Source organism: Peromyscus eremicus, chromosome 9 (assembly GCF_949786415.1).
Source record: "Peromyscus eremicus chromosome 9, PerEre_H2_v1, whole genome shotgun sequence".
In the NCBI taxonomy this organism is placed as follows: domain Eukaryota; kingdom Metazoa; phylum Chordata; class Mammalia; order Rodentia; family Cricetidae; genus Peromyscus; species Peromyscus eremicus.
In genome coordinates this window covers 49292955-49437133 of record NC_081425.1, presented here as the reverse complement: position 1 = coordinate 49437133, position 144179 = coordinate 49292955, and the positions used below count along the sequence as shown (strand labels likewise).

General features: G+C 41.5%; 1 pseudogene; it reads right to left on the bottom strand.

Annotated features, from left to right (window-relative positions):
- Nucleotides 1-4621: 4621 nt before the first annotated feature.
- Nucleotides 4622-5139, bottom strand: LOC131919111 (NADH dehydrogenase [ubiquinone] 1 alpha subcomplex assembly factor 4-like; annotated as a pseudogene).
- Nucleotides 5140-144179: the final 139040 nt, after the last annotated feature.

The window sequence follows — 144179 nt, the reverse complement described above, 5'->3', positions numbered from 1 at the left end:
CGCTCCTCATCTAGACTTGGGGCTTTGTGAGATTTCCCCTCCACATCAGCATGTTGACGGATAGCAGAGTATTTGATTACATCTTATCATTATTCTTATTGTCTTGCTTGGTTGTGAGTCTGGTCCAGGTCTTGTTCCATTGTGGCTTTCTCCATATCTTAGTTCCAGGACTCCTCACATCCTCAGGATCAGGGCCAGTTGCTGGGTCTTCTTTCTTTCTTAGGTGTCCCTTTCATTCCCTCAGCATAGGAATCCTGCTGAGAATTCCAGTAAAGAATTCAAACCTCAAATCCCATATTTTCATTGCTGTCAGATCTTTAATACTTATACCAAGGTGAAGGAGGCAATTTGCATGTCTATTCAAGAGTTAGTACAGGGGGCTAAGGGACCAAGATGGCAGGACAGAAACCAGGAGACAACTGTATGTCCAGGCAGTGGCTAGACTATAGAAACTTGATGTGCTGAGGGCAGGCACACTGGCCATAAGAGTACTACTGAATCCACAGCAAATGGCTTAACATTGATCCTGGCTTCTGGGAAAGAGACAGACTAGTAGGAGGATGAAACAAAAATTGGTCTTGGTTTTAGAAAATGGAAACATTTGTGAAGTCATTACACCTTATCCATGGTACTCTGTCATCAGTATATTGTAATTAATTGTTCATTTGAATATCTCTCCAAGCATTAGCCTGAAAACTCTTGAAAGTCAAGTATTTCATCCTTTTCTTACTTTATACAGCATTGGCCACTTTACATTCATTATATGAATAAATGAATGATTTGTAACAGTCTGTGTCTATTACCTACCAGATGCCTTATAACCATACTATACATCTGTAATTATATAGTAAGTATTAGATATGAGATGGTCTGGTATAGCCTTTAATTATTGTCAAAATGAATTTTTGTAAAGGATCATAATTCTGTTTCTACTGTGGTTTTCAGAAGACTCAGAGCCAATTTGTGAACATTGTAAGTTAGGTAAGTCCTCATTATTTCCACATGTGTATCAACCTTTCATTATCATATATATATATATATATATATATATATATATATATATATGCACACATACTATTTATAAAATTATACTACATACAGAATACTTATAAGAGTATTATACACATTATTTCAAAACTTTTTGTGGTCAGGGTTGCATATGAATATACTAATTTTCAAAATGTACTTTGTCAAGTTAATTTTGGTCTAAGTTTTATCTGGGTATCCAAGAGTCTCTATAGGAACTAAATACATATGAGCACACATACCAGTGGTTTTATTATTTTATTGTCATTCTTTGTTTATGAGTCCACAGTGGTTTTCTATCTGCACTCGGAAGATGAATGGGATATTTATAGGAAACCAAAGACAAAGCTGGGTCTGCCATTGATGAGGTGAATCCATGAACTTCTTAAGATTTGTCTATTCCATCCTGAATTCATCAATGGACCACTGGTATGGAAGTTTCTGCCCCAATTTATCTATGCCATCTCTTATGGTAAATGACACAGGCCATTTTGTGCTTCAGTTGGTTTAGATATAGGAATAAAAAGTAAGGATAATCTGAAAAACAGAAAAAAGCAAAAAGAGCATAAGAAAATTCCTGGCCAGACAAGATGGGGATTCTGGGGTGATGTAACAGTGATTAAACAAAGTAAGAAGTTCTAGTAGGTAGATAGTCTGAGTTTCAAGAGAATTAGTTCAACCAAGTTTTTGGTGTATTTCATTGATGCTCCATAGAGGTCTACACCAAGGAACCTTTTATTTAGTAACCAATAGAACATCATCAAAGAACTTCCAGCAGATTGATTTCTAAAAGGGGCAGTAGCTGTGGGCAAAGGCCACACGGTTATTTGATTTCAACTGAGCCCTATCTTCTGTTAGTTTGTTTGTTTTGTGGTCCTGGGGATTGAATCCAGGCTCTTGTGTATATGAGACAAGCACTCTTCCATTGATCTATGTATATTCCTAGCTCCAAAGGACTTTTAGAAAAATTAGTTCTTTGAGAGTTTCAAGTTTCTTATGTTTTCATCATATTCATCCAACTCAACTCTTCCTAAATCCACCTCCACTCCCTATTAATCTTTTAAAACAATAATAACAAAGCCCTCTTCAAGACCAATTTGTGCTGTCCAAATATTCTTGGATGTGTGGTCTTCTACTCGAGTGCAGTGAATTATCATGGGCTACACTCTTATAGAAAATGGTCTCTCCCTCTCCTGGCAGCTAACAGTTACCATTTCCTTCAAGGCTAGAAGTGGAATTATATGTCCAACTCCCCTCTGCATGCTGGAATTTGGTCTAGCATGAGCTTGGATAGATTTTGTGCATGCTGTCGCAATACTGAGGTCATATGTGCAGCTACTCAGCTATATTCAGAAGATGTTTTCCTGTCCTCCACAGCTTCTGGCTCAGATTCTTTCTGATCTCTCTTTCACACTTATTTTTGAACTTTGGGAGTGGGAGTGCAGTACAAATTTTAAGGCCATGTATTTTGCAGTACCTTAATTTCTGTGCTTCAGCCAACTCTGTCTCCCTCTCTCTTTCCCTCTCTCTCTTTTAAACACACACACACACACACACACACACACACACACACACACACACTCACCAAAACAGACATCAAATATAAACAAGGACCAACAAGACCAAAAATGCCCAAACAAAGCAAAAGGAGAAAAAAACCCACAAAATTACCATCGAGTTTGTTGGATGTTGTCCAACTACTCCTGGGCCTGGGGCCTGCCCTGAAGTGTGCTTTATACACCCAGTGAGACTCCACTGGAGAAAATTGATTTTTCTTTTGTCAGTGAGAGTCCCTTACAGGTAGCTTCTTGGGTAGGGGTGGGTGTCCATGTCCACTTCCCTCGCTCAGTGCTGGAGCCTGGCTGGCTTGAATCTGTGCAGGTTTTTGCACTCTGCCACAGTCTCTGTGAGTTCCCATGTGCATCAGTCCTGTTGTGTCTGAAGACACTGTTTCCTGGGAGTCACCCATCCATCATCCCCGGCTCTTAGGGCCTTTTTGTCTCTTCTTTCATGTAGATCCCTGAGCCTTGAGAGGAGGGCCTTGAAGAAGGCACCCCATTTAGGACGGAGTGCTCCAAAGTCTCTCAATCTCTGTACTTTGTCTAGTTGTGGGTCTCTGTGTTAGTTCCCATCTACTGCAAGAAGCAGCTTCTCTGACGAGGGCTGTGGGAGACACTGATCCTCTATCAGATGGATAAGTGGTAAAGATCTTTTCCTGTTCTGTAGGCTGCCCCTTTGCCCAAATGATGGTGTCCTTTATCATACAGAAGCTTTTCAGCTTCATGAGGTCCCATGTATCAATTGTTCTTAATGCATGGGCTATCAGCGTTCTGTTCAGAAAATCCTTTCCTGTACCCATAAGCTCAAGTCTGTTCCTTGCTTTCTCTTCTATCAGATTAAGAGCTTATGGTCTTACGTTGAGGTCCTTCATCCATTTGGAGCTGAGTTTCACGCAGGGTGATAAATATGGATCTATTTGCATTCTTTTATATGCAGCAATCTAGTTTAAACGCCACCATTTGTTGAGGATGCTGTCTTTTCTCCATTGTGTATTTTTGACTTCTTTTATCAAAAATCAGATGTCTATAGGTCTGTGGACTTATGTCTGGGTCTTCAGTTCAATTCTATATACCAACATATCTGTTTTGATGCCACCACCAAGCTGTCTATTTTTATTTCCATAGCTCTGTAGAACAACTTGAAATCAGAGGTGGTGATACCTCTAGCAGCTCTCTTATTATTCATGATTGTTTCAGCTATCCTGGTTTTTTTGTGTGTATTTCCATATGAAGCTAAAAATTGCTGTTAAATTTCTGTGAAGAATTATATTGAAATTTTGATGAGGATTGCACTGAATCTGTAGATCACTTTTGGTAGAATGGCCGTATCACAATATTAATTCCAAGAATCTTTGAGCAAGAGAGATCTTTCCTTCTTCTGATGTCTACTTCAATTTTTTTTGTTCACTGTCTTAAAGTTTTTATTATATGAGTCTTTCACTTGCTTAGTTAGAGTTTCCCCAAGATATTTTATTTTTATTTATTTTTTGAAGCCACAGTGAAAAGTATTTCCCTGAGTTCTTTCGCAATATGTTGGGCATTCATACATAAGAATGCCACTAATTTCTATTGATTTTGTATCTTGCTACTTTGCTGCTGATGGTGATTATCAGCTGTAGAAGTTTCTTGGTCGAATTTTTAGGGTCTTTTATGTAAAATATCATATAATATTCCCTTCCCATTTGTATCCTCTTGATTTATTTCAGTTTACTTATTGATCTAGCTGAGACTTCAGGTACTATATTGAATAGGTATGGAGAGAGTGGACATCCTTGTCTTGTTCCTGGTTTTAGTAGAAATTCTTTGAGTTTCTGTTTAGGTCAATATTGGCTGTGGATTTCTGTAATTTCCTTTATTATGTTGAGGTTATGTTTCTTGTGTCCCTAGTTTCTCCAGGACTTTAAAACGTGCACACACACACACACACACACACACACACACACACACACACACGCACACACACAATTTAGTATACCAGAAAAGAGAACACAGAGATTGGAGGTACAGGTAAATTGTTTTGTGGTTTTCTTCATTTATCATATTGCTTTCTTGTCTTCAGGAGGGAAGATTTTGACATCATAAGTGAGACAATATTTGAGAAGGGAACTTACGTCTTTCAATTCTAAATGGTACTCTTTTGTAATTTTCCCCAGAAGTCCACATTTCTGGAGAAAGTTTATGGTTATTGAGAAGTGTCAATGCTTCTACAATAAAAATTTGCCTTTGGGAACGTCCATGATATTCATATCAAAGTGATGTACTGTAGGCAAACTGAATTCTTTTAGTTCTTGTTGTGTTTCAATATATTTTACTTGCAAGGAAGACACTGGCTCTTTGGAATTGACATATGTACATCGTTTAGTAATGACAACAGTTTGTTATCTTTTCTAGCATTCTCTTCTTTGATTTCTGGACGGTGATTCAGCTGTTCACTCAGGAGGCTGCAGGGAGAAGAGTGCTTGGGCGCTGTGGACGGCTTTATCTTGCTGATTTCCCACTCTGCTCTGCTCTGTGGGTAGAAGTTCCTGAGGGCGTGGGTCACTGTATGCCCCATCTCTACAACATGATGCCTTCAGTTCCTCTCCAGGACTTTTATCATGAAGGCATACTGAATTCAGAACTTTTTAACGAATCTCATTTTGAGCCTGGTAGCTTTTGATGTCTAATAGATTTGACCCTCAGGCCTATCTTTAGAGAACAGACCTCTTCAGGGAAGAGGAGATGCCCTGAAGAGGGACCATTCAGACAAGGTAAACTGTAGGAAGCTTTTGTCTGAGTCAGTAACATCACAAGGATATTCTGGTATTGGTAGTGTTTACTTGAAATCTGCTTAGTGTACAAAAGCTTTTCAATGCTAGTCAATATTAATATTCTCTGATAAGGCTCTTCTAGTCATATCCCTTGAAAACACACCAGGCTAGGGTCTTACGTAACCTACAACTTCCTACTACATACAGCTTCTTCTGTGAAACATGGGTTCATTTCCAGAGCTCCTAAGTATAAATATAAGTAAGCATAAATAATTATGAACATCTGTATGTTTATAATTATACCACATCCTTATTTCCAGTTTGAACATTTGGATTTTAATCTATACAGATAGAATCCAGGGCAATGGTCTAAGAGTCAAAATTGTATAGAGACATCTTAAAGACTAATCTAATTTTCATTATTTATTACAGTTTAGATGTGCTCAAAATATTAAAGGAGTCTGCTCTGCAGCATGTTGCTCTAAGGCTCTAAGTAACATGTATTATTCATGCTGGTGGTGGGTGGCTGCCTGTTGCCTCATCCTTATGTATAAGCCACACTGTTAATGTTAATGGGATATGGGTCAAGCACACACATTCAATGTTGGATTTGGATCTTGGGGCCTTTACAGAAATTGAAATATGAAATTTAGCCTTTTATATTCTGCAAAGAAAAAACAATATTGTTTCTAATAAAAATACAACTTGAATAAAATTTGAAACCCCAGCTTCCCGCTATAAAGTTCCCTCCCTTCACTAAAACATGATTTCTTATCAAAAGAAACAAACTTGGAGAAGTTACATCTAGTTTCACAGATACCCTGTGGCTTCTTTTTATGTGGTATGTATGTTGAATAAGGGTTTTTTGTTGAAGAAGATAGGATCCAAAATAACTAAGGAAAAAATGGAAGTGAATTTATTATTTGTAGCATTGATTTTAGTTCATCGGGAAAGAGCTAGAGGAAGGAGCTCAAGCCTCTATGCACATAAAAAGCAAGCAGGTGGGTTAGTTCAGTATAATTGCCGTGTTGAAGTCACCCTAAGCTCCCACACCAGTTTCCACTTGAATGTGCATCATGGAGACAATGCTGTGATTCCAGAGACGCATCAGGAGAAATAACCCGGGGATTTGCTCATAGCTTAACCACACCAGACTCGAAACCCCAAATTCAAGAAGTTCCCTTCTGTCTCATTTCCTAGTGACTGAGTGAAGCCTTGATTATTATTTCTGGTTCCGTGTGCAGTGCCAGCACCCAGCTGTTCCTTCTCTCACTCCATCCTCTCCCTCGTGGAGTTCTAGGACTCTAGGTTTGGCACTCGGCCCTAAATAAATGTTTGAGAAATGACAAATGTATCACAGAAATTGACTTTCCAGTGACAAATGAGTTTGAATTTTCTTCTCCTCTCCTCCATGGATAATTGATTATTAATAGACTTAATTTGTTTTAAGAAATTTCACCTTTGTACTCCATGAACAATGACTTCTCAGTTTAGATTTGAGAATGTTTCTGTATCTTAAACTTTCCAGGAAAAATTAGAATCAATTCTCAAGAGTAACAATTACCCCAAGAGTAACAATTTGGTGCAGCCATGCTGGGCCTGGTCAGGATTTAAGTCCTTCTCTATGTCCCTCATGTTTAAAGAGTCTCCTTTGCTGTACTACAATAAATAAAACTTGCAGCTACTATAACTTCTTATTCCACCCAGTCATACACACAAAAAAATACAAACCATAAATTATACTATAAAGCAGAAATGAAAAGAATGTAACTTAAAATATGTATTCTAAAACATCTCATCAGGAGTGGAACTATTTAGGTAAGAATCCTTTAGCCCTTTGCCGGCCCTGTTGTTGGATAATGAAATAAATGTATGTAGAAGCCCTTTAGCTCGGCTAGGCACCCCTGTGATCCCAACACTTGAGAAACTGATACAGGAAAATAATGAATTTGAGGTCAGCCTAAGGGAAATAGTGAGACCCTGTATCAAACAAACAAACTCCTCTAAGCAACAACAAAAGACAGCTTTCTGAGTCTTAGAATAAACTGCTCTGAGCTTCAGTTTCTTCACATTGTTTCATGGGGATGCTATCTGTGTAACACAAAATATCAACTCGATAGCACCCAAAACAATATCCAGTCCCTACTAACATGTCCCAGTTACTTTTCCTGTTGCAGGGATAAATAGTCTGACAAAAGCAGTGTAAGGACGTGTTTATCTTGATACACAGTTACATCATGGGGAGGAATTTAATGCAGTAGGAACCTGCAGTGGTTGGCAACATCATGTCTACAGTCAGAGAGATAAGCACTTATGTTCAGCTCACTTCTTCCTTTTAATACAGTCTAGAATCTGAACCCAGGGAATGGTGCCATCCACAGTGGACAGATCTTCTGATCTCCATTAACCCAGCACACCACAGGTATGGCCAGAGATCTCTCTTCTAGGTGATTCTAGATTCTATCAAGGCTACAATTAGTATTAACCATCATACTAGTTTTCAGAGTGTTAATTTTCAACACATTCTTTGAGAAGTCAAAATTACTGAGTCTAAGACTTGTTTTCCCAGGTTGAAGATCTTCCAAGTTGGGTCTCAAGCCTTTCCATTGTGAGAACTAGGTTGTTGAACTACTGATCCTTTGCTTCCTTGCTAAGCTTGCCCCCTCCACCCTTTCCCAAATACCTCAAATAAACAGCCACATTTCCATCTCTTCCATGCTTAGCCTTTTCATATTGTCAGCTCTACATGCGTTTTGTCTGCCTGTTACTTGGTAAACTGTTGTTATATGTGTTGATTGTGTTTGAAAACATGAGAATTTGTACCCAGCAATCCATAAGTTCATTCTTTCTCTAGGACAATGGTTTGTGATGGTGAGGGGAGGGGATGGCTGAGAAAGTGAAGGCATTGCAGAGGCAGGTGGCCCTGGTTTTCCCTCCAGCCCACAATAACTGTGAAGAGAAATTAGGGCATGGAGTGGGTAGCTGTTCCAGCTTTGACCTGCAAGTACTACCCCTAGTGAGGCTTCTGGTAACTGTCACGCCTACCTATGACCTGCCCCTGGGGCGGCCCCGAGTTGGGAGCCCTTAAGACCCGAGATCTGGACATGCTGGGCCTCTTGGTTCCTCGTGATCCTGGATGCTGGATGGAAGACCAAGTCAGAGTTCTCCAGAGAACCCGGCTGGACTGCATCTCACCTCTCCCAGATCCTGTAACTAACCCCTTTACTGGCTGTAAGTTACCCCCCAAAATAAACCTCCTTTGTAACTACATGGAGTTGCCTTGTTAAATCCCCACATTAAGGGCATATTCTTCAAAAATCTCTGAAAAGAATTTAAGGGGCTAGAGAGATGCCTCACTGGCTAAGAACACTTGTTGCTCTCCTACAGGATCTGGGTTCGATTCCCAGCACCCACTTGGCAGCTCACAACCATCTGTAACTCCAGTTCCAGGGGATCCAATTCCTTCTACTAGCTTCCACAGACATCAGAACGTACACAATGCACAGACACATGTGCAGGCAAAACACCCATACACTAAAAAATAAAATAAAAATGAAAATAATATTTTAAAATTTTTCAAGAATTTAAAACTGTAACCTCCATAGAAAATACTCTAAAGTATCTGAAGTAGCAAAATACAGTTTTATTTAAAAAAAAAAAAAACAGCCAAACTTATATGCATTTCTAAAGATGTTTTCTTTTAGTGCATGAAGAGAAAACTTTAAAGGTACTCATATGCTATTGTTCATTTAGAGATCCCCGTGAACAATGACATTTTAGCCATTGTGATTTCTTCTTTCAAAAAAACACAGCAGGACAAAGTCGCATCCTACATAGCAAAGAAAGTCCCTTAAAAACATTGGATAAGGCAGCATCGAGCCGTCCCCTATTTTTAAGCCCTCATAAACAGCCCCAGTTGGATGAAAGCTCTATGGAGATTCGGGCCTCTCTGGTTACTCTATTTCCTAGGTTTCACTTCCCTGCTTGATTCTCCTGTTTGATAAGAAATCAGGTAACCATGACAACAGTGTGCAGTGGAAGGCCTTTTGGTGTGTGTGTGTGTGTGTGTGTGTGTGTGTGTGTGTGTGTGTGTGTTTTACATAATCCTGAAAATAAATCTGCTATCTGTTTGACACTTGCTTCCTTTTCTTACAAACTTTTTTTTTCTTCTTTTTGACTCTGCATAGTGAGTGTATCCTGAAGGAGACTCTCCACTTCAGAGGCTTTGCTGACAGGGCTGTGGCTTCCTATTAGAGGCAGGATGGCTGCATTCTCTGAGGCTCAGATTCCCGGCATGGATTCTCCCCATACACACTTCAGACTAAATTATAGCTCTATTATCCTGTTATTGAAGGCTAGTAAAACTGTGAGAGTTTTCACTAGGGTGTTTTCTAGTTTAAGATTTATGCAGTCAGAGTGTGGACCATCCAAAATGGAAGCCACGATTACGTGGGCTCTGAAGGTTCAGCTCAGAGGCATCGGTTTCACTGGGATCATGCCAGCAGAAACTTAATCTCATCCACAGCAGATAGAAAGGACGTTTCATTCAGTCAAATTTTGATAAGACAGCTTGACCTAATACTTCTTGAAAAATAAAGACTCTAATATAATTTAATATAGGAATATTGGCATGCTAAATGGCTAGCTTCTATTATGTGCTCAGAGGAGATTTTTATCCCCTAGTATAAATCCTAGAAACTTGCTTAGTGATAAGGGTTTCCCTCACAACAAAGCAAATTCTTCAGTTTTCTACATTAGTGGCCGTATGGAGATTTAGGCAAGTGACAAGCAGCATAACTCTTGGTTAAATGAGAAGAAAATTATCGTCAGGGTCAGAATGAGGCCATTGCTTTCAAAGCAGACCCAGCACAGACCCAGCACTTGCCTTTACCCCCCAGCTTGAGTTGTATCCAGGCAAACTGTATTGATTTGATGTATTTCCCTAATGGTCATATCCTGCTCTCTCTCAGGAACACGCTTATATAAGACACACAGAGCTTTCTCCTATGTGCCTACCAATTAAGGGTTATTGAGTTTAATGAGTCTATTCCAAAGCACCCAGCTCTCTAGTCTTTATTCAAAAAAAATCTCGTGGGACTTGGGGCTCACGGCAAAGATTTCTTGAACAAGCGTACAAGTGTGGTAGATGAGTTCGTGTTTGCAGAATACAGATAGCTGGTATGCAATCATGCGGTGTCATGATGTGGCTGCCATGCAAAATGGCTATACTTGCAAAAGACCACCATTCCAGCCACTTTGGTAAGCCCAGAGCCTCTTTGTACACAGCAGAGGTTGTGGCCTGCCTGAGGGTGTCCAGTGTAGAAGGGGGTGGGATAAGGAATCAGCACAAAGCAGGCAGGCAAGCATCCCGACTGGCTTAGCAACATGGGACTCAGCTGGGATGGGGTTGCACATACCTTTCTTTAAAGGATGCACTTGACTGCCTAGCTGCTTTACCTGCATGTACTCGGCACACCCACCACTCTCCAAACAAATGCATCTAGAAATCCCAGTCCCCCCACCCTCCACCTCCACTGAGGTGCCCGTGCCTCCCTTTCTGGATAACGGAGGTTTCTCCTTCCCTAACAACAATCAAATGTAGACAGTTTCTATTCAAGAATATTATCAGTGTATCTGAGTATAAGATAGGTCAGAAAGGTCAATCTGGCAGGAACTGGTTTTGTGTGCATGTGCAGTAAGGAAAACTGTGTCCTCAAAGTGAACTTGCAGAGATATTTCTCTATTTACTATCATATGCCTGTGCTTACTCAGGTGTTCACAGGATTAAAATGAGATGCACTGTGGGAAGGGGCATGTGCAGCAGGAAATAAAAAAAAAAGTAGTTATGTGAGCTAATCTATCAATCAAAATAGAGAACCACCCAAGCTGCTCCGCATATTAGCCAGCCCCTCCTTCCCATAATGTAGTGTGGGGCCTTGAGAACCTATGACCCGTGGCTGTTGTCAATGCTGACAGTGCCTCCTTTCCTAGCCCATGCTACCGCGTCACTCTGAGTAGCATTGTCTTGTGTTTTTGTATAACTGTGGGAGCCCTTCTTTTCAGTATTTTAGAGAAGCAGCCAAGAACCTGGAGATACCTGGCCCAGACCTGAGAGCCCAAAACAAAGGGAGGGTGCCTTTATCTGTTTCCTAGAAAGCCCAATGGCTGATGGCAGCCTCGATGAAAGGAACTTTGGCCTATTGCGTTCTGTGTTTGACTGCTTGCATGAACAATGACATGGGCAGAGCAATGCTGAGGACAGTTAGTAGGAGGAAAAGAAAAAGATTCAGGATGGTGGTATGGGAAACGGTAAAAGCACAGGTCCTTGAGCACACTACAGTTAGGTAACTGGAGTCAGATAAGCTTTGAATTGTGATATGACTCGGGGAGGGGCAGGGTAGAGCGGCTTTCCTCTTTGAGATTTTGTATCTTTATCTTCAAGTGGAATAATCCTACCTCAGAGAACTGTTGTGAAGTTTTATCGGGTTCATAACAGCGGCTCCCAGCAAACCGTAAAGGCTCAGTCAGTGTTAGCTGAGGTTCTTATGCTTGTCATTCTCCTCGCTCAGCACCCACCCCTAACCCTCCGTGTTGACGTTACCTGCAGTTCTGTAGGAGCAGATGATGACTTCTGTGGCCTTGTAGGAGGAGAAGGGCTTACAGGACAAAGGGTAACGGGGGGGGGGGGGGCCACAAACAAAACTCTTTGGGATACAACTTGAGGACAGGTTTGAAGCACGGAGAGCTAAGGACCATTCAGTCAGCAGCAGGCGTTTAACCATGAAGGTTCCTATTCGCTAGGTTTTCGGTTTTGTTTTGCATACTGATTCTTGTGATTGTACAGACAGATTTCTCGGAAGGTGGTTAAAGTGGCTTATAATAATTGCCACTTGGGACCTTAAAAACTAGAGGTCAGCCTGTGTTTACTTCTCTGTCAACAATCACCAAGACTGTCAGCACACGTCAAAGGAGGCTCCGCCTTTGCCTCCTGTTGTCTATCTAGCCTGGGCATCCCGCCCTGTGTTATCTATGAGCTTAGCATTTTAAATCCTCAGAAAAGGAACCAGACCTAGGCCTCCCTCTGTTCATGCTGAAAGAAAGCACATTATTTTTCTTTCATTTAAATATTTTAAACTGGAAACCAGCTGGGGTTACAAATAGACATTTAGCTGTAATGGTTTGCCACGAAGGTTCTCTGGGACCTTTTCACCGTCTATTTGGACTCTTCAGTGACAGGAGGAAATTTTAAGCTCAGAAAATATGCTTAATTGCTTCAAACAAAATGCCAAAATGCCATCTTTCAAAGCTCCCAAGAGCCTTTTGCAGCAAACATGTCTAATTTGGACATTCTTTGAACTTGCTGTTTTAAAACAGGAATGCCTACTTTTATGCCAACTTGAAAAACAACAATAAAAAAAAAAACAAGCTGCAGGAATGGTAGAAATCCCTAGAAGGCAATGCTGACCTGCAGAGCCAAGTCTGCTCTTAATTGTCGTCTTGGGTGGATGGAGAAATGTCCCTCCACCCTATTTTGTCACATAGATGTTGAGGAGTTGGAATGGCTTATTTGAAAGAGTTCCCTTCAGAACTTGTCAGGCCTGGTGCAAAGTGAAAATGGGACACCCGTTGTTTAAACACAAGAAAGTTACTGCTACTGTTACTTGAGAGGCCACTGTTTTCCTGCTCTGCAGCTTCTCGGCTTGATTTGGTAATTTGTAAAGTTTGCCATGTGATACCATGCTAAAGACAAATGAAAACTTGAAGTGGACAAAAGAGTTAGTAATCATCTTTATTGGTGCAATGTCAGCTTTAACCACAAAAGTAAAAGTGTTTAACTGGAGTCCCTGACACAGTTCACATATCTCAGCTTTCCCGTGTTGTGTGCATTTATCTTCAGAATAGCAGAAAACTGCCCAAGACCAGCTCACTTATTTTCGCCCACTTCTTAATGTGGACACACATTGTGTAGCAATTTCCTCAAAGATATAACATTCCATCCTGCAGGAAAACCCCTTAAGATTTGGGGTGTTCTAGATGGAGGCCCCTTACAACTTGGGAGGTAAAAGACTCAGAGACTCCATTGAGGACTCTGAAACTGACTGATGCATGAGGACCCTCCCTTTCCAAGCCTATGCCAGCAGTCAGGACCAATGGAGTGCTTCTTAGACCAGCCATGCTGGTTGGAAGAGACACTGACTGGCTGGACTGCCTGAAAGTCATTCAGCGTGTTCCAGGGTTCCAGCTTTTGTGAGCTGTCACCCATGCTGCGGTGGGTCCTGGCTGATACAGCTGTCTTTGAGTCATTTTTCCTCCTATAAGTGACCCCTCACCCACGTTCCTATAAGAAACCCCAATAAAACTCACTGGTTTGCCAAGCTGGACTTCTGTGGAATCCTTGCTTTGTTCTGTTATGGATTCCTTATCCGAGGTGAGTAAATCCCGATTCACGTCTCCCCAGAAACAGATGTCACACAACTACACATTCTACCAACACTCTCCACCATGCTTTCTGTGTCCTGGTGAGTGGGGAAGAGACACTGTGGGCTGTTTTCCTCCTTTCCTTTACTGTCAGCATTTCAGGGGTAGTGGTTGGGTTATACAGAGCAGTAAGTGATGTGAGAAAGGATTTGCTAGAGTTGCGCTGGCCGGTGCGAGCTCCCTCTTACTGGCAGTTGTGGAATTGTCAGATTTTTTCATATAGGATTAATAGGTGATCTGTGTTTCTTCAAAGACCATGGCTTTCTATCTGCATTTGAAGAACGTTCTGGTTCAAACAGAAAGTGTGGCCTCTTGGGACAGTCATTTTCCTTCCTTGCTCCTTAGTCACAGAAAAAGCGCACTTACCTTCACTGATTTAGAATCTTGCTGAACTCTCATGCATGGTGGGTCCCTAGAAGTCTATGTTTATGGAATTCTTCCATATGGTACATGTTGACAGAGCAGTGTGGAACTGTGGATGCATGTTGCAATTGTCCCTTTTATGAACACATGCCCTGTTTTGCCATCTTCGCCATGACCAGCATGGGTTAGGGATTGACCTGATAGGGGGCAATAGGGAATGAAGAAATGATAGACACTCATACAGAAAAGCTAGGATCAGATAGGCTACATGCTCTTATAGAGAAGCATTAACAGCCACCCAGTGAGTTTATTATTTGCAGCAAGAATGAGGAGGAGGGTAGCTAATCTCAGCAGGAAGTCTGTATAGGGAAGCTTCCTCAAGTTGCAGTCATCATGGAGGAAGAAGCTGTGATTGATATTTTCTGCACATAATACCAACATCAGGTAGAGGAAGCCTGGCATCTTGACATGGCCAAAAATATGTCAATAATTTACATTCATTCAGGACTTCATCTGCTCCCCATACACCTTCACTTAATAGAACAGAAGTTCAAAGATGATATTATGAATTTCAATATGAATGGCAATCACTCACCATTCACACTGGAGTGGGTAACCTTCTGAGCTCAAGGCTCTGTGTGAATGCACAGGTCTCTTAAGCCCACAAAACAAGTTCTGATGCTTAAATCTTCAGAGCACATGTCCTGGCTTCCTTGTATTATGACTCAATTTATTCCCAAACATGTTTTATCTATAGAAGCACATTGTAGGTGGACTCCCACTAAAGGAAGTATTGATCTGGTCATAGCATTTTTAAAGTAGGCTTTATTTAAAGTACATGCATACAGAGCTAAAGAGATGGCTCAGTGATTGAAAGCAACACCCGCCACACCCACATAATGGTTCACAACTCTCTGTAACTCCAGTTCCATGAGATCTAACACCCTGTCCTGCCTCTGTGGGTACCACATGAGGTGTATACATACATATAGAGTGAAACACTCATACACATAAAAGAAATAATAACATGTATACAGTTTACTTAAGGCAAATGTGAAGTTAGATAATTTTTAGTAAATGTATACTGTTGTTCACCCCTTACCACACAGGTCTAGATTTAAAACCTCTCATAGTCTCAAAATATCACATACCTAGTACCATCTAGTCTACTCTCCAAAGCCTAAAAGACAGCAACTCCCACAGACAAAACCACTCTTGGTTCTATTAGGCAACTATCCATTCCAACACAGGGCAAATTCCAAGAACACTGGCTCATTGGAGTAAGAATTCTCCAGGTAGAGGAACTGGTTAGTGAAAGACTTGAACCACCACTTGTTTATAAAAATGTCTTTGTGTGACTTAGGAAGGTGTCCTCCCCAGAAACAGTCTCATGGCTTAGGAGACAAAGTCTGGACTGTATTTCAGCCTACGCTTCCTTTTACCTTTGCCCATCACAAGCTGAGAACTGCACCTAGTGGCTTTGAGAAAGCTGTTAGTGATAGAAGTGAAGGAGGGGGTGGACTAGATCCATCCTCCTTGTGATCTCGGGCACTTATCGATCTTTTGGAGCCACTGTTTCCACATCCACACAATGAGGAGACTGAAATTTACCTTGTCATAGCCGCCAACGCCAGACTCACCGGTTCACAGGACTCAAAATGCTTAGTAATTTCTATTGGCTGAAACATGTTCTGGGTGTGATTGTTTTAGATACTGCAGCCCAATGGTAGCAGTTTGTGGGCAGTTATCAAATGTTTTCAACCAAACTCATCGGTAGACCACACTCCTAACTCTATTTCTGATTTTAGAACAAACAACAAGTACATAGAATTTCCATTTTAAAATTCACTGTATGGACAACTTGGATAGAATACAGACATTTTGTGAGTCCATCATCTTCTCCTCCAACCCCCATTCTTTTTTAGTTTAGAAACTGCAAAGTTCTGTCAATTGGTTGTTTGAAGTTGTGTGTTTACTCCATCCACAAAGTCTAAAAGTTTTAAACTATGGTGATAGTATCTCTGGGAATGCAGGAAATACATTAATCAAAAATAAAACCAATGTTTACTTAGACTTCTCATCACATCTTTCCTGTTTCTTATTTTAAGTGTTTTTGTTGTAGAATATTTAACTATGCAAACAAATGTTACATTTGTTTCTGCTGCATTTGTTTAATGATGAAAAGATGTGTTTCACCTTGCCTGCCTAAGGTACCTGATTGGTCTAATAAAAAGCTAAACTGCCAATAGCTGGGCAAAATATGGACAGGCAAGATTGGTGGGCAGAGAGAATAAATAGGAGGAGAAATATAGGCTCAAGAAGAATGAGAGGAAGAAGAAGAGAGGAAAAAACAAGGGAGAAAGAGAGGGAGATGCCCAGGGCCAGCCAGGCAGCCGCCAGCCAGCAGACACAGAGTAGGACATACAGAAAGAAGTAAAAAGCCCCAAGGCAAAATGTAGATGAAGAGAAGCAAGTTAATTTAAGTTAAAGGGAAAAAAAAGCTAGCCAGAAATGAACATAGCTAAGGCCGAACATTCATAACTAATAATAAGTCTCCATGTCATGATTTGGGAGCAGGTTGGTGGCTCACGAGAAAGCCTGCTACAGTCTGTAATAAGTTAGTAAGTGTTTGTATCTCTGACCAAATCCCAACTGTGATGTTGTAGAAGGAAGAGCATCAAATGTGGGTCCTGTCCTCTCAGGCTATCTGGCCCTGGGTGTTAATTATGAAGTAGGTTGGGTTTTCAGTAAGGAAGGAGAAGTGAGGTCAGGAACAACAGTGCCTACACTGGATTCTGTCGTGCATTCTGTCATGGATGAAAAGCTGTCGTGAACCTTCATGTTTAACATCTGAGTTACAAACAGCATGAGATTGAATTTAGAGACTTTCCTAGTTAAAAGAATTATTAAAAAGTTGCCCTCCTAAAGGTTCTATACCAAACAGCACCACTACCTGGTGACTAAGTGTTCAAACAATGGGCCTGTGGGGACCATTTCTCACTCAAACTCTCACTTTTGGATTTCAGAGCATTTTGTCTGGGGATCTGCAAACTGGAGATGCTCAACCAGCAATATTAAGAGGTAGGGCCTCTAGATGGTGATGAGCAAAGTCTTGCTGGAGGAAGAACTCCACTGGGAGTGGATTTTGAAGGTTTGTAACCTACCTCTACTTCCTCTTCGATCTCTCTGATTCTTGCAGATGGAGGAAAATGTTGACCAGCCAGCAGTATCCAGCTCTGGCTACAATAGATAGAATCAATCCCTTTGGATAAGCCAAATAAATTCCTCCTCCCTAAAGCTGCTGTTGATCATGGTATTTTGTCACAGCAACAGAAATGTGACTAACAGTCTAACCCAGTGGTTCTCAACCTGTGGGTCATGACCCCTTTCATGGTTAAATGATGTTTTCAAAGGGGTTGCATGTCAGATATTTACATTACAATTCATAACAGCATCAAAATTACAGTTATAAAGTAGCAATGAAAATAGTTTTAGGGAAAAGAGAAAAAAACAATTTTATGGTGGGGGAGGGGTCACCACAACATGAGAAATTATATTAAAGGGTCACAACATTAGGAAGGTTGAGAAACACTATTCTAATCCCATTTAAAGTTTAGGATTTTAAGTTTTGTTGTTGCTAGGACAAAGTCTTACCGTGTATCCAAAGCTGGACTCAAACTAATTGTGCATTCTAGGAGGTACATCCTCTTGTCTGAACCTGAATCCCAAATGCGGGGGGTATGAGTAGGTGATCCCTGGCTTGGATTTGTATTTTTGAATTAGTCAATCATGGCTATTCAGATTTTTTTAATTAAAAATCTGAAATATTCTTGGTCCCAAGCACTTTGGACAAAGGAAACTCGACACACAAGTTTTGGAAGGACACAAGCATTCAAACCACAGTAATCACAGATGTCATGGAATTCCACCCAGAAGATTTCACCACATACCTTTAAAATAGAACAGCCTTCCAACGAAAACAATTAGAGCATAATTGCCATGTCTATAAAGAAAGGAGCAGTAATTTCTCAAAATCAAAAAATGAATCAGTACTAAAATTTCCCCAATTATTTATTCTTTTCAATTGATGCAGGATTCCAATAAAGCCCATATTCTACAACTTGTGACATTGTCTCAAAGGCCTCTCTAACCCACTGGTCCTTAAATGTGATCCCCAGACCTGAAGCAACTGTGTCACCTGGGAACTTATTGGTGATGCAACTGACTCAGAAAGCCAGGATGGGGACTTCACAAGTAGCCCTTGGGTGGGTGGGTGGGGGGATTCTGATGACAGTAAAGTTTGAGAAGTCTAATTTTTAGGTTGTCCCTAGCTCCATCTTTCTGTCTTGCTTTCTGTCTGCTTGTTAAAGAAATTGTTTGCTTGCCCTCATGATGGTTAATTCTGTCAGTTTGACTATATTGAAAGCTGCCTACAGAATTGGGAAAGTATTTCCAGGGAAGATTGGCATGTAACCCAGCAAACCCAGTAGAAAAGATCCATCCTGAATGTGGGTAGTGCTATCTCATAGGCTGAAGGCCAGGACGGAACAAAAACCTGAGGAGAGAAGGCAAGTAGACCTTGAGGAACCCTTTTTGAATTGGTGAACTTTTCTGCCCTGTCTCCTGTGGATGTCCGGCCCCTGCTTCTTCAGCCTTTGGATACCCACTTGAGCCAGGAGCTCTGAGGGAGGGGGCTTTCCCATCTTCAGCCTTGGATAGGGCTGTATCAGTATCCCATTCTCATTCTGAATCTTACAGTTTCTTGATCTGAGTAGCTACTGCTCTCCTGTCTGAAGACAGCCGTGGTGGGGCTATTTGGCCTCTACATGTATGGGCCAATCAAATAATACCCTCTACACATATTCTATTAGTTCTGTTCCATTCCTTTGGAGAGGACTGCTGGTAATGCAGCCCTGTATGGTTTTATACAATCTGAATCCCACAAGATAGATTTGTAGATTGCTTTACATCCCCTGATGAGATAGGCTGGCTTTAAACTTCCCATGATCCTGCTTTGGGCTGCTATGTGCTGAGATTACAGGTATGCAATACCACAGCTTATTGATTGTCTTACTGTAACAATTTGCCAGTTATTTCTTAAAGAAATGAGCCAGTGTATATGTTCGCTGTGTGTAGGTCAATTAAGAGATTAAGTGAGCATGCTGGACAGTTGACAGTGTTGGCTACTTTTGTTTTGTCTCATAAGAGCATCCCATAATAGAAACTTATATTTTAGGACCACTCAACCTTGTGTTTGGTATTGGAATTGAAATAGAGTCAGCCCTCCTTCCTTAAGGCTCTATCTGTGAATTCAACCAACCATGAATCAGAGCTATTTAGAAAAATTGCATCTGTACTCAACACATATAGACTGTTTTCCTTGTCATTATTTTCTGTACAATCCAGCAGAGCAAAGGTTTTCACAGCACTTACTGTGCAGTAGACATAAGCAATCTAGAAAATATTCACAGTATGAGAGGCTGTACATAATATACTGCATATAAAACAGCTTTTTATGCTAGAAACTTGAATATCGAAGGGGTTTCGTGTCCTTGAGAAGCCTGGAGACCATCACCATGTACTCTGAGGTTTGATTGTATTCCATTTTCAGACTTAATATTATGCCTACTAAACCAAATTATAGGCTTTTAAAGGCATTAACAAAAAGCTGGCACACCCAATGGTGTAATGGTAAGTCAGCGCTTTGAGGGACTGGGCATCCTTGATTTATGTCTCTACAGTATAAACAGTCTCTGTTGGGCTACCAGTGTGAGGCCACTGAGTGCAGACTTGAGAACAGATGGGCACAGTCAGCAGTTAACAGCCAACTCCAGGACGTGTTGCCACAGCCAACTTATGGTCTGCCTCACTGTCTGTAGTAACTTGGGTGGTTTGAACAAACCCTATTACTTTCCTTGACTCTGTAAATCTGGTAGCACTTGATGTAATTTCATGTGTCACCTTGGCTGGGCACAGGAGCCAGATATTTAGTCAAACATCACTCTGAGTATTTCTGTGCCAGTATTTTTAGCAGGATTTTTGATGATTTTTAACTTACGGTAAAATGCTACAAATTATGCTTTCTGACTAATATCTCAAATGCAGCTCTCTTCTGTTGCAAGTTTGATACAAAACTGTGCGTTTTAAAAATCATCCCTTCCTAATCAAACTAAAACTGATTTAGGTGAAATTACTGTAAACAGTCTAACTTAGCTAGAACTGACAGAGTGTTATGAGTTGACCACATTCCAGTGGAATGCCACGTACCTGAGAACACGTGGGCAACACAAATTGACCTTGATGGGTTGTGGGGGGGAGGAGGACACAGTGTTGGGTGGACAGATCTAGGAAGAGTTGGGGCAGAGATTTGAAAACAAAAAGAACATAAAATACTTGTTAAAAATAACTGGACAGGGGCAATTTTTAAAGAGAAGCCACCCTACTGTGTCTCTGGGTTGAATTGAGGGAGATAAGGGCCAAAAGGAATCCTCAGGAACTTATTTGGGTATTTTTTTTCTTTAAGGTATGTGTGTGTGTGTGTGTGTGTGTGTGTGTGTGTGTGTGTGTGTGTGTAAGTCAGAGGAAAACTTACAGGAGTCTAGTCTCTTTAAAAATATAATTTCTGGGATTCAACTCAGATCATTGAGACTGTGTATCAAGCACCTTTATCCATGAACCATCTCACTGGCCCCAGAAACCTATATTGGATGCTCATTAATACAAGACAAAGAGATGAGGGAGATTCCCAAGTTTTTAAGCTATTCAACATTTCCACAAGTATCCTACTTGGGAATCATTTTAAGTAGATAAGTAATTGTTCATCTACTTCCAAACACCACAGTAACAATGCCTACAGAATGAATGCATACTTCATGTGATTAAGCCTGCTTGCATTTTTTGAAATATCACATCTTACAAATGGATGGTGTCTATTGGACAGAGTTAGTAGTTGTGTATAAAAATACTGTCTATTAAACACTAGTCTGAACATTTTACATAAGAAATGTAGTTGACCTTCACAGCAACCTTATGAAGTTGGAGCTATTATTAAAATCCACTTTACAGGGGGAAAGGGGTGACCAAGCATTATTAAATAAATGTCACCCAAATGTTGAGATGGAACCAAGATTTACAGACTGAGAGTGACCTCAGAGACCATGTTTGTAGAAGATGTTCTACTGATCCCTCACCTAGACAGGGGCCTGGCTCAAGTTGGGAGATGACTCAGAAATAGGGACCTTGGTCTTGGAATAGTTAACTCATGGCTTTTTCTAGAAGTGGTCAAGTCACAAGGACCATTTTTTAAGAAGGCTGTTTTAAAAAAAAAAATGTCAGATAAACTAATTCTTGCCATTCTGTTTGTTGGAGTCTTTGACTATTATCAGAAATAGCTTCAATATGCTTCAGTAGGAGGATAGACAAGGGGGGGGGATGGGTTATGATTGAAGTCAGGACCATTGCCTCTATCTATACACCATGCTTTACTAGGTTGGTGAGAAGTCACTTCTGTGTCCCTGGCTCATGGGCAGCAGTGATTTCTGTATGAACCCAAACATCTACAGTGTTTCTATTGAATTCTGGATTCCTGGTTTCTATTCTACTGAGTCAAAAAAGGAAAGATCAGAGCAAACTGCAGACTGTCTTCTATTTATTAAACCTACCAGATTCCTCCCAAGAGCAGAGGAATGGTCAACAGTGGGATTAACTGTGCCTTCTCTGGCTTGCTGGCCTGGAGCAGGACAACAGTGAACTTCACTGATCTCCACTTCCCCGAAGAGCTGGGCCCTCTTATGCTTTCAATCTCACACATCTGCAGGCTCTCGCACTGTACCCCTACACCGGTGGTGCCACTTTTCATAATGAAACCATCACCATGGCAGCACTCTAAGTCCTTTGGATCTTGGGACTGCGGTATTCTAAGCTCTCTCCAGTAATGAATGAAAGCAAATTCAAAGTATTTACAGGATAGGAAATAACAGGTGTGTAGTGCTGATAAGAAGACAATTCTTACCAATTTTTCTGCATCTAAATATCAGACTTCTATACCAGTCTTGTGGATAGAGTTTATTCTCTTGGCTTTGGGATGTCCAGGAAATCTGTTTTCTTCTACTTTTGGATGCACCTTTCTCTACTCAGAGTCTTCTCCGACTCCCCCTGCCCAGCACACACACACTCTGTATTCCTGGAATCTTTGCTATTTTTGTACTGCAATCTTTTAAAGTCTCTTAATTCATTTTTGTGGGGGGAAAACAGTCTTGTTTATACAGTATTATCTGTCTTACCACCATCATCATATCTACATGTAATAGACAGTACACAAAAGGGTGGTACTAAGAGAGGAAGCATGTCACTGCAGTGGACAGACAGAGCCACTAGGGTTCAGAGATCAGGTTTGCCAACAACATGTTTTCCTATTTCAAAAACTATAGACTTTTAACCTGGCAGAAGAACACTAAACATTTACATGAGGACTCATTAATGAGATGGCTCCTAGGAAGTAACCATGCTAAAGCCAGCAGCAAAATTACTTGGGTCCTTCCTGTCTGTAAGGAGTTTTCAGTCTGATAGGAAAGCTGTGACATGCATGACATGATTTAAACCATTATGTTACAGGTAAGAAAACAATACAGCTGAGCATTGCAGGAACAAATCCAAGTGGACTTCAGATTGTCTTTCTATAGAGAAATCAATGGTGAATAAAAATAAAATAAGAATACAAATTTTAGAGTGGGAGTGAACCCAAAGGTCAGAGTCTGGTTCACTTTATAGATGAAAAAAAATATTATTTAATTGTGACAGAAATGACTCTAGAGCATAGGTCTCTAGATTTCTACCATAGAACTATTTCCTCCAACAAGTAACTTTCTTCAATGACCCAAGAACATGGGAACATAATGCTGTGGATATCACTCTGTATAAATAAAATGCTGATTAGCCAGTAGCCAGGCAGGAAGTATAGGCGGGACAAGCAGAGAAGAGAATTCTGGGAACAGGAAGGCTAAGTCAGGAGATGCTGCCAGCCGCCACCATGACAAGCAACATGTAAAGATACCAGTAAGCCACAAGCCATGTGGCAACTTATAGATTAATAGAAATGGGTTGATTTAAGATATAAGAACTAGATAACAAGAAGCCTGCCACGGCCACACAGTTTATAAGTAATACAAGTCTCTGTGTGTTTATTTGGTTGGGTTTGAGCAGCTGCGGGACTAGCGGGTGAGAGAGATTTGTCCTGACGCTGGGCCAGGCAGGACCAGGAAAACTCTAGCTACAACATAAGTTGAATACAAATTAGCAGTAGCCAGCAAAGTGTATCCTCCCCCTGCTCCCTTTGGTCTCTCTCTCTCTCTCTCTCTCTCTCTCTCTCTCTCTCTCTCTCTCTCTCTGTGTGTGTGTGTGTGTGCACTTATGTATGGACATTGGAGTTCTATACTCAGTGTCATCTTCTGCTGCTTTCTACCATGCTTCTTGAGAGGGGATCTCTCACTGAACATGGAGCTCACTAATTGGATAGACTTGTGTCTTTTTTTTTTCTTTTTTGTTTTTTTTTTTTTGAGACAATATTTCTCTGTGTAGTTTTGGTGCCTGTTCTGGATCTCACTCTGTAGACCAGGCTGGCCTTGAACTCACAGAGATCAGCCTGACTCTGCCTCTTGAGTGCTGGCATTAAAGGTGTCCGTCATCGCTGCCTGGCTTAGACTTGTGTCTTAATTACTTTTCTATTGCTGTGAAGTATTTTAAATGTGAAGCGAAATGAAATTGGCACAACCAAGGCAATTCATAAAACAAAGCCTACAATTGGGGGCTTGCTTAAAGTTCCTAAAGACTAGAGTCCATTGCCATCATGGTGGGAAGCATGACAGAAGGCAGATAGGTGTGATGAGAAGTAGCTGAGAGCTTATGTCTTATCTCAAAGTTGGAGGCAGAGAACAAGAGAGATTGGGCCTGGCATTTGAAATCTTAAAGCCCATCCCCAGTGACACAACTCCTCCAACAAGGGCCATACCTTCTAATCCTTCCCAAGTAGTTCCACCAACCAAGGACCAAGCATTCAATATGAACCTATGGGGGGAGGGACATTCTCATTCAAACCACCAATACTGGTTAGCTAGCAAGCCTCCAGGATCCTTCTGTTTCTGTCTCCTAGCTCTGGAATTACAGACACGCACCACCAGGCTCAGCTGTTTGACTGGGTGCTGGGGACTGAATTGAGGTCCCTATGCTTATATAGAAATAACTTTACCCACTGAGACATCTACCCTGTTCTTAAAGCTGTTTTTTAAAAAAAAAACTAAGATGAAGTAGGACTACATGGGTCAGTGGGTACTAGCATGTACTGTCTTGCAGAGTATCCAACCTTAGTTCCCAACACCCACATTGGGCAGCTCACAGTTGCCTGTAACTCCAGCTCCAGGGGATCCAACTCTATCTTCTGACCTCCATAGGAACCTGTACTCAATGTACATAACCTCTGCCAGATAGACACAGAATGAAAAATAAAATCTTTTGAAAAAATAAAACAGTGCTATTAATTGGAAAATACGATAGAAAAGGCAGGCAAGACTGTTTGATTAATCAGCTTCAGTCATATTTAGTATTGTTGTGTGACATTTCCTAGGGAGATGTGAGAAAAAGCAAGCATCTAGTCACAGCAGGCAGAGCACCCATGGCAGACCAAAGGAGGAATTCTACCCAAGTCTGCACTGGTAAACCAACAAGTTTGAGTGATGTCTTCCAAAAGCTGCATCCTGCAGCTCCCTGCCCAACTTGGAGGCAGCTCTCTCTAAATGTCTCCTCCCCTTAGCAACTGTCTCCTACTTTCATAACCTTGGGGCGGAGCTTGTGGATCCTCCCACTTTCTGAGCCCCCTGAGCCTGGTACATGTCCTTAGCTTCCAGAGTCGGTTGAGCTGTTCTTGTCCCTCCAGGACTGAAAGGTTCATTTTGAAGGAAATGGTTCTACAATAGGCAGAGGTGTGTTTTGTTGTCGTTTGTTGAAATGGCTCTATTATTCTGTTGCCCCGGTATGCTGGTTAGGTGTTTGAGCTTGTTTGTTTTGGTCAACACAAGCCAGAGTTATCTGGGATGAGGGAGCATCAGCTGAGGAACTGCCTCCATCGGATTGGCCTGTAGTCAAATCTGTAGGGCATTTTCTTGATTAGTGATTGACACGGGAGGGCCCAGCCCACTAAAGATGGTACCACCTCTGGACAGGTGGTTTTGAGTTGTACAGGAAAGCCCACTGAGCAAGTCATGAGGAGCAAGCCAGTAAGCAGCACTCCTCCATGGTCTGCCTCCATCCCTGCCTCCAGGTTCCTGCCCTGACTTCCCTTCATTCTAGACTGTAAGCTGTACAATAAAATGAAACCTTTCCTTTTTAAATTGCATTTGGTCATGATGTTTATCATAGAAAATAAACTAGGACACCTTGTTCACATGGCATTTACTATGTGGTCCAGACTGGCCTCCAACTCACGACTCACAGTAATCCTCCTGTCTTAGCATCTGGAGTTCTGGGGTTACAGGTGTACATATCTGGCTTTGATTCATTTCCTGGAAGAACTGCATCTAACGGAGAGCTACGAAAATAAAGTACTGAAAAGTGAAACCATATGAAAAGGATTCAGAAATGAGTTATTAAGCCTGTAAAAAAGACGCTAATAGAGGAATTGTTTAGCTTCAGAGATCAGGGTGTTCCCAGCAGCTGCTTCCATCTCTCCAGAAGGCAGAGAAAAGAGTCTTGAACAACAAGTCCAAAGGTTGGAGTTGATGTAAGCAGAGGGTCTTTTGTCTAGAGATCAGATCACACAGAGAATGTGGAGCTGCAGAGTAGCATAAGTTGTCTTTTTATTATTTTTTTTTCACTTATTTTACATACAAACCACTTTGCCACTTCTCCTCCATTCAGAGAGGGGCAGGCCTCCCATGGAAGTCAACAAAGCATAGCACATCAAGTTGAGGCAGGACCACGCTCCTCCCCCAAACCATACGTTGTCTTTTCCTTTGGCTTTACACAGGGAGAACCAACCACCTCCCTGGGTCCTGCAGATCTACCCAGAAGTGTGTATGGAACTCAAGGGCTCGCTCTCTAGGCTTCCTCTCAGAAATTCAGAAGATCATTCCAATCCCAATATCCATGGTTTATAGATCTTATAAAATAGGGATTAAGGATAAACTAGAGTGTCACGTGATATTAGAACAGAACAAGAACAGGCACTTCCATAAGTCAGGAGTCCATAGTATATTGTTCTAATCATGGCTAGTTTTTCTTATCATTGTAGTTCAGTTCATGGTGCTGGGATCAAACCCAGGGCCTTGCCCACACATGGCAAGTGCTCCACTAATGAGCTTCACTCCTGACCCCAACAAGTAGCCAGTTTTTTTTTTTTTTTAGATAAACCTAAACAAGATTCTGTCACTAGAATTCCCCATGCAGTCTCCAGAGCCTACTTCATCCCATTCCCTCCTCTTCCCAATCACAGTCCTCAACCCAACTCTGTCACAGACAAGTCTCCAAATTATTAGCTGAAAATGTCATAAGTCCCTGACTCCCCAAACCAGATAGAATCATCTAGAAAGTTGGAAATAGAAATCCAGTGTCCATTTCTCAAGATTACTATTTAGTTGGTAGAGAGTGGTACCCAAGCACTCATAATTTTGAAAAAGCACTTCAGGTGATCCCAGTGTCTGGGGTTGAAGAGAATTTGCTTGTGCTGTTCTCTCTTGGAGGTATTTTCATTTTAACAGAGACTTTTTGAAAAGTCTAGAATTCCTAGTTTTGAAACTTTAGAATCCCTACACACACATACAAGGTGGTAGAGCTTGTAATATAGATAGGGAAAGAAATAATTTGGAGTTCTTTTTTTCTCCCAAAGTGTTGATTGGAGTCTACTTACTCTGCAGTCATGACTATGTCCTTGGCCCTGGAAAGTGTCACCACGGCAACACTAAGAAAGCTAAGGGAAAGAGCAGATTCTCAAACAAGGGACATGTGCAGCTTCCCCAGGAAAGGATAGAGAGAATCTGCTTCCAGAGAGTTCTGCTTTGCTGCGTACATATAACCTGCTCTCAAATGAATTCCTATCTCAAAACTGGAAATAGTCATTTAAATTGAGAGTTCTTCATTTGAAAATTGGTTTCCTATTTAAGTTCTTTCCCCCACTGTCACTGAGGTTGAAGATATATATATGAAACTAGACAGTTTTACTTCCCCTTGTAAGCCATTTTTAAAAGGTCACTTATAGAAGCTGGTTGGTGGTAGCACATGCCTTTAATCCAAGCACTCAGGAGGCAGAGGCTGGTGGATCTCTGTGAGTTCAAGGCCAGCCTGGTCTACAGAGCAACTTCCAGGACAGCCAGGGCTACACAGAGAAACCCTGTCTCAAAAAACCAAATACACACACACAAAAAAAAAAAATTAAAAAATGACTTAAGGAGCCTGCAGGGCAGTTAGAAGTGAGGGCAAAGCACACTGGATGTGGAACGCTTACAGTCCTTAGTGCCACCTGCAGACTCGCTGTACTAATCCTCCAGCCCTGACAGATAACCAGCTGTCTGAAGAGGTCTGTGCTTCATCAGCTGAAGTAACCGAGTATCAGTTACTGCTAGGGAGACAGCATTTTTCTTGGCTATGCCTCAGTAACGTTAGTAAGGCCCAAGTAACGATCATCAACTCATAACGGTCCCAACAAAAGTCAGGCAGTCTTTGTTGTTCTTCCAGAATCTTTGCTTGGTTTCTTCTTGGACACGTAACTTCTTAGGTAGACAATGGACTACTCAACCAATATTGTAGCTAAGTTTGACTGTGTGATTAAATTTTTCGCCATGAAATGGGAGTAAATTGATGTAGGTAACTTTTCCCTTACTTAACTGAAGGGACTCATTTCCCTGGGTCTCCCCTTTACTGTATAAAATGGAACACAGCATGCTAGTGAGCCAGCTGGACCATCTAGAAATGGGGCATGGTTTAGAGGAGCAGAGCAGTTGGAGGGAACAGGGGACCCTGAGGAACTTCATCCCAAACTAAAATGCTCACCTTGGGACAATTGTATAAGAAACCAGCCTAGGTTTTATGTAAACCATTGTATTGTGGTCTCCTTGTAGCTTCCAAAACTTTACACAGTTAATACACATAGTTATAAGATGCCACTTGAGGAAGAGAGGAAAAAAACAGAACAAAACTACACTATATTGGTTTTCTCTAATGTACTCTCAAACACAGTGATCTGACTTCTGATTTAAACCCCATGAGAGACTGCACACCCCTTTAGACAGCCATTGTGTGTGCTTCTGACCAAATGACTATACATTGGAGGTTCCTGTCACTTCCCCCTTCAATCATTCACATGCTAGAATGGCTCCTAGAGCTCAGAGAAACCTGTTTACCCATTTATTATAAACGGCATTGATGAAAAAGACAACACAGGTCAAAGCGGGGAATGGAGGTGGAGAGATCTCCTGACTCCTGTGGGTCACTTTCCTACCTTCCAGTATTTTGAAACATGGAAGTGCTCTGAACCTGTCCATTTGAGTTTTTCTGGAGTCTATTACATATGCATGATGGATTAGATTTAATCATTGGCCATTGCTAATCAACTCAAACTTTAGCCCTTGCTATGGTTTGAGATGGAACCATCCCCTGAAAGGTCTGTGTGCTAGAAGCTTGTTCTTCATTGTGGCAGGGGTTGGGAGGTTAGCGTTTTAGTAGGCAAGGCTTAGCATAAAGTAATTGGGTCACTGGGGGTACTGCCTTTGGGGGAGGATTAATGTAGCTCTCTTGAGACCCTAATTAGTTCCCTCAAGTGCAAACTGTCACAAAAAGAGCAAAGCTTGTTGCTGAATCACTCTGGCTTCCTGCCTCACGTGACCTCATCTGCATACACTCTCACAAATGTGAAGTCACCTCCCAGAAGGCTCTCACTAGAAGCCCAAAAGCAACGGGGCTGCCCAATCCTGGATGTTCAGTTTCTGAAACTGTAAGCTGAGAAAAGTAAACAAACTCCCCCAATCCTTTTCCTTATATATTACCCAGCCTTGGGTACCTTGTTATATTAACAGAAAGCAGACTAATATAACCCTTCCTACCTGGAAGACCTAAGTGTGGGGATGAAAGTTTCAACGCATTGAAGTGGTTGGTTTCCTTAGGAATCACAACCCCATCCTGAGGTGATCCAGGAGACTTTACTCACCACTCATCTCACCAACATAGGAAACAATAATGATCACTTTGGGGGGGTTCAAGGTTACAGGAGCTGTGGTTAGGAACCAGAAAGAAGACTGCATATATATGTTCTTATTGTAAGTGTCCCAATATCAAACCACTTTTTATTTACTTGTTTTTCTGAAGGTATTAACAGTTTTCACAGGCTAAAAAAAACCTTATAACATGAAGAATGTTGGAGGTCATGTTGTTCAACTTGTCGTCTAAGTAACGACCCCTCGTGCTGGATATCTTCAGGGAGACACTCACGGGGAGAGATTTGGTCATATTAAACCTTCTCCCTCGAGACCACTGATGTAATGTCTTGTTGGACAACTAGTTGACCTACAAAGCTCCATCAGGCACGTGTTCTGGAGCTGAGTAAATGAAGTAAGGGCGTATGTTATACCTCTTCTTAAAGAGTCATAAGGCACAATAATATTTTAAGGTATAGACAATGCTAAAAGAAGTTTGCTAAGATAGGCTTGATCTGGAGTTTATTAAATGTAATTAACAATGAACCACACCCAGAACCACCACACACCCCCAACTCCATCTGTATTGTGCAGAACTAGCACATTCTGTAAAACACATTTAGGGAATACAGACCTATTTTATGACTTGGCCTTACTCAGAACTATTTCCCAAACCATTGAGCAGGTCAATCACGAATACACAGATTCTAACCCTACATGAGGCCGAGAAACACTGGGATTTGGAACTCTTTCTTGACTACTGGATGTTAGCCTAGTCTGCAGTACACAGGAAATGTTTGTATTTGAGAGTATACCAGGAGCTCCAGAGGCAAAGGAACTGCATGACCAAAATAAAGTCTTCCTTCAGCAAACAGCAACCACGCAGCTCAAACCTGCTCAGTGCCCTTCAGAGGGCTCACTAACAAAGTCCCGGTCTCTCCTGGCTGTGGTTTCTGCTCTGTTTCTTGTCAGCCTAGCTTAGACGAAAGCAAGAGCTCTAGTGTCCCCCAGCTGGACATGGGTCTCTTCTGTGGTGGCTGGAAAGTTATTTAGTCTGACTGGGTGTCAGTGCTCTCCTTTGTAAAATCGGGATAAAATTGTCTCTGTTCGAAGAGACTGGGATAAAGCCAGCAAAGCCCTGAGCAGAGCATGAAGAGTTAGTTCACTAACTAACATCATCAGTGATGATGTCCCAATGTAGCTCTTTTCTCCCCGTTCCCATTTAATATTTACATCCCCTTCAGATTGACCTTATCATATGTTTTGTTATTATAGGATGCATATCTTATTATTCAGCCAAATTCTAGTAATTTACCTGCTATTTCATTTAAAATTGATTTGTAGAATTTGACTACCCTCTGCCCAGAGAATCCTCCTAGTAAGAACTGGAATAGGATGGAATAGTCAAGTCCTAATTTTTATCTTCAGTGAAATGTTTGTGTCCTCTTACCTTTTTGCTTTAAGGGAATAAAATTTATGGCTGTGATAAACTTCCTCTACATCTCCACAACTCTGCCCAGACACACAGGGAGCTAAAGGACACAGGCAAAACTATAGTTTTGGTAGCACAAAAAAAAACTTTTCAGGAACTGAAACAGAACAGAAGGCTAAGTGGGGGAGGGATTCACTTTGCTTATCCAGATGTAAAAAGGCTAAGAGTGCACAGCTGTGTTGCAAAAGGCTCCCCTGAGAATAATCATAACTGCAATATATCATATTTTAAAATCCAGTTACTTACCCAATCAGCCAGAACTGTAATGATCACGGTAAGTTACTTACATCCATGAGCACAGATGCAAAAATAACATAGGAGATGCTTACAAATGAATTTGGTGTGTGTGTGTGTGTGTGTGTGTGTGTGTGTGTGTGTGTGCATCTTAGCTTCAACTGTCAATTTGATGCACCCTAGAGTTATCTAAGGGAGTCTCGATTGGGGGATTGCCTTGATCAGATTAACCTGTGGGCATGTCTGTGGGGGCATTTTTCTTTATTGCTAATTAGTGTAGGAGGGGTCAGCCCACTGTGGGCAGCACCATCCATAGGCAGTTGTATAAGAAAGCTATGTGAGCAAACCAGAGGGAGCAAGCCAGGATGCAGCTTCCCTCTATGGTCTCTGCTTCAGGCTTCTGCTTTGGGATCCTGCCTTGGCTTACCTCCATGATGGTCTGTAAACTGCAACTGAAACCAACCGCCACCCAAGTTGCCCCTGATTGTGGTATTTATAACAGCAACAGAAAGTATGTGTGTAAACTGACATTGCTTCTTAATTTTACACTGAATAAGTAGGCCGAGAATACTCCAGAAACATCTTGAAGAACAAAATAATATGTTGTTTAATATCAGAAAAATTAATTGGTGTAATTTGCCTTAGCATAATGAAAATAAAATTACACAATTATCCCAGTGGGGCAAGGGTAAGGCTCCTGTTGCACAGACCCTGGACTCAATCTCTTGTGCTACAGACAAGAAAAGACCATCAGTGAGGGAAACCTGCTCATGTGACTGACTTCACCACCTCAAGAAATGGGAGAAAATCATAACTAGGAGATTATTGAAATCTAAACTTTAAAAATACGGCAGATTATATTTTTATTAATTAATCAATTATTTTTTCCAGCCCAATCACAGATTCCCCTCTCCCTCCTCTCCTCTCAGTACCTTCCCCCAAATTCTCCCCTCCCCAGACCCCCCTATCCACTCCTCCTTTCTCTTCAGAAAAGGGCAGCCCCCCCCCCATGAATATCAGCCAGCCATGGCATACCAAGTTGCAGAGAGTCTAGGCACCTTCTCTCCTATTAAGGCTGGATGAGGTAACCCAGCAGGAGGAAAGGAGGTAACAAAGTCAGAGACAGCCCCACAGCAGATTATCTTGAATGGAAAATACGAAGCATGGATAATTAGACAGAGATGTCTGCTGTCACTATCTCTAGTCCTAATCAACATCATACTGTAGGCTTCAGGCAAAAAAATATTAAAAAAAAAAACAAAGAAATATATAACACCATCAAAATTTGTGGATAATAGGACTGAATACATGGGAAACAATGAAAGATGAATTAACAAGGTCTCTGGGCATAAGGTCATTATTAAAATCAACTGCATACCTATATATGATAAATAACTGAAAATGAAATTTTAAAATGATGCCATTCATATTACAAAACATTAAATACTTATCAAATATGTGTAGTATCTCTATACTGGAAACTGCAGAACACGATGGAGGGAAAACTGGGAAGACTCAAACAGCAGCAGTACACTGTCCTGAATGGGAAGACCCACTACTGAAAGACTTCAAGTCTTCCTAAATACAGTGCAACTCAAATCCAAATACCATTCTGCCTCTGTGTGTGTGTGTGTGTGTGTGTGTGTGTGTGTGTGTGTGTACTGACAGGCTGTTTCTAAATTTTACACTGAGTAATTAAGATAAGAACACTGCAGAAGAATCTTGAAAAACAAAGTTACACAGTGACACAGTAGTTAAAACAGCATGGCACTGGTGGTGTAAGGAGCACGCACACATGCACACACAGTGATGGAATAGTTAAAACAGCATGGTGCTGGTGGTACAAGGAGCACACACGCACATACACCATCAATAGAAAATTATTTCAGAAATAGTCACATTTAGACTCATGACAAAACCTTGCTATTCTAAACAGTGGGGAAAATATAAGCATCTCAGTCAACTGGATAGCTGTGTGAATAAAATGGGCCTTGGACCATCTTGACCTCATCTATAAAACAAAATCCAAGTTGACCCTGGAAGTGAAGCCAATATAGGAAGAAATATGATAATGCAAAGATGTATTTTTATAATTCATCAAAAAGCATTAAGAAAAATGAGGTCCCAGCTGGATCAGGAACAGAGAGGGAGAACAAGGAAAGAGATACCATGATAAATGAAGACCCTATGGGAATAGGAAGAAACAGAGTGCTAGAGAGGTTCCCAGAAATCCACAAAGATACCTCCACAATAGACTACTGGCAATGGTGGAGAGAAAGCCCGAGCTGACCTACTCTGGTGATCAGATGGCCGAACACCCTAATTGTCATGATAGAACCCTCATCCAGTGACTGGTGGAAGGGGATGCAGAGATCCACAGCGTGAGAGAGGAGAGATTATATGAGCAAGAGATATCGAAACCATGATAGAAAAAGCACAGGGACAAACAGCCAAACTAGCGGGAACACATGAACTGTGAACCAATGGCTGAGGAGCCCCCATGGAACTGGACCAGGCCCTCTGGATAAGTGAGACAGTTGATTAGCTTGAACTATTTAGGAGGCTCCCAGGCAGTGGGACCAGGACCTGCCTTTGGTGCATGAGCTGGTTTTTTTGGAACCTAGGGCCTATGCTGAGACACTTTGCTCAGCCTGGGTGAAGGGAGGAAGGGACTGGACCTGCCTCAACTGAATCTACCAGGCTGGGCTGAATCCCCAGGGGAGACCTTGCCTTGGAGGAGGTGGGAATGGGGGTTGGATTGGAGGGGAAGGCTGGGAGGAGGGAGGACAGGGAAATCCGTGGCTGATATGTAAAATTAATTATAAAATAAAAATGAATTGACAAATTGGACTTTATTAAAATTAAGACCTTTTCTTTACCAAAAAAAAAGCAAACATGGAAGAGGATATTTATACTAGATGACATAATTGTGTTTAAAATATGTCCATGGTGTGTATGTATTTAGCATATCATGTACATAGTAAGTCCTACACATTGGTAAGAAAAGATAGCCATTGCTTACCTGTCGTTTCCCACCCCCCCAAAAAAAATGAGCAAAAAAATTTAAGTACAGGTTTCATTACAGAATGTGTTCACATGGCCAATAGACACACAAAATTGTGCCTAATAACACTATCAGAAAATACAAATTAAATTCATGGTGATACCATACTGCATCAAATAGCTGGACTTTTTTTTATTATTTTTTTTTTTTTTTTTTTTTTTTTTTTTGGTTTTTCGAGACAGGGTTTCTCTGTGTAGCTTTGCGCCTTTCCTGGAACTCACTTGGTAGCCCAGGCTGACCTCGAACTCACAGAGATCCGCCTGCCTCTGCCTTCCAAGTGCTGGGATTAAAGGCGTGCGCCACCACCACCCGGCTGTGCGCCACGACCGTCCGGCAAATAGCTAGACTTTTAAAGCTAATAACACCAAGGAACATGTAAGGGTCTGGAATGATTGGAGTCACACACACTGCTGGAGAAAATAACAATTAAAGGACTCTCAGTATTTAGTAGAATTAAATGTATGCAGGCCTAACCCCACTACTGACATTGGCAACCTCATGACTACATATATATCCTCTGGAAATGCAAATGTAGTTCCTTAAAATGTCCGATCTTGATAAAAGGATGTTTATTTAAGGGATGTTTAGAATAGTCTCAAGCTGTAAACATCCCACGTGCCCTCGGTAATACCACAAACAAGGAAGTTTGAGTATATTGATGTATACCTAATGTATACATGTATAGTGTCTGGGAATCAAAATAATAGTATGTTATTATTGGTGCCACTGATCAATATTACAAATATAACATTGAGCAAAGAGGCTAGCACTAAAAAGAAGCAATGGAGGAGAAAGTTATTGACTGTCAATTCAATTTCTTTAAAATTGTTGCTTTATATAGGTTTACTGATTTTTATCATGTGAATCATAATAATTTGTATTGTTTTTCCAAGAAGAATTACATTTTCAATTTTATTGGCATGAAGTGTGCTGTAATAATCCCTTAAGTTTTCGTGTTTCTAGGACAGTGGGATGGCTCAGTAGATAAAGCCTGTGCCTCTAAGCCTGAGTACGTAATTTAGAGCTCTAAGACTCAGAGGGTAAAAGAAGAGAACTGACATCTGCAAATTGTCCTCACATGTCCATATATGCACTGTGGCACATGTGTAGCTATACGCACAAAAGAAATGTGTAATTTTAAAAATTAAAATAGAATTTCTATTTTTCTAGTGTAGCTGTTCTTGCCTGATTTTTCTACTCTGAAAAATTCTTAATACTATAGGCCACAGTAGGTACTCACTCTCTGGGTTCCAACTGAATAAATTTAATCTTTTTGTATGTATTTTAAAGTCCTTTTTTAAATTTCAAGTGATTTGGGAAAGAAAGGGAGATGGATGTTTCCCTTGCTGTTGGAAGCCCTCTTCTCATGAAGCATCTTTTCATGCATTTGTCATCTGCGTGTATAGAAGTGATGTGAAAGGTGTTAGCCAACATGGGATAGTGCTACCAACAGATCTTCGGTGAAACCATCTTTGTAAATCACTACAGTGGACTATTTATTATTTTTTTAATTAAAGTTATTGTGAAGGAAACTATAAAGAATAAGTACAATGAGATTTCCGGGATGGTATTTTGAATATCCAGATGTGATTTGTCCAGCACAGACTTCCAAGGGGCATCCTTGTTATTCCACTGAACCCCACATGACTGAAAGTAGCAAGTCCAAGTACTGTAATGTTCCTTTGTAAGTGAGCCAAGAGGAATCCATAAATCCAGATTCCTAAGACAAACGAGCAGGCAGAGGCACAGTTATAGGAAAGCATGAAAATGAGTTACAGGGATATAAATAGTAATCAAATGATCTCTGGGATACCCTGAGAATAAAACCAGAATGCATTCCTTCACAGTTAACAAGCAGCGACATTTTAACCATGACACTGGGTCCTACTGAAGCAGACAAGTGCTTTCAGAATTCCATGGTAATAAATAGTGATGACTTCCTACCTAGAATTCTATAGTCTGACATAACAATCATCTGTGAGGATGGGATAAAACATCTCTGACATCTGCAAGATATCAAGAATTTACCGCTAATGTATCTTTCCTTCGGAATTTACTGGAGGAAGCACTCCTGCTGAAATTGGGTATTCAGTCAGGAAGATGTAGGGCTCAAGACATAAAAGATCTAGAGAGACAGAAAGGGCGTCGTCACCCAGGAAATGGTTTTTGGAGAGCTAAGATGACCACTGTGGAGCGACTGGACAGACAGAAGCAGATTAGAGGCATACTGGAAGAATTTCTTGAAGAAAATGAAATTAGGGACCATCCAGATGGCTTCACTGGAAAAGGTACTTGCTGCCAAGCCTAAGAACATAGTGGGAGAAGAAAAGTACTCTCCAGATGTTTTCCTCTGGCTTCTACAAACCACACACACACACACACACACACACACACACACACACACACACACATATACACACACACACTTTCTCAAAATAAATCAAATGTAATAAAAAAATATTCAAAAAGACAACATTAGCACTACATATAGATGTCTTTGAGCATACAAAATAGGCACAGTTCTAAAGAGTTTGGGAGGAATTTGTGGTTACTCGTAGAAAACTAAACAAAATCAAAACATGACAATTATGAACTCTGGGAAGAGTAAACAATGAAAGAATAATTATAATAGACTTCACGGTTGAACTATGAATAGTATCTATGGCAAATAAACACCATTTATTGACCTAAAAACTATTGTAAAATTATGCCAGGACAGGAAGGGGATAAAAACTGGATTGAGGCAACACCTAAAGCAGAAACAAAAGAAGTAGGAATAATAATAACTTAAAGAATTAGCAAAAGAAAAAAAGAATTCGCTGTTTTAAAGCATATGCATTTGAAACCCGCTCCTTTGGGTAAGTGGATAAGAAGTGCAAGTGGGCTCTGGTGCACCTTTCCACAAGCCTGGTACGGTGAATTGTGGTCAAAATAAAAACAGAGTGTGGGGGCACATGTATATGATCCTGGCTCTCCAGAGACTAAGGCAGGAGGACCAACAGTTCAAGCCTGGTAGGCCTCACAGTCATGAGACTCTGTCAAAAACAAAAGAAGAAAACTCCTTAAGTTTATATTCTCTTGGGCAGGTAATTTTACCTCTATTGACCTCATTTGCAAAATGCACGGGAGGATTAACCTTTCTGTTTGGATGGCCTCTGACCCAAGAAACTTAAATAGTAAGCTAGCTTCCACTTTAAAATTCAATATGAGCCCAAGAAGTGGAGTCTAAATTTCTTAATTGGAAGAGATGATAGCATCATTTAGTTGGATCCTGCAGTTTCCAGAAGGAAGCCTAGAGGAGTGAAGCAGCTTGTCCACAGGTATCAGTTTTCCTTAGTGGCCCAGAACTCCCTGGACCATAGGTCTCTAGATTTTCATTTGTCTTATTTTTTTAAAATTTGTCCAAACGTTGAGGGTGGGGCTTGTGACTACAGCAAGAAAATCCGTACTGCTGCATAAATCTGATTCTTACAATATTATTTTCTGTGGTACAGGTAGATAAGTGGCTTAATTGAATGTCTCCTTTTCACCCTGTCTATCTCTGTCTTAGTGGAACTGTGTGTTTACCTCTACTTGCAGGCCCAGGTTAAGTCAAGGTTAACACCATATCGAACACAGAAATGAATCCACCAGCATCCATTTCTGCTGAGTGTCACCAAATCTTCCTGAGGCCATTAGTAATTTTCCAGACTTCTCCCTACACTCGGCTGGTGGTTGAATCCGTGCTCCAGTTATAACAGAGACACAGAGCCAGTATTTGAAGCAGGAGATGGTTAGCAAACAGCATTGCAGGTGACACTCCCCCCAGAGCATGCTCTGGATGCTGTGAACCGTTTCCCTTCCCCCAGTCAATCTGCCCTGCTTGCCTGCCTGCAAATACAAGAGGGAAATCTGAGAGGCCAGTTACTAAGGAGACCGAAAAGGTGCTCTGTCTCCGTCACCCTCTATTTGGAGGGAATGTGGATGACGTTTCTATGGCGGAAGCTTCAGTGGTGATTAATTCATTTTTGACATCCATTTCAGGGCACAAGGGATGAAGAATTAATTTCAAATTAAACCTAACCCTTTCGACAGCACTCAGAGCTAGGGAGGGAGAAGCTTGGGTAGCAGTGTAGCAGTGTGGCAAGAGACAGAAGAAAGTGACTCACTGACTTCTGTATGGAAGAGTGTCACCTGCCTTTTCCGGTGCAGGGTGGGTGTTGCGGGGACAGGAGACAGGCAGAAACCTCCAGATGAATAAATGACTCTGCCTTGGGGCCAGATAAAGCATGGGTGACAAATCTGTCCTCTGACCTAAGGAAAGGAGCTGGAAGGGGAAGAGAACATGATTCTGTCTTGTTATTGTGCTAAACCCTGCATAACTGCCAGTCCCAACCAAGGAACCAACCCTGTTCAAACCAAAGGTGTGGAGGAGAAGGGTGTGGGAGATGAAGGGAAATAGGGAGAGACATTTAACTTAGTTTTGACTTCTTCCTGGGAGACCAGCAGTACCACATTGGAAACATCGTATGGTTAGCCACTAAACTCATGCTGTGTGCAGTCCCAGCGATGGCACCCACTAGCTGGGTCTTTAGACAGCTTGCACTGATCTCCCAGGGCATCAGAGCCATGTGAGCAACACAGGCCTTACAGAATAGTTGAAAGGATCCGCTCACAGGAGGTACCTAGAAAGTATTGGGATTTCTTTTTCTTAGCTTACCAGCTAGAAAAACAAGTTGGGATAGAGTTACAAAATCTGCCTAAGAAACTCCTCATAGAAGGGAGAATCAACTACCTAGCTTGGCTAATTGGAATGTTTCAATAAATGTGACTGCTTCTAAGAAGTTCAAAGGGTTTCCAGCTCTGGGAATAAAAGGAAATTTCTGTCATCAACACAAAGCTCTCTTATCTTCTGATCATCCAGAAAGTCCAATACCTGTTGGCCTGACATGGCTTTGGAGTCACACAGAACTATCCCAAGTCATTTTCTTCTTGTACCATTCTGCCCTCATCTGATTGCTGTTTCTCCAGATTGTATTCTAGCCACCTGAATCCTCCATTCTATTCTCCATCCCTTTTGTTTTTAAGAAGTGTGGCTTGAACCTAGGGCCTAGCTCATACTGGACAAACACTCTACCACTGAGATATATCCAAAGTCTCCCTTTTACCTTTTATTTTGAGACAGGGTCTTACTAAGTTGCCTAGGCTGACCTTGAACTTATGATCTCCCTGCCTTAGCCTCCTGAGTAGCTTAAATTACATTCGTGAAAAACCAAGCATGGTTTCTCTTCTTCTTCTTCTTCTTCTTCTTCTTCTTCTTCTTCTTCTTCTTCTTCTTCTTCTTCTTCTTCTTCTTCTTCTTCTCTTCCTCCTCCTCCTCCTCCTCCTTCTTTTTCTTCTTCTTCTTCCTCCTCCTCCTCTTCCTCTCCTTCTCCTTTTTCCTCTTCCTCCTCTTCTTCTTCTTCTTGGAACTATAGTTGCATGCTGACAGCTAAACTGCCTTCCTGTCTTCCACTTAGGTAAGTGTGAGCAGTCATGGGTGACTGTGATATGTAAGCCTGAATGCTGAGTAGCCAGCATCAAAAGGCAGCAGCATGTCCTTCACTGTCTCTTCCTATGTCAGCTCAACTGTAACCTGGATATACTGTTGTTTGTTTCAACCCTGTCGTAGGTGACAGTTTTCTGGTGGATGATGAGGGAGTGAGTATGAAAGGAACTTGGTTCCCTGAATGACTTCATGGAATGGAGCTGCATGCCAGCCCTAGCATATTATGTGGGACTGTGCCACGAGTGAGCAGCAGACCAATGAAATGAACAATGCAGCATCATACCACTGTGTCAATGGATCTCTTAGATCAACAACCTAGACTGACCTTACCTAAGCCAGGTCCTGATCAAGTGTTCTTCAGAAATGAGTACAATGGCTAGGTTATGTGGCATTTCACCAGAGCAGAACACCTACCTCTGCTTTGTGGACACTATCCTACTTCATAAGTAAAACACACGACTGGGTATATGTACATAGTTATCAAATATTGACTTTTTAAAGCAGTTTAGACCCCTGAAGTCTCTTACCCGTGTGTCTGCTAATCCATATGCTCTCTGGTCCACACTTGTGACATTGGAATTTTGTCTGTTCTCTTGGCTGCTCCTCCCAACTTCCCTCGATCCATATTTTGAAGTGCCTTGCCATCTGTAACTTTATTTTAACTTGTGTTCGTTCTTTGATGCTCATATTGAGAAATAAAACACTTCTGATATTATTTTTCCACTAAAATGATGTCAGAATCCTCATTGTGCAGCTAGGCGGCATCAATGTGGTCCCTACAGTAGAGGCAATAGTTAAGGACTTCCCCTAGCATTGGAGAATTGCTAGTGAATAGTGAGGATTTTTACTAACATGCCTGGAAATATATTCCTGTCTTCTGTGTCCTGTGGCCAATATCAACATATTTCTACCTGTAGAATTGTACTGCTTGTCACTAAATGTAAAATAAAAGGGTTTTAGGATTTTTTTCTCCCATTTTTACACATGCAATCACAAACATAAGCAGGCATGTTACTGTTTTGATGATCTGCCGTCTATGAAATGGGCACACTAATGTAGCAGACTCATTGAAAATGAACAATGCAGCATTGCTCTGAAGGTAAAAGCTAAGTTTTAAATCAGAAAACATCCACTGAATGAAAACAGCTCAACCCTGACTGTACTAGACACAAAGAGGCAATTTTAAAAGTTGCAAATGGAACTCGCAAATTGCCTTAAATTTCTGTATTCTAAAAATATTATTGTAACTATTTTATTTTATGTGATGAGTGTTTTGCCTGTACGTGTGTCTGTGTACCACATTCATGTCTGGTACCCAAAGAGACCAGACAATGCTACAAGATCCCTTAGAACTGGAATTACAGGTGTTTGTGAGCCACCATGTGGATGCTAAGACTCAAACTTGGGTCCTTTTTAAGAACAGCCAGTGCTCTTAACTGCTGAGCCATCTCTCCAAGCCCAATTTCTGTATTTCTCTATAGCCAAATAAAGCATTCATGCTACCTGAGCAGCTGGGGTGGCCAACAGTCTCATAGATGACAAAAGAATTGGAATGTAAGATATTTGTTGTCCTGAATGACCTCATAGAATAGAGTCCAGGACATCACCTGGACAGTATAAAGAGAAGCAATCCCTGCTGGGTTCTATTCTTTGGCTGCATCCTTCTTCTCTTCCTCTTAGGCTCCATCATCACCCTTTGAATCCCCTGGGATGACTAGGAAACTTCCAACTGGGTAAGCACGGTAATCCAGTTCTTCACTAGCTTAATCTAGTGGGCCTTCAAAAAGACCGTGTAATACATACATGCCAGCTCAGACACATAACATACCAAGTTTACACAGCCTGGTGATCTGTTTGGAGTTAAGTCCGAGTCACCAAAGATCTGGAATGGAATTCTTCAGGAGATGCTGGGAGAATCTGGTGTGCTCTCACAAAACGAACCGTCGCCAACCGTCTCTAATGTCATTGTTATGGGAGCCTGGCCTCTCCACTCCAGCTGTGGTCCATGGAGTCATCTGGTTTCTATGTCTGCCTTTGGCCTCTGAGCAAAAAAGGCTTTAACTGGTCAAGGATGAATAGGTCCAGTTCCTCCCACTTTGTTTCTTACTCAGTTCCCACTTATTTCTCTGTGCTTATGGCAGTTACTACAGCTCCTCCTCAGGGTGGAGATCATTGCACCTTAAAAGGTTTTGGAGGGCCAGGGGTACAGCTCAGTGGTAGAGCATCTGCTTGGCCTGAATATGGTCTTGGCTTCCATCACCAGCACATACAATGTCTTTTTCTCTTGGCCACTGTTATACCCAGGATCTGATCTAGTCCTCTTCTCTGGTTTCTTGTCTCAGAGAATTCAACTGCTATGAGTTCTCAGATATTCTTAAGGATTTATCCAGTGGTTGTGACTTGTAAACCTGGGACCTTATCTGTAGCTACCACAGAGCCCTGTCCACATTTATTTCCTAAGTGCTCCCTGGCTCCACCCCCTTGATCCCTTTTATCTTTATACTAGTCTAAGCTACCATCTTCTAAAGGCCTCATCGCCCCCTGCAGGCCCTCTTCTAATCTGGTCTACACACTGGCTGGTGCCAGAGTGGTACTTTCAAAACAAAAATCTCTTTATATTACTCACCTTCTTCCTAAATCCTTGTGGCCAGGAACAGCTAGCCTGCCAATGGAAAGCCCCTGAATAGACATAAACAGAGAATTCCCCAGGTTCTGCAATGAAGACAGAAAATTGCTAAAGGCAGTTCAGCAATGATTTCATCCCTCAGACCAAGGCTTGAGGCCTGGGCAATATAGACCTCTGAGTAGAGGAATTGTTGGCCATAGATGTGATATGAAAATAAATACTGGAAACCTTGTGATTCAATGGCGTGTCATACTTAAATAGGTGGTCATGCTGGCAAACACTGACCACTGCTGAACCCCAAGACACTTGGACACAGAAAGGGCTCCTGAAGACCTCACATCATCCATGATGTCTTCGGTTCACTTTGCTCTCATTTTCATTATTCAAAAATTGAATACTTCTAATGTCATTGCACAACAGCTATCTCCTATATATGAATGGGTAAGATGGATCAAATTTGAAATGTCCCTTCATATTTCTCAACATCTACACGAGTCCTCAGTCCATTCTTTTCCATTCTCAAACAAGCCAATGAAGAATATTTTTCATCCACAGCTTCAGGAGCTTCAGGACACCTCCATTTCATATTCATTCTCATCACTGGTTTCAGGTCTACCCAATCAACATCTCTAATACAAAAGGGCTGGGTGTTCTGTTTGAGATGTTGTTTAGGGATGAGGGATCACTCAAACTGCTTGGGCCACAGTGGGAATTCTGGGTCCACACCTCAAAGAAACAAAAACATGGCAACCATTTCGTATCTGGTAACAGACTCTGGAGAGTTCACAGTAAGTCAGAACTCTGCCTTGATATATGCCATTAAAGACAACCTAGAGTATTAGTAAATCTGTGAAAATAATTATAATAATTCTGTTTTTTGATTAATTTCTAAAGTTGGCATACAAAGCAATAGATTTCATTATTTTCATACATGCATATCATTATACTTTGTCCTTATTCACACTTGTCCCCCATTGCCCTCAGGTCCTCTTTGCCCCCCACCACTCCCCGCTGGTCTTCTTCCTCCTTTCTGCTTTCATGTCACATGTATTATGTTACTCTCCCACCACACCCCATATCTCTCTTCCTCTCTCATGGTCCCTGTCCATATTCTACTTTCAAGTCACACACACACACACACACACACACACACACACACACACACACACTTAAATCTAGGCTCAGCATATGAAAAGAAAATGCACAGTATTTGTCTTTCTGACTATGCTTATTTCATGTAAACATAACATTCTCCAGTTTCATTCATTTTCCAGAAAATGTCATGATTGCCTTGATGGCTGAATAAAAATCAACCATGTATAAGTACCACATTTACCTTTTCTGTTCCTTTAGGCTGGTTCCATTTCCTAGTGACTGTGAATAATTCAGCAAGCGTCATGGATCTCTGTACCTAGGAGTGGTACACTCACCCAATAGTGCTATCTTTGGTGTTTCAAAGGAACCTACATGCTGACTTCTACAGTGGCTTTACACGTTTATTTTCCCATAAGCACTGTGTTCAGTTTTTTCTCTCTCCACCCTTACCAGAATGTATCATCATTTTTCTCAATGCTAGCCATTCTGAATGGAAGAACACAAAATCTGAAAGTAGCCAAACACTTTGACAAGTATTGATATTTGCATTTAATTTTTTAGAGTTGTCAATTTAGTTTATGAGGCCAGTTTGTTGATTGTTGCTGTTGGATTTTATTCTTTTGGGGAGCCCACCACCCAGTTCCCAAATAAATCACTCATGGAGGCTTATTCTTACATATAAATGTCCAGCTTTAGCTTGGCTTTTTTCTTGTCAGCTTTCTTTAACTTAAATTATCCCATCTACCTTTTGCCTCTGGGCTTTCTCATTCTCTTACTTCTGTAAATCTTACTCTATGGCTTGCTGTGTAGCTGGGTGGCTGGCTCCTGATGTCCCCCTCCTTCTCTGGCTACTTCCTCTTTTTCTTCCTTCCAGATTTCTCCTTCTATTTATTTTTTCTGCCTGCCAGCCCCGTCTATCCTTTCTCTTGCCTTGCTATTGTTCAGTTCTTTATTAGACCATCAGATGTTTTAGACAAGCAAAGTAACACAGTTTCACAGAGTTAAACAAATGCAACATAAACAAAAGTAACATGCCTTAAAATATTCTACAACAGTTAATTAGATAATTTTGTGTGTTCAACTTTCAAAATTCTTTCTATAGTTTAGATGTTTATCATTGGTGTGGTGTATAGTTGGCAAAGATTTTTTTCCAACTATATATTTTTTTCCAAATCCACTCTATAGTCTCTCTCCTTCTTTGGATAATTGCATCCTTTTCTGGACGGAAGTTTTTTAATTTCATATAATCCCATTAGTCAAGAATTGTTAATTCTTTGGATTATTTTCTGTTCTATCAGAGTCTATACTGTGAAGTGGTCTTCCTATGTCATCTAAGTTTCAAGTCTTATATTAAGGTCTTTGAACCATTCTGAACTGATTTTTGTGCAGGGTGAGGAATATGTTGCTTGCCTAGAAGTGGCATGGCTGTTGTCTTTCATGTATTCCTTGGGACAGTCACTTGGAGACAACAGTAGAGAACATCAGCTTCAGTCACTAGAGTTCTGCTGAGCCTCAGTGACCAGCACCACCCAGGCCACCTCTTCCCACCTCCGGTGCTCCCAGATCCTGTCTGTGTCTCCAAAGCCTTGCATGGAGCCTATGCTGGTGAGGGGCCAGCATCTCACTCTGGCAACTACCATGGGTTGCATGGCACAGCCTGATGCCCAGCAACAGCTACTAGAGGCAATGTCTTTCCACAGAGAATTCTGTAACTTTCATCTCTGCTGCTTCTTTTCTCTATTTTATACCCCTTCTTTCTCTCCAGGGTTTTCAGTTACATTATCACACCCTTTGTTTCCGCTATTCATCCATTCTCTCTTAAAAAGTTTTTTTATTTTATGTACATGTGTGAGTGCCTGCACATATGTTTATACACCATGTACATGCCTGGTGCCCAAAGGAGATCAGATGAGAGCATAGGATCCCTTGGGACAGGAGTTAAAGATGCCTAGGAGATAGCATGTGGGTACCAGAAGCCAAAACAGGGTCCTCTGCAAGAGCATCAAGTAATCTTAGTCTCTGAGCCATGTCTCCAGCCTCATTCTTTCTCTTTTAGTCTGTATGTTTTCATCCTGCTATTCTCCTTCACCAGGTTACACAGAAGCAGCTTCTAGTCTTCCATTTACCTGGCTTCCTTACTCTGTTCTTTCACACAGAGTCTTACTCTTTAACCAGACATTCTGGAAATTTGTTATGGAATACGCTATTTCAATTTCATGTCAATCCTCCTACCTTAGCCTTCCAACTACTGGGATTACAGGCATGAGCCATTATACTCAGGTCCTTCACATCTGTTGATGCTTCCAAAACCTTGTAAGGGCAGCTGCGTGGTGCCGGCAGGTTTTGAATTGTCAGTCCGGAAACCTAGCTCCATTCTAGGACTTAAGCAATCTTCTAATTTGTTATCTTTAAGCCTTCAATAGGCATAATACAATCTGTATAAGCACAGAGGTTAGGTATAGATGAAGGGCCTGGTGGGGGGGGGCAGGATCTCCTAGGGAAAGGGAAATAGAGCCTATGGAGAGACCAGGGCAGGGAAAGACTGGAATGGGAGGATTAAATAGGCAGTGGAGTGGAAGAGAGGAATAAGGGAGGGACTACGAGGAGGGACAACTAACACTAAGGGTCATTTGAGGGGTCATACTCTACTACTGCAGAAGCTTCCTAAAATAGATAATACATGACAGAAATATGCATGGAGCCGCAAAAGAATGAAGGGGACAAACCCCCCAACTAGATATCTTCTGCCATCAAATGAAACCTCCAGTGCCAGGAATGGGTTACATGAGGTTGAGTATTGGCAAAGGGAGCACCATGGAAGCCCCCAAAACATTTCAGGTTATTGGCTGCTCTCCATAAACCGATGGTAAGGCCCTACAGTTGAAGAGAACAGTTACCTGCCTCGTTGAATATGAAGAAGTTGAGCTGGTGCCCAACTAGGGCCTTCACTGCTATTGACTAGTGTCATGTACTAGAAAGTGCTCTGCACATTAGAGGAGAAATGTAACCACCAGCCTGGCTACAAGCTCTGCAATCTGCAACCCTGATCTGTCTGCCCCACTTACTATCGTCTCTGCAATAGACACAAAGATAAATGATTTCCTCTGCATCTTTCTGAGCTCAGCCTAAAGACCATTTTTTTTCAGAAACTTTCCTGACCTGTCTGTCAACTAATCAATTCTCATCAGTCAAGGGTTTACAGTATTTTGGATATTGGTCACCATTGCACTTTGAATATTTACAGAATTCCTTGATAATTCTCTGTTGTTCTGTAATAACAATATCTTGTGTTGTATATTGTTGCTTCCCCTGTGTCTAGTCTGATGCCTGGCATGGTAGCCACTCAATAAATTTAATGAATGGATTAAGGAGTGACTTTGTATTTGTTATAGAGAAGAATCACTGTATAATTGGCTTTTCTTCTCTTCTTGGATTGGGTTTGGCAATTTGTCATCAAGTATTTATCGGACTTTATGAGGCAGAGAGAATTGTTCTGTATTTTAACAGTCCTGTAGTGTGTGGCATATAATTCTGTGCTGTGAGTTTAAGAAAGACAAATAAGGCCCAACAAAGAGACTGATCTTCGTCTTATGAGCTATGGTGGAGTAAGATGCGTAACCAGAGACCAACAAGCAAGTAATGAAATCACTTCCAAAAATAACACAGAACACACGTTAGCAATGTCGTTCAGATTGATGGGAGGAAAGTTACCAGCAGCCTGCCCCTCATCAGTGACTTGGAACATTCTCATTAAGGATTTCTCTGCTCTGGACAAGTATAATATGCCACAGTGATTCACCACAGGTAGCCTGTGGTCAGGATTGCTTAATGCACGACAGGCAAACAGTGTGAGCTGTTCTAGATTTCTGTCTCCAGAAAGGAAGGAAAAAAGCCAGTTTCCAGACCCAGGTCAGTGTTTGTAGGGCTGTGGCACAAAAACAGAAGCCAAAATGAAGACAGTAGCTGGTTCAGAGAAACACCACTGTCATCACCGCTCCATTGTATGGATTCTCTTTCCGTTTTCAAATGCTCGTGGAATGGAAAGGGAAGGGGCCTGTATAGGATCTAAAGCAACTCTATCCTGGTATCAAGTCACTGATGAGCATCACCTATAGCAACATGGCTTCATTAGTCACAGCAAAACTTGTGAAAACCACAGGGAGGGCTCTTGGGAAGGAGATAATGATGGTAGAAGAACCAGGGAGGAAGGATAAACCTTGACCTTGATGCTTTCACCAATGGGAAGGAAGGCAGACGCAAAGTGAGTATCCATCTTACAAACATCTGAAGACTGCCACATGGCCCCTGCCTGTCTCACCAGAGGAATAATCTGCATCTTGAGCACTCATGTGGAAAACATGCTGGGCTGTCTATTGTAAACCAGAAGCTTAAGAAAACAAATCCAGATTCTTTATTTATCCAAGATGTCTACCTGAAACATAATGTCCTAAACTCTAGAACTATTCAGAGCATGGAAAAATAGTGTCTCATCTGAGCTTGCCTAAAAAGAGATGGCAATATATTTAGTCAAAGTTCTGATGAACCATTGGCAACTCAGACCAAGACGAACATCTTTCTAAGGTATTAATTTAAAGGTGGGACAAAGTAGGAGGAGTTAGTGAGAGATGACAGAGGTGTGAGGTTTGGAGGACAGCAACATCAAAATGATTAGTCTTGAGTGCTGAGACACACAAGAGTGAGCAGGACATGATGGCCGTTTGTTGTTTTCAGAAACCCAGCATCACTTGCTTCCTTTCTGATTTTATTTAAGAGTACTTTCCCCTCCCCATGTGCCTCCCTGATGGTCAAAGGGACAGGCCCTTCCTTCTAAGAAAAGCAAAGGAGATCTTCAGATCCTCTGACTTGCTGAGAGATGAGCAAAACATGTGGGCTCAACCGACTGAACTCACTGTCTGAGAAGTTTGCTTTCTTATTTGTTTGTTTAACTTACACGGCTAGAGACTAACTCTAGCGCTGCACATGAGCTAGGCAAGTGCTGAACCCCTCGGCTACATCCTCTGTCTTACTCTCATGAATCTGAGTCTCAAGTAAATGGTCAAAAAAGATGAGAAAGCCATTCGTCTCCAAGGCAGGAGCCGTGGCTACCAAGCCCATGCTACCTCACAGTTGTAACTGGATTTTATTGTCTGAGTCTCCTGGTGCCTTGGCTTCTGTTGGTCTTGCTGGTTCAATGCTTATTTCTCCAGCCCCCAGGGGACTCTCTGAGCCCTTACATCTTTCCAACAAATTCCTTTGACTAAAGACAACAAAAATGACTAATAGACAAATGGTAAGTTCATATGAAAAAGGCTATTGAAATGGTATGAAAATAAAGAGCATTCAAAGACATATGCTCAGGAAAGTCAGGGGTTGAGAGAGTCTGGGTTAGGATTCCAGGATATAGAAGAACTGAGGTGAGTGGGACTTCTCAGGCTCCAAGGTAGACCTCAAAGTTAGACAGGAAACAGCCAAAAAAAAAAAAAACAGAGAAAACCAAAGTAATTGTAGCAACAATACAGAAATGACTTAAAGGTTTTTAGTGGTTGAAATATAATATGGAAAAGTAGATCTATAAAATTGTAAAAAGCAAGGGAAGATAAAACAACATAGAGATGAGCAAATATAGAAAAGGGGCCTCCTCTCTGGCCTTGGCTAGAAGGCAGGGGAGGAAGTGATGGCTGAGGAGAGAGCATCTACCCACCATGTGACAGCAAGGACTGTGGTAACTTCTGGGAGTCAATCTTGTAGAAGACAGGCTGCTCAATGCCAACTACCTCCGTGGGAGGAAAGAGGGAGGACAGAGGGGAGGAGAGAGAGAGAAGAGGGAGAGGAAAGGAGAGGAAGGAGAGCAGGGGAGGGGAGGGACATACTCCTGTTCCACGCCTTCATATGTAGACTTAGCTGGAAACCAGGCTCTGGGAATCTGGAAAATGCAGCTCACAAGAGAATACATTAGGGAATAGAATAAACCATGACCACACAGGGTGGGAACAGCATTCCCCTCTCCCAAAAGGGCACTGTGGTGTTCAAAGGCAAGACTTGAGAAGGGATTGCACAGCATAAGTAGAACCACACCTGTCTGGAAGACACTAATCATATTAACTTCCTGTTGGGGCTGTAACAAATACAACAACTTAACACAACACAGATTTCCATTACAAGTCTGGAGGTCAGACGTCAAAAATTCATTTCACTAACCCAAAGTCAGAGTCACCCAGGCTGGTTCCTTCTAGAGGCTTCAGAAACAAACAACACAACAACTGTAACTACAACAAAACCCTTCAGCCTCTGGAAGCCACCTGTTCTTTTCGGTCTGTGGTCCCTTCCTCTGGTCACTCCTGTCTCATATATCTGTCATTCATTGTATCTCCTCTAACTCTTACCTTCTGCCTCCCATGATAAGAACTCTTCATAGTTACATTGATCACATCATGATACTTTACTATCATCTCCATTTCAAGATACTGCATGTCATCACAACTACAAGGTACCCTTGTCCATGGAAGGTTGCACAGCCCTAGGTTCTCGGTTTTAGGACATGAGCATCTTTGAGATGTGATTGTTCAGCCTACAAGCCCTTGGGGTTGAGTCCATTGCATGGGGTTGCTTGGAACTAGGAGTAGGCAACTAATTTACAGTGTGTTCTGAGACCCAATTTGTAAAATAAGATGCCACACTTGACATGAGCACTGGAAGGTCAAGAGTGGCTTGGATTCTCATTCTAAGAGGCAGGTATGTGAAGCAACCATGATCTTGAGTTTAGCCAGCTCAGTGCAGGCTCAGCAGCAGACTTCAGGCAGAGGTTCCCCCCATTTGCTACATTTCTCATGCCTCTAGATCAGTCATAGAGTTTTAATCACTTAGTCTGAAAAAGATGCCAGATGTGAAGAATTCTACTGGGGTCCATCGAAACTCCTAGACATGATTGGGGTATATACCTAATGCAAACAGTAAGAAAATAATCTGAAATTCAATTAGAGACAAAAGAAAATAGCATAGCCTGGACAGCAGGTTGAAAATTTCAGGGCATTGGATGAAAGAATTATGTCTAACTGTAAAGTAGGAACATCCATCTGATGGACATGGGTTTAGCATTCTTTATTGCCATAGATGCTATCAGGAAAAGGCTCCATGCTTCCCATCATGATGCAGAAAGAATCACTTTGGGGATGACTCATCCCCCAGACATGCATCCTGGCTCAAGCTCTCTAAAAAATACACAACCTCAGGCTGCCTGGGATAATGATCCTGTTGTGGTTATTGTGAAGCCAGAAGCCTCAACCTGTCTAAAATATGAAATAAATGAAAACTTGAATATAGAGATGATAAGGTCTTCAAAAGCACAATATTAAGATTTTTGTTAAATGTAGAAATACTTAACAGACACTTAAGAGTACAAGTATATATGTCATAAAGAATTTGATATATGAGAAGTTCAGGAGTTAGCCTTATGAATTCTATTTAACATACATATTTGGATTTGGGCATATCATTTTTTAAAGACATGAGAAATGTACTTATAAACAGTACAGTACTGTTCCAGATAACTTAAAATTTTTAATCTATTATATTTACAAAAGTTTCTAAATATTTGAGGAAATGTATTGTTTTTTTCTGGTTACAACTGCCTACTTGGCCTCTGAAGGGATTAGATGTAGGTTCTTAGAGTATTCAATGTAAACAGGTAAAATACAGATATGCCTTGTCTTTATTTTATGCAGTTTCCTAGATGTATAAATAGTCTAATAAGATTTCAAATCAAACCACAAGCCTTAAGTAAACAGGCTTTACAATTAATTAAACTAAACATCATAAGTACAGTAGTGTTGTCTGTAATTAGCATCTCTCAGATGTTAGACTATCCCCTTTGGTGCTCTGTGCCTGTATCCAAAAGGCTCATGCTGGATTAGTCTTGAGTTCTCCCCAAGAGAAAGCAAGTTGACAAGGATCCCAGATGTGGATATAGAGAGAAGGATGCTCAAAGTGTCACAATTCATGTAGGAGACTTTTTTTATTGTATTTATTTTATGTATATGAGTATCTGCCCATATACATGTATGTATGTATACTCAGTATCTGCAGAGGCCAAAATCTAGTGTCTGATCCCCTGAAACAGAGCTACAGAGAGTTGTGAACCTCCATATGGGTGTTGGGAACTGAACTCAGGTCCTCCCTAAGTACAGCAAGTACTCTGAACTGCTGAGCCATCTCTCTAGGCCATGTATGAGATTTTTGACATAGTGTAAGTTGTGAATCTATCCTAAGCTGGATTCATCTCTACCGTTGTCAGGTTTGCATCATTTACTCCAGAGTGATTCTTCCAAGCCAGTCTGTTTAGTTGGCTTTTGTGCAACTCTAAAAACTTGGCCATGAGATTTTCTATTTCCCCACAGGTGTCCATTCCTTACACTACTGTGGGCACTGCTCTGTAGACTGGGAATCATTGCTGGCTTTTAGTTGTCCTATGGAATCAGCAATATAGTGATCAATTTGCTCTCATATTTCTCCCTCTCTTCAATTTTATGGCATGCTCATGGCTGTCTCCTTTGGCTTGTTGCTTTGTTTTGGAATTAATCTCTGGGGAAGTACTCTGTGAGATTAGGTGTGGATGGCACCAGATGAGTGTGCACCATGTTTTATATCTTTCTTGACAAGAAAGGATGACGTTTGTGTCCTCCAGAATCCTGTGAGCAGAATGAGCTTCCACACAACTGCAGGGCTGAAGCAATGGGTTCTCCTCTAATTTTTAGGGGGGCTGGGAAAACATATCTGGAGCAGCAGAGGCAGGCTGGAGCTGAAAGGGTCCTGTTGCCTGAGCATGAGGGTGGCTGACTGATCAATCTCAGGCACCATTGCCAGCTCACATTTCCCAGGTCATCTGTCTCGTCATTATGCTGTAACTCAGGACGATTTATCGCCTGCTTGCGGTTGCTTTGTGTGTGTTTTTCGAGCTAGTGTTGAATAGCTTTAATTCAGCCCATTTTCCTGAGTTTCTCCTAAGCTTTCCCACCTCCCTCGCCTTGATTATTTTTCAATAGGATATTTACTCTGACTTTATAGCATCCTGTCGTAGGCAGAATATAGCTGGGCTTTTACTTAAAACTGAAAGAAAATATGCAAATGTAGAGGTAATGAGGAGCCATTAGTTGTATTTGCTTCAGTTCTGCTTTTCCATCTGGGACAATGAATCTACATTATTTCCACCCACTCCAGACACTCTTGAATATAGTATAGTATTTCTCAGAATGAATTGGGTTTTCAGGTGGTGTGTGTTTATATAGGGGACATGAATAGTTTAAGAGCCCTATCATTGATAAAATTATCACTCTGGGTATTTAGTTTAATGTATCTTTTGGGAAAACTATATTCTTTTACTATAAAATTCAAGAAGTAAATAATTTAAAGTCTTGACCATAAAAGAAATAGTTGTCATTTTCTTTAATCTCCTCAAACCTAAAATTTTCCTTTCTTCTACTCTCTTATCATTATCTGAGGCAAATACTGGTTAATTTTCTACTAAAAGCCATGTTCTTTCCTTTTTTTGCTAAATTCTCTAGCCCATTTGCATCTGAGTACCACCATGGTGGCACTTAAGGGGAAATGACCAGGCAATGTAGGGTATGGGTACAGGTTTACGGCAGAGGATCTGGTGGTGGAGGCCAAGGCTTTTCTAGTGTAGGCAGAAGCCCAGATGAAAAGAGCCTTGATCCCTCAGTGGCTCCAACCCTGATCTAACCCTGACCCTGGCCCTGACCCTGACCCTGACCCTCATACAGTGAAGAGAGCACCCACTGTGTTTACTCCCTAAAGGTTTAGTGTGGTTACCAGGGCCTCCTGCCCTTGTTAAAACACTAGGGAAACATTAACTGATCAGAAAAAGGTAGTGTACGCTGGTAAGCTTGTTGACAATTCTATACATCCTTAAATGTTTTGAGAGTTCTTTTTATCTTTTTTTTTCATTTCTACTTCTCTCTCATATATATATATATATGAGATTTTATATATATATATATATATATATATATATATATATATAAAGATACAAGTCATTAGGTCGATGTTCATGACTTCATGAAATAAATTAACCAGAGATACTGGAGGCATCACGATCCCTGACTTCAAGCTCTACTATAGAGCTACGGTAATAAAAACAGCTTGGTACTGGCATAAAAACCGACACGTGGACAATGGAATCAAATTGAAGACCCTGACATTAATCCGCACACCTATGAACATATAATTTTTGACAAAGAAGCCAAAAGTGCACAATGGAAAAAAGAAAGTATCTTCAACAAATGGTGCTGGCATAACTGGATATCAACATGTAGAAGGCTGCAAATAGATCCATATCTATCACCGTGCACAAAACTTAAGTCCAAGTGGATCAAGGACCTCAACATAAATCCAGCTACTCTGAACCTGCTAGAAGAGAAAGTAGGAAGTAGTCTTGAACGCATTGGCATAGGAGATCACTTCCTAAATATAACACCAGTAGCACAGACACTGAGAGAAACAATCAATCAATGGGACCTCTTGAAACTGAGAAGCTTTTGTAGAGCAAAGGATATGGTCAACAAGGCAAAGCGATAGACTACAGAATGGGAAAAGATCTTCACCAACCCACATCTGACAGAGGACTGATATCCAGAATATATAAGGAACTCAAGAAATTAGACATCAAAATGCCCAACAGTACAATTAAGAAATGGGCTATAGAACTAAACAGAGAATTCTCAACAGAGGAAACTCAAATGGCTAAAAGACATTTAAGGAATTGCTCAACATCCCTAATCATCAGGGAAATGCAAATCAAGACATCTCTGAGATACCACCTTACGCCTGTCAGAATGGCTAAGATCAAAAACACTGAAGACACCTTATGCTGGAGAGGATGTGGAGCTAGGGGAACTCTCCTCCACTGCTGGTGGGAATGCAAGCTTGTACAACCACTTTGGAAATCAATATGGCGATTTCTTAGAAAATTGGGAATCCATCTCCCCCAAGATCCAGCTATACCACTCTTGGGCATATACCCAAGGAATGCTCAACCCCACCACAAGAGCACTTGTTCAGCTATGTTCATATCAGCATTGTTTGTAATAGCCAGAACATGGAAACAACCTAGATGCCCTTCAACTGAAAAATGGATAAACAAAATGTGGTACATATACACAATGGAATACTACTCAGCAGAGAAAAACAATGACATCATGAGGTTTGCAGACAAATGGATGGATCTAGAAAAAATCATCCTGAGTGAGGTAACCCAGACACAGAAAGACAAACATGGTATGTACTCACTCATAACAGGATACTAGATGTGGAACAAGGATGACTGGACTGCTACTCACATCACCAGGGAGGCTACCTGGAAAACAGGACCCAAGAAAGACACAGGGATCGCCCAATGACAGAGAAATGGAAGAGAACAGCCTGGACATGAGTGGGGGTAATGAAGGGCGAGGGTCGAGGGAAAGAGAACTTGGGGGAGTGGGAGATCCCAGCTGGATCAACAACAGAGAGGGAGAACAAGGAATAGGAGACCATGGTAAATGAAGACCACATGAGAATAGGAAGAAGCAAAGTGCTAGAGAGGGCCACAGAAATCCACAAAGATACCCCCACAATAGACTGCTGGCAATGGTCAAGAGACAGCCCGCACTGACCTACTCTGGTGATGGGATGGCCAAACACCCTAATTGTTGTGCTAGAAACCCCATCCAACGACTGAGGGATCTGGATGCAGAGATCCATGGCTAGGCCCCGGGTGGAGCTCTGGGAGTCCAATTATCGAGAAAGAGGAGGGTTTATATCAGCGAGAATTGTTGAGACCAAGGTTGGATAAAGCACAGGGACAAATAGCCAAATGAATGGAAACACATGAACTATGAACCAATGGCTGAGGGATCCCCAACTGGATCAGGCCCTCTGAATGGGTGAGACAGTTGATTGGCTTGATCTGTTTGTGAGGCATCCAGGCAGTGGGACCGGGTCCTATGCTCATTGTATGAGTTGGCTGTTTGAAACCTGGGGCCTATGCAGGGTCGCTTGGCTTGGCCTGGGAGGAGGGGACTGGACCTACCTGGACTGAGTCTACCAGGTTGATCTCAGTCCGCGGGGGGAGGCTTTGCCCTGGAGGAGGTGGGAAGGGGGCGTGGGCTGAGGGGAAGGTGAGGGGGGCCAGAGGGGGGAGAACAAGGGAATCTGTGGCTGATATGTAGAACTGAATTGTATTGCAAAATAAAAATAAAAAATTAAAAAGAAATTAACAAGAGATAGATATTATTGTGTAACTTTGATGCATCTTTTCTTGACCAATAAGCATATGAAAGATTGTCAACATCACTGTTCAATAGGAAAATCCAAACCACAACGAGATGATTGGGGGATGGCTCACACAGTAAAATGCAGCATCCAAGTTCAGGTTCCCAACATAACAGAAGTTGTGCATGGTCATATGTGTCTATAATGCGTCTTCTGGCCCGAGGGCTGTTGGGGGCAATGGGAGGAGATTAATGGTTTCCTCGAGCTTGCTGGCCAGCAGTTTCCAGTGAGAGATCATGTCTCAAAAACTAAGGTAGAGCTGATGAGACTGCTCAACAGGTAAGTGTGTTTGCTACCAAACTTGCTGAACTGAGCTTAAGCTCCATGTCCCACATGATAGAAGGAGATAAGTGACTCCTGCAGGTTGACCTGTGACCTCTACAAGTATGCCATAGAACATATGCATGTGCGTGGACACACACACACACACACACACACACACACACACACACACTAAACACAAAAGTGACAGTGAGATATCACTTCATACTTACTAAAATACCTAATATAAAATCAAATCAAAACAGAAAATTACACACTAGAACGCAGAGAACTCGGGATCCTGTGTATTGCCAGTGATGTAAAATGGTATACCCACCTCACATAGCACTGTGAAGTCTCCTCAAGAGATGGAGCACAGGCTTGTTTGTGATCTACCAGTTCTACTTCTGAGTACGCAGGCCCCCAAAACAAAACAAGAGACCTGGAGAGATATTTGCATACCAAGTTCCTATCAGGATATTAAAAAAAAAAAAAAAAAACAGAAGATGGAAGTAGTCAAAATATCATTGATCAATTAACGGCTGAACAAATATAGTACAGAATACCCATACAATGAATTATTATTCAGTTTTTGGCTTTCTAAAGGAAGAAAATTCTGACATACATTACAGCTTGGATGACTTTGGGACATTGTGTTGAGTGACAAATACTGTACTTTTCTACTCATAAAAGGGGAATTCTGAGGCAGAAATGGTGGTTGTCAGGGTATATAGTTAATTTTGTTAATCCTATTGGATTGAGAAACCCCCTAGGGGATTGTTAAATCATCACTCTGGCTGTGTTTGCGATGGCTTCCAGAGACGTTAGGTCCTGAGTGCTCTGACCTACCGAACAGCATCATCTCTGGACAGAGTCCTAACGTGTGGTAGTGTTATTAGGTGGTAAGGCAAAATGAGGTCCAGTTGGAAGAACTGGGTCCTCACTGGGAGTGTGGATTTGAAAGTTAAATCACACCCCCAGTCTGCTTCCTTATGTGCTGTCTACAATGATACTAACTCCTCTTCTGCCTATGGTGCTTTGCCACATGACCGTGGACTTGACCCTCTGATCCTGTGAGGCAAAGCAAATCTTTCCTCTGTTGTTTCTGTCAGGTGTACAGCCAAAGCAATGATGAAAGTCATTAATGCATGGGGGGCTGGGAATGGGGAGCTGGGAATGGGGGGGCTGGGAATGGGGGGCTGGGAATAGGGGAAGCAGGAATTATGGCTTCGGTTGGTGAAGATGAAGCAGAGTTTGGAGATGGTCGAAGTGTTCACACAGTAGATGCAAGGACACTAGATTTACCGTGAAACGTTTGTTGTGTTAAAGCCAGGTGGTTTTCTGTTACTGGCAAATAGATCAGGGTGGGAGAAAACCAAACAGATCAGCTAAGTCTTTCTCTTTGGCAGAGGGTGTCAAAGATCGTATTCTCCAGGACAGCAGAGTACAGTAGACACACATACGGTAAAACCAGCACTGCCAAGAGCTGGCTTCACCATGCCATTCTGTTCATAACACACCAGCATTCATCTCCAGCTTCTATTTATTATTTTACCCTTTGATCAGTGACATTCCACTTAGCTGTGTCTCCCCTGCCCCTGGATATACATACATACATATATACATACATACATACATAAATATGTGCATACATACACATGCATGTGTGTGTAGACACACATAATACATAATTTGCACACATAGTCCCCATGCAACACTATTTTTAATTACTCAATTTGTTTGATTTGCATGTGGAGGAGCACTTGTGCCTGCCACAGCATGCCTGTGGAGGCCAGAGGACAACTGTGAGCATCCAGTTCTCTCCTTCCACCCTGGAGAGGCCTGGTCCCTCTTGTTTCCGGTCTTCATACTTGAGGCTATCTGGCCATGGAACTTCTGGCCGATCTCCCGCATCTCCTTCTCATTGCCGTCTGAGTGCTGGGATTACAGACGCACGCTGCCACATCTGGCATTTTAATTTAGGTTCCGGGGACTGAACTCAGGCTGTCAGGCTAGCGTGGCAAGTGCTTTCACCCGGTGAGCCATCTCGCCGGCCCTTTGTCTAATGCTGTTTTTGAAAGCCCCACCCAGCCCACTCTGATGTACCTGTTCACTGGCTTTGACTGTTGTACAGTTCCAAAGCGAGCTTGTGCTATATTTTCTTATTCCATTTCTCCAATAACGGGAAGTATTTTGCCTTCCATCTCCTCCTACATTAAACTAAATGCTCAAATGAATTTCTCTGTGCTTATTATCCTTGGATTTGTGGCTATGTCTTTCTGGGTTTGCAGTCAACAGTGAGTCTGCCCATACCGAATCTCGCTGAGATTTACCAATAATTCTCCAGACAGGCTGAATGGTCTAACGCTTCCACAGCAGTGCATAAGAAAAGCTGTTTTCCTAGATTCCTGCCAACATTGGTTATCAACCAATTTGAAAACTACTTGCTAATAGTGTGAGCATTTTAATCTCTCTTCAGCTTTCATTTCTGCAGTTGCTAATGAGCTTCAACATCTCCATCTACTTGCTAGTCATTCTGCCTTCTCCCTCTGGGCATTGTCTACTCATATTACTCAACCATTTTGTATTGAATACCCAGTCCTTTCCTTATTAATTAGAAAACACTCTTTGTCACATTAAATCTCTTATGGTTTCGAACATAGCAAATGTTTTCTCCTACCCTTTCTATTAAGTTTTTTGTGGTGAAGTTTGTTGAATAGAAAGTCTTGATTTTTAATATGGTCTAATACATAATTTATGTCTCATGCTTAATGTTTTTGGAACGTTGCTTGGGAATCTTTCAGGGTCGAGAGATAATCTCTGGTGCCATTTTATTTTTTTTATTTTAAGACATCTTGAATGTTTCTCTATGTGTAGGTTGAAAAGAGATTAACTTTGTTATGCTTCATATGTGAATAAAATTATAATATCCCAAAGACAATATCAGAATTTTTGAAAAGTAAATTTCACAAGACATTAAATGGATAAGAGAAAAGAGAATTTCATGACCAAATAAATTTAGGACAAGTTAAGTTTAGCAGTGGTAGAAAGACTTCTATTCTACAAATCTTTCCATGATTTTTAATGTTCTTGTATGCATTTTTCTTAAGAGGTGTCCATAGCTGAACTACCTGTCTCCGTTGGTACATGATCAATTTTTGTACAACTCTCAAACTAAGAATGTTTATGACCTTTTTAAAAGGCTGTTAAAAGATGAAAAATATGTCTGTAACAGGGACTGTATGCCAACAAAACATAAAATACTTACTATCTGTTCCTTCAGAGTGTAATGTGAAAATAAAATTTTAATATTTATTCTATTGATAAAATATGTATATTACTTGTGCAATTCCCTAATTCATATATTGACATCTTACTTGCTCATGTGATAGTATCAAGAGGCAAGAGGTTTGTGGGGAAGTTGACCAAGTCATGAGAGTGGGACCCTCAGGAATGGGATGAACACCCTCCATGAGAGAGGCCCTAGGAAGTTCTTGATTTTTCCATCATATGATGATACAAAAACTTTATCCTGCAATTGGGAAAAGGGTTCCTACTGGAGCCTGATTATGCTGACGCTCTGATCTTGAACCTACAGCCCCAGAAATAAATGTCTATTACTACCGAGTCCATGACACATGGTCACAGCAGCCTGAATGGACAAGACCCTGTGACAATATTACATTCTTCTAGAAAAAAAATTTTTGGAAGAAACATGGGGATTTCAGGACAATTCTCCCCAGACTGCAGCCAAATGGAGTTTAAAAACACGCCACTAATTTAGATGTATGGGGTACTTAGTGTGAGCTAGACATAATGACTCACTCCTAAAGAACAGAGTGAGAAAAGAGAAAGACAGAAACAGGAAAGGAAAAACTTGGGAAATAGCACCTCAAGGGGGTGGCCAAGGTTGCAGCTGTCAGTGGTGCTGTATCGTGAGCACGTATCCCTAAGCTGACGTGACAAAAAGTGTGCTTCACCTTTATGGTATTTTCCCCTGGATCCTGAAACTCGATCTTATCAGAAGAAAAACAGCAGACTAAGCCAGACCGAGTGCTGTGCTACGAAACATCTGACTGGTGTTTCTTGAGACTGTCAAAGTCAAGCTAGTGACAGAACAGGGAACAACTGTGAGGTCAGAACCAGAACAGACGTCCCAAGAAGCAGGAGCGACTGCAACACGGTATTCCAGATCCTGAGATCCTCACACAGGAAGGAATGTTTTTTAAAAAATGCTAAAGTCCAACTTAGGTCTGGAATTTACTAAGTAGTAATGTTCCAATATTGCTGTCCTAGTTTGGACTAATGTACCAAAATAACACATTACATTAGGGAAAACCAAAACTGGGTGAGGGGTATGAAGGAACCCCGTTATTCTTTACAGCTTTTCTGTACGTTAAAATTGTTCTGAGCAGAAAGAGTTTTTCAAAAAAACAGAGGAAAGATTCTGTGTCAGGCAATGGTAACTTGTAATGGATTATAGAGGGGTAACTTGTGGCGTGTAGACAGGAACGCTTTAGGAATCCAGTGTGGAGAGATTCTACTCAGGGTAGCGACAGAAAGTGCCATGGGATGCAGAAGGAGAAAATGAGCACATGTCAGATAAAGGGGTCAGTATGGATGAAAGGTGAGCCATGGGGTTCTGTTCACAGACCAATACAGATGAGCTCATGAGAGATGATGGCCAGACAGCAGTGGAAGGAGATGGCAATGGGAGAGAGTCCAGGAAGGTCAAGTAACCGCGGGGCTCACAGTCCAGGAAGGGAACCTGAGAACTTGTGCGGAACATGGAGAAATGTCTGAAAAGAAAGCAATCTTGATTGGTTAAAGGAAGAAAAGTATGATGAAAAATTTTCTGCTGATATCTCAGTCATTTTGATGGAGAACCTATTCCGGCTTCAGATAGCCTCGGAGGTGGGTGTGAGATGAAAGGATTATAAAGTCAAGCTGGAGGGCTGGCATCCAGTCTCTACAGAATAAACCTTTAAACCAGTTGCCAGCCAGATCTACAGTTTGAAAAATATCTCTTAAGCCCGAGGTCACAGCTGCTCATGGAAAAGATCGATGACTTTACAGGATTATCCCATTTAGTCTGTCACTTTTACATTCTCGGGTCAAAGCTGGTGAACGTTACATGAAGAAAAATGATAGACTGTTCTGTTCGGAGCTGAAGGAAGGCAAAGCAAAACAGCCTGCTCGATCTCTTCCTTGATAGGGCTTTGGACTTGACCTGGCCTACAACACCCTTGCTTACCAAAAGCAGCCTTCAGCATCTGTCGAAGCAACCAGAACCCACAGACTTCCACCACTTTCTATGTCTTGCTCACTCAGCACTATGCAGCCTTGTGGCCAAGAGTAAGAGCAGGAACATAGGCAACAAGCAGAAAGGTCTCAGTCAATAGAATGTTTGCCTGGTAACCACCAGACCTGAATTCAGTTTCTGGGTGGAGTGGCATGTACATGTAACCCCAACACTGGAGAAGCAGAGACAGGTGGGTCCCTGGGGCTGGCTGGCCATCTAGCTTTACCTGCTTCATAAGTTCCAGGCTGATGCGAGACCCTGTCCCAAAACAAGGTGGGTGGTGGTCCTGAGGAATGACATGTGAGGTTATATTCTGGCCTCTACTCCAGCATACACACACACACAAAAAAAATCCAAGTCATTTGTTGAGTCTCATGACTCCCTTTTGATATCAAAGGGCATTGGTAATACACACACACACACACACACACACACACACACACACACATATATACACATATATATAATATTATATATATAATAAAGCCTAGCTTCTGGGATTATTTTCAGCCATCATAAATAATTAGCACCTGCCCCAGGAGCTTATTTTCTTGGTACTTTTTGGAAAAGAAACTAAAACTCATGATCTCAACTTGTATGATATTCCTGTTATAGGCATGTCTGTGCTGAGAGTTTGAGTTGGCCTTGTTCCTCTAGATAGAGAAAGTCTTCGCCATGACTTGGGCATTCTGTAGGATGGATGTGTTTAACCTAAGACAGGGGCCTTGCAGCCATACGGGGTATAACCTTATTTTTCCACGATGGCATTGAAATCTCCCCCCCCCCAATAAAGCAGCAGTCCTCAGCCCCTCTAAAGGAAGGGAGAAGAGTGATGGAGTTTTTAGTCACGTCTTCCTACTGGTTCTGCGGTGGGGCGGGGCATGGTACATGTTTCCATCTTACCCCTGTAAGGGAGGGGTGACTAGGAGGAGAAAATGGTGCAGCCAGCGAGTTGTGTGACTTCTACGTGCTCTGATCTGGAAGAGAGGCTTCAACTCCACGTTGTCTAATTGTCAGCTAAAACGACCACTTCTCTCCCATCCCTGCTATGACTCAGGGTACCAGGTTACCAGAGCGGCCCGGGAACAGCACATCAGGCACTTGAATGGAGAGGTGTCTTAGGATTGTTGCCTCCACTCTCCACAAAAGCCCCACTTCCTGATGATGCTCTTGTCCTTCTCTTCCCACTGACATTCTCATGAGGTCTGTGAACATCTGTGACTTCCAGGGACAGAATTTAACATTTTACCCATGTTAGTCAGGCTTTTCACCCATGTGACAAATACCTAAGGAAAACAAATTTAAGTGGAGAGGACTGGTTTTGTCTTTAAGGTAAGAGGTTTAGGTCACTGTCAGCTGGTTGCCTGGCTGTGGGCTAAAAGTGAGGCTAAATATCACGGTGGGGAGCACAACAGCTTATCCTACAGTAGACAAGAAACAGTGAGAGAGACGCAAGAGCTGAGGACACACGATACCCTTCAAAGGCAAGCCCCACTCACTTACTTCATCTAAGTTTCATTTCTTAAAAATTTCACCTCCTCCCAAAATAACGCCACCAACTGGGAACTAAGCTGTAAGCACACAAGCCTTTCTAGGGAATGTTTCCTATACAAACCACAATATTTATTGCATATTCCATGAACACAGAACTGGTTTCTCTGTTCGTTTTTACAGCTACACATACTAGACAGACTCTGAGTTTATCTGCCTGCCCTGAATACCTACCTTGTACCAGACACTTCCTAAGTGTTATCTCTAATTCAGGCAACAACCCTTCAACACAGATATGCTCTAGTTCACATCCAAGAAGAAAAGCCACCATAACAAAAATAATCTTCAAGAGGTCCATAGCTGGTCAAAAGTAAAGCAATGATTCACAATCACATGTTTGCTCACTGCATGTCATTGTGCATGTAGCTTAAGGAAGAAAACTGGCATGTGAGACATGAGCATGTGAGTAGATTACACAAGATGAACCCACTAGAAAGAGATCCTTGAAGCACAGGCCTGTTTTCCCACTAAGGAAGGAAAGAATTAGAACTAGTTTGCACCTGTCAGAGGTTTCTGCCACACAGGTTATTTGCTAAGACCTCAAAACTCCAAAGCAAAAGTGCTCTGCATTGACTATATTAAATCTACATTAATTAAAGCCAATTTTCACTTCCTCTAAGCCAGAGATGGCAGGTATGTGTGCCATCTTTCTTACAAACTGGGATCGTTGGGAAGGATTGCGAAGGATCTAGAGTACAGGGACTTGCACTCAACACTAAACAGTATCCAAAATTGCTTGATATGCTAAGTAAGATTGACAAGGAGAAAATAGATGTTTTAAGGTACAACCATAGAATTAAAATCTGAAAGAAAATAAAACAAAGTATCAATATGGAAACCCTAAGAATGCTATCATGTTGGGATTTGTTCAAGTAATTGTACATTTATATTTGTTTTAAGAAATTTTTAAATGAGTCTCCATGAGATTTATAGGACACAAAGAAAGTAATGGAAAGTTTTCTTCATTTCCTGTTTTATTTCCACCTCACTATCTACAAAAGCATTGCTGAATATGAACAAAGGAAATAAAAATTGTACAGAGTTGAATGAGTTCATGCAAATGGAGCTTAAAGGTGCTAGAATTGGTGATAAAGAATATTGCTTCTGAGATGCAGCAATGGCAAATAAACTCATGTGTTGCAGGTAATCTCATTGTGTGAGTCCTGGTCACCAAAGGAAAGAGGTGACTCCAGTGCAAAGAAATAGAGAGATATATCCAAGAACTCACAGAGTGTCATTTATTAGGGATTTAAAGATAAAACCACATCTTGTTGATGGTAAGACAGGAAAATAAGTGTGCCTTAAAGCAGAAGGAAGTGAGACAAAAGTGAGCCACAGCCAATCAGAACACACCTGGGTTAACTGCAGAACTATTGAAATGTCAATCATTAGTTAAAAGCCAATCCTGCCATCTTGTAAAATGCTCACTGACTCTCATAATGACTATGTAGTCTAGAGGGTTTAAGGATGCATATCAGGCTTACCAGAAAGGCAAAATGGTAGTTAGAACCAAGGTGGCGGTAGTCAGGTTAGCTGGGTCCTATATCACGCAACCTTAGACTCTGGAAGATTCAATTTTCTAAATGGTGATGCACATTCTAACTTTTCTCATATGTTCAATAAATATACTTGAATTTGTTCTGTGTTCTTGGATGTCAAGGACACAGAAGTGAATAAAATCTCTAAGATTTCTGTGAAGCTTAAATGTATACAACATTTAATATTATATAGATGAGTATTTTCTGATATTACAATGGAGAGATGGACAGGAAGTGGATGGGTGGGTAGTTTCTATATGATGTTCATAAAGGTAGCTCTGAAGAGACCTCACTTAATTTGAGATCTGAGTGGAAAAAGCATGTTGAGACATGCATGGGTCACAGAGATGAACAATCTAAGCAGAAGAAGCTGCTTGCTGAAAGGCTGGAATAAACGTACATTAAAAGTGACGACAGGGGACATTGTGGCTGGAGAAAATAGGCAGGGGTTGGTGAAGCACAGGAGAGAGAGAGCACTGTAGACAAATTTAGGAGATGTCCGGAGTGTAGAGGAGTGAGATTTCCTGATGGTTTGGGGATGGGAAATACGAACAAGAGAAGAAGCAAGGAAAATCCTAGGTTCTGACTTGAATATTGAGAAAAGAAACCTTGGTCAAGAGCAGGCTTCCCTGGTGGATAGAAACAGGAGGTCTGTTTTTGGCTACACTGGTGCACAGCTTGCTTACTCTTTTTTTCATTCAGTCCAGGACCCTATACCATGGAATGGTACCATCTACATTTAGGGTAGGTCTTTTCATCTCAACCCAATCCCTCACAGACACACCCAGAGGTGTTTCCATGGTAATTCTGAATCCCATCAGGCTGACAATCAAGATTAACCACCAGAAACCAGGTATCATTGTAGCCAGATAACTAAAGCCAAGGCACAGAGGGAAGTCAGTCACAAAGTGTTTATGTAGGGAAGGATGCTCAAGACAGACCACCAGATACATTGCCACATTAAAGGTCTCCAAGAGAATGGGAAACCAGAAAGCAAGATCATATTGCTTAGTAAGATCAGTAGAAACCAGGATGATAGCTGGTTTCTGTTACTGTCTTACACAATAGACAGGTGGGAGTTGGCAAAGCAAAGCCAACATTCTAGAATAAGGGAGTTGCTAATTATTTCTAATGATGTTGAGATGAAAAACAGGAGGACGTGGCCACTTCATGGGGCAAGATGGAGGCCATGGGTGTTTTTCCCCAGAAGAATTCCCATAAAGTAGGAGAACCTTGATTGGTTTAAAGAGAACCTTATATTAGGAAATGAAGACAATGACCACAGGCAAGTCTTGTGATCATTTTTCTAGGAAGAAGAATAGGCTCAAAGAAAGATTTAAGACAGAAGTTGCCCAGTCATGTCACATGTGGATACTGATGACATGGTAATCCAGGAAAACAGACAGTTAATGTGATCTCCTTCTCTGAGTGAATAACAGAGATAAAGATGGTTCTGAAATCCTTGTCCCTATGTATCTTAAATAAAGCTTCCCAACCCTCCCTCCAGTGAAAGACATGACCCCTAGCCTGTAGTATACACAACAATAATAGAAACAGAGCTAGCTAGAAAGTCAAACAATGTGAATTTCTGTAGGATAATTAGGATCATGATTCTCCTTCCCAGTTCTACAAACTGGTTGAACATAGATATGTACTCAACGAGTGCTAAATGAATTTTCACATAGAAAAACAAATTTGTGACAAAGGAACCAACCTATTTACTTCTTGTTCCCATCTGGAGTGATTTTGGTTCCTTCAGAATACCTTTTAGTTTATAAGGATTTGTTCATTTGTTTGTTGTTATATTTTTTTTTTGTTCTTTTTTTTTTCCGGTGACGTTTATAAAAGCCTCTTAAGTCATCTCATCCCTTTATCAGCCTGAAGGGATACTAACATAGACATAATTATGCCCATTTTAGAGGTATGGAAGCAAAGTCCTGGGTTTTATGATTAGCTCAGGTTCACTCAGCTCACGTAGAGCAGGAATCTGACCTTAAATTTCCTGGCTTTCCCTTCAGTGAATTAGTCCTTAAATTCTCAATTTAATTTGAGCTCTTTCCCCACATCCTGTGACTCATAGGATCCACTCCTGTTTTTATTCCACTTATTTTGTTTCTATGTAAGACAATAACAAATCTGTATTTCTCAGGGCTGGTCATGGCTCATTAAGTTTCTGCAAAGTTTTAACCTTTCCAGGACTAGAGGCAGATGGAATGGGCCATAATGAGGTTGACTTTGCTTGGTGAGGATTGGGGATTATACGTCATAAAGAACATCCAGGCTAGAGGCTGAATCCTCGAGTGGCATTTGGGTTTGGAGGATGTGAGGTTTTCTGCAGCAGCTGGGCAGAGGATGAAACATGACTGTTTACCAAGTGATAGCAGATGTCCAACTCGGAAAGGTGAGAGAGGCACCTTCTCCTTATATGGTTGAAATTCTGTTCTATTTTACAGTCTGTTGATCTAGGAAGTGCTGGCGTGTGTCACATATACCTGTGACTAGGTTACAAAACAATCTTAACAAGCAGAGGATATGTCCTCAAACCAACCCTGGACACAAAAGGCTCTTTATTTCCCAGTGAATGAAAGCGAATGGAGAACAAGCCAGGGGCTCAGACAGACTATCTCAGAGTTTGGGTTTACTGACATAGATGATAGGATGGACTCTCAGCCCTGAGCTGGGCACTAGGCTGAGCCTTCTTATAGGCAGAAAATTCAGAGCACAAGCCATACAGTGTTTAAAGAGAAACTGATTAATTAAAAGATTTAAAAAATGTGAGCATGGGTTCTATTGCTGCATTATACCAACTTTTGAAGGGACATATTGTTCTACTTTTTAATCTTTAAATTGAGCATAATAATGTTGAGTAAACTTGAACATATGACATTGTCAGGAGTTGAGTGAGGGAAAGAATGATATTGTCTTATAGTGAATCAGAAAATAGTTATATATTTATCTATAGGTTCTTTATAAGGCATTTTAAGGGAAAAAACATTATTGTCTTACTTTATTTCCTTCTTTCTTTATCTCTCTCTCCCCTCCCCCTTTCTTGTATCCATACCCCTCCTCTCTGAGCATGCACTGTGTTTGAACCCTGCTGTAGATAGTGAAAATACAGCAGTGAACAAGGAAGACATGGTCCTCAGCCTCGTGGATGTCACAGTTGAGGTGAAGACTTGTAGATGGGGCAATTGGAGAGACAGGATACATGCAAGTGATATTTAGCAAGTTGAATCAATAAATTTGATGATTCATTAGACATGGGATGGATGAAGATATGGGGTGGTTAGTGAAGACGAGTGAAGAGCACCTTACAAGAAAGAGCTAGCTGGGTTATAACCTACCTAGATAGAGAAGATGCAGGAAAATCAAGTTTGTGAGTTAAATCCAAGGGAAATATCTGAGTGAAATTGCCCTCTGTCTCTTTCAATCTACCTCTGAGAGATAGCTGGAAGTTCTTTGGGACTCCCAAAGAAAGTGATCATCCAATGATTTCTACAAATGATCTTTTCTTTACACAATTTCAGTAACTCAAACTTCACCACATGGGAACCGTGGTGGTAATCCATCTTGGCATCTAATAGTCATTTGGATGCTTGTCTTTTCCTTATGGTATATCATATTCTGAGCTTCCTGAGGATGAAGATAATATTTAATTCATTTTGTAGGCCTGGTCTTTAAGAGTTAACACTGGTTATTTGTTGATTTCAATTATGAGATGGTAGTGTTGAATACTGGCCATGATGGACATGTGTATATTTACTAGTCTTTATATATGTCTGAGAGCAGTGTGCTCTTCTGTGTGTGGCTTCTTGACAACAGACCATTGTTGTCTTGTCAACCATTCCGTCTCTAGGCCTTATATACAGTGAAACCTCAAAAATAGGTTTTGAAAGGAGGAGAGCAAAGTTAATTAATATTTCTGAAGGTCTTTCGCATGTTGTTAGGATAAAACAACAGTGCCACAAAATCATACTGTTGATGAACCAGGAAAACCATGGAAGCATTCCAGACCATGTTGGTAGAGAATTCCAACTATCCATAAGTGGATTACTTCTATACCAGTCAGATTTCATCCAGTCTAGGCCCTGTGCTAATTTTTCCAGATGACCAGAATTTGATTCCATACATTGCCACTTGAACTTAAAAAAGATGGTAACTGTTCCTCATTGACATTCAGCAGTGTTCCAAGAGGTTCTGGGAATGGGTCATGGACGCCCAGCGCAAGATAACTAAACGAGGTTCCAATCTGCTGCTTTTATCCTGTGTTCTGTTTGTTTTGCTTCTATGTCTGTAGATTTTTTTTTGAAGAACAACTCCATAGCTACATAGAAAAAAACAAAACCCTCCAAAAGCCACTGCCCCTTAACAACCTAACCTCTTCTTAGATTGCACCCTTTCACAAGATCGTTGGCATCCTGGTAGCTGTGGAAAGAAGCAGTCTGGTCTCCTCATAAGTATCTTTATCAGTTTATTCTGATAAAGCTATAGGTACATGTGCAAAAGCACATCATTTCTATCACTTCTCTATCATTGCAAACCTTCTTCTAAAAAGCTGCCTGTTTTCTTGTGTTTGTCAGCAAACTGTCGACTCTCTGAAAGCAGTAATTGTTCTTTTCTTTATTTAATTAAGCTATGTCCATGTAAGAAAGCTGTTCTGAATGAATAATAGATGATGGATAGATGGATGCATGTATGCATGGACAGACGAACAGACAGATGGACAGATGGAGGAATAAATGGATGAGTGACTTCAACTATAAGAAGAGTAGCTGTGACACAACACTGGGACTTAGTAATTGTGTTCTAATTTGATCTCAGCAAGTCTGTTTTGATAAGACTCCAAATAAATCAATTTGGTATCAAATTATGTTAAAAATAAAATTCAAAAATAAAGCATGTTTTGCAAATTAAGAATAATGAGTCACGGATTCTTGGGAATAAAGAGTATGTGAGTAAAATGAATTACAAAGGCTTACATTATAATCATAATGCTAATTATGAGACATAGCTACTGTGGAAGAAACTAGGCCAGAAAAGGAATGTAATATGACCAATTGGTTCAAATCTTGGGCCAACATGCTGTGTGACTGAAACTACTATTCACTGCTCAAGGAGAGTAGCCCAAAGCTTGATAGAACACAGGCTATGTTGGGTTTTTGCCCTATTAGTAGTAGTAGTGACTTGGTGGCCAAAGGGACATTGAAAACCATGGCAAGTTTAAAGAAGAAAAAGAAACACAGTTGTACAATAAATAAAGTCTTATACCCTTCACTCATTTCCCTCCTGTTTGAATGTAAGTGGAGTAAATTTGACAGAACTTTGTTAGTTGCTTTTGAAGGTCTGATGCTAAAGGTCATTAACCATGAACTGTTATCGACAAAGAAAATTTTGTTAAGAGATACCCAGGGAATAGTGTTCAAGTGAAACAGAAATTCATGAGAAAGAGGATAACCTCCCTCTAAATATTACTAGTTGCCTGGGTGTTTCATGCCTTGAGTTTCCCAGGGAATAAAATATTCCATATTTTCAATACATCTCTTAGCATACATGACTATGTAGACAACATTTCCGGTAAGGTATGCCTTCCCTGTGGTTCCCTGCAAAAGTGGCTGTCAGCTCCATTTCATTTTTGTCCCAGACTCTGAAGGCACTTGAACCTGTTTGGCTGACTCTGATTGTGGGCCAGAGTTGAATTATCAGATTGAGTTTTAATATCCATGTTCTTATATTCTACTCATCTCTGTCCACCCTACTCCAGATTTTAACCTTACTAAACCATTGAAATTGCTGTTGTGATGGTCACCATGTCCTAAACCCTGGATCTCTCAGTCTCAGTTTGCTGGGACATTTGACACAGCTAAGGCCTGTGTACTACCTCTCTATTTCCTGTCTCAGGCCCACTCGGCTTGACTCACTGTTCGGTCCTCTCCTTGGGCCTTCTCTGTGTTCTACATTTCCTCCTTGGAATGCTTTCTTTTCCTGTTCCTCTGGCCCCTTTGGTTCTCAACACAAATGGTGCAGGATGCTAGGCTAAATCACTGCAATTCTACTTCAAAATATTCATCAGGCATGCAATTATTGATTCTCTCCCTCCATATCCCCTTCTTTCTGTCTCCCCTGGTGCTGGTTAGCTTTTTTTTTTTTTTTTTTTTTTTGGTTCTTGGTTCTTTTGTTTTAGTTTTTATTTTGTCAATTTGACACAAGCTAGGGTGATCTGGGAAGAGGGAACCTCAATTGAGAAAATGCCTCCATTACATTAGCCTGTAGGAAAGTCTGGAGGGGAGCATTTTCTTGTCTAATGATTGATGTGGGAGGGCTCCGATCGCTAGGGGTGATGCCATCCTTGGGTTGGTAATCTTGAGGTGTATAAGAAAGCAAATTGAGCAAGCCATGAGGAGCAAGCTAGTAAGCAGCACTCCTCAATGACCTCTGCTTCAATTCCTGCCTCCTGGTTCCCGCCCTCCTTGAGTTCCTGCCCTGGCTTTTTGAAATAATTGACAGTGATCAGGACATGTATCTTTCCTACCCAAGTTGCTTTGGTTATGATGCTTTATCACAGCAATAGAGGACAAACTAGGACACCTGCACTTTTTTTAAACCCTTATATATCTCCCTAAAAGTCCCAAGAAAACCAAAGGCCAAAATATCTTCACTATGGAGACCTCAGTGTTTACAGCAGCAGCTGCCACAGAGCAAATGCTAAAAACTGTTCTTGGGGTTGAGTGAGTTTATAAATAGTTTTAGTCACAAAATGTAATTTTTATAGACTCCTATTTTGTGCCAAATATACATGCCCATGCTGCTGTATTATGATTTTTACTCTTGTCAAAAATTATACATGTATATATATGTCCAAACTGGAAATAATTCAAGGGCCTACCAATAGGCGATTGTGGAGACTTCGTTAAAAGAAGTATTGCACAGCAATATCGTGATTCTTGCTTCATAAAAGAACACAGACAATCCTTACAAAGACCCTAGCGAATAAAGCCAGAAACCAAGACTGTACAAGTGGGACCTGACTCATACAAATTCCCAAAGCAAGGGTTATTGATTTATGATGTCACAAGGAAGAGGACTGGTTGTTCTTAGTGTGCTGATGGAAAGATCTGCCCAAATTTCTGGGTACCATTAAAGTTTTTTACTTGGGGCTGCTACATAACATGCTTGTCTTGAACTTTTCACTACTTACGTAATACTTCATGTTTGGATGTGTTAGTTCTGTTTTCATTTAAGAAGTTGACTTAAAGATAAAAATTAACTTTACTTGCAGGTCTTTCAGAGTTGAATATTTCTAGCACATTAAAAACAGAATTTGTTTTCCACTCCCTCACCCTCACATTAAAGTCTGTCTCCCCACAGATGATCCCTGTCAACTCCTTAAAACTGATTTCTCTTGCTTTAAAATCAAATGATCTCCATGTCTCTAATTCACATGCTTGGTTTCATGTCTCAATTATTCAGTTTTAAGAATCCTCTACAAAAAAAAATTTAAAAAAAAAAAAAGAATCCTCTGTTGTCTTCTAACATAGAAACTGGAAATGTAGCTCATTTCCATTTGTTCATTTCTCTACTTAGGTCCATCTTTGTCACCTCTATTTCCAAATATCAAATATTTGTTATTTTTGATTTGATTAATAATCAATGTTTACATATGTTTAAAATATAAGTGTGACTAACAACCAGGCCATGTAATAAACAAGTGAACTGTGATCATGTTTATTGTTCTGGTTTCCCCTTTTATCATTGTTTGCTTGCTTTTTAGAAAATTTTGGTCCCTAATGGTCCTCCAGTTGTTTAAATTTCCCTGCAAGGCAGACTTGCTCAACTAACAATTTCATCTTGGAAGAAGTCACATCTAGAATCCGGTGACCTGCTCCATCAGGCATGGTTCTACTGTGTGTCTGTCTGCCTCACAGCTCTTACCCTGAGTGAGACGTCCTTCAAAAATTATTACTGGGCTTCACTTTGCCTTTCACTGTGTTGGTTTTCTGTTTCCCATTCTCCAAATGTCCTTCATTTCATTATCTTATTCCCTTGGTTTTTTATGTTTGTTGTCATGGTGATGTGACTAAAAACTAAGGCCCTTGTACATACTAGACAAGTGCTCGACCACTGAGTGGTGTCCCAGTCCTTCCCCTGGTTTTAACAGACAGCACCCTCTGATAGCTTCTGAGAAACAGGTCCATGAGATGTAAGAACGTTAACCTGTGCATGAAAGAACATGGTTTCATTTTACAGCTCATCAGTGATTTAGTTTGCTGTGGGATTCAGTGTTTAAAATAATTTCCCTTCAGAACTTTGGTGACATTGCTTTTCATATGACTTTGTAAATAAGTAGATAAATACTCAGAAGTCTGTAGTCATTCTTCTCCTTTGGTGTACTTACTCTGTGTCTCCTGTCTTGGGGCAACTTCTCTATAAGTCCAAGGACCTGAAATTCCATGTTACCATCTTTTGTCATACATATATCTAATTGTATCCTATGTTCTGGTCACTGAACAGGCCCTTTCAGCTGATTCAACTCTTCCCATTCTGAAAAATGCTCTTGAGTTATTTGTTCACAGTTCTCCTTTGTTCTCTCTTACTGAGCTCCTGCTGTTAGGCCTCTGGATTAATGCTCTAATTCACCTTAAGCCCCTTTAATGTTCCCTCCATAGCTATAATATTCATGCACATCTTTGGAGCGATCTGGGTTTTTCTCCTTTTCTATGTATGGGCTTTGTTTTCATCTAGCTGCCTTTTCCCTGAGTATTTGGTCTGTCTTACCAGCTATCAGCTTTGCTCAGACAGCTAGTGATCTTGGTCATGGCTTAGAGACTGGGAACTCTGAGCATCATGCAGGGATTTTTGATCATTGGTCAACAACTGCCTTGGTTTGCCTGTGACAGTCTCAGCTTTAGCTATGAAAGTACTATGTGCCTATAAACAGTTAGACCCTGTATGTGACATCTCTCTTTGGAAAACTGCCGGAGAATTTTATTGAGGACCCAATGTCAATTCTTTCATTCTTTCTCCTTCATATGGCAGGTTCTTTAGATAATTTGATTCCAATTTAGTGTCTTGTAGTTAAGTCTTGAGTCTGAACTTTTAGGGGGTGAAATGAGAGAATATGGCAAGATTCTCAGGTTCCAATATAAAAATGTTCTCTAAACTCTATGTTAGATGTGGCTGGTTTTGCCCACTCACACTGTTTATTGAGTGTCTATCACATTACAAGCAGTGCCTAAGCCCTAAGGGGCAACTATAATGAAACCATGAATGAATCTAGGAGAGACGTCAATGGGGTAAAATTGCCTAAGGACTGATAGAGACGGAGAATTGGCTCCTGGTATTGAATCTCGTGATCCTCTGGTGTCTAATGGTTGAGGAGATGAGGGGAACAATAAAGAAGACTGAGGAGGGCATCCCTATAAAGAAGGTAGAGAGTCAAAAAAGAGCAAGTACTACGTGAAAGTCAACTGGAAGACTAATTCAAGAAAGGGTGAATGATCAAACATACCAAGTGCTGCAGAAGAAGTACTGCCTCTGAGACCTTGAATTCACCCAGCCCAGAGAGCATGTGCCTTGACCTCGGCAGGAACAAACTTTCTGGCTTTTGTTGGGACTGGGAAAGACACAAATAACCTCTGGAGTGTGTGGACCTGTAGAAGAGATAACAGGATATCAAATTGCTCCCTAGCCTTTCAGCCTTCCTCCCACATGTTAGCTCCCCCATTCTCCACTCCTCTTTTCTGATGATTTCAGCAATTTCTGAGCCATGGAAAACCCTGGACATAAATTAAATTGATGCTTTAGATTTAGATTTATGCTTTTCTTTGCTGATAATCTACAGGTCTGCAGTCTCAGATGTCTTAAGTCATATTCTGCTTGACAGTTTATATAGATCCATGCTTTACAGTTACCATTGCTATTGTCTCTTCTTTCCTTCCAGGCCTTGCAGCTGTAAGTGTTAAAAAAATGTCTTATCATTATCATTTGAGAATGGAGCAGTAGTGGAGGCGAGTGTCCAATTTTTTCTATTTATCTAACCATTTTAATGCTATAAAGTTGTCAACTGCATATATAGATATATAGATGTTATATACATATGTATATACACACACATAGAGAGAGATATATAATTAACTGTTCCCCAGTGTTTGGACAATTGGGCTGCTTTCAATGACATATAACACTCTGTTATAAATTTTTTGAATATACTGTTGCCCATCACTAGGAATGTTTGTTATGGATGGATTCCCAGAAGTACACTATGTTAGTGTTTGATACAATGAAAGGCAGTAGTAGCATGCACACTTCAGTGCATAATATCTGGAGTCAGGATTGGATACTTCTGTCTGGATGTTTGCTCTGCTGTATACTAGCTGTGAAGCATTGGGAAAGTTTACTTAGCTTTCTATATGAACAATATTAGTGCTACATGGGGGAGACTTGTGTTCATGTATGCATGGAGACTAAGGCATACCAAATCAGCTGTCAAAATTATATACGTGCTCTTTCACTTTACTCTGTTAGTGTGCCAGCTGGCAAGGATCAGTGATATGGCCACTGGGGGAAAAAATGACAGGAGTGTTCTCATAACAAATCTAGACGGTAATGTTCATGCCTCTGGACATGTTACTGAGATCAACACTCTACCATCTGGAACATAGATTCATCTGATTAGTATTCCTTTAAAGTCATATAATCCACAAATAGCTACCCCAAAGAAATACTTGGTGAAAGATTTCAATCCTGGGGCTGGCCAGTAAGGTAGTCCATAGGCAATGGCTCTCACTGGCAAGCCTGAAAAACCTGAGTTTGATCGTTGGAACCCATCAGTGACTCCATCAAGATTTTCTCTGACCTTCACATGCATGCATGGCTCATTCCTCCACATTCACACAAAATGAAAAAAAAAAGTTCAATCCTGATATTACCTACTATATCTGTCCAGGATATCTGATCAAGCCAACTAGAGTGACAGGGTGTCTCCATAGCTTCTGTAAAATATTCATAGTACACTTTGAAGACAGTGATGATTGTCCAAGGAATATCACCAAGTCCCTGGTACAAATCTGTCAGAAGTGTTAAGGCAATTGTACCGCAGCTGACACCTGAGCTACATGAACAAGAGCTCCGATATATCCCCATGCATACATGAATGCACATTCTCCCCCTGGGTAGCACTAATATTGTTCATATAGAAAGCTAAGTAAACTTGCCCAACATCTCATGGCTAGTATACAGCAGAGCAAACATCCAAACAAAAGCATCCAAACCTGACTCCAGATATTATGCACTGAAGTGTGCATGCTACTGCCTTTCATTGTATCAAACACTAACATAGTGTACTTCTGGGAACCCATCCATAGCAAACATTCCTAGTGATGGGCAACAGTATATTTAAAAAATTATAACAGAGTGTTATATGTCACTGGAAGCAGCCCAACTGTCCAAACACTGAGGAACAGTTAATTATATCTCTCTCTCTGTGTGTGTGTGTATGTGTGTGTATATATATATGTGCAGTTGACAACTTTTATAGCATCAAAATGGTTAGATAAATAGAAAAAAAATTGGACACTTGCCTCCACTCTTGCTTCATTCTCAAATGATAGTGTTAAGACATTTTTTTTAACACTTGAAGCTGTTTGGGAAGAAAAATCAGCCTGAGGAAAACAGCCAAGGTGATACTTGAACAGTTGATAAACCTAGCTCAAATGAATGTCATGGAATCAAGATAGGGAAGCCGTCCAGATAAAAGTGAGCCATGGATTGCCAGCTGTCTGGATTGTTTATGGGATAAAGGACAGAGGTGGAAAAATTTAGTAAATGGTCTAGTGAAGAAGTCCATTCAGTGTTCTACAGATAGAACTATGGGAAGTATGTTAAAAGTCTTAAATTAAACTAAAACTTCCAAATTCTTATGAGCTGGATGTGCTAAACAATGGGGAAATTTGTGGGAATGATCATACCACGGCATTTGTGCACATGATAAGACGACAACTATGTGCAGAAAATTTGCACACTATGGTTTTACAGCATCAACCAAGAATTAATTTGGGGTAGACTAAGGAACCTAGGGTTGACAAAAATCCAGCCTGACCTACTTGTTTACTCTTCAATAGACCACACAGTTATCAGCAGGTGGATTAGACAGAGGCAGACAGATTTTCAGTGTGCAAATAAAGCCATTGTCTGTTCCTCCATTGTATTTGCCTCCATGTTATTTCTATGAAGAGTAAACCAAGCATCGTTTTGCTACTGAGCTACCCATGCAAGGCATGTATGCTGTTTCCTAGTGGGAAAGCCAGGGCAGAAGGCAGGGCAGTGTGCAGCCAGGATGCAGCTTTCCAGATATTTTGCTTGCCTATTCCAAATTCTAAGGTTTAACTACACTTATAAAATGGCTCAATTTGTGAAGTGTTGTAGTGTTCACACACCTATTTAATTACTTTTTGTTTAAATAAACACCATACAAAAGCATAGTAATTACATCTTCAATTATTTTGTGTGGAAATACACTTAGAAAAGAGGTTCATGTACCACTGCCTTTTTCTCGCCAAGCTTGTGTCTAAAAAGCTCACTCAAGTATGCAAATACCTTCATGAAGAATTCCTCTTTTGTTTGTGTTAGGGCACATCATAATCACACATTCTAAGCAACTGCAAGTCTACCAAATGCATGAGTGAGACATGTTAGTCCTCCAGATTGAAAATGTATGTGACTTCATGGACAACTGAAGTTAATTTAAAAAAACACACACAAAAAAAACACCATTGGCAGTTAGTCACACTAACACCTAATGAAATTAATGTATAATGTGATATTACCTTATGACACGCAGGCATCGGTGTATGAAACTTCATTATGTGTGCATCATTACATTGTTGCTATCACCTAATGAATGCACTGCTTTTCATTCTAAGTTGGCTCTAGATGTGTGTCATTGTCACCCGTAGAGGGCTATACAAGCTTATTTAAAATAGTAGAATTTTTAGCACGTAACATTAGCGATGTTATGCATTTCAAAACTCTCAAGGCAGTTGTAGGTTAAACTAAGCAGCCTCCTGTCACATTGCCAAAGGATAAAATGTGGGGCAGTAGAAAAACATGTTCATGAAAACGGGTAGTTTTAGGATATTTTATTTTATATGCTGTAGTCTGGGAAGTTGGTGGCATTACTGCTTTATGTGGGAGTATTAAAGGGGAGTTCATTAAAAGAAGCATGATAATGTTCTCTGGTCTGCAGTTTTAAGTCTTCTATTCACCTTGGGATTATTCTGCAAATCAAGGAGAGTCGTGTTACCTCATTATGTGAAAAACTTCATTTTAAACCTTGTAAAATGCACAGTTGCTTCCAAAAGCCTTTTTGGAAATTGGTTTATCTATTAATTGCTTTGAAACAAATATGCTAACTTCTGAATCTCTGGGGGGAATCTTGGAAATTAGAAAAAGCTGCTTGTCTTAGAAATGGGCCATGTGCATAATGTGTGTGTTATATGCAGTTTCTAGACTGTGTGTTTGGTGGGTTTGTCTAATTCTAGTACAATGGATCACACCTCAATGTCTTCCGGATTCCAGTGTGCTTCATAGGAGTGAACTTTGATACAGCTTGAAGAGATGTGCAAAGTACAACTGAATCGGCATCTATTTTATAATGTAAAGGGCCAGAGTGTCATAATTACCTTCTTATACTTTTTCAGGTAGAGAAGTCTGCATTCAAGTTTTCCGTGTTCTTGTGACTTCTAAAGAAGGTCATAGCACCACTTTCTTTTTTTTTTTTTTTTTTTTTTTTTTTTTTTTTTTTTTTTTTGGTTTTTCGAGACAGGGTTTCTCTGTGTAGCTTTGCGCCTTTCCTGGAACTCACTTGGTAGCCCAGGCTGGCCTCGAACTCACAGAGATCCGCCTGGCTCTGCCTCCCGAGTGCTGGGATTAAAGGCGTGCGCCACCACCGCCCGGCTGCACCACTTTCTTAACCCTATCTTGTTACATTGCTTTTTTTCTTAGAAGAGACACAAGCAGAATCTTAAGGTCAATTTTCATGAACTCCTTAAATGCTTAGAGAAGCCTATTATGCTCAAATAAAAAAAACAATAAATTTACTACCTAAATATAGACATTATCTTGCTGAGCTATGAAACATAGAGGTTACTGTAGTTTCTTGGTAATCTCTGAAAAATGTTTAAGTATTTATACATCTGTTTAAATATGTTTTTCATGTGGAAGTTAACTTTAAAAAATTTACTTTTAAAAAAAATTTACTTTTATTTTTATGTCTGTGCCTGCGTGATCCACACATATACAGGTGCACAGGGAAGCCAAAAGATGGGGTCTGAACCCTTAGAGCAGGAGTTACAGATGGTTGTGAGCCACCCAACAGAGGTTTTTGGAACTAAACTCAGGTCCTCGAAAAGAGCAGGGACTGCTGTTAGCTGTGGAGCCATCTCTCTAGCCCCAGATGTTAATTTTAGTTGACTTAACTCAAAATGAACTAAGCATGCATTTGAAAACCATACAATCACACTTGATGGTTGCTTGGCTCTCCAGCCAAGACTTACAGTGATAAAATGAGTTTTTAGCCTGCTCTCTTTAAATTTTGCTTTTGGTTTGGTCAGGTGTAATTTTGGCATTTTCAGTATATAGGAAACAGTTATAGAACTGAACGGTTTCATATAGAATCCTTTTATCAAACGTTAATGCATACAAGAGGGTATGCACTAAAGTGTGTAAAGACCTGGCATAAAGGGCATCTACTGTCAGTTGGGGAAAGACACACACACTTTAATGACTGGATAATGCCAGATTAATGCTAGAGCCACAGACTTTGTCAGCCAACTTCTTGAGGTATTTCCACTATGATTTTTTATGTATAGCACTATTGCCTAGTAGTACATCAATTCCCATATAATTATCCCTTATATTGCTACAGTGTATCCACAAGAAACTAGCTATGGAAAAGGAGTGCAGGCACATTTCATCATTAATGTCACAAATATAGGGTGATAAAAAATCCTTCTTTACATAAATAACCCATAGGAATAATTATCTGGATATGAAAATCAAAGAATAAACATAGTTATTATTTAATTTGTTGTTTCTTACAAAATAAAGATAAATGGGCCTGGAGAGACAGCTCAGAGGTTAAGACCATTTGCTGCTCTTGCAGAGGACTTGGGTTTGGTTTTCAGCACCCACACTGAGGCTCACAAGCATCTGTAACTCTAGTTCAAGGCACTCCAGTGCCCTCTTCTGGCCTCTGTGGCACAAGCATGCATGTGGTGCACAAGACAATCAGGCACCTACTCATACATATAGAATAACAATATGTGTGTGTGTGTGTGTGTGTGTGTGTGTGTGTGTGTGTGTGTGTAGTTACTTGGTTCACCTGCCTCAAATAAATACCAAATATAAAAAAGATCAAGAAATCTTGATGTAAATATCTGAGGTATAAACACCTGTGGTTAGATTTATATTTAAGTGATCATTTCAGTTAATAGAAATCAAAGCACTGCCTTTTCTAAAGATTGACAAGATACTTCAAAAGAAGTATTGGAAAATAATCTGAAGTCACGTGCGATGGTGCTTGTCTATAATCCGGGCACTTGGGTGGTGGAGGAAAAAGAAACAGGAATTAAGAGCTAGAACTTGGCTATAGAGAGATTGAGGCCAGCCTGGGCTACATAAGACTCTGCCTCAAAAGAACTAAAATAATAAAATAAAATAAATCCAATTGATGTGGTTATAGTCATTGTAAGTCTGAATAACATGAGTAACAACTTTTAACTCCCTTTAAATATTAGTTATTTATCCATTAAACATCCATGCCGATATGCTACATGAAACAAACGTGAATTTCTTAATCATTATCTAAAATTAAAGCTATTCTTCAAGAAATGTGTTACATAATACCATTGAATTTTATTGACGATTCAAGTAAAGTGCCATGTCACTAAAATGCATTTCTGCCTTGGACTTACTGCATAAATTTTCAGCGATTTGTACTTGTGTAGTATAAATGGTTTCGCATCTACAGTTTCTTGTATTTTTAGAGTACTCTTTTAAAAAGAATTTCCTAAAAATACAAACATCACCAAAGACATTTTACTGCTAACTAATGATCCTGCTGGAAAGACAGTTTTGATACTTCAGAGGTTGTACACGTTCAGATGGTAGGTTCATTTTATATAGTAAGCAGGCAATCTTGATTAATTATGAAACGTCACTGAAGAAAGGCAACACAGTAAACTTTTCCTGCAACCATCAGAGCACACATTTCCTTTCAAATATGTTCAGAATTTTTTCATCACTATCTGATAGATCTTAGGAAGCCCTCGAATATGAGAATGAGGCAAATGCAACAAATATTCTTGCAATGAAAAGTAGGGATGCAAAAACTTATAAAAAGAAAACTGAAATTGAGATTTTTAAATATCAACTTAAGGAGATTTTTAATCCATGGGTGCAGTACAGAATAATCTATTCTTATCTTAGATTCTTACAACATGAGACTTTTATTAAAGTCACACTTTGGTAAAAGTGCTGAAATGGCACTTGTCTAGAAAGCAATATATTCTATTAGTTTTGTGTAAGTGCTTTTTCCGTATTCAAAATCAAAACTTTCATAGCAGCCTGTTATTTATTTATTAAAAAGCAACTCTTTGGACAGGCGTGGTGGTGCACACTGTAGTTCCAGCACTCAGGGGCCCGAAGCTGAAGATCACAAGTTAGAATCCAGCTTGGACTATCTGGTGGAATCCCATCTCACAGAGGAAAAGAAAGTAGCGCTTTGCCTTGTTCTCAGCTGTTACTTTATTTTCATTAGACATAGGGCTGTGGGGATTAATCAATGAGTAACGTACCTGCCGCACAAGCAGAAGAACCCACTTCAAGGCATCTCCACCCTTCACTGAGCAGCCATAGGCAGTTGGTGACCTGGGGAAGGGAGAGCAGATTTTCTCTAAGGGTGTGGCCCCTGGTAGATCCCAGACCCATGATATATGCACAGCACAAACTGGACTTGGTGGGTTAAATAAAAAGGAAGACACTAAGTTGGGAGTGGGGGAGTGAATCTGGAAGGAATTGAGGGAGAGGTGGGAGTGAACATGACCAAAATAAATTGTATTAATTTTAATTCTCATAGGGTTAATAAAAATACACTTTTTAAAATGAAATGCCACCACAACCGGCAAGGGCGAGGGTCGAGGGAAAGAGAGCTTGGGTGAGTGGGAGATCCCAGCTGGATCAACAACAGAGAGGGAGAACAAGGAATAGGAGACCATGGTAAATGAAGACCACATGAGAATAGGAAGAAACAAAGTGCTAGAGAGGCCCACAGAAATCCACAAAGATACCCCCACAACAGACTGCTGGCAATGGTCGAGAGACAGTCCGAACTGACCTACTCTGGTGATGGGATGGCCAAACACCCTAATTGTCGTGCTAGAAACCTCATCCAACTACTGAGGGATCTGGATGCAGAGATCCATGACTAGGCCCCAGGTGGATCTCTGGGAGTCCAATTAGCGAGAATGAGGAGGGTTTATATGAGCGAGAATTGTTGTGACCAAGGTCGGATTAAGCACAGAGACAAATAGCCGAACGAACGGAAACACATGAAATATGAACCAATGGCTGAGGGGTCACCAACTGGATCAGGCCCTCTGAGTGGGTGAGACAGTTGATTGGCCTGATCTGTTTGGGAGGCATCCAGGCAGTGGCACCGGGTCCGGTGCTCATTGCATGAGTTGGCTGTTTGAAACCTGGGGCCTATGCAGGGTCCCTTGGCTCGGCCTGGGAGGAGGGGACTGGACCTGCCTGGACTGAGTCCACCAGGTTGATCTCAGTCTGTGGGGATGGCTTTGCCCTGGAGGAGATTGGAATCGGGGGCGGGCTGGGGGGGAAGGTGAGGGGGGCGGGAGGGGGGAGAACAAGGTAATCTGTGGCTGATATGTGGAACTGAATTGCATTGCAAAATAAAAATTAATAAATAAATAAATAAATAAAATAAAATGAAATGCCAGCATTAGGAGGCAGAGACTATAGAATCCTGGGGGCTTCATTGGCCATCTAGTCTAGTGAGTTTATAAGCTGGTTCAGTGAGAGATCCAATCTCAAAAATAAAAAAATAGGTAGGTAGGTAGGTAGATAGATAGATAGATAGATAGATGGATAGATGATTGATAGATAGATAGATAGATAGATAGATAGATAGATAGATAGATAGATAGATTAGATAGACAGATATAGATAGGGTGGAGAGAGATAAAGACACCTGAAATCAAAGTCTGGGCCTCCACATGGGTGCATACACACACACACACACACACACACACACACACACACACACATACACAATAATAATCCACATAGACAAATTTTGACAAGCTGGAATACAGTATGTACATCAAGAAAAATGATCAATTGTGCCATTTCTCCTTGGGAGGCCATGTTCTGTGCACCACCTCTCATGGACAACTCGTATCATCGAGTCTGCCTGGTAGGTTGCTAGGTAACCTCCTCAGATGGGATGAAAATGGTTGCAGTCTGTTGCACATTCTGGGCTAAACAATCCTTTCTACCACTGAGCTTCATCCCTGTATTCCCAGTCCGTTACTGTGATACATCATCAAGGATTTTAGTTGTTAGAGTCAGTGTCTCTAACCCAGATTGGCTATAACTCCCTATGCAGCTGAAGATGATCTCAGACTTCTGCTCTTTCTGCCTGGACTTTCTGAGTACTAGGATGATAGACATGTGTGTGGCTTGTCTAGGGGTGACCTCTTTTACAGATAGGGAGTCTAGGTTTGCTGTGATTTTCATTCCTCCTGCCCTTAGATCAGAAACATTGATATGGGTACCCTGTTGAAACTTCTTTTTAAGCTAATATTTATAGACTCTAGTTTCTCTTTGTGTTGCATAAATATTTCCCCCATTTAAATTTAGGTGTTTAAAACATTTTATCTGTATACATACGTACCTGCATATGTTTATGTGCACCACACGCATACAGGTGTCTGCAGAGGCCAGAAAAGGATGTCAGATACCTTAAAACTGGAGTTGCAGTGGTGGTGAGTGTCCTTATGTGAGTGTTGGGAACTGAACCTGAGGCCTCTGCAAGAGCAGTAAGTGCTCTTCATCACAAAGCCATCCCTCCAACCCCTTGAAACTCCTTATATCTGCATCTAAGTGATGCTCAAGGATCATTCTTATCCTATGTGAAAATGCCTTCATAGCTCAAACTTTGTGAACAACAGTAATCGTAACATGTTTGTCCAAGGTTGAATTAAATGGTGAAATCTTTTCTGTTGCATCTCACGATGCTGCTACATGCTGCAATTTTCATCCATGCTATAGAAAACTCTCCTTTTATGAAGACATCTTTTGCTCTTTGTTTGCTTGGAAAAATTTGGCCCATTCTTCAGTGCGAAGCTCAAGCTTGCACACATTCCTATGAATACATTAAGTCATTGTGTCTGATGTCTAGGCCATGAGTATACAAGCCTCCACTACAGCAGTCATGCAGTTATTATGCTGAGTGTCTTAATTAGGGCTTCTATTGCTATGAAGAGACACCATGACCGTGGCAACTTTTGTAAAGGAAAACATTTAATTGGGGCTGAGTTACAGTTCAGAGGTTTAGTCCATTATCATCATCATGAGAAGCATGGTAGCATGCATGCAGACATGGTGCTGGAGAGGTAGCTGAGAGTTCTATATCTTGATCCACAGGCAACAGGAAGTGAACTGTTTACCACACTGGGCATAGCTTAAGCATATGATACCTCCAAGCTTGCCCTCACAGTGACACACTTCTTCCAACGAGGCCACATGTACTGCAACAAGGCCACACCTCCTAGTAGTGCCATTCCCTATGGGCCAACCATTCAAACACATGAGTTTATTGGGGCCATACTGACTTATAGTTAGAGCTTATATGTTGCTGTACCTACTAGACTATACCTTTTGAATCCAATACCTAATAAAATACCTGATATATAATAAATGTTTCATTAATACTGTTGAGTGGATAAATGAGAGAAGGAAAAATGAGGTAGAAAGAGAACAATAGGATGCTTGTGCGTATAAAGTAAAAATTGTTCCATGTATGATAAAACTATCAGTTGTTACTGAAGACCTAGTATATCCCCACCTTATGATCCTCCTTGGAAATTCCTCATGCATCACTTTACCTATTTCACAGAAAATGGAAAGTTTAGGCTCAGAGAAGGTAACCAGTTTTCCTAGAGCTCTATGGCTAGTATACTGAGAGCAAAGGTTTGAACCTAGCATTTCCTCTACTCTCTCCTGCTTTTCTGATTCATGCCTACTCAAGGAAGAGAAGTCAATAGGATAATCAAGAGGCCTCCATTTAATTTAGTTGTTAGGGGGGTATTGGAAACCCTGTAGATTTGAAAGGATGCATCCCTACATGCCTAGCTTTAGTTTTAATCCTGATACATTTCTTAATACAAAGTTTGTTGCTGAAATACATCTCTTCATTAATAGAAATGCCCTTGGATATCCTTTAAGAAACCATTAAGACCTCCAAAGAAAGTCCAAGTTTTCTATGGAGAAATGGACTGCAGTGCTGTGAAGGGGTTTCAGGCTTGGGACTAAGTCTCAGTCAAACACGCCCTTATGCCAGGCAAGACCTCAACCCCTGGAACCAGGTTCCTGAGTAGAACTTTGGGTATGGGGAATGTGTAGGTTATCTTTGAGACAAGCTCCCAAGAACTGATACAGGAAAATGCTGATCTCTGAGCTGGTGACAACACATCTATTTATGTTGCCTTGGGACAATGACTAACATTCACTTCTTGCCAGATTAAAATGTTCTGGTGATGTAGAGCTAAATGAAGGCTTGTAAAGTATGACTCATGATGACAAGCCACTGTGACAAACATTGAAATACTCACCCTCCCATACTTAAAAGTATTGTTGATGCTGTTGATTCCTAAATTAAAAATCCTCTCCAGCTCTTTTATTTGTAATTTCACTAAGTTGGATGCTGCAGAGTAGTCCTGAGCAAACCTATAGAGAAATTTGACCCATCTGAACATAACATGCTAAGGATGGAGATGACCTTTATCATTCATGGGGGATAGGAGGGGTTAAAGCATGAGAGATGTAGAAAGGGGAACCACAAAAAGAAAAGTAGTTATCAGATATTTCTGAGCCCAGGGACCACACTGGACTCTCTCCCAGCAGAAACATGGACATACGGCACAGGGACTTTGTGAAGGTTTGAACCCCAAGAGTTCTTCAAAATCCAGGTCAAGCCGGGCGGTGGTGGCGCACGCCTTTAATCCCAGCACTTGGGAGGCAGAGCCAGGCGGATCTCTGTGAGTTCGAGGCCAGCCTGGGCTACCAAGTGAGTTCCAGGAAAAGGCGCAAAGCTACACAGAGAAACCCTGTCTCGAAAAAACAAAAAAAAAAAAAAAAAAAAAAAAACAAAATCCAGGTCACAAAGCTAAACACAGAACTGGGGAGAAGACTGGTGATGTAATAACGTTTTGCTACCCTGAGGCCCTCCTTGCAGTGTCCAGGGACGCAGTAGAAGACAGAAGGGCCCTCAGCCTTTTCCCTCAAGATCCAGAAGCTGTGATGTCGAAAGGAGGCCCCCACTGCAGGTAACACACTTAAAGGGATGGGTAAGAGTGCATGAACTTTTGTTACTGGAGCTATGTAACATGCACTGGAAGAATCTTGCATAAGTAGGAAGGCTGCGGAGTACAATGAGGGAGATGCGGGTCAGAGGGACACACAGATGTATTAGTCCACTGGAACCAGCAGGATGATGAGAGCTGAAAACTCTATCTGGTGCTGTTGCTATGGAGGGAGGGGCTTGGGACACTTGGGAACAGATAGGTCAGTAAAGGCTGATACATGCCTATTGTAGAAGTCATTGTAAAGCGCTATACTTCTCATATGAGAACGTGGCATTATTTAGGAAGCACTATAACCTCGAAGTGTATGTGGACTGTGTATGTGAAGGGTCTGTGGAAGCACACCTGAGTCATACATGCCCTAGCCTCAGAGCACATCCCACCTAACACCTCACCCAGGCCCTTTGCCAGCTGAACCAGCTCCTCTTTGCTCTGGGTGAGAAGATATTCCTACCTCGCTTTTGCACTTTAAAAATGATCCTGTCTGAATTAATTACCTGGAAAGGATCTGCCGGTTCTCAAACCTCATCCTCCCTCCTCGTTACCTTCTAGGCTTCAAACCAGGGTCAGGACCCACCCAGCACCACCAGGGAACCAATACACAATCAGACAGAAGGAAAAGGGTGATGGAACAGTCAAAACATCTGTCAGTTTGTCAGCAAATATTGTGAATATCTGTGGAAGTGGATGTGGGATTGCTAGGCTCAGGAACAAAGGATATAATTTTAGATCAAGCTGGATTTCTCTTACGTGTTAGACTGTTACATGTCCCTGCAAAATTCCTATGCTGAAAATGAAGCCTTGTTTGAGTCTGTTTTCCATTGCTACAACTGAAAGCCATATACTTGGTTATTTATAAAGAAAAAAAGAGTTATTTCCACTTATGGCTCTGGAAGTTTAAGAGCATGGCAATATCCATTGGGCCCCTGCTGAGAGTCTGCCTGCTGAGTCAAGGTTTGGTGGAGGGGATCAGGCAAGCCAACCAGAGGCACCTCAGTCCCAAAAGATAGCCATTCCCATGATCCACTCATCTACTAACCCATTAACCTGTTAACAGATTAATCCATTAGTGAAGGGGCACTAGGACCTATTATCTCTCCAAGTTCCCATCTGTTTCTACCTCTTAACAGCTGATGATTGTGATCAGTTTCAACATGAGATTGGATGGGGCCATTCAAGCCCCAGCATGGCGATTCCAGGAGATCCCGCCTTTCAGGAAGTGCTTAACTTCCTGTGAGAGAGTCTCCGGACAGCTACCCTGCCTTTCCATCTCTTCTGCCATGTGAGAACACAGGAACAAGAGCAGCAAGAAATACGGTGTTTCTTTATAAATAGTGATTTATAAATAACTGTTTCCATAGCAACAGAAACGGATTAAGATATGTCATTTATGAAAGGCTGTGGATTCAGTCTACAAGTTAAAGTACCTGGGAGTGTTTCTAAATATTTCCTTTATTGGTTGACTAGCGCCTCAGGTTAGCAGGTCTTCATTTGTTGAAGGTTATAGGACGGAAATTCTTTAGTATAATACTGAGCACAGAAGTGCAAGGTTTGGGAAGTAGGCACCTTGGAGGGGACTCATAGTACTTACCCACAGGCTAAAAATGTTCCAAGAAGTCTCAGCATCCTCATTCACCAGCTTTGAGAAATATGACAATTGATAAAGAAAATGTTATGATTATTTGGAAAGTACTGTAGGCTAGAGATTCTAATGAGAAATGCCTCAGCTGACATGGAGTCTCCATCTTTACAGGAACGTGGGGTGGCAGAGGGCAAGCAGATCAGGTAACCATGGGAGGCAGAGCAGATATGGTCGTCATTACAGGCATCAAGATCAGTCTGGACGTGGGAATAAACAAGTTGTATAAATAACAAACCCAGCAGTTCTGAGACTTTGTAAACACCAGGAAAGTTTGGTAAGGCACAAGAGATAAATAAAAACAGGATAGATGCCTGGACCCCATCCCTGGAGTTCGTGACTCAGTAAATGTGGATGGGAACCAAGGATTAGCATTTCAAATAACTCCCCAGGTTATATTGATACTGGGATCCAGGGGCACATTGAAAAAAACCAACCTAAGAACAAAAATAAAGACTACATTATAAAGAAACTGCTATTTAATTGGCAAAACCCTCAAGCATTAAGTATTATATAAATAAAGGCTGTATATGAAGCAACATAAAAAAATAAAAAGAGGGGGTCAATTTAACGCCTACCAGCCCTTGAAAGGATAGTTAGGTAGGTTGCTATTACTTACGGAAGGGCATGTAATTAACACATTTGTACTGTATATATCATCCTGTGGCTTCTTAAAGGACTTTGTGGTTATTTACTAAGAGAAAAAGAAACAGCTAATGTACTCAGGACACTAGACCCTGTCCCTGAGCAGCACTAATGTCCATGCACCAAGCTTAGCTCTCATCCCCTGTCATGTGTTATGAGAGTCCTATGCCAAATAGATTTCACTTGACTTCTACCTGACAGGGAACTCAGTGAGAACCCAAACCTACCCCAGCTTTATTGCCCTGGTTTCTTATGGATCATGAGTACAGACATGAGAATAGATTTGCCGTGAGATCTGTCTTCAGAGTCCACTTACTGGATTCTTGCCCTCTTCTACCAAAGGGGTAAGTCAGGAGCAATGTTCCACCTTGGATGTCTTAGTCTGCCTGGGTCTCCTGACAACGTATCCCAGGTTGGGCGGCTTAAGCAAGACAAGCGCATTCCTTGCAGCTCTGGAAGTGTCAACAAGGTGGATTTCATTCTAAGGCCTTTCCCTCAGCTTGCAGCTGACAGCCAATCTCCTTGTGTGTTCACATGGCCTTTCTGTTTCTTCACACTGTGTGTGCTTCATGGCACATGTGAACACATGTGTCTGGGGGGGGGGGTCGGAGAGAGTGAGTGAGTCTGGCTTAAAGACCAACAGTGCAATAGAATAAGGGCCTTATGGTCTCCTTTAATCTTAACTACTTTCTAAGGACTCTCTCTCCAAGAGCAATCATTTTATGCTTGCTTCTCATAAGTACTGTGAAGCAAGGCTAAAGGCTTCACATACGGATTTAGGGGGTGCACAATGCGCTTCATAGTACTTGGTCAATTTAAGCCATAAATTCCATTATTGTGGGTCTGAAAAGACATACTTTCACATTCTCATTTGATTGACAGCTTGGTCATTATTAAAACTGGATGTATTTTTGGATAATGATAGAAATTTTTTATAAGGCCAATCATGGAGCTATTCTAATTATAACCACTCACCTGATCTCTTTTCTGAAGCAAGCATGCCTGTCCTATGAAGCAAACAGACACATCTGGGGTGAGAGAGATGGCCCAGCAGTCAAGAGCACTTGCTACCCTACAGAGGACCTGGCTTTTGTTCCCAGAATCCATAGGGTGGCTTACAACCATCTGCAATTTCAGTTCCAAGGGATCCAATGCCTTCTTCTGGCCTTCATGGGCACCAGCCATGCATATAGTGCACATACATACATGCAAGCAAAAATCTCCTAAACATAAAATAAAAGTAAATAGATCTTTTAAAAGTATACATGTATCTTAACGACATCTGAAATGCAGCTATCCATCTCTGTCTTTCAAAGCATGAAATGCCAGGCATAGTTTGCTTTGACCTAATAGGATAGAATGGTATATAGATTTTCCTTCACTTATAAAGAAATTACAACCTGATAAACTCATCAGAAGTTGAAAATATTTTAAGTCAAAAATGTATTTAATACACCTAGCCTACCACACATCACAGTTCAGCAACATAGTACACTGTAGGTCATTAGTTGCTTGTCCTGGTAGTTGAGTGGCTTACTGGGAGCTATAGCTCACAATCACTGCCCAGCACCTGTAGGTACTCAATGTCTCTATCCCAGGAAGAGATTAAAATTTTAAAATTTAATTACAGTTTCGATTGAATTTCACTGTTTCCACTGCATTGTAAAATTGAAAGTTCTGAGTCAAAATGTATTAAGTAGCAGTCACTGCTGTCAGAGTACTGCCTCAAAGATATTTCTGCTCCCAAATCATTCTGCAGAGACCCTGACTATGTGTCTGGTCATCTTATGAAAGCACATAGTGTTCAACTACATTGTTGAGATAGAGATCTTGGATGCAGAACCTCGTTGAAACTTAATCTGCACTGTTGTGACTGGGGACATACACATTAAGAGCTAGATTTTATGAAAACACTGGACAGACATGTATATTTGGGTGCTTTTCCCACCTTCTTGATATAAAGACTCCAAGTAGCCCAGTTTTGTTAAAGAATACATCCTGGAAGGCCAATGGTAGGATGTCCAACCCTGAGCCATTCTGTGTCTCTGCATACCATCCCCAGAAAAACAATCCTTACACTTTCAAAGAAAATGAAAGAGCTAATCACTTTTAGGGAAAAGTGTCTTTTGGGCTTGCTATAATAGGCCCTGTTAGAAGTGGATGGGACTATAGGTGTTTGTAGAATCTGAGCTCTTTGGGGTTAATTATGTATCATCCCAGCCATGAACTCAAGAACAAAAATTGTCCTACCTTATGGGTATTATCATCCACTTTCCACACCTAAACTGATCTTTTCAATGGACTGATAAACATGGTGGTTAGACTGTGGGGGATAGTTTGTGCCAGGGAGGAGTCTATGTATGGGCTCATCAGTATTAGTCTTCCCTGTACCAGGGATGGCCAGGTTCCAGGTTCTACTAATCTGCTTGCAACATCAACCAAACTAAAACCCCCATTGGGCTTCAATACCTCAAAGACATATATGCCTGGATATAGTTTTCCTGTCTGCCATGGTTTAACTGTCACCCAATCCATGGGTTTATTAAATCCTTGTTCTAGAAGAACTTGGTTCCAGTATATAAGAACCAGCTTCAAGGCTCTGAGACTGAAGAAAAAGAGGACAACATGCCCAGGATTTCACAGAGCGCAGTTAGTTGAGAGAACTCAATATCAAGTGTGTCTTCATTATCTGGGTCAGGAGGAAGGGTACATACACACATACACATTGATGGAGACAAAAGACATAGCTCAGAATGTACCTGATGTATCCTGTCAGTACGGGGCATAATCCTAGCACATTCTCTATATACTACTCAAATGGTTTTGTTCGTTTACAGACCTCTGAGAAACTACAAAAAAAATCCAAATAGAGTTTCACTAGGGCAATCACAACAGTTATGATTGGAGATGGCTGCCAATGAATCAAACTGGATCCATATAGAGCCATTTCCTCCACCACAGCATCCTATACTAACTTGATATGGAGCAAGAAGCTCAGTTCAGAGCAATAGGTTAGGCAGCTGAATGCTGCTTATGGATGTTGAACTTGTTTTACCCTGTCCATATTGCTTAGAATTGGTTATATTTAGAGAAGTGAGCTATAAAAAATAAAATAAAAAAACCGTTCCATGGCAGCCAGGAGACAACATCTTGCAAAGCTATCGTGTAACTGTTTCTCATCTTACAAAAGGATTACACTCTGATATGCATATTAGAAGTCAAATATCTTGTGAGTTGAAAAGGCATTTAGTACACTCAACCTTCCAACACTTAGCAACTCTGAACACAGTAGGGTGCCAGCTCTGAATCTTCTGACTGGTGATTGATGGACCTACAGCTTGCTGCCATTGCCCAGCATCCTGAGGAAGTTTGTGTTGCATGTTGCTAGCCTGGGAAAAGATCAAAGTTCCAACATTGACTTCTACTAAAAGCATGTTGCTTTTGCCCCACATGAGTAAAAATTTGTAAGTCACTCATCCTAAACCAGGGAGCATCGGTACTTTTTTACTAGTTATATGCTCTGAACCAGTGGCCCTGTTAACCTCCTAGGCAGGAATGAATATGGGGTGATGTGTGTGTCCATAAATTACATTTTTGTGACCAATGATCAAGTAGCAATTTTCTTTTGTTTCATGTCCCAATAGCTCCAGGCTGTCCTGTTTTGAGGTACTGACTATTAACATGGGCATTCCTTCTCTAGGAATAGAAGAAGGCCTCAAGCGAAGATCAGGGTGAGAAGCTAAATGCAGTATCTAGAGAGTCAAGAGATGGTTATTTTTTTGATGGGACACAGTGAGAACGTGTAAGATTTCAGGAGGTGGTACATTTTACTCAGCAGATTGTTTAGTCTATGAGGGAATGTGTCTATTACCATTGCACAGCAAAGGACTGGACTGTGGTGAGCATCGATTATTCCTACTGACCATATGGTAGCTCAACAACTTACACCTCTCAGTGAAAAGTGCAGTGTTCAATGCCTACTGGCTGTCTCCATCATGCCCATCCTGAGGCATGATCTGGAGCCCCACTCTTAGTTGTGTGCCAAAGCTTGATTCTCTCATCATTCATGATTCCAAATGTTGTCAATATCACTTTAATAAATTAATTCTCTGTGCTAGTTATTTACTGGTACATCTGATCATAGACACTAAAAGTTCCCTTTCAATATAACAACCTTCTGGGGCTGGAGAGAAGGTTCAGCAGTTAACCCTTGTTCTTACAGAGGAACTGGGTTCAATTCCCAGCAGCCACATGGCAGCTTATAATAGCTGTAACTCCAGAGCTAGGGGATTCAGTGTCCTCTACTGATCTCCACAGCACCAGGTGTAGCACATGCATGCTTGCAAAATGTAAAATAAAATAAATAAATCTAATTTTTTCAATAAAAATGAAGCAACCTTCTGGCCACCATAGTAAATGACAAGGAGCCCTTAGGTAGTAGACAGAAGCACTGCCACTGGTAAACAGGGGCTGCCTCTGCTGTGTATCCATTTCCTCTGAGGACTATCTTCCTTTCAAGGAAGTTTGTCTGTGCATCTTACAAAGCTCTGTGTCTTAATTAGGTTTCTGCTTCTGTAGGTTTCTATTACTGTGATAAAAAAATACCATGGCCAAGGACGACTTTTAGGGGACAGGGCATGGATTTATCTCATCGCTTACTTTCAGTTAATAGTCCATCACTGGGGGAAGTCAGGGCAGGAATTCAAGCAGGACAGGAACCCAGAGGCAGGAACTAAAGCAGAAATCATGGAGGAGCATTGCTTACAGGCCCTTGCTCTACAGGGCTTCCTAAGCCTGTTCTCACATAACTTAGACCACCTGCTCTGGTGTGGCACCTCCGTGCCATCTCCACCCTCCCTGGGCTGGGTCCACCCCCTTCCATCATTAATCAAAAAGAAAGCACCGCAGACTTGCCCACACACAATCTAATGGGAGCATTTTCTCAGTTGAGGTTACTGTTCCCAGATGATTTTAGCTTTTGTAAAATTGAAAAATAAACAAAAACTCACACAGACACTCAGGAACTTCATGCGTCTTCTCAGAATGATGCAAGATTCACATTGTCTCTCACCAAGGTTATATAAGTTACAAAAATGGCTGGAGAGAAGAGGAGTCTGTGCTGTGGGATGGTCTGTATGTCAAGTGTGTTGCTGATTGGTCAGTAAATAAATCACTGATTGGCCATTGGCTAGGCAGGAAGTCTAGGCGGGACAAGGAGAAGAATTCTGGGAAGTGGAAGGCTGAGTCAGAGAGACACTGCCAGCCGCCACCATGACAAGCCGCATGGGAAGATCCCGGTAAGCCACGAGCCATGTGGCAAGGTATAGATTAATGGAAATGGATTAATTTAAGATATAAGAACAGTTAGCAAGAAGCCTGCCACGGCCATACAGTTTGTAACTAATATAAGTCTCTGTGTTTACTTGATCGGGTCTGAGTGGCTGTGGGACTTGGCGGGTGAGAGAGATTTGCCCTGACTGTGGGCCGGGCAGGAAAACTCTAGCTACAAGTCTGGCCCAGTGAGTTGTTCAAAAGCTGTGCAGGGCCCTTCAGGCACGCAGCTTTTGTGATCCACCACTTATGCTGAGATAGACTTTTCAGTGGTACAGCTGCCCTTAGGTCAACCATGCACCGATAAGCAACCTCTAGCCTTCGCTCCTGTTAACTGGCTACAATCAATTCACTGGTTCACCAAGCTAAACTAGGAATGAGTCTTTGCTTTGTCTTCTCCATAAAACACAATGGCCTCCATTATTTATTCATAACACCTTTATTCAAGTGTTGATGTCCTGTGTTACTAGCATGAGCCCATGCCACCGAGCCGCCCTTATCTCTGGACAGACTAATAAAACATGGCAGCTTTGTGATAGCCACTTGTGAAGTTCTGTATTGTGCTCAACACTGATCACTTATGACCCTCTAACTCTTCTCTCCTCAACTCAAAGAAATCATGGCCACTGTCATAGACCTCACATTGCTGTATCACGTTCACATGTTTTTAAAAATATTTATTACCTCACTACAACGAGTCTGGCAAGAATTTTCATCTTCAATCTAGGGATAAAAGAACCAAAGATATACTGTTGTAGATGGAAGTTTCTGTCCCACCTGGTCCCACACTCTTCAGTCCCAAATAAACACACAGAGGTTTATATTAATTATAAACTCTTTGGTCTATGGCTCAGGCTTATAACTAACTAGCTCTTACACTTAACCCATAATTCTTGTCTATGTTTAGCTACATGGCTTGGTACCTTTTCTCAGTCCAGCATTCTCCTCTTACTTCCTTTGTGTCTGGCTGGCAATTCCATCTCTCCTTTCCTCTTCCCAGAATTCTCCTAGTCTTATCACCCTGCCTCCACTTCCTTCCTGGCTACTGGCCAATCAGTGCTTTATTAAGTAAATAGAAGTGACATATCTTTACAGTGTACAAGAGCATCATCCCACAGCATTCCCCCCCTTTTTTTCTTAAAAAAAAAAAAAAAACCTGAATCTAATCTCCTATGTTTAGCTTTTTTAACCAGCATTCTAAAAGGGGAAATGCTGTGGAATAATGCTCTTGTACACTGTAAAGATTTGTCACTCCTACTGGTTTAATAAAATGCTGATTGGCCAGTAGCCAGGCAGGAAGTATAGGCAGGGTGACCAGACTTGGAGAATTCTGGGAAGAGGAAAGGAGAGACAGAGTCACCAGTCAGAGGAAGTAAGAGGAGAATGCTGGACTGAGAAAAGGTACCAAGCCACATGGCTAAACACAGACAAGAATTATGGGTTAATTTAAGTGTAATAGCTAGTTAGTTATAAGCCTGAGCCATAGACCAAACAGTTTGTAATTAATATAAACCTCTGTGTGTTTATTTGGGACTGAATGGCTATGGGAACAGGAGGGACAGAAACTTCTATCTACATGCTACATTTAACAAGCCAGTAAAAAAATAGATCTGAAACTGGTTCTAATGCAGATTTGGGTCTGTGGACTCCCTGATTAGCCTACTGAGGAGTGTCCTCATTTAAATAGTTCAGAGTAGCCATAGTGATGGGATATCCATGTGTGGAGACCCTCAGTCTGTGTCCCTCAAGAAACACTTGTGGAGTCATAGGAGAGACAGATTTTCTAGGCCTCTGCTTGGTTATCTTTTGTGCTTGTATTGTGTGCAGTCTCCTAAGATGTTTTTGTTGTAATGTTGGGTATCTGTAATTCTCAATTCCACTTAACTTTAGAGTTGCCCAGAACAGAGCCAGACAAATGAGAATGTACTGTTCACAGGACAGAGTCAAACAAATGAGAATGTGCTGTTCATACCGGGCCCAGGTGGAATATGAGAGATTTCAGTCTTTTTCAGAACATAGAACAACAAGGAACTGAGGCAAGTTGGTTCAATGGGCTGTCTGCTAATGAGAGATTCTTCAGTTGGTTCTCAGGTGACTTACTGTCAGGTAGTTGTTAGCAAACTATAGACTGCCACGGGAACAGAGTTCTCAGGAACACAGATGTCTGAGTTAGGGTTTATATTACCACGATAAACACAATGACCAAAAGCAATTGGAGAGGAAAGTGTTCATCTCATGAAGGGAATTCAGGGCAAGAACTCAAGGCAGGAACTGAGAGGCAGGAACGGAAGCAAAGGCCATGTAGGAACACTGCTTATTGGCTTGCTCCTTCTCACCTACTCAGTTTGCCTTCTTATATGCCTAAGATTACCAACCCAGGGGGTAGCCCTGTCCATAATAGCCTCTGACATTAATCATCAGTCAAGAAAATACACCTCATGCTTTCCCACAGGCCAATCTGGTGGGAATGTTTCCTTTTTTCACTTTCTTTTTTTTTTTTATTCTTTGTGTCTTCCACATAATGTCCGCATATCATGTCTCTGGATCTCATTCATCTCCCTCCCCCACAAAATAAAATTATTTGAGAAAAGAAAGGTAAGAAAGAAAGAAAGAGAGAGAGAGAGAAAGGGAGGGAGGGAGGGAGGGAGGAAGGGAGGGAGGGAGGGAGGAAGGGAGAGAGGGAGGAAGGGAGGGAGGGAGGAAGAAGGAGAATCTCATCATGGAAGCTGCAGTGTGACACAGTGAGTCACACAGTAAACCCCTTTATCTATAGATTTTTACATGCAGGCATTCATTCCAGAGAATCATTGTTCCTGGTTTGAGTCCCCTGATCCCTCCTATACCATTAACACTGGGCCCTCACTGGGAGTCTTCCTGGACATCCTGTTGCTGCCCTGTGTCAGAAGATCTTTCAGCCCTGGGTCCGCAGAACTGACAGCACCACCCCCCATGCTCCAGGAGATCACAAATGATAAATGGGGTGGATGTTGGAATGGGCCAACACATACTATGGTTCTGGGCCGGGGTAATTAATTGCAGGGTTGGTCAGCTTGCCGGCTCTCCCCCGTCTTCCGTTTGCCCCTTTCAGGGACGAGCAAGGGGTGGGGCCATTTCTCCCACTTTCACGTCCTCAGGGTTGGTTCTCCCACACCTACACCTTCAGGGCCAGCTCTCCACACACAGTTCTCTCACAGTGTCGGGGCTGGCTCACTCACACCTTCACTAACAAAGTGCAGGGTGCACTTTCTCGAGTGCTGCAACTGATGCAGGAAAGGGCCAGCTCTTCCATTATTATGACCTGGTGGCCAGCTCTCCCACCTGTCTCAGGCATTAATGGGCATGGGGGAGAGCATCTCTCCCCGACCCATCGATGCCACCAAGAGACAGGTGAGAAATGGGGACAGCTCTCTTATACTCACAACTTGGGAATATTTTCTTAATTGATGTTCCCTCTTCTAAGATTCACAGATGAATAACATGAGAACAAAATGATTCCATAGGAAAGACAAATAGGTTGAACAATTCTAATAAGCATAGACATTTCCCCCTGTATCATAAACACTGAATGGACAAACACAACATGGTTAGTGTCTAGTGCAGAGGGACCCAGGACGAAAGCAATGGTGAAGCTGGAGAGATACCAGGGTAGGTGGGGCATGGATTGTGTGAGACCCTATAAAAACTTCAGCTTTCACTCAAAGAAGGACAGAAACCCATAAGGCTTTGGGTGGAGAAACATCACGATAATGTAGATTTGAGAAGGGTTCCTGTGGTGACGTAAGGAGGTCATTCCACAGAGACAGAAGCAAACAGAAGCTAGAAAGCTCCTGCATCCTCCAGAGGTTGATGAGCCGGAGATAGAGTCAACGAGCCCTGATCAGTTCTGGATGTTCTAGAAGTATAACTGTTGAGATGGGTTGAGTGTGGTCTATGAATGGATGAGAGGAATGAGTCAAAAAAAAAACCCTCCAGGCTGGGAAGCAGGGCTTGACAATTACTCCCAACCTATGAGCTAGCTCCCTGCTTTCATGATATTTGGCTCAAATGTCCTTTTTTCAGGGAGGCTTTCACTGGCCACCTGTACCAAGCACTGAGGTTGTTCACACATGTCTGGTTCACTCTCCTTTTAAGGAGATGGGAGAACTGTTCTGTGTCCTATTTAACTCAGGTTGATCACATGTCCAGTTTTGCTAACAAAATGTGAGTGTATCTGATTTGCACCATTTTCACGTAAAACCTTTAACAGCCAGTGGTATGTCTCATCTTTTCTTTCACCTCTAGTGAGGCAACTAGAAATTTCCTCTAGAGCCTGTCTTTAGAGGGAGGAGTCAGGAGTCAAAATCCGAGATGCCCTTCAGTGGTCATAAAGTATGAACTGGAGGCAAATTGTTGTTGATATAAATCACTAAGATCTTAGAGATTATTTGTTATTTGCAACGTAACCAGCCAATTCTGACTGGTATATCGTACGTATTTGATGTAAATAAAAAGACTCGTAGCCTTCTTCAGCTCTTCCACACCCCGTCACTTTCACCACCACCTCACACCACTCACATGTCTTTCCTTTGTCAACATCCCCTTCAGAATGAGTATTTCATGAGGACAGTACTTAGACCAGTGTCGACCCATATCAGACACCAAGGATAATGTTGCTGTGTGAAGGAATAAATGAAGGAACAAATGAATGAGTGCATGCAATGGGACATTAGGGAGCATGTTCCAGAGCAAGAAGGATTGATGCTAAATCTCCAAATAACATAGGAGTTTTCCGAGGTAAGGAAAAAGCCTGGGAAGGGACTAACGTGCTCAGAATCCTTGGACTACGGCTGCACAAGAAATTTAGAGGTCAGCGAAGTGGCATGATGAGAGATAAGATTAGTGTCATCGGTTGGATCTGGTTTTTTAAAGGACCTTTCTGTTCCTTTCTAATATGCTGGGACTTTATTTCTTGAGCAGTAATGAGGCAACAGAGTTTTTAAATCAGGAAATGACAAGGAGAGTTTTGATTCTGCCTGGACAAATTACATTCAGGGAGCAATTTCGGCTCCTCCTTTCTCTCTGGCCGCTGCACTGATGTCACCCTTCATCAAATCATTCCTTCACTTTTTTGGTAAAACCTCAACAAATGTTTACGGCTTGTTGTGGGAAATACACAATATAAAATGCACAGGGAGCAAACAGAAGCAAGACACTCTATACCTCAGAGGAACTTCCCTTGTGTAGGGTTCAAAGCTAATATACAAGGTAGTTACACAAGCCCATGAGGAAAAAGCCTGGGGCTCCGGGTTCTGTGTCCCTTCCATCCCATCTTCACATTGACTCATGCTCCTTGCCTGAGCTCCTCAGTCTCTCCCTTGGCCATTTCCGACCATTTCCATCCAGTCTAGAACGGAGCACCAGCTCCCTGCTCGCGTTATCAGCTGTGTTCTCACTGCCATCACAAAAGCAGCAACACTTAGCATTTTAAATCATTTTACAAATGACCTCAACATGCGCACGATCTCACTGAATCCTTTCAAGACCCCGGCGAGTAGTATTTCCACCTGATAGATGAAAATAAAGCTAAACAAAACAGAGAGAGAGAAGAATGGGTTTTGAGAAACTGCAGATTGTCCAAAGGTGCATAATCAGAAAGGACTAGAATCTAGACCACATGGAACAGACACAGGACAGACAGACAGACAGACACACACACACACACACACACACACACACACACACACACACACACACACATTCTCTAGCCATAGTTGACCGTTCCACTGGGTTTTTGTCTCTATACAAAATTATATTCTGGCACCTGTGGAACCATAGCTACAGCAACAAAGTAAAAGGTCCCTGCTTTCCAGGAAGTTAGTATCACAGTGTAGAGTCTACAGCCTCCTCTATTCCATAGCAGGGCTTACCTTTCTCTATAGTTCCTAATGAACTTGTGAAGGAGCTCATTCTATTGAATGGTCCAGCACAGAATAAGCAAGTGCCCTGCCACGCGGCTCCACCTCTGCAGCAGCCCTCTTTTTAGCAAGTCTAACATGCTGTGCTCAGTGGTTCCTGCCCATCCCACCAGTGGTTAGAGAGTAGCCTTTCTTGCCGTCAGGGGACATTAAGCGGCTAGGCCTCAGAACTGACTATTCCAGAAAACTCTTTGGAAGATCTGTTTCTCTTGTTTCTTTCCTTGACATGCTTTTTTGTGACCTCAGCTTCTGGAGTCTCACCAACATGTAGGGCTAACTGGCAGCCAGTCCTGAGACTTAGTCATGGATGAGAAATGCTACAGACAGTCAACAGCCTTGTTCCTCTGAGCTACGGGCCCCATATGAGTGCATTTAGCAGTTCATGCTTTACAAATGGTTCCCTGGCAGGGCTCAGTGCGTTGTGTCATTTTGTTTATAAACTGACATCTCTTGCTTCTTAGTGTCCCCCTCCTCCGGTTCTTTCCATCTGGAGATGAGCCTCCTAAAGGATGCTGTAGCTGTAGGTATCTAACAGCAATTCCTTATCCCTGCCATTCCCTGTTTAGAAATGTCTGTCTCAGATGATGTAACAACATTGTGTTTAGACTAGTTGTCCAGGGGAAGGGGAGAATCTGCTCTTAGCTGAAACAAAATGATTTTAGATGTAGAGAACAAGACAGAAACAGAGTATAAGCTTCCTGTTCAAAGGTGGGTAGTTTAAAAACACCAGGCTCAATACCCTTGTCAGCAAGGGTGATGGAAGATAGGAAGCATAAGAAATGAATGTCGTGTGCTCTTGTTTGGAGAAAACTGCAAATTACTGTATTTCTGTCCATAAAAGTCAGAAGAATTACATCAGCAAGATGGTGAGCAGAGAGGGCCTACATCGTCTTCCCCCACCAAAACATGACTTTAACAACAAACATTCTAAATTTATCTGTGAAAAATCCAGAGTCCAAGTAAAGATTCCTCAAGCCCAGATGATGATGAAGCCCTGTAGAAAATCTGTGATGTTCTCTGTCGTTTTTTATCAGAACACCTCGCATACTATACCAGGGAATAGATAAGAAACCTCCAACTCCTAGATGTCAGACTTTCTGACCTAGGACTGGTGTCTGTCTTGTGTCAGAGGACCAAACTAGCAGAAACAGCCCACTATATCTGGAATATCAGAGAATGAGGATAGTCAGCCAGATTCTACCATGTGGCAGAAATACATGGGTACCTGTATCATGATTTACCGCAGCGCCAGATGGGTGGCAGAATCACAGACATCAGTGGAGTGTCTGAGCAGAAACTGGGAAACCTCTCCAAATAGGTTATACCCACAGCTCAGAGAGGACACAAGCCCAGAAAAGCCCTGAGAAATTTCCAGAATGTCTAGCTGACTAGGGAAAATTCCCCTTACATAAAATTGAATCACAAAGTCTGGGACTTTGTAGACTTGTGTAGTTCTTTAAATGCCAAAATCACAACAACAACAATAGCAACAACGCTGAGGCATTCAAAGAAATAGGAAACAATGACATATTTTAAGGAACGAGTTAAATTTCTAGAAATGTGCTCTTAAAAAGAGAGAAAAAGATCTGTAAATTGCCAGATGAATAATTAACGATTTCAACCTTAAACACCTTCAATAAAAGAAAACATAGATACATACATAAATGAAATCCAGAAAATAAATCAGGAACAAAGTTAAAAATTCCAGTCAAGAACAACTACTACAGGAACAAGGCAGAAGCTCCGATCTGAAGAGTGCGGGAACCAAAGGGAAAGCTCACTTGATGGTCTCAACGGCCAACTTGAAAAAGAATCATGAGCCAGAGAAGAGGACGTCTTAAATGGCCGAAGTGGAGGAACAAATCTGCAGGAATAATAATAGAGCCCATGTCTAGGGGGACTTCTACACATGATCAAGGACAACAGCACATATGAACGGGCAGTTCCAGGATGAAAAAAGGAAAAAAGGAGCAGGTAACATATTTATATTTAAAAAAAAAAAATCATAGACGTTTTCCCAAATCTGATGAGAGATTGAACACACAAATTTGAGAAGCCCAAAGAACTTCATTCTGAAGAGTATAAAGCTAAAGGGACTTACAAGGCATGTCATAATCAAATTGTCAGAAGTCGTAGACAATGAGAAAATTTGAAAGCAGCCAGAGAAAAGTGACTTGTCGTAGAATGGAGTTCTTATTAAATTGCCAGTTCCCAGAAGAAGCCTCACTAGAAGGGGATGAAGTTATATATTCAAAGCACTGAAAGAAAAAAAATGTCCTTACCGATAAGGGGAATTATGTCTGGCCAAGCACCCTTTCAAAAATACAGAAGAATTGAAGATTTGCCCAGTTAAACAGAAGCTAAGGAGTTCATCCCACCCCCCTGCCCTAAAGAAAGCTGGGGGGAGTCTAAAAGCTGAAACGAAAGTTAGAAATACCAACACAAAACCAGGTCGAAATCTCAACTTCCCAGATAAAGAGTTGTCCAGTTCTGGAGTATTGGTCAGTGAATCACTAACAAATCTAGTACAGAATGTTTTTTTTTAAACTAAAATGTATGTGTAGACTCCCGTTGGTATCCAACTTTAAAAGGTAATTTTTGTCATCAACAATAACTAAAAGAAGGGGCAAAAAGATATGGAAGTAGAATTTTTAAACACTGAATGCTCAGTTGAAATTATTAGCTTCAAATGGAGTAATATGACTCGAAGATATAATTTATGTAATTGCATTGGTAACTACAAAGAAAATATCCATAGAATATAGCCAAACAGAAACAAGCAAGAAATAAAGTGTCACTCTAACACATTCAACAAAACATAAGTAAATACAGTAAGACAGAACAAAAATATACAAAATAGAAAGCAATTCGAAATGACAGTCATAAATCCCTTCCTACCAGAAAACTGTAACTATGAACATTAAATGTCCCAATTAAAAGAAATAAGTTTGGGTAATGGACTAAAGATAACAAGAGTCAAATATATGCTCTATATAATACATTCATGTTAGATATTTAAAATATAAAAGATAGAAAGATTTTAAATAAAGGAGAGAGAGTAGGAGTGGCCATACATTTAAGAAAAAATTTGGGGGCCTTGTGAGCTTTCCTTCTTCCATATTAGCATGTCTATTGGTGTCTTCCTTGTTCAGGTCTTGTTTAAACAGCCATGTTGTGGGAGTTCAAGTGTGCAGCTTTCCCTGTAATTTTTAGGAGATGCAATCATCTCACAGTAGACCTTCTATTCCTCTGGCTCTTACAATCTTTGTCTCTCCCCCGCCCCTTTCCTCCCTGTTCCCTGAGCAATAGATGCAAAAATTGTGTTGTAGATATACTAGTTGGAACTGGTCACTACACAGTCACTTGTTTTGTGCATTTTGATTGGTTGTGATTGCCTGTAATGGTCTCTGTAGGCACAATCTGGCTGGGTAGAGAGCTTAGGCATGGTATGGAAGGTGCCTGTAGATCATGGGGGCAGGCAAGTTGGTTTTTTAAAAAGGAACAAAAGAGAAAAACTGACAAGAACTCAATTAGATAAAGAGAGAAATCCTGATTTCAAAAGTTAGTAGTGAAAAGGGAGACATTACAACTGATGTCACATAAATACAAAGGACTAGAAACATTGAAAGGACAAGGAATTCCAATCATTCTCAAACTCTGAAAGAATCCCAAACTCACAATATAAGGATAGTGTTACTTCAGCACCATTGTGATGGCCGAGTGGAATTTGTACCAGAAAGCAAGGATGGTTCAATGCATGGAAATTAATAAATGCAATAATTCCACATTAAAAACGCAAAGGACAAAAAGTATAAGATTATTTTAATCAATGTAGAAAATGCATTTGACAAATAACAAACACACAGGACAAACTAAGAGTAGAGAGAAACTACCACAATACAACAAAAGCTATGTATGAAAACCTTACAGCTAACATCATGCTCAATGGGGAAACACAGAAAGCCTTTTGTCTAAGATCAAGGGGCTTGGCAAGGATGCCTACTCTCATCATTATTACTTGATGTATGAGAGACTGCCTGCATATGGCTGCTCCAACAGCATACAGAGGTGCTGAGACCAAAGTGGGGATCAAAGATTCAAAATTACATCTAACTTGATGCATCACTGAGCAGATTTTCAATCCAACTAGGTATGGGTCTTGGGATCATACTGATTCTGAAAAAAAAAAAAAAATCCTTTCTTCTCAGCAGTAGATTGAAGCAGTGACAAGAAGCCATTTTTAAAAAGACCCTGGCTAAGTCAATGGACATAAGGTACTAGAAGCAAAGGTCTTTCTATGAATGGCTTGCTCTGGAAGACCAGAGCAAACACCATAGGACTATCCTCTGAAACATGATCTGCAGAACGCCTCTGGATAGAAAGGAGGAAAACTTTAAGCCAAAACCACCTCATGTTCCACTGGGTGGAAATCTGGTTGTTAGATATGAGTAGACCACAGAGGCAGGCCCTCCACCTGCACCCAGACAAGCAACAGCACATAACATGCCCTGCACTCACACCCACATAAGGGTCATGGAGGGACAAGTGCTGTGTCTGCACCCACACAAAGGATTATGCAAGACTCTGCACCTGCAATACTGTGAATACTAGAAACTTCTGCACCTGTGCCCAAGCTCGTACCTACAAAGAAACAGTCCACAACCCCACCCAGTTCTGTTTCTCATTTGTACTTTTCTTGTTCAATATCTAATTTCCCTGTAGTTGGCCTGTTTCCTTTTTATTTATTTATCTGAGATAGGCTCTTTCAAAGAGTACTGGTTGGCCTGGAGCTGGAATTCTCCCTCCTTCTGAACCCCAAGATCTGGGATTATTTGAGGTAGTCTCACTGCATTTCATAGCTCATTCTCTTTTTGTTTTACCTTTATCTGGAAATGATTTTCCCCTTTATCTTTACTCTTCTACTCTTCTATTCACTTTATCCTCTTTATGTTATCTAATCCTTTAATGGCAATTGTGAGACTTATTTTGCTTGTTTTCACTGTATTTTAATCCTTAGTATCTAATAGTTTAGTACACAATGTATTAACCCAGTGTCTTTACTCAGTCAAAAACATTTTATTTGAAGGCTATGTATATAACAGTTTCTTCTAGGATTGAAACATTCTATCCTGCAGGGAAGCTACTTAAATCAGGAAGGTAAACAACTCAAAATAGGCTCAGGAAGTCCCGGAAACTGACCAGATTCACTAGGCCCCTCCCTGGCAGAGTAAGCAATAAAAGCTGCTGAGAGTCACTCTCAGACAAGCCAAGCTGCAAAGAAGATTCTGAGACCAGCCAACCTGCCTAGAAGACATTTAGAGCAACTGAGTCACTTGAAAGGGACACTCTCCAACCTGTTGAGTTGCCTGCAGGCTGTGCAGTGTGCCCAGGTTCCCAGCTTTGTGAGCTGTCACCTATGCTAGGGTGGGCCTTGACAACTGTCTTTGAGTCATGTCTGCTCCTGTGTGTGACCCTTCACCCATATGCCTGTGGGTAATCCCAATAAAATTCATTGGTTCACTAATTGGACTTTGGCGGTATCTGTACTTTGGCCTGTCATGGGCTCCCTCCCTATCTCAGGGGAGTAGACGTGTGTGGTGCATCTTCCCAGGAACAGTTTTGTCACACAACAGAGCAGTTACTTCTAACTGATTATTACCACATTTTCACAGATGGCTTACCCAATCTTTGTGCTTGCTTCTTCCTCCATTAGTATTCCGTGTTTAAAGTGGTGCTAGAAATGATGTTTGATGCCTTAAACATGTGGGCTGAGGGAAGACATACACCTCAATGCAAGTCCCACCTGAATATTGAAAAATTTAACCAAAATGATACAGGTGGTAAAAGAAAAAAAAAGGAAAGAAGGAAGGAAGGAAGGAAGGAAGGAAGGAAGGAAGGAAGGAAGAATGAAAGAAAGAAAGAAAGGAAGCCCAACAAATGACTTAATCCTAGATTCGCAAGCCACAACACAGAAACACAGGCAGGTGAGAAACCAAGAATGTTTTTTTCTAAAAATTATTAATTCAACAGTAATGTATTCCAATAAGGGAAATGATGTAAAATCACAAACAAGGAATTCCAAATAACAAGTGTAGTGTTGAACAGAATAAAAGAGAACATAATTTCCTGAATAAATGGATAGGATACAAATAGCTGAGTGAAATACAGGGAACAATACAGAATATGAATCCAGTGGATTCAATAAAGAAGTAGAAATACTGAAAAAAATTAAGTTGAAATTTTGAAAATAAAAACTCAACAAGTCACTTTAAAAAAAATTAACAGGAAGCCACCAATAGAAAGAATCAAGTGGAAAACAAAATATGAGAACATGAAGGCAAAAATAGATGAATTAGAACATTAGATAATTGCAAGGGTAAAATAATAAAATATGAACAAAACATGCAAGGAGTATGGATCAGAAGTAAAAGATCAAATTTACACAACATGGGCATAGAAGAAGATAAAGGCATAGAAAATGTGTTCAATAAAATCATAGAAAATTTCTTCAATCTAGGGAAAGAGATGGCCATCCAGATACAAGACGTTTAGTTCATTATGTGCATGTGCGTGTGCGTGTGCGTGCGTGTGTGTGTGTGTGTGTGTATGTGCAAGGATACACATGTGCAGGTGCATGTGTGGAGGTCAAAGGGGGCCAGGTATAACAAGAAATCCATGGGAGTCTGCTTAAAGAGTAAAAGGAATTTGCTAGGAAAGAAAACTCACTAAACAGAACAGGAGAATCTTCGCGGGGTCCTGGAAGGCTGAGGTACTGTCCCACGCTGCTCTACCTGAGTCAGACAGCACCATCGAAGCCCACGAGGGAGAGAAGAGAGGGGTCTACATGCCTCTCCAATCTCAAGGGTAGCCCTGAGACTGTGCCCCAGGGGCTGATACTTCAAGGTCATAGGGTGGAACAGATGTCCACTATACACAGTTTTGGAGCATTGGTTCTCACCTCCCACCTTGTTTCAAGGTAGGGTCTCTCTTGTACCTGACACTACCATGCATACTCCAGGTTGACTGGCCTATGATCTTCTGGTTCAGTTACTTGTCTTTGTCTCCCATCTCACCATAGAAGTGTTGGGATTTCAGATGCAAGCTATCATATCTAGTTTTTTGTTTGTTTATTTGAAGTTCCAGGGATCCAAACTCAGATTGTCAAGCTTGCAAGATAGATGCTATTTTACCAACTGAGTCATCTCCCTAGCGCCATTTAGAAACCAAATAGACAAGATCAGGAAAGAACCCTTCCCCATCATATTTTAGCTAAAACAAAAAGCATAAGGAACCAAGAAAACTTGTTGGAATCTGCAGGAAAGAAGTACTATGAAGACAAACCCACTAGAGTTAGAGTAGTTCTCTAGTGAAACTCAAAATCACAGGATGGCATGGAATTTTGTATTTTAAGATCTGAATGACAATAATCACCAACTGTTGTATTGAGTGCAGGTTCACAAGGGTCTGTGGAAAGAAGACACAGAGGCACTCTAGGATGACATTTTAGCCTTTCCAGCTGCAGGGGTCAGCCTCTGATGAACAGACTCACCACAGCTTGGCAAAGGGTTTCAATTTCCATGTACCAAAACCTCTTACCTAAGCTCCCCAAAGAGACAATGCCAATACAAATTCCCAAAATCACAGGACACCTCAGTTTGCTGAGTCCTCCTGTAACCAGGTTTTTCATAGGCTTTGAACCCTTAGGAAACTTTCAGATAGGATTTCCATACTTCAAACAGAAGGTACTGGACACAAGAGGTAGCAGTCCCAAAAGACAGATCAAAGCTAGATGCTAACACTCCAGAATCAAACCAGCTACATAACTCTGCAAGAACTCTTGCCATAACCAGCCATGACTATTTTACCCAGCATTGTTGTCCTTCCTAGTTAAAGAAGAAAAGCTTTCCATGAAACATTAGGTGACTGTCCAGGCTGCCAGCTGTCTCGGTCTACTCTTTAAAGAGTCTGGTAACATCCCCTTGTAGTGTTACCAAACTCTTTAAATCCAAGTTAGTATTGGCCTGGCTCTAGAAATGGATAGAGAAAATGAAAAGCAGGCCAACTTCTGTGATGAACATGGAGGCAAAAGTTCTCAGTAAAATACAAACTGAGATCAACAATGCATTAAAGGTCTCATTCATCATGACTAACAAGGCATCATTCCAGGGATGCACAGATGACTCAACATTCTCAAGTCAAGAAGTGTAATACAGCACATAAATAGACTCAAGGTCAGAAATCACATGATCATCTCAATAGACACAAAAAAGCCTGTGATAAAGTCCAAATTCCCTTTGTGATAAAAGTTTCTAAAGACATAAATACAAAGACCATACCTCAACACAATAGAGGATATATGACAACAATATCCAACATTATACCAAATGGGGGGAAAATGAAGAGCATTTGTTTCCTCTAAAGTCTGGAATGAGAAAAGGATTTTTTTTATTCAATATGGTGTTTGAGGCTTTAGCTAAAGCAGTGAAACAACAATAAACAAAAGGAATATAAATAGAAATGGAAGAAGTCAGATTCTCCCCATTTACAGATGGCATGAGCCTATACTTAAAAGACCCAAAAGAAAATTCACAAAGAGGTTGAAGAGATATCTCAGTGGTTAAGAGAACTTGCTAAAAGCCAACAGCCAACATCGAATTAAATGGAGAGAAATTCAAAATGATTCCACTAAAATCAGGAACAAGACAAGGCTGTCCACTCTCTCCATATCTATTCAATATAGTACTTGAAGTCCTAGATAGAGACATTAGACAACACAAGGAGATCAAGGGGATACAAATTGGAAAGGAAGAAGCCAAACTTTCACTATATGAAGATTATATGATTGTATATATAAGTGACCTCAAATTCTACCAGGGAACTCCTACAGCTGATGAACACCTTCAGTATTATGTCAGGAAACAAGATTAACTAAAAAAAAAATCAGTAGGCCTCCTATATATAATTGATAAATGGGATGAGAAAGAAATCAGAGAAACAATACTCATTATAATAGCCACAAATAATATAAAATATCTTGGTGGTAACTCTAACCAAATAGGTGAAAGATCTGTATGACAAGAACTTTAAGTCTTTGAAGAAAGAAATTGAAGAAGACATCAGAAAATGGAATGATCTCCCATGTTTATGGGTAGGTAGGATTAACACAGTAAAAATGTCAATTTTACCAAAAGCAATCTACAGATTCAATGCAATCCCCATCACAATCCCAACACAATTCTTCACAGACCTCAAAAGAACAATACTCAACTTCATATGGAAAAAAAAACAACCAAGGATACAAAACAATCGTGTGCAATAAAGGAACTTCCAAAGAAAGCTCTACTGTAGAGTTATAGTAAAAACAGCTTGGCATTGGCACAAAAACAGACACATGGATCAATCAAATTGAACTGAAGACCCTGACATTAATCTGCACACCTATGAACACCTGATTTTTGACAAAGAAGCCAAAAGAATACAATGGAAAAATGTGATATTTTGTGGTACTCTAATAAAACTTACCTGAAGATCAGAGGACAGAGCTAGCCACAGATTTAGCCACAGAAGTCAGGCAGTGGTGGTACACACCTTTAATCCTAGCACTCAGGAGGCAGAGGCAGAGATCCATCTGGATCTCTGTGAGTTCAAGGTCACCCTAGACTACATGAGATTAATCCAGTCTAAAAGAAACAGAGCCAGGCAGTGGTAGCACACACCTTTAATCCCAGAACTTGAGATCTCATGTCTTTGCTACCAGTATTTGAGAAGCACACACACCTTTAACCCCAGCACTAGGAAGGTTGAGATAGGAAGTAAAATGACTGGGTGGAGAAAGGCATGTAAGGCTTGAAGAGACAGGAACTCACGTGAGCTTTTCAGCTGAGGACTATGAGGCATTCAGTTTAAGGATTTGTGAAGACAGGATCTTCTCTTTTCAGCTGAGGAGTTGGTGAGATGATAAGTGGGTGTGGCTTGTTTCCTCTGATCTTTCAGCATTTACCCCAATATCTGGCTCCAGGCTTTTACTATAAGACTAGTTAGGATTCGTACAACAGAGAAAAGAAAGCATCAACAACAAATGGATGTCGACATGTAGAAGAATGCCATGCACAAAGTTCAAGACCAAGTGGATCAAAGATCTCAACATAAATCCAGTTACACTGAACCTGATAGAAAAGAAAGTGGGAAGTAGCCTTGAACTCACTGGCACAGGAGACCACTTCCTAAATATAACACCAGTAGCACAGACACTGAGAACAATAACTAATAAATAGGACCTCCTGAAACTGAAAAGCTTCTGTAAGGCAAAGGACACTGTCAATAAGAAAAAATGACAGCCTACAGAATGGGAAAAGATCTTCACCAACCCCACATCTGATAGAGGGCTGATCTCCAAAATACGTAAAGAACTCAAGAAACTAGACATCAAAATACCAAATAATCCAATTTAAAAATGGGGTACATATCTAAACAGAGAATTCTCAACAGAAAAATCTCAGATGGCCAAAAGACATTTAAAGAATTGTTCAACATCCTTAGTCATCAGGAAACTGCACATCAAAATGACTCTGAGATACCATCTTAGACTTGTCAGAATGGCTAAGATCAAAAACACTGAAGACAGCTTAATTGGAGAGGATGTAGAGCTCTCCTCCACTGCTGGTAGAAATGTAAACTTGTACAGCCACTTTGGAAATCAATATGACAGTTTCTCAGAAAAATGGGTATCAATCTACCTCAAGACCTAGCTATACCAATCTTGGGCATATACTCAAAGGATGCTCAATCATACCACAAGGGCACTTGCTCAATTACGTTCATCGCAGCATTATTCATAATAGCTAGAACCTGAAATGCTCCTCAACTGAAGAATGGATAAGGAATATATGGTACAGTAACACGATGGAGTATTACTCATCTGTAAAAAACAATAACAACAAATGGATGGAACTAGAAAAAAATCATTCTGGGTGAGCTAACCCAGACACAGAAAGACAAACATGATATGTACTCACTCATAAGTGAATATTAGAAGTAAAGTACAGGATAACCAACCTACAATCCACAGCCCGAGACAAGCTAGATTACAAAGGAAGCTCAAAGAGGAATGAATGGATTTCCCTGGGAAGGAGAAATAGAAGAGATCTCCTGGGTAAACTGGGGGTAGGGGTGGGAGGGATCGGGGGACAGGAACTTGAGGGAACAGGTTGGATGTGGGATAGAAGGGGAGAGTAACTAAATGGGGGGGGGGTGCATTTCCAGGTTAGGGAGAAATCTGGTGCCAGGGAAATTCCCAGGAATCTACCAGGATGACCCCAGCTAGTACTCCTAGCTATAGCACAAATTCTAATTGGCCTTAATAAAAACCTGGAGTCAGATATCAGGGTAAATGCAGAAAGATCAGAGAAGTAAAGGAGCAGCCACTAGAGAGACTTCTCACCTCTATGAAATCCTCAGACAAAAAGGGGCTGAGCTCCTGTCTCCTCCCACCTTATGTATCTGTCTCCACCACTCTGGTGCTGGAACTAAAGGCATGAGCATCCACTGCCTGGCTCTATTTCCCTTTTAGACTGGATCAATCTCCTGCAGCCTAGGGTAGCCTTGAACTCCTGATCTTCCTGCTTCCTCCTCCCAAGTGCTGGGATTAAAGGTGTGTGCCACCACTGCCTGGTCTCTATGGTTAACTAGTGGCTAGCTCCACACTCTAATCTCCAGGCAAGCTTTTATTTTTTAGAGCACAAAATATCACCACACCTAACTAGCCATCTACTGTAATCAGATTGGTGACTACCCTAGTCATCAGAGAGCCTTTTTTATCCAGTAATTGATGGAAATAGATGCAGAGATCCACAGCCAAGCACTGGGCCAAGCTCCAGGAGTCCTCCTGAAGAAAGGGAGGAGGAATTGTACAAGCCAGAGGGGTAAAGGTCATGATGAGGAAACCCACAGAAACAGCTGACCTGAGCTTTTGTGGGAGCACATGGACTCTGGACCAACAGTTAGGGAGTCTGCATGGGACCGACCTAGGCCTTCTGCATGTGTGTGACAGTTGTGTAGCTTGGTCTGTTTGTAAGGTTCCTAGCAGTGAGATCAGGACCTGTCCCTGGCACTTAGCTGGCTTTGGGGAACCTGTTCCCCATGCTAGATTACCTAGCCCAGCCTTGATGCAGGGGGAGGAGCTCGGTCCTGCCTCAACTTGATGTGCCATGCTTTGTTCAAGCCCGTGGGAGGCCTGCCCCTTTCTGCATGGAGATAGGAGGAGGAGTGGATGGGGAAGGGGGTAGATGGGAATGGGGGGATGGAAGGGAGGAGAAGAGGGAGGGGAAACTGTAGTCGGTATGTAAAATAAATTTTAAAAGTGTCAATTAAATAAATTTTTAAAAAAGAGTACTTGCTGCTCTTACAGAGGACCTGGGTTTGATTCCCAGCACTCACATGGCAGCTCACAACAGTCTAACTCAGTCCCAGTTTATCGAATGCCCTCATCTGGCCTCCACGGGCACCAAGCACACAAGTGGTACACAGACATGCAGGCAAAACGTCCATCCACATATAAGTAAATGAAAAGTTTTTAGAGAAAAATTTTAGGTACTGTAAAACCCCAGTAATAAAGCTTGCTAGGCACTGGTACAGACACACCAACCAATGAAAGAGAATAAAGCACCCGGAATGAGACTCATACAGCCAAAGGCATGTACACCAAAGATAATACGTATGCCAAAGCACACCCTGAAGAAAGGATAGCCTATTCAACAAGTGGTTGGGAATATTGGATGTGTGAGTATAGAGGAATTAAACTAGATCCTTATCTTCCACTCCACAAAGGTTAATTCAAAGTGGATCAAAGCCCTTTAATGTTAGATCTGAAATTAGTACAGGAAAGTATGAATTAAGGTATAGCTATAGGTAGAGACTTTCTGAAAAAGACTCAAATGATTCAGGAAACAAGCCCAAGAGTTGACCAGCCAGGCTGCATGAAATTAAAAGGCTTCTTCACAGGAAAAGAAACAACTGAATGAAGTGACACGTTACAGAACAGGGTAAAATCATTCACAGGTATATACCTGCCATAGAATAATACCTGTAATATACAAAGAACTCCCCACACGAAGTAATAAAATGAACAAGACAATCTCAAAATAGGCCAATTAAATGAACAGAGAGTTTCGTCAAAAGATGAAATGCAATGAACATATGTAAAAATGGCCAACATTCTTATCCACCAGCTAAGTGCAAGTCAAAGCTACACTAGGATTCCATCTTACCCCAGCCAGAATGGCCAGCATTAAAAACAAACCACAATAAACGCAACTGATGACTCAGGAGCAAAGGAACCCTTACACGCTGCTGGCAGGGATGTAAACTGGTCCCAACTGCTATGAAATAATCATGGAGGTTCTTCATGAAACTACAAACAGAACTCCCACACGACACGGTTACACCAGCAATATAGAAAAAAAAATCGACAGATAAAAACCAGGTGTATTTTTTAGACAAACAACGAACAATATAAAAAGTAAATTATGCCAGTAATTCCATTTACAACAACACTAAAAAGATGCTTTTGTCTGCTAGCTGTCTTTCAGCAGGTGGATAAAGGAGTAGCAATTGGAGAAGGGTACCAGAAATGTCAGCACTCCTAAGAGATGAAAGCTTTTAGCATGGCTTCTTTAGTTTACATTTATATTATCTCTGTTTAGACTATAGTTGACTCCATAGACTACAAAATTATGCAAAAAATCCATGTGATTCACAATTATATCTTTCCAGACTGATTTTATTTGGCAATTTGGCTAAATCTCATTACACAGGATATTATTGTGTACACTAATAAGCCCAACATGTAGACCAGCGTTTTTCAATAACATCACACTGAGATGCTGGGAAGCCGGAGTGAACATCCCAAGGCAATGTGTAGTTAGGCTTCTGGATGTAATATAGACGCTACCCGTCAGGTATGAAACTGAGCCAGAAGGAGACAAGGAAGCAAAAAGAAGATGCTTTTGTTGTCCTACAAACAAGGCTGAAGTTCTCTTCACTTGCCTCCTTTATCCTGGTTCATCCTCAGTCCAAACACTGAAAGGAATTGATGCTATTAGACTAGCTCCTTCCATCATCTTTCCATCCATATCCCAGAGAGAGAGAGAGAGAGAGAGAGAGAGAGAGAGAGAGAGAGAGAGAGAGAGAGAGAGAGAAAGAGATTAATATTCTAAAACGTGAGATTTACATAGTATTTTACTATAATGTTGTATACCTGCTACTACTAGAGTGGCATTATATCTTTGGCTATTATTTTGTACTATGGATATATTATAGTTTTTAATAGTGATTTCCCTCTTTAAAGACATAACCTAAAATTTGTCTTAGGTTTTCCAGTGATAAGAATAATCTTGCAAATAAGTCTCCTGTAGACATATTCGAGTGAATTTTCTTGAGCTAATATAAAATGGAATGAGTGGTTTACAGAGTATGCATATTTAAATTTTCATAGATGATAATCATGTCTTTCACTCTGTAGCCCAGAATAACCTAGGATTCATTATGTCCCTTATCTGGTCTGAACTCACTATCTTCCTGTCTCTACTCCCAAGTGTTGGGACTACAGGTGCTGGACAGTCATACTGCTGACAGTGTCTTCTAAAGATCCGTTAAAGTCTGTGCAGTTTGTGATTCCACTTCACAATGAGATTTTAAGATAGCTCTGTTTGTCACAGAATGAAAAGAGAATGTGATTGGCAGTCAGAGACCCCTTTTGGATTGCTGAACCTACCTTTCATTAGCTTGAAAGATGCTAAATGCTTTGAAGGCTTGGCGTCTTAGTTATGTTTGCCTCATAAAGTTTTCAAAAAATATCATTAAAATATGTACAAGTCCTGGTCACACAGGATCACAAAGAAATGTTTACTCCTGTCTAGTCTTGTAGTGTGACTTACACAACCTTCTGAATGCACCATTTATTACTAGTTCTGTGCCAACAGGTGTTTTTCTGGGCAATGTAGTAGTAAGATGTGTAAAAGACATGGTCTCAGCTCCAAATATTTTTAGTCCAGTAAGAAAGATGATGTTTGAATCCATTCTTCTGTTGCCAAAACAGAATACCTGAAACTGGGGAGCTTATAATAGAAAGAAGTTTGTTGAGTTCAAAGTCCTGGAGATTGGGTAGCTGAACCTGGTGGGGCCTCATCATGCATCACAACCTGGCAGGAAAGCAGAAGGCAAGTAAATACGTGAAAGACAGAGTACAAGGGGAGTATTTCCTTTGTGAATCTTTTGGAATCGACAGAGAGCTAAGGATAGTTCATAAGCAAAAATTAAGCAGTTCATGACCACTAGATTAGCAGTACAGAAGGTACTAAAGGAATTACATCCAGGGCAGCTAGAGGAGAGGGGAGCAAATCCGAAGGGCACGAGAATGGAGAGATTTCCTGAGAGGCAGGGTTAAGCAAAGAGGACTGGGAAGGAGTCAGTCATAACCAGCACAGTAATCCATCAGACCCCTGATAATAATAGGGAAGAAAGTAAAGAACACGGTAATCCACCAACCAGAAAACAAAGTTGTAAGAATGAATAAATATCTATCAGTAATAACCTTAAATGTAAGTGGCTCCAACTCATCAATAAAAACAGACAGACAGACTAAAGACATTTAAAAAAAATAGATCCAACCTTTTGTCATCTCTAAGAAGCATACTGTACTGGTAAAGACCATAGACTCTCAAGTCAAAGGATGCAAAACAATCTACCCACAAAACGGAACCTTAAAACAAGCTGTCATAGATATTCTGATATTTGATAAAGTAACCTTTAAATCAAAATTATTCTTAAGCAATAAAGAAGGCCATGACATATTAATAAATGTAAAAAAATACATTACAAAAGAAGATACAACAGCAGTAAATGTGTATTGCCAAGCATTTGAGCTCCCACTTTCATAAAACAGATACTGGTGAACAGATCAAATATGTCCAATGAAATAATAGTAGGTTATTTTAATACTCCAGCCTCATCCCTAGGTAGGTTATACAAACTAAAAGAAATGTCAGAGTTAACTACACCATGGATCAAATGGAAGTAATGGATATCTGCAGAATATTCCAACTAACAGAAACAGAACATATATTTTTGTTTAACAACCTATGAAATCTTTTCTAAAAATAGACTACACTTTAGATTACAAGTGAAGTCTTGCAAATACAAAAAAAAAAACAAAATGGTCTCTGGTAGCATCAAGTCATACTACAATAAAACTAGACATCAATAGCCCAAAATAGCTATAGAGACCACACAAATACAAGAAGACTGAATGATAGTCTCTTAAGTGACCAGTGTCTCATTGAAGAAATCAAAAAGGAAATTCAGATAGTCCTAGATTCAGATGAAAATTAAAGTACAAGTTACCAATACTTTGGGGGTATATCTATGAGAGTTCTAAGAAGAAAGTTTATAGTTATGAATAGTTATAAAAAAAATTAGAAAGATCTAAAATCAAGAGCCCAGAAGAGCACATCAAGGTCCTAGGGAAACGAGAGCAATCCACATTGAGAAGCAGTCATGACAACAACTAATACGAGGGCAAAAATTAATGACATGGAGACAGAAAGAATTATGTATAGGCAAGGAGTCGGTTCTTTGCCTTTATTTCAAAAATAAATATGAATGACAAGCCTTTAGGCCAACTACCCAAAAGAAAGAGAAAGAAGATCCAAATCAATAAAACTAGAGATAAAAGGGGAGGTTACTACAGGTCTGGACAAAATTCAGACAGTCATTAGGGAAGACTTTGAAAACTTAGATTGCCCCAAACCAGAAAGTCCAGAGGAAATGAATGAATTTCTTAGATGCATACGTCCTACTGAAATTAAACCCAGAAGATATAAACAAACAACTTCAACAAGAGTCATAACAATTATGAGATTAAAGCAGTAATAAGAAGCAAAGAAAAGTCCATGTGCAGATGGATTTACTGCCAAATTCAACCAAACCTTTGAAGAAAAAGTAGCACCAATGCTTCTGAAATTGCTCCATTAAATTGAAATAAATGACATTCTACCAAAGTCACTGTACAATGCCAGTATTACCCTGATACCAAAATCAATTAATAATGCAACTAAGAAAAAAGAAAAAGCTATATACCAATTTCCCTGATAAACATAGAGGTAGTAATGCTCATAAAATTCATGTAAATCAAAGTCAAAAACACATACCCTGTGACCATTCCATGGTTGTAATGGTAGTTCAACATTCACAAATCAATAAATGTAATATAGCACTAAGACTCAAGGACAGAAGTCATGTGATCATTTTAATTAGTGCAAAAATACCTTTAACAAAAATCTAACATTCCTTCATGATAAAAGTCATGAAGAGGCTGAGGAGAGAGGGAGCATACACCACATTAAAAAACAAAACAAAACAAATCTGCAGCCAACATCACGCTAAATAGGGGAAGATGTGAAATGTCACCTTTAAGATCAGGAAAAAGACATGGGTTTCCACTCTCTCCACTTCCATTCAATTTTTTTTTTTTTTTTTGGTTTTTCGAGACAGGGTTTCTCTGTGTAGCTTTGCGCCTTTCCTGGAACTCACTTGGTAGCCCAGGCTGGCCTCGAACTCACAGAGATCCACCTGCCTCTGCCTCCCAAGTGCTGGGATTAAAGGTGTGTGCCACCACCGCCCTGCTTAGTGCTTGAAGTCTTAACTAGATCAACAATACAAGAAAATAAAAGAATACAAATAGGAGATGAAGGTGTCAAACTATCCCTATTTACGGATATGATTCTATACATAAGTGACTCAAAAGACACTACCGAAAACCTTAGAGCTAATAAATATTCCCACCAGCTGTGAAAAAGGGTTCCTTGATCCGCACGTCCTCACCAGCCTTTGTTGTCATTTGATTTCTTGATGACAGTCATTCTGAATGGGATGAGATGAAATCTTGAAGCAGTTTTAATTTGCATTTACCTGATGACTAAAGACATTGAACAGTTTATCAAGTGTGTATTGGTCATTCATATTTCTTTCTTTGAGAACTGTGTGTGAGTGTGTGTGTGTGTGTGTGTGTGTGTGTGTGTGTGTGTGTAAGTCACAAAACTAGAAAAGTGATCACAAGCTGGAGGGAACAGATCTCAAGGGAGGTGGAAAATAGGATAATGGGGGTCATGTGATAGGAAAGCAGAAAGGAGGAGAGAGTGGGGTAAGAAAGGGAAATGGCTAGAGTAGAAAAGGAGAGATGCATGAAGAAGGGCACAAATGAAAAGAAAGTATAATTACATATAGGATGAGGATGCCATGATGAAACCAGTACTTTCTATGCTAACTAAAACAAAAAACGAAGACTAGATCAGGCTCAAAAGCACAATGCAGGCAATGGTGATGTCACACCCAGGACCTACCTCTCTCAACCTGGGAATGTCATAGAGGTGTCACTGGGTTTCAAAATGACGAGACTGAGTTTACCAGGCAAGGAAAAAGAGTGGGTGAGCAAGACAGAAGGGTGTGCTGTGTTTCAGTGCTCACAAGTGCTGTGGATATCGCTCTGTATGCTGTGAATGTGTTGCTCTGATTTGGTTGATAAATAAAACACTGATTGGCCAGTAGCCAGGCAGGAAGTATAGTATAGGCGGGACAAGCAGAGAGGAGAATTCTGGGAACAGGAAGGCTGAGTCAGGAGTCGCCAGCCAGACACAGAAGAAGCAAGATATAAAAGTACCAGTAAGCCATAAGCCATGTGGCAACTTACAGATTAATAGAAATGGGTTAATTTAAGATATAAGAACTAGATAGCAAGATGCCTGCTATGGCAATACAGTTTATAAGTAATATAAGTCTCTGTGTGTTTACTTGGGTCTGAGTGGCTGCAGGAGCTGGGTGGACACAGGAAAACTCCAGCTACACACAAGTACATCTCTTTCCCTTTCAGATGCCAGGCAGAGCAGTTTCACAGCCTCTTGTTTGGCTGGCATCTGTATTCAATGTTTAGAGTACTGGGCCCAGCAAAGAAGCCAAGAATGACCAGTGCCTACTTGCAGTGGAAATCAGAGTACCATAAATGAACTAGGTATATAAGTCTATCCACCAAGAATGTTTAGTACCTACTTTTTTTTCCTATGTTACATTTGGGGGGTGGGGCTATGTAAATTACAATGACAGTGTCTGGTAGACAATGAATTCCACTTGTTGCTCTTGCTCATAGGAGAATTTCCTCTCTGGAGTCATATCCTTCGACATCATTTCTAAAAGTTGTGTTCAGGTGCTGGATGGGTGGTTGTTATTAGCTATAATAAATATTAATTCTTCTATCCAATAGATTAAATGACCTTATAAACAGAAAGGTCCACCTTTCATTTTCCATTTAACTAGAGAAGATTCCAACTGGGTCTGGTGACTAGTAATACTAACTACTTAGGAAACCAGAGCAGAAAGATTTCAAATTCTAAAACCTGCCTAGATTCCAGAGTGAGTTCAAGGCCATGTTGGGCAACTCAGTGAGACTCTATCTCCAAATAAAGAGAAGCTCAGTGGCAACACCTCATCACATGTGCGAGGCACTAGTTCAATCCCAGCACTGAAGAAAAGAAAATTCCAGGGCATGAGGCACTTTGTCATAAGAAGTGGATGTTCCCAAATATAGTTCTTATGTCCTTTGTGTTCCTTTGTAAATCACAGGCATCTACAGCTGCTGCTGCTGGAACTGGCATGTTTATATACAGGCAGAGGGACAAAACCAAGGGAAAAATGAGCCAGTTGAACCAATAAAAAGAATACCAGAAGACAAAAAAATTTTTTTTTAATTTTTTAAAAAGGCACAATAACAATCAACTCCAGCTACACATTTTAAAAGCACTCCAGCCGGGCGGTGGTGGCGCACGCCTTTAATCTCAGCACTCGGGAGGCAGAGCCAGGCGGATCTCTGTGAGTTCGAGGCCAGCCTGGGCTACCAAGTGAGTTCCAGGACAGGCACCAACTCTACACAGAGAAACCCTGTCTCGAAAAACAAAACAAAAAAAAAAAAAAAAAAGACTGTAACCCTTACCTGTCGCCGGGCGGTGGTGGCGCACGCCTTTAATCCCAGCACTCGGGAGGCAGAGCCAGGCGGATCTCTGTGAGTTCGAGGCCAGCCTGGGCTACCAAGTGAGTTTCAGGAAAGGCGCAAAGCTACACAGAGAAACCCTGTCTCGAAAAACCAAAAAAAAAAAAAAAAAAAAAAAAGCACTCCAGTCCAGTTGGTGCTAAGTATGACTCAAGCTGTATATGAAAACAGGAGGAATGAGACCAAAGGGATGAACAAATACAAGACTGTTTTACATAATTCTCATTCTCATGCAAAGAGCTATTCAAAAGCTCGTGAAATGAGGCAATGATAGAAGTACCACAGTGTTCAGATGTCAGGCAAAGGGCATGAAGCTTTTCTAGATAAGCACTATGACAGCTGGGGAGCTAAGAGGATGTCATGGACCATATCCTACCATGCAAAGCACCAGGAGTGCTGTAGCTGGAAGTTTTCTTGTATCCTGCCCAGCCCTGAGGTCCCACAGCCATTTATAAAATAATCATTCAGAGGCTTATATTGATTACCAACTGTGGACCTATCGCAGGCTTTTTACTAGCTAGCTCTTTCATCTTAAATTAACCCATTTCTATTCACCACGTGTTCCATGGCTTTACCTGCATCCTATGACATGCTGCTCCTTGGATGGCAGTTTGGCGTCTCCCCTTACTCTCCTTTCTCCTCTCACTATCTCTCTTGGATTTTCCTGCCTGGCTCCATCCTGTCCTGCCATAGGCCAATGCAGCTTTATTTATTAGTCAATGGGAATAACACATATTCACAGCATACAGAAAGACATCCCACAGCTGTAGCTAGAGTTTTCCTGCCTGGCCCACAGTCAGGACAAATCTCTGTCACCCGCCAGTCCCACAGCTGCTCAGACCCAACCAAGTAAACACAGAGACTTATATTGCTTACAAACTGTATGACCACGGCAGGCTTCTTGCTAACTATTCTTATATCTTAAGTTAATTCATTTCTATAAATCTATACCTTGCCATGTGGCTTGTGGCTTACCGACATCTTCACATGCTGCTTGTCATGGCGGAAGCTGGCAGTGTCTCCCACTCAGCCTTCCACTTCCCAGAATTCTCCTCTCTCCTTGTCCCGCCTATACTTCCTGCCTGGCCACTGGCCAATCAGTGTTTTATTTATTAACATATTTGCCATACAGAACATCCCACAGCACACAGCACTTTCCCTTTTCTGTCTAATCAAAAAGGAAGGTTTTAACTTTAACACAGTAAAATTGTATATAGCAAAGCAGTTATCAAGCAAGAATTACAGTTACAGTATCTAGTCTATTTATACTTGGCAAAATTAGAAAATATTTTACCCTCTATCCTATTTTGTGCGTCTAAAGTTTTATATCTAATTTATCTTTTATCATGACTAAGGAAAACTATAATTATAACTATCTAGTCTTCAACTCCATCAAAGACCCCAAAAGGATATATTGCCTAAGTAAACAGGAAGTACATTGTAAGCAACTTCTAAAAGTCTAGAAAAACAGAGACAGCTGGCTGCCTGGACAGTCACCCAGAGTTCCTCTGCAACGTTGGGGCATCCATCTTCAGCCTATAGGACTCGAGTCTCTCAGTCGCTTCTTCCTGTGTCCTGCAGAATGTCTGACAGTCCCCTCTGTGAACCAGGAACCTGAAGGACCATCTTGCCTTGTTTTGGCAGAATTCAGTGGTCATTTTCCTATGGGTCCTACATGTCCAGTTTATACAGCAACCTGTCAAGCAGTCCAGGCAAGGACATATTTTTACCCACTGGCTGACTTTTGCCACAAAGAAGGCAAACGCCATAATTTTTGATGCCCATCATCCTCTTTGAAGTAATTGGTGTTGCCAGGAGCAGACATGTCTCACTGTCCAGAAAAGTCTAAGTTCTTAAAAGATTTTAATTGCCATATTCTGTAGATCTTTGAAGTGTTTGAAGATTACCTACCTAACTGAAATATATCTATGTATACCTAGAAAACCTAAGTAACATGACTATAAGTTTGATTATCATAGATGACTAACTATTAATCTGTATTTCTTAATGATACATTACAATTTTAAATGAGTTGCATAAACATAATACCTTAAACAAGAGTAAAAATATACATACAATAATACAAAATTAACTTTACATTTTTATCAATAAACTAAAATCCATAGCGATGTAAAACATTTCAAATAAGTTGTTGTTCTTTAAAAGTAGACTTAATAATCTACCCATTCATCCTATCAGAGAGTAAGAGGAGACACCAAACTGCCATCCAAGGAGCAGCATGTTATGGGACACAGACAAAGCCACAGAACATGTGGCAATACATAGATTTATAGAAATGGGTTAATTTAAGATGAAAGAGCTAGTTAGCAAAAAGCCTGCCATAGGCCATAAAGTTGGTAATTAATATAAGCCACTGAATGATTATTTTATAAATGGCTGTGGGACTTCAGGGCCGGGCGGGACACAGGAAAACTTCCAGCTACAGAATGAGGCTCAGACTCACATAAAGATGCATAATATTTAAGGATGTACTGACCGCATCACTGGAATGACTTTGAAAAGAGCAGTGAAGGGATCAACAGTAATTCACAAAATGGAGTTACAGACAGTTGTTAGCTGCCCTAGGCAGGCGCTGGGAACTGAACTTAGATCCTCTGTGAGAACAGCATGCGCTTTTAACCACTGAGCCATCTCTCCAGCTCCTGGTATAGCAGGCTTTCTTTTGGGCTATCAACCAGTTTCAAAATCATGACACAGAGACTGGTTTACTAGTTATGAATGCTAGGCTTTATCTTAGCTCTTATTTTAATCTGTTTCTCTTCATCTACATTTTGCTTTGGGACTTCTTAACCTTCCTTTCTTTCTGTGTATCTTACTTTCCTGCTGTTTCTATGGCTGGCTGTTAGCTGCCTGGCTTCTGGCCCCTGCTGTGTCCCTCTCTTTCTCCCTCATTCTCTTCTCATTCTCTCCTATTTATTCTCTCTGCCCACCAGCCTCACCTATCCCTCTTCTGCCTAGCTATTGGCTGTTCAGCTCTTTATTAGACCAATCAGGTGCCTTAGGCAAGCAAGGTGAGACAGCAACACATCTTTACATAATTAAACAAATGCATTATAAATAAATGTAAAACAACTTTACATCCTTAACAAAGGCAGCAGAACCAATTTTAACACACCTTCACATAGTTAAAGCAATACTCAACAACATAAACAAATGTAACACATCTTTGCCTAGTTAAACAAGTATTCCACAACACCCCAGAATCAGATTTTTAAAAACATCCTTCCCTTGTAAATTCTAATGTTTTGCAAACTTTGATAAACACTGATGGACACCTGTAGGTACTAGAATTGGAAAAAAAGATGTGAGGAGGCAAGATAATTAGGGCTGCCACACAGGACAGCTCCAGAGCTCCAGTCAGAAGGTGGTCTGTGAGACTGGAAACCACAGTGTGCAAGCCTGTGAAGGAATCTGCCACTCTCTCCATCTCCTCCATGAATTGTTATTCAAGCCCTGAATGTTGCCTCATGCTCTTTCATTATGGTTGTGTATCTCTAAACCATCCGAGTCTACAGACCTCCTAGAGAAGAACGTAACAGATCATGCTCTTCTTGAAACACATGACAGAAAGCACTTGCTACTGACCAGTCTGTGAATATGTCAAGTGGCCAGCCCGGGTCACCATGATAAAGGGGACATGTGGCCCTGGCCATGGAGGACACAGAGCTCTGAATATGCTGTGTCCCATAGGAAGTGTGATTCGGAAGACAATAGGCGACTCCTCAAACACTGTGCTTGGTGGAAGCCAGCAAATACTGTTAGCAAGGGTGAGCAAAGAATTAACTGTCTAAAATCAGAACCCCTCTGAGAACAAGAGGGGTACAGCCATAGCCAATGACCCTGAGACAGGGGTTGTGTATACACAGGAACAGAGCAGACCAAGTGGTACACAGGGCCGCCTGGTTTAGACTGACACTTAAGAAAAGAGAAGAGAAAGGGGCCGAGATAAAATTTCAAAACCTGATATCCTGGTTTGTTTTTATTGCTATGATGAACACCATGACCAAAAGCAGCTTGAAGAGGAAGCGGTTTTGTTTCTTCTCACAGCTTAGTCTACTATAAAGAGAAGTGAGTGCAGAAACTCAAGCAGGGCAAGAACCTGGAAGCAAGAGCTGAAGCAGAGACCCTGGAGGAATGTGGCTTATTGGCTTGCTCCTCAGAACTTACTCAGCCTGTAAGTTTCTTAAACTTTCCAGGACCACAGAGTAAGCGCACCAATCCCACATCAATCGTTAATGAAGGAAATGCCCTAAAAAAAAATTCCTGTGGGCAATGTGATGGAGGCATTTTCTCAACTGAGGTTCCTCTTCCCAGATAACTCTAGCTTGTTTCAAGTTGACAAAATAAACAAACAAAACAAACAAACAAAACCCCACCACCTCACCAGGACGGCTGATCATATAGAAGGTAACTATTATCTATTACAGATAAAATTGTAGCAAAGAAAGGGTTACACAGAAGTGTGCTCAGGTATCTCGGGGATAGGCTGGAGGTTCTTAAAGATCCTGGCAGAAAGACAAATTACTTACCTAACATGGGTGGCTTAGTTTCCTAGGACTTGATGAGTAAAATACTAAAGACTCTAGACGTTGACAATCAAAGTATCTCTGAGGTCACCTAGGGTCAAAGAGAGAGTGCTTCCTTCCCTCCTGCAGCTTCTGACAGCTCAAGACATTCCTTTGCTTGCATCTGCCTAACTCCCAGACCTACCCCCATCTTCGCAGGTGTCTTTTCCCAAGTCAGTTTACAGCTGTGGAATCCTGGGAGACCAATCTTTTGTGGAGCCACTGTTGAACCCACTATAGCAGCTAAGTACTCAGAACGAGCTTCATTTAGAGCAGCGAAGCCCAAAGGAGAGGAAATACACACAAATCCTTACAGGTACTGCATAAGACTGTGATGAATAGCAGAAACCCATCTAAAGTTGACCTCAACAGTCCAGCAAGTGGGCTCATGAGAAGTCAAGATTCAGGAAGCCCTACACCAAGTTGTTTCGTGCTTAATGCTGTTTCGTGCATAGTCCCACAATGGCAGCCTGCAACATTGTTGCTCTCAGACTGAAGGAAAGGGCGGCCTCTGTGTCTAAATAGGCTAAGGGAACAGGATATGACAACTGTCTTAAATGAATTGAGACTCATCCTTGTCGCTAAGATGGGACCAGTCCAATCTAGATCACATGCCTGATACTCAAAAGATACTGCTAAGAGGAAATGTGGCAAGAATGCCAAACATGCAGCCAGCATAGCAGAACCACTGCAGATACCATAAAGAATGAAGACGAGACACAGCTAAGAACCATGTTCATGTGTGCTATGCACTGTACACTAAATATGTTTGCAACCACTCTGAGAGGTACTATCATTAGTTCCATTTTGCAGAGCAGAAAATGAGTAAGAGATGGCACATAGCTTATCTGAAGACATATCTAGTGTCTTAGGGTTATGATTGCTATGGTAAAACACCATAACCAAAAGCAACTTGGGAAGGAAAGGGTTTGTTTTACTTATGCTTCCCTATCACTGTTCATCACCGAAGGAAGTCAGGACAAGAACTCAAACAGAAGTCTGGAGGCAGGAGCTGATGCAGAGACCATGGAGGGAAGCTGCTTACTGGCTTGCTCACCACGACTTCCTCAGCCTGCTTCTTATAGCACTCGGGACTACCAGCCCAGGGGTGACCCCACCCACAATGGGCTGGGCTCTCTTCCATCAATCACTAATTAAGAAAATACCCTAGAGACTTGCCAACTACCAAATCTTATGGAGACATTTTCACAATTAAGGCTCCCCGCTCTCTGATGACTCTAGCTTGTGTCAAGTTGACATAAAGCTAGCCAGCACACCTACTAAGTGGGAATATGGGATTTAATGTCCGATGTTTTGGTTTGTTCTGATTTAATACGCAGTCTGATTATGTAACCTAAGCTGTCCTTGAACCCAGCCTCCCAAGTGCTTCGATAACAGGCGTGGACTGTCTTATCCAGCTTAATCCTGCCATGTTTCTGGGGAAGTGTGTGTGTGTGTGTGTGTGTGTGTGTGTGTGTGTGTGTGTGTGTACAAGGTGAGTGCAGAGGAGTGAGAGGGGGTAGCATGGTTCATGGTAACAGCGGGTAGCTCAGTATGATTAAAGACAGTGGGAAGCTGAGCTCAAAGTGGCAGAGGCGGGCGGTTATGACTGGGTCAAAAAGAGCAAAGATACCTCAGTGGGGGCATGTGCTGGGACTCTAAAGGAATCCATGATGAGCCCCAGGTTTCTGACTGGAGTGACTCAGCCCATTAGCTGCCATTAGCTGAAACTGTGATAACAGCCTGCATTCATCAAATACCTATTTCACAACAAGCGCTTCACAAGGATTTGTTTATTTGTTTTGCAGTGACCTGATGATCATGCTACATACTAAACAGCCACAAAAATCCCAAAAGCACTTAAGAACACCCCTTTATTTAGCCAACGTTGGGAGGGATTGAAGGAGGTGGGGGTTGATGGGGGCACAGCTGAGGAGGCCTGGCTCTGTTCCACTTGTCTAGTGCCTTCCTTTTTGGACTAACGGATAAGGGAGGGATCTCCCTCCAGCTAACACTTAGTGCAAAGGTGTGTCTGATCTAAGGAAAAGATATTAGCTCTAGGATAGGGCAGTTGACCAATGGAGTTTAGAAAAGTTAGAGAGGGCATGAAGAGATAGATATTCTGTCATTGGTAGTGACAAAATAAATCAATACAAAGACTTTAGAGAGCAATTTGGCAATATTTAGTAAAGTTTTAAGTCTGTGCCCTATGACTCACCAATTCTACTCGATTTTGGAATGAGCAGAATACTATAAATGTCCACTCCATATAGAGAGGGATGTCATTATGAATCACTGAAGGAATAATGGGTCTTCAGCAAATGGCACTAGGGATAATGACAGCAGAGTCTGACTAGGTACTAGCATGAAATACAGATTGCAGGTAGATCAATTCAATTTTAGGGAGACTGAGTCTAACATTATCTTTATGATAATCTCTTATGACCTTGGAAATGGATTTCTTACAAAGACTATAAGTTATGAAATCTTTGCATATTAAAATCCAAGGTGCTGCTCAACAGCAAAATCAAACATCACACATCAAACTACCTTCAACTGGCAACGGTGTCTATCCAGAACATATCTAGAAGAACTCTTAGAAACTGATAAAGTTCAGGTGAAACAGGGAGATGATATTGAGAAGCAAATCAAAAAAATGAAGACACTTTAATTATCATATGTGTGTAAAAATTTCCTCAAGCCCAGCAAGATGGGTCAATGGGTGAAGGCACCTGCCACCAACCCTGACTGCCTGAGTTCGATCCCTGGGACCCACATAGTGAAAGGAGAGAACCAAGTGCACTGATCTTTTGACTTCTGTGTGCATATTGTGGCCTGGGCATGCACACACAAACACGAAACATAAAATGATAAGTTATCAACTTCACTGATGACCAAGGAGAAACAAATTAAACCATAATGAGGTGTTAGTTCACCATGACCAGTTTGGCAACCACTGAAAGTCTGATGCTACCAAGTTGGCAAGAAAGCAGGTTGAGCAAGTCGTGGTGAACATGCCAGTAAGCAGCACCCCTCCATGGGATTCTTAAAGTCTTGTGAGGTCAAGAGCCGGTCAAGATGCAGACAAAAACCGTGCACCAATGCTGAAATCCCCAGGGAATGGACCCAGCATAGTTGAAGAGAAGCATCCTCTAGATGAGTGACAGCAGAGAGGCAATGAGTTTTTATTAGCTGAGAAAGAAAGGAAACTTTAGACGATTGAACAGGATGAGAGTGCAGAGTCTGTTCCAGAGAGCCTGACTCCAAGTGTGTAGTGAGTGCAGCTGCAGAGAGTGAGAACCATGGCTTCCAGCGGACACCCACATCAATATTTTCTGTTCTTACTAAATGAACAAAATTTACAGAATTATGAGTGTAGGAGGATTTATTTCTATATTAGAATAGTTTAATGGAATATCACTTCTATTTATGATTCCATATCTAGGTAGCCAATGTTTTAAAACATTGGGGATGACAGAAATTGACAGAAATCAACATTTAAACAGTAGACAGAGGCTTCTGGCAGTCAATTACAATAGAAGGAGAGAGAGAGTGACTGTAGCTCCCCCTCTTCTCATAGGAATCCTCAACTGTATCTCTAATTTACATCTTTGAAAAATAATGTGGGACAAGAGAATGAAAAGCTAACATGTAAGAAAGCTGGGTGATAGGGAACAGGCATTCATTGTGCTATTCTCTCTGGTTTCCAAGAAGCAGAAAGTCTATCGACCATATTCATTTGAGACCTCTGGAGACCCAGGACTTTATAGGAAGCATGTTAGTAACTAACTCTGAGCTCAGGGGGAGGAGCTCTTGGCAGAAGGCAGAGGCTGATTGCAGTTCAATGAGCTTGCTGCAGGGGTTTGTGCCTATAGACAACTCTAAATTGATACTCCAAGCATCATGTTGACGCCATAATACTGCATCCATATAGGTTTGGAAATGTGTGCATCCACACCTGTGGTGGTTTATAAGAGCAGGGACACACTTGAGCTATGGCACTACAGGAAAACAAATGGCCTGAGAACTTACTGTGACCAATACAAATCTGTGTGGACTGCCCCTCTCTTAGGAAGAATTCTAGCTGTTGCTTAGTACTGGAGAAAGTACCACAGTGGCAGCTGGGCTGGGGGGACGGGACGGGGGGGGGGGGGGGGGCGGTCTGTCTTCATGTCACCTTGGTATATTCAGGGACCTCCAAGTAAGCAGCCACAGGCTCCCAAGGAGGCTGAGAGGGTAATATCCCCATACTTCCCTTTTAGCAGCTACAACAAAGTACGTGTATACTAGACTTTTGTCCTGACTCAGAGGGAGCTAGCTGCTCATGGTTCAGCTCCCAAGGGCTGTGACCTGAAGCCAGCACTTCAAGAGCCTGCTTTAAGTACAAATTGCATAGTTTGAGGTGTTCCTCCATTCACCCTGAGAGCAAACAGGGTATCTAAGAATCCTTTCACTCAATAAAGAGCTCATGAGTACCCTTTTGCACCTGGGGCACTGGGCAGGACTGCGGAGCCAGAGACAAAAAGGGGTCAGCTTAGATCCTTAAGGAATGTCAGACCTACGAATAGGTGATGCATCAGAAGAGAAGTTCTTGGTGATTTTTACAGTTCCTCTGTATGTGAAGAGAACACATGGACCTCTGGTGGTGGCCAGAATGGTTCTGCAAAAGAGTCAATGTCGAGGCTAAGTTCAAAGAACAAATGTGCTGTGATGGCTAGTGGTCAAGGGGATACACACAAATCCTTGGGGTGCATGAAACCATGGTGACCCCAGGAGACACCCTCAAAACAATGAGATGGAGCTGTTGTTTATCTTTAGTGCCCCCAATCTTCAGTGCAACCTCGGGTGGCACCTCAGCACCTGTAGCCTCCTGGCCAACCCATAGTGCTGTTCTGCTGCAGCCTAGTTAGAGTATCAAGAGGTCTAGGAGGAGATGAAGCAAAGAAGGGTCCCAAATACAGCACACAAATCCTGCTGACCACCTTGGATTTCTTCCTGTTACCATAGCTCTGGAGCCAGATGGCTGAGATTTGAATCTTGGCTATGGAATCATCCAGCTGCATCTTGAGACAAGTTAATCTCTCCGAGCCTTGAATTCCCTAGTTGTTAAATGGAGATAGGGATCGCTACCGCTTCACTGTGGGCTTGGAAGGGTGAATGAGCTAGCATGTAAGGCAGACAATGCTATGCAGTCAGTGCTTAATAAATATGACTCTGCCATGGTCATTGCTGTAGCCGCCGTGTTTCTGTTACCAGTTTAAAAATCTCCTTCAACATTTTTGCCCTCTGTCCTCTGTGTATCACCGATAGATTCCACCGAGAGCCGCTTCCCTCGGCTGGTGGTATGAACAGAGGAGGTTTACCAAATGTCCTTTTTCTAGTTCTCCCTGGAGATTCTGACACCACGCGTCCTCCCCTCCCTCCTCCCTGCCCACCCTCATACTAATTGAGAAATGTGTGATGGTCATTGCAGGCTTTGCGCAAGAGAGAAGCGTGACTCTATGAGGCTTCTTTACCTTGGGACCTGATTTATCATAAAGACTTAAGTTGTTTATGAGCTTGTGCGTCTTCATTTGTCAGCAGCCCTAATTCCTCCCATTTCCGCAGAAACTGCTCTCAGGCTTCCAGATCCGTTTTACTACTCTGGCCCCAGGGATGTTATATTTCACTTGCTGCTGAAATCTGTATTTGTCATTTTCCAGGCTGACACTCGGTGGGTGAGTCAGATGTTTGGGTATGAACAGCAAAGCCTTTGGTGCAGCTGCCAAAAGGGTGTGTTTGTCTCCACTTCCGGGAACCCTGGCTCAGCTGCCACCTAGTGGTGAGTTCTATGACGGTGAAACATGGCTCCCGAGAAGCCATTCATAAGCATTTCTGGTAATGAGACCCTCTGGCTCTGGGAGTCTTGCCAATGGCAGCGTGATAAATATTTAGTAATCTTTGTAAATGACTCTTCAAGCTCCGGGGATGTTCGAGGCTGTTTTTTTTTTTTTAAAAAAAAAAATCCATTTTATAGTTATCAAATGAGAATTGTAGGATTTTCTAAATGTAGTAATGATTTTCTTCATCAAAATATACCCCAGCAGAGAAAGAATGAGGCTGGCACCAAGGGGGTGAGAGTATTGTTAATATTAGCTCAGCCTTGAGAACGTGCCAAACTCTAGTTTAAATAATTATGCTATCTCACTTACTCTCCATTTCAGTCCTGACGTATCTGTAATAATATCAAATTAACTATCTTTCTAGATTGTTATCATGGCCAGGGTTGTTATTTTTGCAAGTGGAATAATTAAAGTTTAGACTAGTCAAATGTCATTTAGCTGCCAAGTGACAGGACTGGAATTCTTTTTTTTTTTTTTTGGTTTTTCGAGACAGGGTTTCTCTGTGTAGCTTTGCGCCTTTCCTGGAACTCACTTGGTAGTCCAGGCTGGCCTCGAACTCACAGAGATCCACCTGGCTCTGCCTCCCAAGTGCTGGGATTAAAGGCGTGCGCCACCACTGCCCGGCAGGACTGGAATTCTAACATCAGCCATGGTCTTGACCACTCCTTCCTGAAGGATACTCTTCACTTCCATGTTCCTTTGTGATTCCAGAATCCGCCCATCTTTCAAACATCTGTGAAGGCTGAGGACTGGCCCCATTGGTCAGCCAGGATCTATGCAGACTACCTTCCCTTGTGAGTACTTAAATACTCCAGGGGAGGACAAAGAAAAGACAAGCAAGAAATTGTGTGTCCATCAATGCTGCACTGGGATGAGCTTGTGGAGCTAAGAGTCATACAGGAGCAAACAGAGTTGATCCCCTGGAGAAGGGACCAATTATTCCTATGAGATGAATGGAAATTGGGCAAGTCGGATAAGCAGCAGACACAAGGCACCACAGATCCCAGAGGGGTCCTGAGTCCTGGGTCAATATTCAAGCAGAGGCCAGCATGATGGTTTGTTTGGGCACTGATTTTGCTTCCATGACTAGCTGGGTTCTGACTAACACCCTGTTCTGATGAGCACTGCTTTGCAAGGGGGACTCCTAGAGAAGAGATGAGAAGAGAGAAGCTTTTCTTCCCCCTGGAGACCTGGAATATGTAAAGAATGCTGTCCTGGGCTCTGGAGGGAAGTTTGGTTGGTCATAAGCTATAGCTCTAGGCTCAGCCATCCCTCAGAACCTCACAGCATCATGTGCATAACTTGGTCAGTCTGACAACTGAAATGATAGAGGATGAATCTTGTTTCTGTTAAAGACAGTGGCAGAAACAAAGGCATAGATTAAGGGCAGAGTCTGCTGTGGCTTCCTTTTGAGCGTTGGTGGTATCTTCTCAACACAGGGCAGAGAAATCAAGGGCTCTTCTCTGAAGTATGGGCCTTTGGAATGCCACTTCTTCATTCTTATCTCCCTGGTACCTCCCAAAGGCACAGCATCACTAGTTGAAAAAGCCATTTTGCCAAATTATGAGAGCCATGAAGACAGGCGTGCATGCAGCACATGCCTCACAATTGCTGGGTGTCTGCTTGATCGTTTTCACCTCTGCTACTCAGCCACAGTCTAACTGTACTACCCCCTGGGACCCGGGGACACTTTAGACTTTCTCATTAGCCTTCCTAGTGTTTTCCTTTTGGCTCAGGTCGATCTAGAATTTTCTGGTGACTCTTCAGCAGTTCATACTATGTCTTTTGATCAAATCCCCCGTCTCTCCTCAAAGAGAAATTCTCCCTTGGTGGTTACTGCATTCCTTCATTAAGCATTTCTCGTAGGTTACTACAGTAGGGGTCATTCAGTCTTGGTGGCAGTGGTCACACAAAGGGCAAGTTACTGCATACACTGCTGTGGATCTGGAGGGATGTGGCACCAGCTTCCCTGTCTTCTCCTGATATGTCTCACTCTCTGAAGCTTCTTTCATAATGTCGTGACTAGGACCCTGAAGACATGGACTTAATTCTGCACTGGGTATTTGAATAATACTGGATAATTTCCTTAGCCCCCTTGTGCCTCATCTTTGCCTATACAATGCCATCATCATGTAATGGCGTCACTGGATTGTCTTTGGGATGAGCAAAACAGGAACCACATGACACCGAGAACAAGACCTGGCCATCTACACACTATCAAGTGTTTGCTTTCTCTGGACAGCAACTATCCCTCTTCTTAACTTTTTAAGGTCTCTCCAACCATGGTCAAGTCGCCATTTATATCCCTTGTGTTGTGTTTGGATAACATTTGCCTGTAGAAATGGTTTATAAAGAAGTTCACAGTACTAGTTTGGGAAGTGGCATCCCTACACAGTAACTTTTGAAAGGGTTGAGAATATACATGCCAAAAAGAACTGGAGTATACCTGCCCCCCCCCCCCCGCCCATACATCATGCTGAGTCTCTCAGGGGCTTTATTCCAGTCACCCAGATGAGGACAGCCCTAGCTCTTGTGCCATTCCCTCCCATATGAGTCAGGAATCTTCTCCACTAATCTCCAGCCATAGATGTAACTGATTATATGAGGTAGCCTCCTTTAGCAATGTCTAATTCGTGCTCATGGAAAGCAATGTTCTGCTGTATGCTAGTCTGTGCTTTCTGGTCCTGGAGTCTGCTTGTGGGATTCAAATGGGGTTTGGGTAACTGTGTGCCTTAGTGTCTTTCAGTACATGCCACAGACCTGAACAAACACCTCACACAGCAATTATAGGCTCATCGTTCTCTTCTCGTTAGAAACAGCTTTGCAAAGTAATACAATTCTGTTGCTTTAGTCAATTGCTTGTGACAGAAGAGTCAATAATGTATCCTGCTGGAGAAAGAGCTTGTTTGCCTTAAAAACGAAAGTTTATTTCTTTCAAATAAAATGCGACTCTATTGGTTTTATTCTTCATGGATATTACACTTCCATCTTCATTTTTCTGATACAGTTCTGATACAATTATATCATGGGGAAGATGAGAACCCAATATGAAATATTTCAGTTCAGCTCTACTTTTATATATAAAAAAAATTGTAAGAGATAAAATGACTTGGGCTGATGTCGGCACCCATGGCTCTACCTGCTTAGTGAAAGACCACACAGACTCACCTGGAAGATGTTTCATACCCACATGGAAGTTGGAGAATGGTCATTGGATTCTCTTTCCATCTTTGTTCACTCCATGCTTCTTTGGATATGAAGTCTGAGCATGAGTGTACTTTCTAAAACCAAATCTCTCTAGTAGATGACAAACTTCAGCTTCAAATCCATTACCTTTCCATAGCCAAATAGAAAATGGTTTCTCTCATAGGGCCTTTTTAATTTAAAATGTTATAGATCACTTGGTCCAGGATGAACATTTGGTGTGGGAACCTGGTCTCACTTAAAAACCTCTCTGAAAGCAGAGACAAGTGGATCTCTGTGGGTTTGGAGCCAGCCTGGTCTACATGGTGAGCTCCAGGCAAGCTAGAGCTACATAGAGAGACCTTGCCTAGAAAAAAAAATAATTAAAACAAAATAGATTAGACTCTCCCTCCCCTCTCCAAATCCAATCCCCCAGTCTCATCCCCAGCTCTTTAGCAGACCACCTGCAAAAAACACAGTCAATAAGAGCCAGGACAATATGTCTCCACTAAAGCCCCACAAGCCTGCCACAGTTGGCCATGTGAAATGTGACATAGATGAAGCACAAGATGAGCACTTCAAAACAGCCTTCATGAATGTATTAGAGGTCCTTAAGGAGGAACTGAATAAATCAATTAAAGAAATCTATGAAGACACAAACAGTGGATGAAGTGAAGAAAATAGTTTAGCCTTTGTACATGAAAATAGATTCAGTAAAGAAAACCCAAACTGAGGGAAAACTGGACATGAAAAAATTTGGAACTCAAACAGGAAACTCAGAGGCAAGCCTTACTGACAGAATACAAGAGCTAGAAAAGAGAATCTTGGGGATTAAAGACAAGACAAGGTAGAAGAAATGGACACCTTAGTCAAAGAAAATGTTAAATCTAAAAAAAAAAAAAAAAATCAAGGTGCCAAGGCACAAAACATCAAGGAAATAGGGTTCATGATGAAAAGATCAAACCAAGAAACCCAAGTCAAAGGCACAGAAAATATTTTCAACAAAATCATAGAAGACTATTTCTCAAACCTAAAGAAGGAGATGCTTATCAAGGTACAAGAAGCATATGGAACATCAAATAGACTGGAGCAGAAAAGAAATTCCCCACAACATAATACCAAAACACTAAATGTAGAGAACAAAGAATATTAAAATCTGCAAGGGAAAAAGACCAATGTCTTAGTCGGGGTTTCTATTGCTATGATAAAACACCATAAGCAAAAAGCAAATTGGGGAGGAAAGGGTTTATTTGGCTTACACTTCCTCATTGCTGTTCATCACTGAAGGAAGTCAGGACAGGAACTCAAGCAGGGCAGGAACCTGGAGGCAGGAGCTGATGCAGAGGCCATGGAGAGGTGCTGCTTACTGGCTTGCTTCCCCTGGCTTGCTCAGACTGCTTTCTTTTAAATGCCAGGACCACCAGCCCAGGGATGGCACCACCCATAATGGGCTGGGCCCTCCTCCATCAATCACTAATTGAGAAAATGCCTTACACCTGGATCTCAGTATCTCCTCAACTAAGGCTCCTTCCTCTCTTATGACTCTAGCTTGTGTCAAGTTGACATACAAAAGCAGCCAGCACAATCAAGTAACATATAAAGACAGACCTGTTAGACTAACAGACTGACTTTTCAATGCAGACTCTAAAAGCCAGAGGGCCTGCATGGATATACTACAAGCTCAGAGAGAACACAGATGCCAGCTCAGACTACTATACCCAGAAAAACTCAATCAGAAGAGGCGGAGAAAAAAAAAAAACCATTCCACAATAAAACCAAATTTAATCAGTATGTATCTACAAATCCAGCCTTACAGAAGGCTCTAAAAAAAATTGAATAAGAAGAGGCTAACCACACTCAAGAAAACTGAAGGAACAAATAATCTTAGCAGTAAATCAAACAAAGGGAGAAAAACCGCATCACAACAACAACAATAAAAATAGGAATAAACAAATGTTCCTCATTAATAATTCTCAAACACAATTGTCTCAATTAACCAATAAGATGTGGAATAATACAATGGATTCAAAACCAGGATCCACCCTCCTGTTGCATCTAAGAAACACAGTTTAACGTCAATAATAGACATCACCTCAGGGTAAAAGGATGGAAAATTATATCCCAAGCAAGCTAGTATAGCCATTTTAATATCTGACAAAATAGACTTCAAACCAAAAACTAATCAGAAAAGATAGGGAAGAACACTACATACTCATCAAGAGAAAAATCCACCAAGAGGACATTATAGTTCTTAACATCTATGCACCAAACTCAAGGGCATCCACGTTCATAAAGGAAACATTACTACAGCTTAAATTACTTACCACCTCTCCCACACTGATAATGGGAGAATTCAATACCCCACTCTCACCAGTAGACAGGTCATCCAGACAAAAAGTAAAGTGCTGGGAAAGAAGGAGGAGGTGGGAGGAAGGGGAGGAGGAAGAGGAGGAGGAGGAAGAAAGAAGCAGTAGTAGTAATACTGGAGCTAACTGATGTCATAAACCAAATGGACATAACAAATATTTACAGACCATTTCTCCTGAACACAGAAGAATGCACCTTCTTCTCAGCACCTCATGGAACTTTCTCCAAAATTGGCCACATACTCAGACACAAAGCAAGTCTCGTTAGATCCAAGAAAATTGAAATAACATCCTATCTGACCACCAAAGATTAAAGCTAGATATTAACAACAACAGAAAGCTTACAAACTCATGAAACCAAACAACTAACTACTGAGTTAAGAGGAGGTCAAGACAGAAATTAGGAAAGAAATTAAAACCTTTTTAAAATTGAATGAAAATGAAAACACATCATATCCAAACTTATGGGACACAATGAAGACTGTTCTAAGAGGCAAGTTTGTGGTGATATTGGAGGGAGCTATGTCTGCTACTGTGGATCTGGTCAAAGGCAAAAATGGCTGGGGATTTCATAGGCACTAGAGGTGACCTACTGCTTTTGTAGGACATGTTGTCAAACTTTCTCTTAAATATTTATGCTTATGATACACCAGTGCCGTCCTCAGCCTGGATCAAACTTCCCTTTTCAGCAAATGGTACTTAGTGGCTGTTTAAGGCACTAAGAACAATTGACAGTTGGGTCTCAGCATTAAACCAAACATCAATATCACCCCCTCCAAAGGAACATCACAGAAGAAAGAGAATGAAAAGGATGTTAGAACTGAAGGAGGGCGGTGAACAGGAAGGAAGGCCATTAAATGCTGTCTTGTTGGCATGGCACTCATGAAGTCACAGCCTTGGCAGTTGCCTGCAGAGGGCCTACACAAGGCTGAACTATAAACATTTAGTCATAGACAGGGATGGCTCATGGGGCTTCACCCTCCCTGGGGAGCTAATGGCAATCAAGGACTTCAGGTGAGAAGTAGCCACTCATGAGTTATTCATGCTCCAGGGGATAGGTTCACACCCATGCCTACAAAAGCAGCTCTAGTTAAACCAGTGAATCACAAGGATAAAACATAAACAAAATGAAAAGACATGAAATCAGGATGGGGACACAGAAGTAGGGCAGAGAGTTGGCAGGGACTATAAGGGGATGAGTGTGACCAGAATATATTACATACATACATGAAATTGTCAAGTAGTAACTAAAAACATGATTAAAAATAACAAAGCACACAATTATCTTATAACCCAGCCGTCTCATTCTTGAGCATCTGTACCAGAGAAATGAAAAATTATGCACACATTAAAATGTGCACACAAGTACTCCAAGCAGCATTATTTGTAATAACCAAACTTCCCCAAATGGAAATAACGTATGTGTCCCTCACAGGGCAAATGCTTATACAAACAATGATACATGCCTAGCTACAGAAAGAAATGACTTATTGATGCATGCAACAACTTGAATGGTTTGCAAATAAACCATGCTGAATGAAATCAAAGGCCGTTTATAAGACGTTACATACTATGATTCCATTCATGTGTCATTTTTGAAAACAGGTTGATAGAGATGGAAAAGGAGTTACTGGTTGCCAGAAACAGAGCAGATGAGTGGATCTGAAGTGAGAGATTCTTGTGGTGGTGAAACCAGTGTGTCTCCTGAACGTGGTAATGGTAACAGCTACATAAAGCTCCACGTATATATATGATATATATATATATATGATATATATGTGCACATGCATATAAAGCTAGTGAGCTCTAATACTGGTGCCCATTCCCACTCTGTCATTATGTAAGAGCTGCGGCTGGAAGAAATAAGCATCTCTGTGCTACTTTGCAACTCTTGATGAATCTAGCTATTTTCAAATTAAAAAAACAAAAACATAAAAAGAAAGACACTGTCTTAGAATCACTTACCCAATGCAGAAGTATCCCCACCCCCACACTAAGAAATGTGGTAATTACCTCTTTTAAATCGCAGGTCCCCAAAAAAATCAATCTGCTCTGGTGTGCACAGCCCTCTTATCTTTTTTTTTCTTATTTTATCTTTCATATCAACAAAAACAAAAATAGCACAGGCTTCACTTTGTGTTATAAGGGCAGTGTCACATGCATGAACCTTGCTCCAGGTCCTTAACAAGATGGGCACACCCCTGTGCTGGCTGATTTCTGTGCAGAGTTCTCTCTGGTCGTGTCTAACATAGTTCCCAATTGGCTAGGCCACAGTCTGTTCAGCTCTTCCCTTGTTGATGGACCTATAGGTCATTCGGCTTTTTCCCACTGACAATCACAATCCTGTCTTATTCGCAGTGGCCCAAGTCTTCCAGCATTGACTTTCAAACTTCATTTTTGTCATGGAATTTTCAAGTCCAGTCCACCCGTAGAGATCCAGGAGTGAAAGCAGAGCTTGCCAGGCCGGATGGAAGGGGGGGGGCACTCCTTCGGCAGTCCTGGAGGTCTCCTCCGTGAACCATGAGGTCTTAGGAAACAAAAGAGAAATCATTGCCGTTTATTTGCCGTGTACTGCCTGGCTGACGTCCCAGCCCTTCTCTTGGCCCAGCTCTGAACTTTTCCATGTCTCCCAGTCCTCTCTGAGATCCTGGGTCTTTCTTGTTTCAGTGGATTCTGTGAAGTCACCGTCATGGAATTCAGCCGACTTTTTTGCTTTAAAATTTATTTTAAAAACTGAGACAGAGGCTGGAGAGATGGCTCAGAGGTTAAGAGCACTGGCTGTTATTCCAGAGGTCTTGAGTTCAATTCCCAGCAACTACATGATGGCTCACAACCATCTAGAATGAGATCTGGTGCCCTCTTCTGGCATGCAGATATACATACAGGCAGAACATTGTATACATAATACATAAATAAATCTTTTTTTTTTTTTTTTTTTTTTTTTTTTTTGGTTTTTCGAGACAGGGTTTCTCTGTGTAGCTTTGCGCCTTTCCTGGGACTCACTTGGTAGTCCAGGCTGGCCTCGAACTCACAGAGATCTGCCTGGCTCTGCCTCCTGAGTGCTGGGATTAAAGGCGTGCGCCACCACCACCCGGCCAAAAATAAATCTTAAAAACGAAAACAAAAACAAAAAAAACCTGAGACAGAGACCTGTCCCAGGCTGGCTCAAATTCACAATCCTCCTTAAGTGCTGAGGTTATCAGCATGTGTCACTAGTAATGTGCCACACTTGGAGAAATTACAGTCTTCTGACTACGTGTCCTGATCTTACTGGCCTGCTTGAGTGCCCAAATCAATGTCATTCCAAACCAGTGTTGACAATGTCACATCTGCCTTCTTAGAAGGCGAGCCTCACAGCCAAGAGGCTGCTCAGCCACCTTTTCTGGACATACCACCTCCCGTCTCTGTACCCCAATTCCATCCTGACACCACAGGCCGTCTGTGCTTCTCTGCGAAGCCCTCCTTCTGTCCCAAGGCCTCACCTAACTTTTCAACCCTGCTCCTCCAATACTCCCTGATCTGCTTAGGATTTCCCATAGATCTCGCAGTCTCTCCCTCTGCCTTGGCTCTCACACAGATAGGAGCTGAAGAAAAGCTACCTCAGCTGTCTGCCCTATGCAAAGGATGCCCAGACAATCTCTGTGGTCTCATTCAGCCATATCCCTGACCGTCCTGCAGCTCCTCAGCTGTCACTTGCTGGCCCCATGCTAGACCTCATGTTTAACCTGTTTCTGTCTCCAATGTTCTTCCTGGTTTTGTTTTTGTTTTTGTTTTTGTTTTGCTGTTGTTGTTTTTTGTTTTTTGTCTTGCATACAAGCTCCAGTGTTCTTCCACCAGCCAGTGCTGGCTGTCCACTGTCTGCTCGCTCTCCACTTACTCCTTGTCTCTTCCACTCTACCAATATCCTAGGCCAGGTTCTTAGGATTCTGTGTGGCGTCATGGCAACAGTCCTCCGGGGACCTCTTCTCTGGCCCTTCTGTTACTTCTTGCTGAGTTCCCTGCAAATACCATGGCCACCATCATTTCCCAGCAACACCCCCTTCTGTGCAGCCTTTGTTTGTTCAAAAGCTTTCCGAGGACATCACTGTCTAAAAGATGAAGCCCACACTCTCTATATACCTGTCCAACCTTGTCTACTGTTCAGACTCCAAATACAGAATAAATACAGCAGCCAAACAGGCTGCTTGGTGCTCATGCCTTAACCACACTGAGCCAATTCCCACCTCTAGGTGAGTTATCGCTTCTTCCTGTTGATGTTTCTGTTTCCTCCTTTCCTGTATATTATCCTCCAGTGTCCTCAATTCAGCTGAGAGTAACCCCCCTGAAGCTGCAGATCCACTGATTTGCCCCCTATTTTCCTTGTTGGAAAGGCTGTCCAAATTTTCTTTCTGCCTTCGTGTGTGTGTGTGTGTGTGTGTGTGTGTGTGTGTGTGTGTGTGTGGTGCAGTACTATAAATACAGTAAGTTCCTTGAGCATGGGGATGGGGTCACAGCCACACATGCATATTCCACCTTACTTGGTGTTGTCCTTCATACTGCCAGAGCTGAGGGTACAATCTCTCTCTGTCTCTCTGTCTCTCTGTCTCTCTCTGTCTCTGTCTCTGTCTCTCTATCTCTCTCTCTCTCTCTCTCTCTCTCTCTCTCTCTCTCACACACACATACACACACACACACACGCACACACACACACACACTCACACACACACACTTGCCTGCATATCAGCTCACACTTCCAAGGGGTGCACACTACCAGGAGATACAAAACTTTTCACAGAAGTCACTCTGAAAACAATACAGGCATTAACAGTGCAGTGAGGGGCTGCAGACTGCAAGACTGCTCTGTTTAGAAGCAAGTAGAGGCAGTAAGAGGGAACCTGCCAGGGGGGAGGTCCACAGAACATGTCAGACACACATTCTGCAGGGGCTTTATGTGGGGGCAACCCTCTAGTCCACTGTGGGAAGAAACAGGAGTTTGCTGACAGAATCCTGCAGAGGTTACCTCACTGAAGTGTCTGAATACCTCGTGCATGTGGCTTTGGCCATTATTTTCTACATCATATGCCTTTGTCATTTTTATAAATGCCCAGGTGGGAGAAGGTGCCTGGACAGAGGATCTAATGAGGGACTCGGAGAGGCCTGGGGAGCAGGCATGGCCTCTCTTTATTCAGAGCCTTCTGATGATGGGATTCTCTTCTGCCTGTGACACACACACGACACTAAACGTGAGCCTGAAAGAGACAGAGGAGAAGACAGTCGGGCTCCAAATGCATGATCTCTACAAGGCACTTCATGGGCATCGTCTGCCATCCTCACGGGAGCTCTGCAAACTGGGCGACCTCCTCATACTAATAAGGACAGTGAGACTTGCAGGAGGAGCCACCTCAGCTGACAGGGGAGCTGGGAAATTATGAATCTGGACTCCGTATGCTGCTGTCTGCCAATCCTGTGCTTAGTTCCTGGGGACCTGTAACCGCTTGCTGCTTACTGTTCAGCTGCTCAGGGCCTGTCCCTTCACACCTGCTCTAGTACTCCCCTCCAAAGAGGTTTTGCAGTGCAGAGGGCTGGAGACTCCTACGTCAGGTGCATCTCCCAGCAAAACCTTCTGGAGGTAGCATATCTTCCCTAGCAGTCACCTCTCCACATGTTAGTGACAATTGTGCAGCAGAAGAGTCTAAAGAATTCTCTAGAAAACAAGAACAATGCCTTCCTGCTTCTTCCCTACAGTTCACACACACTTATCCAATTTACTGCCTGTTTTTTCGAGGAAGGAAGCTGTGGTGATTTGAAAGAAAATGGCCCCCGAAGAAAGTGGCACTGTTAAAAGGTGTGGCCTTGTTGGAGGAAGTGTGTCATGATGGGGGCGGATTTTGTGGTCTCTTTTGCTTAAGTTTCCCTCAGTTGACTTCCTGTTGCCTGCAAGATGTAGGACTCTCAGCTCCTTCTCCAGCACCTCGTCTGCCTGCGTGCCTCCATGCTCCTTCCCACCATGATGATAATGGACTGAACCGCTGAAACTGTAAGCAAGACCCCCAAATTAAATGTTTTCCTTTTAAGAGTTGCCATGGTCATGGCGTCTCCTCACAGCAATAGTAACCCTAAGTAAGACGGACATAGAGACCCTCAGACACTGAGGGAGTTGTCATAGCACACACATCCTGTGGCACAGGATCACTGAAACTACTGATTTCTCGACTGTGCAGCTGACCCAGCTCTCCCAGATGCGCTCCTTCTCCTCCCTGGAGAATTGAAGCTGTGCTCCCAGCAGCCACCGGGCCAATCAGTCCCGAGATCTGTCTTTCAGATACCTAGAAGGCTGCCCACCACTCTGGAGATTCTGTCCCATCTGGTCCCCAATGACTGGAACTTGCTTTATAGCACTGGAACAAGTCCTTTCATTCGGTACACAAAGACACAATAAAATGCAAATACCCATACAAAAGAGGGCAACAGTTGTCTTAAATTTTGACTAAAGGGAAACGGACGAATCGGTAACCTCACTGAGCTTAGGAGTCGGCTAGAGCTGAGTTAAAGCCTCGCTTAAGCAGATGTGAGGCTGTGTGATTCTCAGTTTGTCACATCACCACAGTGAGCACAGATTCCCCAGCAACAAAATAAGAATTAGGCTATTTACCACCGGCGGTTGGGGTGGGGTGGGGTTGCGGCACGTAAGAATTGCATAAGAAGTGCCTACTTCAATGCCTGGCACAAGGCATATATCTTTAAACGGCAGGCATCCCTTTTATAACCACCACAGCTCCTGTCTTTACAGTCCTACAATACAGAAGACACAGCAGTGCTCCTCAGGAAGACCTGGTCAGCTGCAGCACCACCTACTTAGGAGCTCCTTAATCTTGGGCACTATTAGCTGCTTTTCCCATTTCTCTAACAAAATATCTGACAAAAATGAGAGGAGGGATGGAAGGAGGGACGGAGGGAGGGACGGAGAGAAGGACAGAGGGAGGGAGGGATGGAAGGACAGAGAGAGGGATGGAGGGAGGACTTATTTGGCCTCATGGTCTGAGGATTATCTACATCACGGCAGGAAGGCATGGTGGAGAGAATGAGAACGGCTCCTGCTGGCCACTGGTCATGCTGCATCCAGTCCCCAAGTAGGTAGGAGGTGAATGACACTCCTCTCCTCGGCTCTTTTTTTTTTTTTTTTTTTTTGGCAGTCCAGGACCCCAGCTAGTGGAGATGGCACCACCCACATTCAAAGGGGCTCTTTCTTCCTCAGTAAAACCTTTCTGGAAACCCCCTCAGAGGTGTTTCCATGGTGATTCTAAATCCAGTATACTTGACAATGATGATTAACCTTTACACACGGTCTGAGCCTGAGACTCCTCTGTCTGAGACCAGGCCACTGTAAGGAGTAAGACAAGGGTTAACATGCGAGAATGCATTGTGAACTGGGGACTTTATATCAACACTCAGCGTGGTAGCTATCGGGGAGCAAAATAGTACTATATATTTAGAATAATATTTAGAATAATAATATCATTGATCAGAGTACTAATTATAGGTTATCGGGTGTTAATTGTACCATCTCCCTAAAAATACAAAGATATTGCAACTTGATGCCCTGCCTGGGTTAGTGTGTGCGTGTGTAAATTCTGAAGTGTGTGTATATGTATGTATTTGGCTGTGTATGTGTATATCATGTTTCTGTGTGTGTGTGTGTGTGTGTGTGTGTGTGTGTGTGTGTGTGTGTGTTGCTGAGAGCTGAAGCCAGAATCTGGCACACACTGGGCATGTGCAAGCTCTCTACAGTGAGTTACCTTTGTCTTTCGGTCTTGAACACTTTATAGCACCGCTCTTGCGCCAATGCAGGAAGAAATGCTACTTGTTGACATACTGATGTATGAACAATAAACTATAAACCCTTAGGTCAGGGCCCAAAGTCCAGGCACAGCCTGAGGTTCCAGCCAGCCCAGAAGACAGTGTGAGCTGGACAGGAGATCTGAAGTGGCCAGAATTGGCATAAAAACACCCTCAGACACATGTTTTCTCTAACACACTGGAAAACGAACGTGGAAAATCTATTTGCAAGGTTCCACAGACTCATAGGCAAGGCGCTGCCTAAGCTCTGTGCAAAGGGCCTTCTCACTTGATGGAACTATTCGAGTGGTATCTACTTCTGCCCTGGGGTCTAGCCCAGACCACTTTCCAGAACATACAGGAAGGGGAAAGGCATCTCCTGACTGGAACACCTTCCGTCTCCCTCAGTCAGTTCTCAGCACTCATCTGTTGTCCTGAAATCCTCGGGCTGCGTTTTACTGAGATCCCTCTTCCACCAGGGATTCCTCTGTGTGGCCTGGTATGCAGATCAGTTTACTCCAGAGGGGTATGTACAGCCTTTTCGGATGTCCGAGGAAAGACACTGATATTTTTCAGAAGCTGCCGGCAAAGTGGATATCGTTAGTAGCTATCGAGCTCATGAAATATGAAAATCAATTAAATGCAATTTGGTGATGAGATTCATCAC